Consider the following 144,179-nt stretch of genomic DNA (forward strand, 5'->3'; position numbering starts at 1 on the left):
TTCTGTCCAACATGTATCTCAAGAATCCCCAACTAACCTTGTCGTAAGCTTTTTCAAAATCAACCTTGAAAAGTAAAAATCCTTCTCTTCCTTTTTAGCGAAACCAACAATTTCGTTAGCAACTATCACTCCATCCAAGAGTTGTCTGCCCGGGACAAAAGCCGTCTGACAATCTGACACTAAATCATTCAGCACCCTTTTCAACCTGGAAGCAAACAGCTTAGAGAGGCATTTGTACAAGCACCCCACAAGGCATATGGGGCGATAATCATCTAGGCCTAAACAACTCTCAGTCTTGGGGATTAAGGTAAGAAAATATGAGGTAACCGATTTAGATAGTAAACCAAATCTATGAAAATCATTAAAGAACCGGAAGAAATCCGATTTCAAGAAAGGCCAGCACTAACGGATAAAAGCGAAGGTATAACCATCGTGACCAGGGCTTTTGGAACCATCGCAGCTCCATAAAACTTCTCTAATTTCTTCCTCCAAAAAAGGAGCCTCCAATCCTTCCGCTTGAGACCGAGATAAATGCTTGATAACCACTCCCTCAGGAATCGGTCTTACCATATCCTCTTCTTCAAACTTTTTAGAAAAGTGCCTTCATACCTCATGTTTTATCTCCCCTATCTCCTTAATCAAGCCCTCCTCTGTGTTTAACCATCCAATACTATTTCTTCTCCTCCTTTTCTTCATAATACTGTGAAATAATCTACTATTACTATCCCCTTCATTATCCCACTTAACTCTCAACTTTAGGTGAAGTAAATTCTCCTTTATTCTGACTTTTGTCCAAAACCGAGCAGTAACCTCGCTTCTCCTCTTAACCGCCTCTTCTAAAGGATCATCGCTACACCATTCTAAAAAGCAATCCTCTTCGTTGATAGCTTCAACACTATCTTTTATCTCCAAATCTACCTTCCCGTAAACATTTGTGTTCCAACTTCTAAGGCAACCTTTTAAAGATTTCAATTTCTCCTTCAAAATGTAATCCCCCTTCCTTGAATGGAGAGCTTCGCCCATGCATCCTCAACAAACGGTAAGAACAACTTATTATCGAACCAACCTTTGTTGAACATGAAAGGTTTCGGACCCCAATTTTTGTTTTCCGCCACTAGCCATAACGAGAAATGATCACTAACATCCCTACTTCCTATGTATTGCCCAGAAATTCCCGATTCGGAAATCAGATCTTCGGACAACATAAACCTATCGATCTTGCTACAGGCCTTGCCGTCTCCACTGTACCAGCTAAACCGCTTTCCTTTGCAGGGAACATCTACAAGTTTCAATTCTTCCAGAAAATATTTGAAACCTGATACCTCTGAAATACGGTTGAAGTTCATAGCCCCCTTCCTTTCCAGAACTGACGCTATCGTGTTGAAATCCCCAGCCATAACCTAGTCAGCATCCGCATACTAAGTCCTCAACTTTAACAGATCCGCCCATAATTTTTTCTTTTGAGGCAAAAAACAAGATGAATATATGTTCAGCACATAGAAGAACAACCCATTGCACCTCAGCTTCACCCCAGGGAATCCTTTTCCTTTGAAACTCATAATTTCTTCGAATAAATCTTCCTTCCACAAGGTAATAAGACATCCTTTACTCCTCGATGAATTTGCAAATGACCAGCCAATCTTATCCTTCTTCCGAAAAGAATTCACTATCTTACTATCAACCACTTCCAGCTTAGATTCCTGTATCAAAAAAATATCTGCCTTACCTTGAGCTATAATTGTACTAATCCTCCTTCTCTTCAGAAGATTACCTCCCCCTCTGATGTTTAGAGATCCTACAATCATTTCGACATTTTTATATTCTCCTTCCTCCCCACTAGTTTACCTTTATCACTTCTCTCCATATCTTCTATTTTCTTTTGGTAATCTTTTACAATATTTCTTGATACCACCCCCAGATTCGTAATAGCTTTCCAGGTTTTAGCACCAACGTTCGGGTCAATGTTATCCCAAAACCTAGCATTACAATTCACCATGTCAACATCTAATATCTGGTCTCTGCATAACACTGCTCCTGCTGAAAATTCTTCTTCTACACTACCACCTATCTTCGTCTCTACTCTACCAGATCCGAGAACCTCCTCACTCTCCCCGCCCCCCTGAAACAAACCATCTTGTACCTTACTACTAAGCTGCCTGTTCTTGACTCTCTTTTTCTTGGTATTATGTGGCCCAACCAATTCCACCAATATTTTATCCTTCCTACCACTTTTAGATTCAACCATGTTCCAGACAGTTACCTTCTTCTCCAGCACCATCTCCCTCCCATTATTGCCAACTGAATTACCTTCCATCGAATCTCTCCTAAATAAGGTATCTAATGAACAACTGACTTTGAATCCCTCCGAACTAGTGTTGTCCACGATTAAATCCACACTCCTGTCTGTATCTTTTGTTTTCAAAATTTCCCCTAAAGCTTTGTCAAAAGCTCATGGGACTCCCTATAATCTTTTTGAGTCTCCCTCCATCTCTTTACCTCCATCACTTATAATCAACTATTTGTTTACCTCATCCATAAGTTGAGCTTCCATTGATACACTCTTTTCAATTTCCAAACCCACTAACTTTTTATTTCCCACCGTCGAATCCTCTGAAAAACCGTCGATCTCCTCCCTTTCCTCGAAGGCTTCATCTTCACAGTTCCAAGACTTCTCTGAATCTGAAAAGTCTTCTACCCTTTGTTCAGGATTCGATCCCTTGCTGTTAAGATTGATCCTAATCGGCCCGTGCAAATCTTCAACTATCTTGATTTTGAAAAGGACACCGTCAATATGCACCTTCACTACTTCATTCAGGACTCTTGAACACCAAGTACGAACCATGAACCTTTCCACATCCATATTAATCGCCTTCAAAGTTTGTTCATATGCACAAATGTAAGAACCAACTCTATTCGCCAATAGCTCAAAAAATTCAAAACTCCAGGCTTGACAGGGTACACCAAAAACCCTCAACCAAGTCACCCTTTCTTCATCAATATCCTCCGCTTTCCATTTTCTAATCTCAGAAAACCACTGTTTCCAACATACCTCCCCCTCCCTTATCAGAGCCTCAATGTCACCTTCTTTAACTTCTTCTAGCAAGCATAAGTTAGCTCCTAACGAAGTTACCTTAATTGAAAAATATCCTTCCAACTCGAAGCAGGTTTGAATGTTATAAGTCATTCCAGGGTTAACAACCTTACTGGTGTATGCCTTGGACAGCCTAACTGAAACCTCTGGATCAGAAACGAACTCCAAGTCCACCTTCGCTTCCTTCATCACACATTCCTTCTTCTGATATGCGGCGACGTCTGCAAACGACCTCGCGTCCACAAAAGAGTTTTCCCCTCTGATGTTTCTCCTCTGTAAATGTGCTTGTACGTTGTCTTTACCTTTCTCCCTTCCTAAATCAACTTCTCCATTGTTGTTCCTCTCAAATCTCGGGGGATTCGCATGAATCTTCGTCCCATCGATGAACACATTGTCTAGCTTGACTGCCAACCTTCTGACATCCTCCACATCCTTGAATCTGGCAAAACCAAACCTTTTACCAAGTTTGTTTCTCTTCGGTGGTATCACCACTTCGACTATCTCCCCGATACAACCAAACAACCCAAATATCTCTCTCGCCTTCACCCTATCTGGAACCTCTGAGAAATAAATGGAAGCACTCTTGATAGCTTCATCCCTTGACATCCCTCTCCCTCCAAAAGGGAAAACGTCCCACCGTTGAGAAAGGTTCCTAAAAACCTCCTCCCTTTACTCCTTTGCCACTCCATCGGCGAGCTCTGAAACCTCCACACAACCTCCACAGAAAGTTGAAAACGAGATCTTCTATAAAACTAGAGAGAAGGAAGACAATCTCTCTCTAGAAAAAACCCCATGAGGATCTTTTTAGCTAACGAATTTTAAATGAAAGAGCAGTTAAAAAAGAAACAGTAGGAAGTTAAAGTTTTATTATATCTTTGTAATCAACTCATTCCCTGCGATAATCCAAACGCTACCAGCATCTTCGGAGTCATTTGTCTCCATTTTTATGAAAGATTCTATGATTCCTATATCAAACTACCAATGAATTGAATTGAATTTCATATTTTTTTAAAAATAAATGAGATGTCGCAAATATGAATCTGTATCTGATTTGACAGTGAAACATCTATGCAATTAACAATTAAATCGTATTAACAAGACACTTGCTAATGTTTTAAATTATTTCAGAAAATATAAAAAATTGTAGACAAAATAACTTTTTCGATTTTTAAAATATTGATTACACAAATTATAAATTAGAATTTTTACACTAAATTTCTAAATATGTACTCCCGCCCTAATGGTTTTACATTAAATTTCTAAATATGTACTCCCACCACCGTAATGATTTATAAGGAAAAAACATTAATTTTTTTTGTAATAAATCATAAGTAAAAAATATTAATTTTATTTCATTTAAATAACTTTATCTTAAAAATGCATCTTTTTAAAAATAAATTTAATGCAAATTGCATTTAATTTGATTTCATTCTTATTTTTCTATAAATAACAACTAATAAAAACTGCTTTTACATCTTTTCTATAAAATATTTTTAGAAAAGACATAAAATTTAAATTTTCTTAATAAGTGTAAAATATTAATTTTTTTATACAGTAAATTATTAGGGAGTAATACTATATTAGTAGCATTTTCCTTTTAAAAGAAGGCAATCAACAATTTAAAATACAAAAGGGTGATTCATCCATTAAGAAACCTTAGATTGACAGGTAGCATTATTTAGCTAAGTAGGAGGTGATGTAGAATGAGGAGTGACCACAATTTGAAAATTGAATTCCAAAAACTTCATTAATACCAAAAACTACCAACTGCTACTGATTTTAATAGCCCACTAACCCAATATGGCCCCACTTTACCAATCCCTCCATCAATCTTAACCGTCCAAACAGAATCAGCTTCACCCAGCTTCAACGGTCCATGTTCACTTACTGTTCAAAGGAGCCTCTTTCATCTCTCCTTTCTTAAATTCATTCCTCCATAATTTCCTCTTCTCATCTCTCTCTCTCTCTCGCTCTCTCTCTCTCTCCAACGCCATTACTACCTGCTGAAGCTCTCCATCACCATTGAACTTTCCACCGCAAAACAATGCAATCTAAGGTACGTTCTGTTCAATTTCTTTCGTTTTCAACTTCGAACTTCAAATTAATTTTGTTAATTTTTAAAAAAAAAATAAAAGTACTGAAAAGCTTCTTTCTCTAATTTTTTATTTTCGTTGTTGTTGTGCTTTTTATTCTTTTCCTGACTTCAATTTTCTCAATCCTCATTTTTTGAAAAACTTTTTCAATTTTTTTAAATGAAAAAATTATACACAGTGGAATATCTAATATGTATGACCTAGTGGATTTTTTTTTACTGTTCAGGATTCAGACTCCCTTTCTGATTTTTGACCACCTTTTCATAAAGTTACCATAATTAATACCTTTTGCTCACTTCACTCTACACTTTTACTTTTTTACCCCTTTATAATTAGTACCTTTTCTGATTAATTATAAGTATGGTGTTTAAGCATCAATTGGTGATTAATATTAATCTGACTGTGACATTTTCTCTTAATATAAATTGAAATTAGTGGTTGAACGTGACTTGGTATGTAAAATTAAATGCTTAGGAATACTGGGATGGCATGGTGGCCCATGTTTTCTTCCCAGTATACATTAATTTCAGTTTTTCTTTTTTTTATTATTTTATAAAGTATGGCTATTATATATTTATTGAAAATTATTTAGAAATATGATATAAGTATTTTGGACATGGTTGGTGAAGGGGTCAGAGTAAGAGTTATTGAAGCCATAGAACAATTGCTACAGTGAAAGGGATGTTTAAGATGAGGAAAGGACTAGGTTGCTGTACCAGGGGGAGGAAAATTAGCATTGATCATGATCAAGAAAGTAAGTCCATACTTTTAAATTTGTTCTATATATATTTTTATTATTTTTAAAATAATAAATATTATTTATTGTTGCTGTTATTGTTGTTGGTGTTGATCTATTTATTTTCTAGAAGAAACATTAATCTATGTGGTTACAAAGTCTTTGTTTGAAAAACAAGGACATATAGTTAGTTTATAAAGATATTGTAACGTTCAATTTCAAATAGGATGCTACTTAAGTCTTCCTTACTCTTTTTGTCAAAAAAAAGTCTTCCTAACTTTTGTCTACGAATTTTAATTAAGTCATTAAGAGCCACTTACCTTTTTTGACAGCATTAATAGTTGCTTAATTCTAAACTGTGGATTATTTGAATTATCTAAGAAGTTTCTGGATGGTACAAATAACTTTTATGATAAGTTTGTACTTTGTATGAAAATTAAGTTGCACTGAAAAATTGCGTGTCTATGTTGGACATCAACACTTGCACTAACATTTATAATTATATAATTATTTTTAATTTATTTATTTTTTAAATAAAAAATTAGTATTGGAGTCTATGTGTTGATGTTAGCATGTGTATTCGAGGTGTCCGTGTTTCTTAAGAAAATAACAAAACTCTTTGATAACAGTTTTTAAAATATTTTTTGTGTCTTAGTACAAGATCTTCAAATTTTTTAAAAGTATTATGAAAAGTGGATGTGATAATAAATTTATAAAATTTGTGTTATTTATGGATAACTATTTCTACAATTAATAATATAAAAATTGTGTTTTATTTATCGATGAGTTTAATTGATATGCACTGACAGGTAAAAAGATTTTATATAATCAGTTAATTATAAAGGTTGGATGTTAGAAGGTGTTTAACTTCCTATAAAATACTCCCTCCGTCTCATAATAAGTGTCTCATTTGCATTTTTTTCTTGTCTCAAATTAATTGTCCATTTACAATTTCAATGCATCAATCATTATTATTTTTCCACTATTATACCCCTATTTATTAACTTTCACGTTATTCAACTACTATTAATAGGGGTATTCTAGTAAATGACATTAACTTTTTTACTAAAACCAATACATCCAATTATTTTTTTAAAAACCGCGCATTGTTCAAATAGGACATTTATTATGAGACGGAGGGAGTAATACAAACCAATGGCTATACTGAATTGGTAGTGTAAAATATAGTGACAATGGATTTGACATGAAGTATGATGCTACATGAATTAATTTTGGTCACTTTCTCAATAGTTAGATTTGAATTTGAAATCGATAGCTACTTAAACCTCTCTACTCCATATTTCTAAGTTTGAGCAAGTCCTTTATTGTAGGAGACATTAATACCTGTCCCACACTCCTAGCTCACTCACGAGTCATAAGTGCATCTTAAACCTTCATTATTGTTTTCTGCAACATACCAATTACCAAGCACATGAATTTGCCATTTAAAAAAGATAGCGGTCTCAACATAAATGACATAAATCTGTGAAAGACTATACCAATCAATGTATAGTCCTTACAATGACAATTGCTTGCCAATGGATGTAACATTGTGGTCCATGAAAAACACTTCCACACTTTCAGATTTCATATTGTAACCAAATTTCATATCAACGTCCTTCCAGTTCTCAATTGTGCTATACTTACTAGGCTATAATTTAGGTCAAACAAGTAGAAGGGTGATTGTGTTTCATATCAACTTTCAATCTGAGACACTAGTAGAATAGAACAGTGTTTCAATCTGAAATCCATTGACCGACAAGTAGGTGGACCATGGGTGTTTTTATTGGGCATAACTACTACCCATTTCACTCCATGGCCCTCCTCATAGATATACTCACAGAATGAACTTAATGCCTTCATTGTGTTGTGGGGTAGTTTGTACCTTTACTGCTCATATCCTCTAAATTTTAAGGAAACTGCCTTTCTTGTCCTTACTATTCAGAAAACTTCTAAATTTTTTATGGACATTTTCGAAAGTTACAATTTGTTCAAAACTCAGCTTCCAAATGACATCTTACACTCTAACCTCATGTATCCAAGAACATCATAATGAAATGGTAAAAGTCTCTTTTAAAGTTTTGTCGCTTATTGTTGTCCTCTCCGACTCAATCCTATTGCACAAATTTTAGGCTATGTGTGGATACAATAAAAAGAACAGAGCGGGATGAAATAAAGCGGAACGGAGTGGAATGAAATAAATACGTCATTCTATTGTTTGGATACTTCGTGATATAATAGAGTAATTTTTTCATTCCGTCCAAATTGGAGGGTACAAAAAATGGTGGAAAGGGATGGAATGGAATGAAATCCATTCGATCCGATACCACTCAACTCCATCCGTTTTTAATCGATCCAAACGATGGAACATAAACTTATTCCATTCAATTTCGCTCGATTCCATCCTATTCCATCAATCCAAAGATACCCTAATATTAGTTATTTTCTTATTATTTGGTCTTTTGTGGTGCTTTGTAATCTACTGTTGGCTCTTTTGTCCTTTGTTTTTTTTTTAATTATTTTTTTATATTATTATTTATTTCAAGGATTGAACTAGATTCAATCATTGTTCTATCCTGTCATAGTCTCGGAAGCTTCTCAATTCCATTCAAGTATTTATCCTAGTAAAACATAGGTGATTGATATTTGTGTAAACACCTTTAGTTCACTCTTTTTATGAAAACATCAAAATTAAAAAAAAAAGAACATAAAAGTTCTTTTTTTGACAAAGTAAACAAAAGTTATTTAAAGCTCATAGAACTTTTAAATACTTTAATATTGTGTTTCATAAATCTATATATAATCTTAAAAGGATAATTTAAACAACAGATTAACAACAATTAGCTTGTTAATTATTATGCTATGTTAATAAAGTACTATTAATATTATTATGAAATAAACAACTACTAGTATGTGATATATTCTTGTCAGTATATCTTGCAATAGTTACATTAATATGTCATGATAATCTGCAATTGCAGAGATATACTTGACATTGTTTGGTAGCCGTATAGTAAGACTTTATACCAACTAGGAAGTAAACATATCCGTGACAGAGATGTGATGGAATCTCAATTATTCACTTTTGACCATTTGTGACATATATATATTTTTTCTTCCTTACTATTCAAACTTCTCAAGTACTTAGTTGTGAATTACTACTTTTTTAAATTAGTCTAGTTGAGCTATATGCCAATAACAATGCAGAAAAAATTGATTTCAGAAAGCCTATATGCTCTTGCATAAATAGTAAATCAAATAATTGTGTACTAATGTACTAAAATTTCTTGTTTTTATGCAACCAAAAAATCATTATGGTTTTAATTAAATGTTAACCATGATGTTTAGTCATATGCTATTTTTGGATGTATGCCTGCCTGCATAGCTTATTTGTCCAACAGCAGAGAGAATATATTCTTTCATTGTTTTAGCATTGACAGCCAGGTTTCATTTCATATTTTGGTTAGTTTTTTTGGTGTAAGGTTTCATTTTTGTAAACTATATTTAGTTATATGTAATATTTTTACATTTAAAAATAAGCCCTTTATGAAAAATCATAATTTTTTTAATGAATTTATATAATGGAATATTTCAGGAATCATGACATATAAGGGTCTTGAGAGTTGCATTCTAAATAACCAGTCTTATGAAGAGGAAAGCAGAACTAGTAGAGGTGATGGATGCATAACAGATTCTTTTGATGAAGATGACTCAAGCTGTTCTTCAAGCAAAGATGCTTTTGGATCATTCTCTTCAAAATGTTTAACAATGAAAAGGGAAGATGAACAAGGTCTTGAAGAATGGGAACTCTCAGAAAGTCCTCAACAGTTTTATGTCAAAGAAAAAGAAAAGCCTTCTTATGCAATCCAACATTCAGATATTGAAGCCATGAAGGAAAAGTTTTCGAAGCTCTTACTCGGTGAAGATGTTACAGGAGGAACTAAGGGCATCACTACCGCTTTAGCACTGTCTAATGCCATCACAAACCTAGCAGGTATGCTCTTTCCCATTTTTCTATCATATTTTGTTTCATTTCATGAAATTAATTATAACTTTTCTATGTTATCCTTTTCTTCGTGCGATAAATAGTTAAGGATATTATTGACAAAATAGTAGCTAATGTATGTGCTTAAAATGATTATATGCAGTTACTGTTTTTGGTGAGCTGTGGAAATTGGAACCTTTATCTGAAGAAAGGAAGTGCAAATGGCGAAGAGAATTGGATTGGTTATTGTCTCCTACTAACTATATGGTTGAGCTAGTTCCGGCTAAGCAAAACAATGCTAATGGCCGGATCTTTGAGGTATCTTTCATTTCAGCTTGGTAGAAAAAGAATAAACTATTTTATACATCACCTTGCAACAAAGTAAGAGTTATTTTTTTTCTTGGAACAGATCATGACACCGAAAGCTCGTGCAGACATTCACATGAATCTTCCAGCACTCCAGAAATTGGACTCTATGCTTATCGTACGTCATCTCTTTACTACAATCAACAACGATCTTGAACATTTTTTTATCCTCTCTCAAATTTATCCATTCTAAGAAAAGTCTTCCTTAATGACTCTAGCATAATTTCAAACTCTATTTTTCGTCATTTTTTTCTCCATTTATATGCAGTTTTGCACGAGATCTTTACAGTTACATTTTAGGCTACTACATCTTATTCGGATTATTTGTTGTTGACAGGAGGCACTTGATTCGATGGTGAAAACAGAGTTTTGGTATGCAGAGGGAGGAAGCCGGACCGAAGGAAGAGACACGAGTGAACGGCAGAGTAACAGATGGTGGCTTCCATCACCTCAGGTGCCAAAAACTGGCCTTTCTGACACCGAAAGAAAGAGGCTGGTTCATCAAGGAAGGGTGGTACGTCAAGTGTTCAAGGCTGCCAAATCTATCAATGAAAATGTGTTGCTTGAAATGCCTGTGCCAGCAGTTATTAAAGACGCACTTTCAAAGGTAAAATAGTTTTGTAATGTTGAATAACTTCAAGGAAATTAAATTCTAATGCTTTAAACTGATCTTTTATATGTTTGTATGTTGCAGTCAGGAAAGGCAAACCTTGGACAAGAACTGCACAAGGTTTTGACAACCGAATCAAGTTGCGGAGAAGACGTTCTTAAATCTCTGAATTTGAAATCTGAACATATGGCCCTCGAAACCATTAATAAATTGGAAGCTGTTATATTCTCATTGAAAGAGAGAACCACAGAACAAGTCACAGGAAAATCACCAGTTAGAACTTCATGGTCTTTTGTGAAGGGCCCTTTGTCAGAAGTTGATAAAATAGAGTTATTATTGGACCGTGCCGAAACATTATTACAGTTGCTTAAAATCAGATACCCCAACCTTCCTCAAACATTTCTTGATGCTGCTAAAGTACAATATGGCAAGGTAAGCTTTTGTAGTTTATAATATGATGCATGCATTCGACAAATTATTCTGACTAAAGAAACATATTGCATCTTTTTTGTAGGATATTGGACATTCGATTTTGGAAGCGTATTCCAGAGTTCTCGGGAATTTAGCATTCAGCATATTATCTAGAATAGGAGATATATTGCAAGAGGATTCACTAAGCAATTCTGATTCACTAAGTTCCTCGCCCGGAACAAATATCTCTGAAACTTGGATGACGGATTCACATATTAGGCAATCCTTACTTCAAAAGATGAACAAAGCAGATGGACAATGTTTTGACAGTACTTCAGTTTTAGAACGCGAATCTTTTGATGCCAAATCCAAGGATGTGATAACGGCCACACCAAGCAGGAGTAGTGTTTGGTGCATTAGTAGAGAGGCTTGTGCAAGTTTGTCTACTCCAAATTCTCCATAAAGGGTTTTTTTTTTTTTTTTAATTTATTTTTGATATTAGATTTGTAAATGTTATTGTTATTATTGTATCACGGGTTTGAATATATAGAAGCAAACTGATCCGTTTGCTATGATAGTATGTTAGACATGACTTTCTTCATTGCTTTTGAAGAAAAAATGTTGGAGAAACTGAAGTTAGAAATGGAAATAGAGAAGCAAACCGAGTATTATTATCAGAATCATATATTTATTAATTATTCCGAGCCCTTGGCTGAATTAGAGAAAACTTGCACTTCAAGTTTCACTTGGACTCTGAACTCTTAGTTGTTGTAATAGAAATGCTTAAACTTACGCTCCAAGCAATCGAAACACAAATGATTTACCTCTATGTTTCAAACAATCTCTTCAAACAAAAACACCAGTATATGTTGAATAATTGAAGCTTCACGCGATTCAAATGTACAACTTTATACCAGTATATGTTCTTATGAAAATTCAAAAAGACCATATAATACATCATGGAACAATTTCGCACCTTCATTTCAACTACAGTTGCAATTCTTAGCGAAACGGGAATACACTATAAAGTTATTGAGATAAATATAGACGAAGTATCAATTATCACATTATTGAATTAGAAAACAATATAACATTACTTATTTTTTGCAACGAGTATATGTTGCAGATAAATGTCCATTGAACACAATCTCACAAAACCAAATTCTGCTAACTGAATTTAGTGAATAACAAAATAGTACATTACGCACTGCCACATGTTCTTCCAGTGAGACCATTCAGTTTCTTAACAACATGCATCAAGCTGAATTACATATTTTAAGTGCAAACACCTGCAATTCAAATCAAGAAGAAGTCCATTATGACCATTGTATTTTAGGAATTTCAAACTGCACACTATAAAGTTGTGATTTACAATTTCCTTACTATTGTCGAAACATATTTTTTAATATATTTTTTGAATTGTGTCTATATCATATTATAATATTTAATAAAAAATTGTAGCACTTTTGATTTATTATTCATAAAAAGAAAATCCAAATCATCTAGTACTATAAATACTAGAAAGAATGGCTGGACCCTAACATCAGAATGAATAAGATCAAATAGTTTAACATTTTTGTAAGACTCAAAGGAAAAATAGTTTGATTATGTTTATAAAACTGAAAAATATTATAATTAAAAGACTCAACAAACTGTTTTGAAAAAAGGATGGAAACATACACTTCATTAATGAAAAAAGAAGATGTCCGAGACGCTTGTGCTGAAACGATATTTAGGAGGCACAAGATGACTGAATGAGATTGAAGTGCATAAGACAACACTTTATGAACAATTCGTGCATCAAAGAGATATCATAGCAATTCAAATCGTCTTCCTTATTGTAAGATCTTGAAAAGTACAATGAGAATAAAAAAATATAGTTGCATAATTATTATCATACAATTAATCCTAAAACCTTCATACATCTCCTAACACTAATTTCCCCAATTCAAAACCTACTAGAACTCACCTTTGCTTGAGTAGATTCTGAATTGAGTCTGGAAGAGTGGCAAAGATGATGATCAAGGCTTATTTGGTACTATTTCTTCAAGAATTGCCAAAATCTCTCACATGCAAACCAAGGATGACCAAGATTTGAGCTATCCTTCTTCTTTCTCTTCAATTTCGTTTCCCTCTCTCAAGCTATCTCCATTCTCTCTTAGCTTCAGATTTAGAGTGTTTAAGAGAAAATGAAAAAAAAATGACATAAATGAGAATGAAGAAGATTTTTTTCAATAACCAGGTTTAAAAAAAAAAATTAAATAAATCAACATTTCAAAAAAATTATCCAACTAATCATGTTTGAGTATTTTTTCTTCCTAGGTGTCATGTGAAATGACGCTTCCTATTTTTTTTTTTTAATTTTTTCAGTTATTTATGAATTTATCTGCGGATTTGGTATTACCTGCGAATTTACATGATTTGTAAACCAAACATTAAATATTTCCGCAGGTAAATTCGCAGATAAATTTACTAAATCCGCAAGTAACTGAAAAAAATAGGAGGCGCCATCCTACATGGCGCCTACGTGGAAAAAATATCCAAAAATGATTAGTTGGATAATTTTTTTAAAATGTTGATTTATTTGATTATTAAATTTCTTTTTTCGAGAATGAAATCCTTTAAATAGAGATTTGGTGGAATTACCACTTTGTGATTCACTTATTTTCAAATCTCTTATCATGTTGTTCTTACTAGTCAAATCATTAACATACTATATTTTTTTTAGAGTGAAGATCCATTTTAGTCCCTCACAAAAACTGCAGAGGCCAGATTAGTCCCTAAGAAAAAAAGTCTTTATTAAATCTCTTACAAAATTTAACCGAGTCATGTTAGTCCCTCTACTAATATTTTTTTCAAACTGGTTTTTTTCTTACTTTTGAACCGTGACTGAACTGCCAATGAAGACCCATTTTAGTCCCTAATAAAAAAAGAGAGTCCAAATTAGTCCTTAAGAAAAAAAAGTCTCCATCTAATCCCTTAAAAAATTTAACTGAGTCATGTTAGTCTCTCTTTTAATATTTTTTTTAAATGATTTTTTTCCTATTTTTATATCGTGACTGGACTTGACAAGATAGATCTGCTTTCAGAAATTAAATACGAGTTAGAGGCTATGTTTCTTTACACATGGTCTTTAGAGTCTGAGTTTTCACCAAAAGCTAGGTTACCTAGTATACCTAATTGTTCATTAAATACTTTGTTATCATCAAAACCTAAGGAATATGGTATAAACCAATTTTTTTTCAAACAAATCATGTGTATTATTTTCGCCACAAGTATTATTTACAAAAGTAAGAAATTAGCCTAAATCACCTCAACAGCAGAACTAAACATTCCTAAAAGATCATTAACAACAGAACCAATAACAACACCTAATACACAAGAATACATAACAAGAAAAACCGTAGTCACCCACCCATAAGCCTGATAATAAACCCAACGAAAAAAAGAACATTGTGGTATTGCGATGATTTATATACAATCCATTCACAAATAATTTCAAATCAACAATCATAAAATAGGAGTCCAGTCACGGTTTAAAAATAGGAAAAAATCGTATAAAAAAATATTAAAAGATAACATGACTCAGTTAAATTTTGTAAGGAATTAAATAGGGACTTTTTTTTTTCTCAGGGACTATTTTGGACTCTTCCTTTTTTGTGAGAAACTAAAATGGGTCTTCACTGACAGTCCAGTCACGGTTCAAAAGTAAGAAAAAAACCGGTTTGAAAAAAATATTAGTAGAGGGACTAATATGACTCGGTTAAAATTTGTAAAGGATTTAATAGGGACTTTTTCTTTTTCTCAAGGACTAATCTGACCTCTGCAGTTTTTGTGAGGGACTAAAATTAACCTTCACTCTTTTTTTTACAATCACACTAATACCTAGTATTGATAATTAGATTGTATTAGAGAGTCAACGTGTTACATGAGATATACTTTACAATTAATACATGATACACTTAATATTGTGTTCATGTTCAACTAACAAACCTTAACTAGTAACAAAACTAACTAATGACTACCTATAATCAAATATAACAACTTACAAAACTAACTATAATTGTCTCTTAGATCGAACATTTTATTAAAAAGAGTGAGATTCTCAACATAGAGAGATAAATGTTTTTTCTTTAGCCACCTCCCTATGGGGGTCACCCCCAGCGAAAAACCCAAATTACCCTTGCTTCGGAAATGAACTTCCGAAGCATTTTTTTTTTTTAAAAAATTTCCACAATTCGAAAGTGCATCTCCGAAAACACCTCATGGGGGGTGTTTTCGGAGATGAACTTCCGAAAACACCTTTGTTCAGATTTTGGGGGGTTTCGGAAATGAACTTCCGAATTATGCAGAAACTGTGTTTTTTTTTTTTAAATATTTTTCTTAACAGTCTCGTATTTTTAATTAAAGGAAACCGGGAAATAAAATAAGCGACATATAAACAGAAAAAACTAATATGATAAAAAAAGTAATATATACAAGCCGATCCAAATCCAAATAAAAATAGTGTGCTAAAGATACAATCCGAAAACAAAAAATAAATAAACCCGACCACTACTGGGTGTGCCTAACGCTCTCTCCCTGGGACCTCCTCTGCCGCCTGTATGTCGCCGCACGGCCCGCATCAGTGACGATCATCTCCATCACGGCGACTGCCTCTAGACCACCCTGATGAACGATACCTCGATCCAACGCGTCCCGCCCAAGCATCTCTATCCGCTGGCAGATTGGCATGAGATCAATGGCGTGGTCATCCTCGGCCTGCTGGTTCTCCAAGATCTCCTCGTGTGCTGGCCTAGGAGCGCCGGGAACGTCGAGTCTCAGCAGAGGATGTGACACCCGGTAGAACCATGTGACGTATCCCTCCACACTGTGCCAGTCCTGTGTGACCCGAGTACGACGGTACTCCTGCGGTACCACATGATGCTGCCAGTCCTCCCATATGGCAGTGAGCTGCACTCGGTTAATATGAATGAAATCGATTAATATGCGAGACAAAAGAAAAAACAAAAAAAATTGCACTTCTGATACAGTTCGGAAGTTCATTTCCGAAAACTGGGATGGAGGTGTTTTCGGAAATGAACGTTCGAAACACCCCTGCGCATAACTTCTCTGCAACCTCCAATGGCAGACCCCAAAATCAAACTTCAAAACAACCCATAATTCTTCTAAACAACCTAAATACTACTAACAACCTACCCCTATATCATTTATGCAATTGAAAACAACCCTAACATGCATTTAAAATATGGATCTAACAAATATAAAACTTACAAATTGAGTGATCTGAGGGCTTTTGAATGTAGTATAGCAAGGTGATTGGAGCCTTTGATGCAGCCTTGGAAGTGTGTTCCCAGAAAATCTCAGAGGAGTTGAGTTTGATATTGGTTTAGGGTAAATGATTTGGGGGGAGGGGGCTGTTTTGCTTAATCTGCAAAACGCGCAATATTTCGGAAATGAACTTCCGAAATGGTGTTTTCGGAAGTGCATTTCCGAAATAAGTCAATTTTTTTAAAAAAAAAGGCGCTTTCGGAGATGCATCTCCGAAAACACCTTTTTCTTGCATTTCGGAGATGCATTTCCGAAGTTAGGGGTAGTTTGGGTTTTTCAGCAGAGGTGGGCTAGAAGGTTGGGAGGTGGCCAAAGAAATTTCTGAGATAAATATCTATGCAACTCATATTTTATGAGTTCAACTTATAACTGTTTGATGAATTGAGTCAGGGCCGACTCAAGAGTAACGTGATCAAAGCAAGAGCCTTAAACCTAAAAATTTTGGGCCAAAATAAGGTCTAAAAACAATTTAATTTAGTTATAAATATATAAAATAATATATAAATTAAATATATTCTCATAGTAGAGTAGGTTAAAGGAAGACTTCATGTTTTTTTTTTGTCTTTGATTAAACTCTTAACAACCATAAAAATTAAAGCTTTTAAAATATATTTTAGAGCCTCATAAAATTTGGTTCAAGTCTCTAAATGACTGGTATGGGCCTTGCATGGAGTTGCATCAAATAGTTTATATCTAGTTGCATCAAAGAGTTTTAGCATTCTACATGCCACCCTAAGTTATATTTGGCACCCCCTAAATTCGATGAAATTTCTATTATAATCTTACTCAAATTTTCTACCATTTCAAAAATTCACGTTTAAAAATAATTTTTTTTGAAAAATCTTGGGCGATATCAAAAATTTCAACTACATAACGAAAATTCTTAGAAAATAGTAAGTAGGATATCGGAAATTTCACCTCAATACCGAAAATTCTTTGGAAAAAAATAGTGAACTTCCAAAAAATTCTGGTAGAATTGATTGGAAATTCTAAAATTTCCGGTAGTTGATTTTTTTTGAAAAATTGCGAAAATTTTGAAATTTTCGGCAGTTAAAATTTTTTGTTTTCTCATTTTTTTTTTTGTTTTTCACAAATTTTATTAATGTTTTTTTATTGAGGACCATAGGAAAGGACAATACCATTGTCGATAGGACCACAGATAGAGCGGCAGCTGCCGCTAGAACTGCTGAGACCGAGGCTTCCCAACTACGGGCTGAAAGACATGCTCCAACTGATTCTCACCGAAAACAGATGGCTGAGCAGAAGCAGGGGCAATTTTGTGCACCCCAACGACGAGCTGCTAGTGTTTCTATTATTGTGGAGGAGCGTGCTCATGTGGAGGCTGAGCCGATTGCTATTATTGTGGAGGAGGTACAAGTTCCTATTCCTGTTGAGGAGGTACCTGTTGAGGCTGAGCAGGTTCATGTTGATGTGGAGGAGGTACTTGTTGCAGCTGAGCAGGTTCCTATTCCAGATGAAGAGGTATATGCTGCGGCTGAGTAGGTTTCTGTTGTCGATGAGGTTGCTACTCCCATAGATATAAAGGCAACGACTCGTGCTTCTGCGGAGGCATCTGTTTACACAAATGAAGCCTTCCCAGGAGGGCCTAGTGACCGATCTGTGCTCACAAGGTATGCTTCCCATCTCGCATACAAAGTATGACAAGGAGAGGTATATATGTTATAATTTTTTATTTTCAAAATATTTATTATGGTTCGGTGATGTGTCGAAATTTTACTAATAATTTTTTTAACTTTGTTTTCTATAGGAGCGTCCGCTGCTGAAGGTCGCATCACAAGGGTCGAAGTTGAAGAAGTCCCCTCTAAGTCTGATGCCTGAGCAGGTCAGTCGTATTGTATATTATTTTCGTCTGCTAGAGTTCTCCGATTGCTCATTGACCATGCTTGACGCCTCCCTTGTGTCTGTTTTTATTAAGCGGTGGCACTCGAAGACATCTTCCTTTCATCTTCCATTTGGAGAGATGACTATCACTTTGGATGATGTGTACTCATATGCTTCCCAGCTACTGGCTGATGACGTGTCTCCACCACCACCTCCATCAGGCTCAGATGACCAGGATCGTCTCTAGATGATCGCTATGATTGTGGATAATCTCATGGATTTGATAAACCTGGATGGTGAGATTTTCACAAGATTAGCCAAACAACCGCTAGTCGTCGACAAATCTTGAAATTGTTTACGGTGATTTCCGGTAAACAACCGCTAGTCCTCCAAACTATAAAATATACTTTGGTTACTCACAGGATCGACTAGATTGATCCTAGGACATAGTCAAACAATTGTCTTTTAATATGATTTGGTTCATGTTTGATTGTTCTGGCTTCGAAAAACTTGTTTGTGATATGATCGTATGACTATTCATGTGAAACAACAGTTGTTATACGTGTTAATATAACTTCGACAAAGAAAACATAAAAAAGCGTGTAAATTGCAAAAATGTAAAGTGCAAGAATATAACGTGCAAGAATGTTAAATGCAGAAATGTAAAAAATGCTTCGAAATGAAAGTTAAACGAAAAAGACAAAGGAACTGAAAAGATACTTGAATAAAGAAAGATACAAATGTATTTAAAATGGTGTTGGTGTCATACGTACATTTCTCAGTGAACTCGTTCTCTAAACACTTGATACTTGAGTAATTTGTGAGTGATTTGTACAAAATGAACACACGGAATCCTAACATTAAGACCCTTATTTATACTAATTTCGACCCTAACGGTCCTACACTAATCTGATGCCATGTTGCTCACATGAATCCCTGGGATGCCATCTGTCCTTGTTCGGTTACACAGACTATTTCGAAATTCAAATCCTCCCGCGTGAATCCTCTTTCGATACGTGGCAACGTGATCAGAACCGAGAATGCCACGAATACACGTCAAGCTTCAGTACCCTTCGTATTTCGCAAAATGTTTAAGTCTTAAAGATAATTCACTTCGAATTAGCTCCGATTCTAACCATCTTCACTCCAACTTAAACAACATCCTCGAAACATGGCCATCAGTAGCCATATTCAATCTCAGAAATGGTCATCAGTAACCATCTTTCTTCGAATTCTAACTCTTCAAAAAATATTTCCTCTAAACGAAATCTCCAGCCAACAGAAATATGCGCATGAAACTCAATCTGCCCCTTAGTTATGCTACGACGAAATAATTTCCCCATGGCCGTCACATCTTCATCAGTCTTCAACTCAACCGGGTTATATTTCACCCTTCAATTACTTTCAACCAAATCTTCATGAAACTTGATCTTTCTCACCCTCTTGTTCTCGGTATCTGACAACAATTCATTCAACTTATTTGTTAAGCTGGGGAGAGATGAGACGCCTTCCAGAAGCTTGAACTCAACGGAAGGATTGTTTCTGTTGAAATACACTTCTGTCTTTACTAGAAATTGAGGAAGAGATGTTTTTTTTTTAGATTTCTCTATAACATATGCCTCTATTTATAGAATTTTGGATTCATTCTAGACCATACAAAATTATCGGTGAAATCATAGCCCTACAAAATTGTCTGAAAAATTCTGAATGTCAAAAAAATTTGACTAAATACACTACCAGAAATTTCAATTAACAATTAAATTTTCAGTACAGACTGGTAAATTTTGAAATTTACAAAACTTTTGTAAGGTACCGAAAATGTCAAATGAATTACTGGCAATTTAGTAGATACTGAAAATTTTGATTTTTATATAAAAAATTTAGTTAAAAAATTATTAATTTCTTAAAAGTGTAATTTTGAAATTAGAAAAAAATAGGGAGATTGCTTGATATAATTTTGGAGGTGGCATGTAGAATCTTAAAGAGTTTATTTCGGATGCACGTGACACATACAATACACACAATTATGTGTAGCTTGGATCGTGAATTGTACTATATGGACTTTTAGTCAATTTCCACTAACTGTACTAGACTAATATATATGACTTTCACTCAATTTCCACTAACTGCTCTAGACTAATATATATGACTTTTGCTCAATTTCCACTAACTTAGTTTTCAAATAGTGGAATTGAAATTGAGTTAGTGTTTAGTTTTCAAATAGTGGAATTGAAATTGAGTTAGTGGATTTAGAATTGTAGCTTCCATTATGGTTTCAATCTAAGGCGTGCTGCCCTATATGACCTAAGAATTGAAAGAAAAAAAAAAAGTTGAACTGGTTTCTTTCTTAATTTTATACGGTCACAATTAGAACCAAAATTTCAATAATTGCCAAGGTTTTTTCAGAAATAGTCAACTATAACTGATTGAGGGTAATATGATATCACGAAAATTTCATGTAGAAATAGGAAATTCAGTTAGCTTAACTCATTTGTAATATTATGCCCTCCTTCCTTTAGTTTTTGTTTACTTAGTATGACTTTCTATTTCGTTTGGCTAGTTTGGAACAATCGCTATTCATATGCACCGACTTGCCATACTCATAGTCAGGGTCTCTAATCAATTCAGAAATCTAGTTTTAATCTAAAATTTTTTAAAATAAAATTTATAATTTTAATAATTAAATATTACACCAAAAAATCAAATAATTTTAAAACTATAAATTATTTTCGTTATGGATGAAATTATAAAAAAATCGGGTCCTTGAGATTTGAGGTCGAGTGTTGTAACGCTCGCTGCACATGCACATGTGCAGTGTAGTGCACATGTGCAGGGTCGAACCTGCTTGTAGCAAATGACTAGTTTGTGATCTTTCTTTTTTAAGAGAGAGAAATTTGACTCATCATCAATGAATACCCATAAAAAATATTTAATACAGATGGATAAAATCTCGTCAAATTGATACGAGTATGAGTTTGGATAATTACCCACGAAAATAAATAGGTATGAGTGCAAATATGATCATCTTAGCAACCACCCCATGATGCCTTGAAGACTCTTCAGGGCGATGTGGCCAATATGAGACAAACATTCCATGATACTCTTTAGCATACTATGCAGGGTGTGCTCAGAATCCGAGAACGAGTGGTAGAGCAAGCAAGGAAGCTTTGTCTTGATGTCGTAATTTCTGCCGAGGCGCTGGACCCATTTAAGCTCGCTTCTGGTGTGAATAAAGGAGGTGGTCCCGATGCTTCGGCTTCAAATGCTCCGGCTTGATTTTCTTTTTGCCATGTATTATTTATTTCATGCAAAGTTTCTCGGGCTTTCATGCCTTGGGTGTAACAATTTTGAATATTTAATAAAATATTTTACATTGATATCCCAAATATTGTTTAGCTTTAGAGGTTCGTGCCTGATTTGCTTTATCATTATTGTTATTCACGATCTGTTATAGTTATGAACTTGCTTTCTTTATCTGCAAAATCTTTACTCCCTCCGTCTCATAATAAGTGTCTCATTTGCACTTTTTCTATGTCTCAAAATAAATGTCTCTTTAGAATACCAATGCAACATTTATTATTTTTTCCCACTACTATACCCCTATATATTAACTTTCACGTTTTTCAACTACTCCACTACCTATAATAAATAAGGGTACTTTAGTAAATGATACTAATTTTTTTTATTAAAATCAACACATCTAATCATTTTCTTAAGAACCGTGCAAAGTTCAAATAAAACACTTATTATGAGACGGAGGGAGTATTTACTTTTAGAATTTAGTTCGGACCATTGGCGTTTGTAGGAGATGGCGGATTATTTGTTGTGGGTGTAAGAGCCTTTATTGCTTTCGTTGCAAAAGAAGCGGCGTATTTAATTGTAGTGAGATGGCAGATATGCTTCCAACATTTTTCTTGTTCTTTTGCAACTCGGTGCATTGAATGGCGTCATCTATCATTTTTGGTTGTAATATTTGTTTGTTGTCTTTAGCGGTAGTATTAATAGTGTATGGATTTGGATAAACATATATCCCACTTGGCGATTTGTTTTCGCATCTTGAGCGATGCCAGTGATAGACGAAGTTGAGGTCATGAAAACATATTTTGAACTATGCTCTGCGTTAGGGGTGTTCGCGGTGCGGTTTAGTTCGGTTTTGAGCATAAAAGTCATCCTAACCGCGAGATAAAAATGCATGCGGTTCGGTTTGGTTCGGTTGATTTTTAAAAAGTCATCCAAACCAAACCAAACCAAACCAATGCGGTTAGGATCGGTTCGGTTGACTGCGGTTTACACTATAAAATAAAAATGTACTGAAATAAAAGGAAAAAGGAAAGTAATTCAATGTCAATATAATATATGATATTATACCATACAAAAGAAATTATATTACAAGAACAATAGAGAACTAAAAATACATTATAAATGAAATACATATATTAGACAGGAGAGAATTATATATATATATATATATATATATATATATATATATATAAAATACAAAAATTAAGTGGATTATGCCAAAACTTAAGTTAATAAATTATTTATTAAAATTCAAAACGTTAGATGTGGCTGTGTTCAATTGAATTTGGAAAGATAATAAATTAATTATAAAAATTTAAAACTTAAGTTAAATATGCGGTTTGGTTCGGTTCCGTTCGGTTTCGTGAAATAAAAACCGCAAACCAAACCAAACCATGCGGTTCAGTCCAAAAACCATCCAAAATCATCCAAACCAAACGCGGTTTTTTGCGGTTTCGGTTTGGATTGGTTCGATTTGCGGTTTTGCTTTTGGATTGGTTCAGATACGATCACCCCTACTCTGCGTCACAAAGGACTGTTCCACGACCAAGAGTAGGATCCCCGTCCATGTCTCTAAGGCTTGGCTCCGATCGAGGTGGACGTCTTTAGGCTGCACCACCTACACCCTGGTGTTGGCTAGATCCAACAAGGGGTGGGTGGGTGCATCACCTATTCAAAAAATGCGTTTAATAAGTGTCTGATGCAAGGTATGCATTTGAGTCGTATCAGAATCACAGAGTTATATAAAATCTGTATTAGATACACAATGGGGCAAGGAATGTGTTTTAAGCCGTAACAGAATTGCAGAGTCGCATATGTATCTTTGACACATTCATGAAGATGGTGTGCTTTAATCCGTATCGAAATCACATAAATGTGTTAAGTCCGTATCACGAAAATTTCATGTAGAAATAGGAAATTCAGTTAGCTTAACTCATTTGTAATATTATGCCCTCTTTCCTTTAGTTTTTGTTTTCTTAGTATGACTTTCTATTTCGTTTGGCTAGTTTGGAACAATCGCTATTCATATGCTCCTTCCTTTAGAAATCTAGTTTTAATCTAAAATTTTTTAAAATAAAATTTATAATTTTAATAATTAAATATTACACCAAAAAATCAAATAATTTTAAAAGTATAAATTATTTTCGTTATGGATGAAATTATAAAAAAATCGGGTCCTTGAGATTTGAGGTCGAGTGTTGTAACGCTCGCTGCACATGCACATGTGCAGTGTAGTGCACATGTGCAGGGTCGAACCTGCTTGTAGCAAATGACTAGCTTGTGATCTTTCTTTTTTAAGAGAGAGAAATTTGACTCATCATCAATGAATACCCATAAAAAATATTTAATACAGATGGATAAAATCTCGTCAAATTGATACGAGTATGAGTTTGGATAATTACCCACGAAAATAAATAGGTATGAGTGCAAATATGATCATCTTAGCATCCACCCCATGATGCCTTGAAGACTCTTCAGGGCGATGTGGCCAATATGAGACAAACATTCCATGATACTCTTTAGCATACTATGCAGGATGTGCTCAGAATCCGAGAACGAGTGGTAGAGCAAGCAAGGAAGCTCTGTCTTGATGTCGTAATTTCTTCCGAGGCGCTGGACCCATTTAAGCTCACTTCTGGTGTGAATAAAGGAGGTGGTCCCGATGCTTCGGCTTCAAATGCTCCGGCTTGATTTTCTTTTTGCGATGTATTATTTATTTCATGCAAAGTTTCTCGGGCTTTCATGCCTTGGGTGTAACAATTTTGAATATTTAATAAAATATTTTACATTGATATCCCAAATATTGTTTAGCTTTAGAGGTTTGTGCCTGATTTGCTTTATCATTATTGTTATTCACGATCTGTTATAGTTATGAACTTGCTTTCTTTATCTGCAAAATCTTTACTCCCTCCGTCTCATAATAAGTGTCTCATTTGCACTTTTTCTATGTCTCAAAATAAATGTCTCTTTAGAATACCAATGCAACATTTATTATTTTTTCCCACTACTATACCCATATATATTAACTTTCACGTTTTTCAACTACTCCACTACCTATAATAAATAAGGGTACTTTAGTAAATGATACTAATTTTTTTTTATTAAAATCAACACATCTAATCATTTTCTTAAGAACCGTGCAAAGTTCAAATAAAACACTTATTATGAGACTGAGGGAGTATTTACTTTTAGAAATCAGTTCGGACCATTGGCGTTTGTAGGAGATGGCGGATTATTTGTTGTGGGTGTAAGAGCCTTTATTGCTTTCGTTGCGAAAGAAGCGGCGTATTTAATTGTAGTGAGATGGCAGATATGCTTCCAACATTTTTCTTATTCTCTTGCAACTCGGTGCATTGAATGGCGTCATCTATCATTTTTGGTTGTAATATTTGCTTGTTGTCTTTAGCGGTAGTATTAATAGTGTATGGATTTGGATAAACATATATCCCACTTGGCGATTTGTTTTCGCATCTTGAGCGATGCCAGTGATAGACGAAGTTGAGGTCATGAAAACATATTTTGAACTATGCTCTGCGTCACAAAGGACTGTTCCCCGACCAAGAGTAGGATCCCCGTCCCTGTCTCTAAGGCTTGGCTCCGATCGAGGTGGACGTCTTTAGGCTGCACCACCTACACCCTGGTGTTGGCTAGATCCAAGGAGGGGTGGGTGGGTGCATCACCTATTCAAAAAATGAGTTTAATAAGCGTCTGATGCAAGGTATGCATTTGAGTCGTATCAGAATCACGGAGTTATATAAAGTCTGTATTAGATACACAATGGGGCAAGGAATATGTTTTAAGCCGTAACAGAATTGCAGAGTCGCACATGTGTTAAGTCCGTATCATATACACAATGATCTCGGAGTACGCTTAAGCCGTATCGAAATAGCATAAGTGTGTTAATTCTGTATCGGATACACAATGAGCTCGGAGTACACTATGCCGTATTGGAATTGCAGAAGTGCGTTATGTTCATATCAAAAACATTTTCATGCATCTTGTCTTTGTTCTCATGTTCTGTAAATTATGGCAGAAAGAAACAGAGAAGCACAGAATAGAGGGATATATATATATATATGTCTGTGTGTGTGTGCGCGCGCGCGCGCGTGTTGATATTGAATTGAATTTTTTACAAATAAATAACTAGCTGCTGGGGATGATAACTCAAACAGTGACCTCAGATTGGCCGGACGGTGTCTGAGGTCTTTACTTGTTACACTTCCTTGCGGCTTTAGGCTGAATGTACATCAGGCTTAGGAATGTCTCCTTCGGGTGGAAGGTGTCTGAGGTGGCTTGGCTCGCGTTTTTGTGCCAGTGTATGTTAGGCGGCCGACTGCTTCATTGAATTTAATCAGGGGTCGGACTCTGATTTTTGCATTCATCAAATCGCTCTATTCGATGCTTATGTGAGGCGCTTGACGATTATTGAGCTAAGAGAGACTGATTTTCTTCCAGTTCTGGTCTGGGTCTCTACCTCAAGAAGATCCGAGGTGCTTCTATGGTGAATCTTTCCTACTAGTTAGCTTTCCTCGGACCCTTAAGTGATTATCCTGAGGTATCCACAAGACTCACCAGGTACTGAATTAACGCCTGCTGTTAGCTATGAACTTACGGTATCCGAGCATTATTAGCTAAGAACTTGTCATATCTTTTTTATATCCTCCCTGTAATTGCCTCGGTAGTGGCAGAAAGTACGAGCGCAACCAGGTCAGGAGGCAGATTGCAAGGCTTTTTCCAAAAATTCATGGAAATTTTCTCCAGACCCCGGTGCAATCCTAGATCTTGGTTTGAATTCCTTTCTTCTTCCATTATGTCGATTTCTCCCAAAAATCAGGGATCTCGACGACAAGAATCACGTATGAGAAGATGATTTGTCGCACCTGTTACTCTGAATCTCGACATTTAATTTTAAGTGCTTCTTGATTCAGATATGTGATGGAGCAGTGAACGATGAAATTGAAAACTGAATATAATTCATAGAAACCGTTGAAATCAAAATTGAATGTGCTTCTGATTCGGTAACCTAAGAAGGCTATGAACTAGTGAATTGGAAACTAGATATGAAATTGCGCAAATCGCAGGAATCGAAATTCGTTTCCCACAGACGGCGCCACTGTTCCATTCGGGAAATAGAAATGGATGATCTAGCTCCACGAAGGAACCATAAATGAAGTGAGTGGGGTAGCTGCTGATCTTGAACTATGGATCTGATCCCGTTACGACTGCACGGGGAGGACCTGCATGGTTAGCACTCCAACGCCCTAGTCAATTTAAGATTTAAGATGAGTGTAGTGATATTAGAGATCAGAGAGTGTGTACCTTCTCATTGCATGTGAACTGTTTTTTATATTTGAGCTGAGTAGAGAGGGATTGAGATGGATTCGGCCTTTCGGAATAGGGTCTTTGGCCGGTCCATAACAGATTATATGGACACTTTCAGTCCTGTTGTAAAAATGACTACAATCAGAGTTCTCATGCCCATTGCAGCAGTTCAGAATTGGCCTCTTTTTCAACTTGATGTCAACACAACTTTCCTTCATTGAGATCTCAATGAAGAAGTTTACATGCAAGCTCCTCCAGGTCTTGACTTGTCACAACCTAATCTTGTGTGGAAATTGCAAAGAACACTCTATGTTTTGAAGCAAGAAGTAGACAATGTAACACAAAATTAAACAACACACTCACTTCCTCAGGTTATCAAATCCAAAGCTGATTATTCACTTTTCACTAATAATTCTTCCAAAGGCTTTACATTCATCTTTGTATATATGGATGTTTGGTCTTAGGAGGAACTGACTTTACAGAAATCAAGTACCTTAAAAATCTTTTGAATGACGAGTTAAGTATCGAAGACTTAGGTGTCGCCGATTAGTGGTTCTCTTTGTTTGCTCGAAGAATCGGAGGAGGGGATAATCTCGAAGTTGATTGAAGGCGAAGAACTGTGGTGGAATAATTGTTTTTCGGAGGTGAAGGTGTGGAGCCATGGAGAGTTAGAGGCAGGCAGGTCTATATGGATCTCTATTTTCGGCATCCCTCCTCATGCTTGGAACTCGGATTTCTTGGCGGCTTTGGGAAATTCTTTAGGGAAATTGATTTGCGTTGACGATCATACTGCGAATGGAGCTTCTTTTGACGTTGCGAGGATGCTCATTGAAGTCCCGATTGCCTTTAAGCTAGAACAGAGGGGTACAGTTATGGTGGATGGCATCCATTACGATTTATTTTTCAAGGAAGATAGCGGATTTCGTAACTTCGAAACTAGTAAGCTTTCCTCTTTCTCATCTGCTTCCGGTTCTGATTCCGATTCTATTTCCTCGGATTTTCTATCCGATTGCTGTAGCATACCGGGGGAAGATTCTGGTAAGGGAAATTCAGACCAGTTGCCATTGGAGAGTGAGTTTGGCCCGGTTCTTGCGCCTGTAGGGGAGAACGTTGCTTCTGCTTTTGCAGCAACGGTTTTAGGGGAGGGCGTGAAGGCTGATGGCGCGGAGGGAGTTGTATCGGGGAAGGTTGGAGGCACTATTTCAGGGAAGGGCGAGAATGCTGACGGCGCGGAGGGCGTTGTTTCGGGGATGGCTGGAGGTATTGTTTTGAAGGATTGCTGCACCCTTGATTCTCGACCTTTCGAAGCTTCCGATTCGATTTCAGATTCAACATCTTGCGTTCCAAACAGTGACCACTGTAACACTGAGGCGGTTCTGGGCAATGGCAACGGGGTTGCCGAGGGTAACTTTCCTTTTGCAATTGTTGATCCTGTGGAAGTGGGGGAGGGGCAGCGACTTCGTCCTTCTTGCTCTATGTCATTCGATGGGGCCATTGATAAGGTTAAGAAGAACAAAAAACAATTAGTCAGGAAACTTTCTGTTAAACATCTGTCTGAGGTGGGGGGTTCTCTTCACCATAAATCTGTGTTGCTTCTTAATAAGAACAAAGGTAGAGATATGAAAGGGTGTGGGAGGAGACATACCGATAACAGGTCGTCTTCGGCCGGAGGGGGATCTAAGGTGGCAGTGGCTGTTTCTTCCAAAACAGTGCCGGTTTTGACTTCGGGAGGATTTCCAGATTTTTCTCCTTCCGATATTAGTGACTTTGGGGACATTTCTAGGAACAACCGTCGTTTGTGGGGTAACTTAGATTGTGAGGCGGGTTCTAAAGTGTGGAAAGCAATGGAAGCTATGGGTGTTGTTAATCATGGTGGGGAAGATGAGGTTATGAAGAAATTGGAGGATATGGAAAATGAGGCGAAACTTAGAAAGGCAAGTAGGAAGGAGAACAAAAAAGGGACTTTATGTTAATTGGCACTTTAAATATTAGAGGAGGGGGTAATCCTTTGAAGAGGAAAAGGATTAGCACATTACTTTCTAAGAGCAAGGCGGATATTTTTTTGATTCAAGAAACTAAAATTACGAATATGCACGAGTGGGTGGCGAAGAGTTTTTGGAGGAGTAATGGGGTAGGATACTCGTTCTCCAATTCGGTTGGTAGGTCGGGAGGTATATTAACGATATGGAAGGAGGATGACATGGAGGTGGTTGCTAGATTCAAGGGAGAGGGATACCTTGGTATCAAATTCTTGAAGTGTAATAAACTTTATTACTTGATGAACATTTACTCTCCTTGCGACCTTTCAAAAAAGAGAGCTTTATGGAAAAGGATTTTGGAGTTGAAAGAAGCGAACAAGGATGGTGAATGGATTGTGGGGGGGCGATTTCAACACCACAAAGAATTGTCATGAGAGAAAAGGTAGGGGTGTGGTTTCCAATTCCAATTCCAACACAACCGAGATGAAGGAGTTTGCGGATTTTATAGAAGAAAGCAAGTTGGTGGATATGCCTTGTAAAGGTAAAAAGTATACTTGGTATAGCGGCGACGGAATCTCGATTAGTAGGATTGATAGATTTCTTATTTCGGAAAACATTGTGAATGAATGGGGAGTGGTGGGTCAAGTCGTGGGTGATCGAGACATATCCGACCATTGTCCTATATGGTTAGAAGTAGATAAAGAGGATTGGGGTCCAAAACCATTCAAGTTTAACAATGAGTGGTTCTCTTTCGATTCTTTCTTGCCTTTTGTTGAAAAGGAATGGAACGACATTAAGGTGGAAGGTAGAGGAGACTTCGTTTTGAAAGAAAAGTTATTTCGTTTGAAAGGAAGATTAAAGTGGTGGAATAAAGAAGTTTTTGGCAAGATGGACTTGGAGATAGAGGAAGGAGCGAGAGATATTAATTTGGGGGATGATAGATTGGAAATAGAGGGGGAAGACCTTTATCCCGAAATATTAAAAGATAGAAGGGAAGCTACTAGTAGATTTTGGTCAAGGTTGAGAATTAAAGAGAACATGCTTGTTCAAAAATCTAGAATGAAATGGCTTAATGAGGGGGATGCTAATAGTGGTTTTTTTCATAAAGTCATGAAGGTGAGAAGAAGCCGTAATCACATCGGTCCTATCAATTCTTGTAGTGGAGTGTTAGATTCGGTGGAAAGTATAAAGGAGGAAGTGTTTCAACATTTTTCTAGAAAATTTGGTGGTGTTGAAGATGTATCCATTAGTCTCGATGGGATTGACTTTGATAGCATCGGAGAGGATGAGAAAGTTTGGCTTGAGAGACCTTTTCAAGAGGAAGAAATATTGGAAGCGGTTGGGAATTGTGGTGGTTCTAAGAGTCCGGGGCCGGACGGATACTCCTTTCTTTTCATTAAAAATTGTTGGTCCTTCTTGCGAAGTGATTTTATGAAGTTTTTTGATTATGTCTTCAAAGGTGGCGAATTGTCTAAGGTAATAACTTCTTCATTCTTAGCTTTGATTCCGAAGGGTTCCAACCATCTTTGTTTGGATGACTATAGGCCTATATGCTTAGTAGGTTGTATGTATAAAGTGGTGGCTAAGGTGTTGGCGGGAAGATTGAAAAAAGTGTTGCATTCGATAGTTTCGCATTGTCAAAGTGCTTTCGTCCCGGGTAGACAATTACTTGATGGAGTTGTAGTGGCAAATGAAGTGGTTGATTTTGCTAGAAAGGAGGGGGGCTCTTGTCTTCTTTTTAAAGTTGATTTTGAAAAGGCATACGATAAAGTTTCATGGAACTTTCTTCGGTATCTTTTGGTTAAAATGGGCTTTGGAAATAAATGGAGGAAGTGGATGGAGATATTGGTTTTCAAGAGCAACATGTCGGTTATGGTTAATGGTAGTCCAACTAAGGAATTTGGTGTTAAAAAAGGTTTAAGACAAGGCGACCCTTTATCTCCTTTTCTTTTTGTTTTGGTAGCGGAGGCTCTTGCTAGACTAGTGAGAAAATCTAGTGAGATAGGTGAATTTGAGAATTTTGAAATTAATAGAAGATGTGGGGTGGATATTCTTCAATTTGCGGACGACACTTTGTTGGTTGGAAAGGGGTCTTGGAAACATGTCAAGGCGTTAAAGATTGTGTTGAGATCTTTCGAATTAGTTTCGGGTCTCGGTATAAATTTTCACAAAAGCAAGTTAATAGGTATTAACGTGTCTCCTCTTTTTTTGGATGCCGCGGCTTACTATCTTTCTTGTAAGATTGAAAGTAGTAATTTTCTTTTTCTTGGTATTCCGATTGGGAGCAATCCTAGGAAGGAAGCGACTTGGTCACCTTTAGTGGAGAAAATGAAAAAGAGACTAGCGGGTTGGAAGAATAGATTGCTTAATCTCTGTGGTAGGATTACTCTTTTGAAGTCTATCTTGAGTTCTTTAGCAATTTTCACTTTGTCTTTTTATAAGATGCCGACAAAAGTGGCTAAAGTTGTGACATCTATTCAAAGCAATTTTTTGTGGGGAGGAGAGGAGGAAAAGAAGAAAATTCATTGGGTCGGTTGGAAAGGAGTGACCCGTCCTCAAGAAAAAGGTGGCTTGGGAATAAAGAATATAGGCGACTTTAATTTGGCTCTCTTGAACAAGTGGAGATGGAGGATTGCTCAAGGTAATAAGTCCATGTGGTTAGAGGTGTTAAAGGCTCGGTATGGCGATTTGTGTTTGCAATTATTTTGCGATGGAGACATTTCCAATCATGCTTCTTCTTCTTTTTGGTGGAGAGATATTTCAAAGGTTAGTGTTTCTTCTAATCCGTTGCATTGTGATCCCATTGTTGAGTATTGTAAGTTTAAGGTTGGTAATGGTTTTAATACCCCTTTTTGGGAATCTTGTTGGTGGAATAATGGTTTATTAAAAGATTTTTTTCCGGATCTTTTTTTGGCCTCTTCTTTAAAAAAGGTGTCGGTTGCGGTTATGGGAGGGTGGTTAGAGGGGGTGTGGAAGTGGGGAGATCTTGGTATATCGGTGGTCGGAAGGGATGCAGACTTTTTATTTTCTCTTTCGATGTTGAAGGATCTTTTAGAGAATTTCGGTAGCTTGAATGATGCGAAGGATGAGGTGGTGTGGTTGTTGGACTTGAATAGCGGTTATTCGGTTTCATCTTGTTATGGCTTATATTCTTCTAGGCGTATTCCTTTTGGCCCACCGGCCAAGGGTGATGTGGCTTTCAACTTGATTTGGAAAGCGGACATTCCGTTAAAGATTAAGGCTTTTGGTTGGAGACTTTTTTTGAATAGGTTACCAACAAAAGATATGTTGATGTATAGAGGTATTAATTTGGATCTTGCTAATTCTATGTGCATTTTTTGCAATTCTCATGTCGAAGAGGCGGATCATTTGTTTTCTAAATGTTTTGTGATTAAGTTGGTGTGGAAAGAAATTGCTATGTGGGTGGGTTTTTTGGGTTGGTCGGAGGAAGAGTGCTTCCCGTTTTTCTTGGAATGGCACTTGTTGAGCCGTGTGAATAAGGTTAAAAGCGGCAAATTGGGGGTGTTTTGGTTAGCCACCACTTGGATTATTTGGTTGACTAGGAATGCTTTTTGTTTTAGGAATGAAGTGTGGAACATAAATAACATGGTGTGGAGCATCAAGTTTTTGGCTTGGAGATGGTCAACTTTTGGCAATATTACATATTCCAATTGTAGCTTTTACGATTTCTATAAAGACCCTTGGTCTTATTTGAAGTAATTGTAATTGGTTGTAATATTGCTTTTTGTCGGCTTTGGGTCGACTTTGTACTCGGGTTGGAGAACCCCTAGTTCTCCCTTATATATTTTCCTTGCTTATAGAAAAAAAAAAAAAAAAAAAAGACTTAGGAGTATTGAAATACTTCTTAGGTTTTGAAGTGGCTCGAACTATAAATGACACATCTCTTTGTCAAATAAAGCATGCTTTAGACTTAATACATGATGCATGAGTTATTGGAGCCAAGCCATGCACTACACCAATGCAGCCCAATATGTAACTTCACAAAACATATGGCAAACCTCTCTCAGAACCTACTGCATATAAAAGACTCATTAGCATATTATTGTACTCACTCACTCCAGGCCTGAGATAGTTATGTAGTAACTAAACTTAGCCAATTTCCCGATGCTCCTAATGACAAGTATATACTAGCCAATTTCTAGATAGCTTATGTAGTAAGTAAACTTAACCAATTTCATGTGTCTACATGTGTTAAGATACCTCAAAAACAATCTAGGACAATGTCTATTCTTCAGCTCATCCTCTACATTGTGTCTCAAAGGTTTCTCTGATTTTGAATGGGGGGCATGTCCTAACACATGAAGATTAACCACAAGCGTATATTTCTTTCTCGACAAATCTCTCATTAGCTGGAAAAGCAAGAAATAGGTTGTATTGTCACAATCATCATCAGAGGCAAGGTATACAGCATTGGCCCAAGCAACTTGAGAAAGGTCAATGTATTCTCTACTTACTCAATAACTTTCAGATATCACATCACATGTCAATCATCATCTATTGCAACAATAAACTACTTTGCACATAACTGTAGATCTAGTATCCCATGAGAGAACAAAACATATAGAAATTGATTGCCATGTGCTAAGAGATATAGTGTTAACAAGTGTAGTACATCTATTATCTGTCACTTCAACGGAGCAAGTTGCTGATATACTCACAAGTCATTGGACCCGAGTCCATTCAACAATCTTAAAGCCAAGTTAGGAATGATTGGTATACATTCTAGCCTGAGGGGAATGTTAAATGTAACAATTCAGAAGAGAATGTAGTTAAACTTGTTGATAGAGATTCGAAACTGAAAAATAATTAACCAAGTTAGTTACTAATTGGTTAGGAGTTAGCTAGTTACACTTACTTGATATATAAGTAACCATACACTCCTGTATCAAGTGAGATTTTTGAGTAATGAAAATGTTGGATACCATTTTCTCTTATTCATCTCAATGCCTTTACTTGTTAAGGTTGAGTTTCAACAACTCAGACAATCAATTTTTAATTTCTTGATAACCGACATTAAAACAAAAATGTGCCTCTTAATCTTGTACATTTATTCATTTAGAGGATATTATCCAAATTTAATTGATATTCATTTGTTTTTGACAAATAAAAACTGTCACTAAAAGTCTGAATTATGTAGCTAAAAGAAGAAGAATATTTATGGTACAGATTATCAAAACATGATACGAACATAATAAGATTGGAGAATAAGGGGAATGAAAACATTGATTTTGTTATAAATGTGAAAACAGGATTCAAAATATACATAATAGTAAACTAAAGCACTTTCACACTTGCTTCAAGCGAGACCATTCAGTTTCTAAATAACAACATCATTGTTTATGCAGTTATCTTTCCACAAATAAGCTTAGAAATTCAGTTCAACTTCAAATTGCTAATTACGAGGACGAACACCTGCAATTCAAATGAAAAGAAGTCATCCATTATTCCATAAACAGATAATGTGTTAGTAATGATTCAAATAAACATATAAAAATATAAATTTATCTCACCTTTGAAAAAAGTTTTTCTGATTATGCTAAGCTCTTTAGTCACATCCACAATATTCATTCTTTCGTTTGGTGGTTCCGTCGAACAAATAAGTCCAATTCTAAAAAGTGAAACTAAGCACTCCTCGTCAATCGCTGGAATAAGATTCTCACAAATTTCACCTTGTATTTTTTCTTGTGTATCTCTTGATACAATACCTGGGTCCAAAATCCTTATAAGATTATCAGGAAATGAGTTTGCAACAAAGTCACGCAGATTTTGGCCATCTTCAAAATATTCATCTGTAGGTCTTCTACCAGTAAGCATTTCCAACATCAGGATTCCAAAACTATACATGTCACCGCATGTAGACACTTCAGAGCCCATTCCATACTCTAAAACATGTAGCAAAAGTTGTTAATACTATATCACTAAGAAATTATTTAGTGTCCAAACCATAGGAGAATTCAAAAAGACAATATAAGATTCAAGAATTAATATCAATACCTGGAGGAGTATAGCCAACAGTCCCTTTTATTCCGATTGTACTTGTATCATTGTGAGAGGTACCACCAATGTTCGAGACAAGTCTAGCTATGCCAAAATCACCCACATGAGCAACCATCTCATCATCAAGAAGGACATTACTTGGCTTTAGGTCACAATGAAGGATCACTTGTTCACATTCTTGATGAAGATAATGTAATGCTGAAGCAACATCAGTAATGATGTTTAATCTATGACTGATGTCCAATGTTGTTCGATGCTCTTCATTTAAAATTTCAGGATGCAACCATTGTTCTAAGCTTCCATTTTTCATGTAATGAAAAACTAAAGCTTTGAATTCTTGACCTTTATAATCTGAACTAGAACAACATGTTATAATCTTAACTAAGTTTCGATGTCTAATATTTTTGAGCGCATTGCATTCAGCAATAAAACTTTTGTGAGCTCCCTTCTTATTGAGGTTCAAAACCTTTATGGCAACAACATTATCTTCTGACACAAGACTACCTTTGTACACAGAACAAAAACTTCCTGATCCGATCAAGTTATTAGTTGAGAACCCATCTGTTCCTTGATGTAACTCTTGGTATGAAACCTTATCTAGTTGATCAATTGTTGGTGAATCAAAAGATCGTTTCTGGTTTCTTTTCCTCATCGAGTAGATAGTTATAAAAACTGCAAGTATGACAAGAAAAGAAACCACACTAATCACTACCAACATGAATTTATTGTGTTTTGTGTGTTTCCTATCCTTGACAGGGCATGCCGGTGGATGCAACTTTGAAATACCTCCACAAAGCTTTTTGTTTCCAACCAATCCTACTTGAGTTGCATTTCCAAAGACACCGTCAGTTGGTACCACACCTTCCAACATGTTAAAAGAAATATTCAAGTGTTTTAAACTAGGAATATTCTGTAAAACATCCGGGATCGATCCAGACAATTGATTTCTTGAAAGGTCTAAATATTGAAGACCTCTGAGAGAAGCCAAAGAAGATGGTATTGTTCCGTTGAAGGAGTTCCCTTGCAAATGAAGGTGTTCTAAACTTATGCATTTACCTATAGTTATAGGAATATCACCTGATAAACAATTCTCAGAGACATCAAACCAACCGATATTTTTTAGCATACCTACTTCTCTTGGTAAGCTACCTCTCAAAGAGTTATGTGACAAGTCAAGTAAATTTGACAAGGAAAAAAGATTAAAAACCTCTAAAGGGATGGTTCCTCTAAGCTTATTATGCGAAAGATCTAGATATTGTAACTTTTGACAGTTTTCTATGCTTGGAGGAATATTTCCTTCAAACATATTAAGATGTAAATCTAAATAATACAATTGACTAAGGTTCCCTATAAGTTTCGGTATATCTCCTGAAAACTTGTTTCCGCTCAACATTAACTTTTGCATCTCTCGAAACTTCCCAAAAGTAGTTGGAATATTTCCTACAAATTGGTTATAGATCATGTTCAAATTAATTAAGCCAACTAGAGATCCTAATTCAGCAGGAACATTTCCTGATATCCTATTATTTGCAAGATCTAGTATTGCAAGCTCAGAGGATAAATTGCCTATAGAACTTGGTAGAATGCCTCCAAAGTTATTACAGCAAATAGAAAACTCATACAACACACTACAGTTTGTCAAAGTTTTTAAGAACTCCCAATCCTTAGTTGAATTGCTACCTAAATTGTTGCCTTCCAAATTCAGAAAATGTAAATGTTCTAGCCTTCCTAAACTTGGAACTTGTCCTACAAAATAATTTGTACCAATATCAAACCATATAATGGCAGATGCATTTATTATGGAAGTAGGGATTGGGCCTGAAAATTGATTTTGTCCAATGAAAAAAGTTTGGAGATTGGGGAGGGTGTTGAACATGTTGAGTGGAAGAGAGCCATGAAAGTTATTCTCTGTGACAGAAAATACAGTAAGTGATGAGATGTTGTAAAGACAAGAAGGAATGGTACCAGAAAATTTGTTCACTCCCAAAAGTAAAAATGACAAGTTTTTGAGGCGACATATTTCTCGTGGAATATCTCCTTGTATGTTGTTATCATCACATGAAAAACGCGCTAAGCTTGAAAGATTCCCTATGAAGGAAGAGATTCCTCCGGTTAAACTGTTTCGCCAAACACTAAATGATTGGAGCTTTTTCAAAGAGCCAACTTCAAATGGTATTTTGCCAATTAGATTGTTCTTGTGTAAATACAAGTCCGTGAGATCGGAGCAATATGTCAAGTTTGTAGGAATTTGACCTGCAAATGAGTTATTGTTGAGACGAAGTTGTTGCAATTGTAGCAACTTACCTAACTCCTGTGGAATTTCTCCAGAGAAGCTGTTGTTGCTAAGGTTGAGAGATATCAGAAAAGTGAGATTTCCAACATGAGGAGATAAAGATCCATGTAACTCATATCCTTTTAAGTTCAACTCTATAACTCTTTGATGCATGGGGCTGCATGTGATTCCAGGCCACATGCAGAAGTGGATGGAAGAGTTCCAAGATTCAAGAGTTGTATAAGGATCGCTGGATATTGATTCTTTGAATTTGAGTAATGCCAAATGATCAGTTTGATTTCCTAATGCCACTGCCACAATTTTGTTTGGACCAAAGGATAGAAAACATAAGGTAAAGAGAAAAAGCAGACATAGGCATAAAATTATAGGTGACAAGAGAGAAAAGGACTTCATTTAGTAGTGTTTGTGTTGGATAGTTGTGGAGAATAGAGAGGAATTGCATGCGTATAAATATAGTGGTAATAGAATGCGAGTTAAAATTTTGATTAAGCTGAAAACAAAAAAAAAAAGAGATTATATTAAAAAGTCAATTGAGAATGAAAAGAGACAGAAGCACGGCACAAAGGAGCCAAAACTCAGTGACAGTGCAATATGTTAATTGCCGACATATTTTTCTTCTATGTATACTTCTAAGTTGACTAATTTGTGATAGAAACTTAAACTTTAGGAGTAGAATGCTTCAAGATAATCTGATAAGGTTTTTGTATTCCATAGGAAAGTGGTATGGACATAATCTCAACACTGAAAACCACCCTTAAATAGTAGTGGAACCAAAATGACAAAATAATTGCCGACATAGTTTTTTTGTATGTATAATTTGACTTTGGAGTGAGAAATGCTAGCCCTATAAAAATAAATAATGTATTAGCTTCAAAATAAAAATATAAGTAATTATAAAATACTAGTTATATATGTTTTTTTAAAATCAAACACAAAACAATACTTGTAATTAAAAAATCATTTAATTTTTTAAAAATATCTTTAACATAGAAACAAAAAATATATAAATTAATCTTTTTTCACACTAAGGGAATAAAGAGAGAGTCAGGGAGGTCATTATCTCTTGTAATTGCCTAAATCTTGCAATAAGGGACACTGCTATGTATCAAGATTACCTAAGAGGAATATAACAAGGGAGTAGAAGATTGCAAGAATCATCTCCATGGCAAAATGATAATCGAAAAGGGAAAAAAAACACATAACAGTGAAGGAAAACTTGAGTGTAGTATGAAAGATGTTTGTGGATTAGAGACTCACCCAATCAAAAAGGCTATTGCAACTAAGGAAGTAATAGTTGTTACACCAAAGTGTTTGGTAGATTAATAGAGAGGTCATTCTAATTTGAAATTGCATTTCATGTATAGTTTCAATCTGTAAGAGAATTGAAATACATAACAGAAGAGTGAAGATAAATATGGAAGAAGTATCAATTCTCACATTATTGAATTAGAAAGCAATACAATAATAATTATTTATTGCAACAAGTATAGGTTGCAAACAAATGTACATTGGACACAAACACACAAAATCAAATGCTGCTAACATAATTCGGTGAATAATAAAATACTAGTAAACTAAACATTTCCACATATGTTTCTTTCTTCGAGAACATTCAGTTACTCAAGCAGTACATCAAGCTGAATTACTAATTATAAGTGCCAACACCTACAATTCAAATCAAGAAGATGTCCATTATTACCAATGTATTTTGTAGTTTAGTAATTTTGAAATGCACACTATGATGATAAAAGTCATATTATAATTCCATAAGAAGTTAATGAGTTAGGAATGATTCAAATAAACATCTAAAAATATAAATTTATCTCACCAGCGACAAAAGTTTTTCTGATTATGCTAAGCTCTTTAGTGACATCCACAATATTCATCCGTTCTTTTGGTGGTTCCATTGAACAATTAAGTCCAATCCTAAAAAGTGAAATTAGGCACTCCTCAACAGTTGGAATAAAAATCTCACGATTTCCATCTTGTATTTCTACTTCTGCATTTCTTGATACAAGACTCGGGTCCAAAATGTTTATAAGATTGTCAGGAAACGAAATTGTGACAAAGTTATGTAGATTGTGACCATCTTCAAAAACTTCATTTGTGGGTCTTCTACCGGTAAGCATTTCCAACATTAGGATTCCAAAGCTATACATGTCACCACTAGTAGACACTTCAGAGCCCATTCCATACTCTAAAACGTACAACAAAAGTTTTTAATATTGTATCACTAGTAAATTATTAAATGTGCAGCAAAACATAGGAGAATACGAGAATCACGAATTTAAATCATACCTGGAGGAGCATAGCCAACAGTCCCTTTTATTCCAATTGTACTGGTATCCTTATGAGAAGTACCTTCAATGGCGGAGACAAGTCTTGCTATGCCAAAATCACTCACATGAGCAACCATGTCATCATCAAGAAGTACATTACTTGGCTTTAGATCACAATGAAGGATCAATTGTTCACATTCTTGGTGAAGATAATGTAATGCCGAAGCAACATCGGTAATGATGTTGACTCTATGAGTGAGGTTCAATGTTGTTTGATTCTCGGTATGTAAAATCTCAGGATGCAGCCATTGTTCTAAGCTTCCATTTTTCATGTAATAAAAAACTAGAGCTTTAAATTCTTGACCTTTATAATCTGAACTTGAACAACATGTTATAATCTTGACTAAATTCCGGTGTCTAATATTTTTGAGTGCATTGCATTCAAGAATAAAACTCTTGCGAGCTCCCTTCTTTTGGAGATTTAGAACCTTTATGGCAACAAAATTGTCTTCTGACACAAGATTTCCTTTGTACACAGAACCAAAACTTCCTGACCCAATCAAGTTGGTATTCGAGAATCCACCAGTTCCTCGATGTAAGTCTTGATATGAAATCTTATCTAGTTGATCAATTGTTGGTGAATCAAAAGATTGTTTTTGGTTTCATTTCCTCATTCAATAGATAGTTAGAAAAATTGAAAGTATGAGAAGAAAAGAAAGCACACCAACAACTACTATTATGAACTTATGGTGTTTTGTGTCTTTCCTATCATTTTTTTAATAGGCAATGATATAAGAAATCGCACTAGGGGTGCAACCCTTACAACGAAAAAACTCTAAGAAGAGTTGAACTAATTCAAAGGAAGTTTATACCAATCATAAAAAATAAGCCTAGAATCGGAAACACTATTACACATCCATCTCCAAGAGTAAAACATTATGTTGGATATGACCGCTTCGTAGCTAAAAGGGACATTATCAAAGATAATAGCGTTCCTCATTAACCATATGCTCCAAATTAAAGCTAACCAAATTAAATTAAGTTTAGCTCTAGTATTGGCTTCTTTCACCTTGTCTTGAATGCAACCGAAGTTCTTGAATTCTTCAAAAGAAAACTCCACAACATTTCCCAACCAAAGGAAAATTCTTTCCCAAACCGCTTTCGATACTAAAAATTGGAAGAAGAGATGTTCCAAAGGTTCCGGGTGATTAGTACAAAACATGCAATCAAGAGAAATAACATTAGACAAACCTCTATTGGCCAAAAGGTCTTTTAGAGGAAGTCTATTGATAAAAAGTCTCCAACCGAAAATCTTAATCTTTTTCGGTATGTTAAGCTTCCAAATGACATCCAACAATTTGATAGAAGAAGTTGGCCAAGCTAAATCCTTTGCATTTGACACCAAGTTGGACACACTAGCTACCGAAAAACAACCATTAGTAGTTAGTTTCTAATGAAAGTCGTCCATAGCCGAATTATCCGGAACAATGTCACTCAAAGTCGCCTTTAATCTCCTCATATGAGATTCGAAAACCGAATCCCTCCCGTGAATGACCAAGTCGCTTCCGAAGAGAACGTCAAAATTCCAAAAGTGGACGCCGTTGTTGCAAGAGAGCACATCACTAACTGCACAAAGTTTATTGGTTGAGAGATCGAACAAATACGGAAAAGAAGCGCAAAGAGTTTGATCACCCAACCAATTACTATGCCAAAAAAGAATACTATTACCTTTCTTAAAGTCGCAATCAACCCAATCGGAAAAACCTTCAACGGAGTTGTCCTCTTTAAAATCGTTAAGAATAATGTCCCTCCACCAACTAGAGTCCTCCCGATCTAAAACTTCCTTACAAGAGGCAAGCACCTTAAATTTTGGGTTGTGATATCTCAAAAGTAAAAATTTACTCCAAATTGCTTTATCCTCCTTCAAGATCCTCCACTTCCATTTAAGAATAAGAGATTTATTCATTTCACCTACATCTCTTATGCCTATCCCACCTTTCTCTTTAGGCTTGCAAACATTCCTCCACTTCACCCAATGAATGCATCTTTTATTAACATTTCCACTCCACAAAAAATTACTAAGAAGACCTCTAATCTCTTTGATGATTTTGCTCGGAGCTTTAAAAAAGGAGAAATTGAAAATAGGGATAGCATTAAGCACCGAACCAATTAGAGTCACTCTTCCACCTATTGAAATGTTTCTTCCCTTCCACATTGATAATCTTGATTTGATATTGTCCACCACGTCCTTCCACACTCTCTTCTTTCTAGCGCCTTCTCCAATCCAAATGCCGAGGAATTTAAAAGGAAAGTTTCCTTTCTTACAAGATAGAAAAGAAGTAGCCGAATTTAATAACCACTCGCCAATGTGAACTCCAAAGATGTTACTTTTGTGAAAGTTGATTTTTAAACCGGATACAAGCTCAAAGCCTCTCAACAACACTTTCATGTTCCAAAGATTATCACAAGTGGGTTCTCCAATAATAACGGTGTCATCTGCAAATTGGAGAATATCCACATAATCTTCTACATCATATTTGAACGACTTAAAATCACCCACCTCCACCGATTTTCTAGTGAGAGCAGTTAAACCTTCCATAGCAAGAACGAAAAGAAAAGGAGAAATAGGGTCACCTTGACGTAATCCTCTTTGAACCTTAAAATCTTTTGTGACACTACCGTTTACCAAAACGGACATATGGCTAGTGAAAATACAAGAATCCATCCAATTCAACCATCTCTTCCCAAACCCCATTCTCCCTAAGATCCATCTAAGATAATTCCAAGAAATAGAGTCATACGCCTTTTCAAAGTCGACTTTAAGTAAAAGACACCCCCTCTTCTTTTTCTTAGCCCAATCTAGCAATTCGTTCACCAATAAAACTCCATCCGTCATACTTCTACCCGAAACAAAAGCGGTTTGATTAGACGAAACCAACTTGTCCAAAACACCTCTCATTCTATCGGCTAAGATCTTCGCTAAAATCTTATATATGCTCCCCACCAAACAAATAGGCTGATACTCAAACAAGTCTTGTGGGTTCTTGTTTTTAGGAATAAGCGCAAGGAAAGAAGAGGTAATGGCTTTAACAAGAGTACCTTTGGAGTAGAAATCGTTGCATAACTTCATCAAGTCTTCTTTAATAAGGAACCAAAACCTTTTGAAAAAATCTAAGGAAAACCCATCCGGCCCCGGACTTTTGCTCCCATCACACGACCAAATAGCCTTCTTGATTTCCTCTTCGCAGAAAGGAACTTCAAGCTCCAAAGATTCTTCAATCGATAATGAGTTCAACTTAATCCCATGAGGTTCCGGTCTATTACGAACATTTTCTTTAAAGAAATCTTCAAAGTGGTTAAAGATAAAATCTTTAACTTCTTTAACCTCTTCCACTCTTCCCATCGTAGTGCCAATGGAACATAAGGAATTCCTTCTTCTTCTATCTCTTAAGGAATTGTGAAAGAATCGAGTGTTTTTTCGTCCCCTTCGGTTAGCCAAAGTTGCCTAGACTTAAGTCTAAGTAACCCTTCTCTCTTGTTAAGATTATCCCAAAAATCCTCCACCACTTTTATTCTTTTCTTAACCACCTCATCCGGTGCGTTACCTGCAAAATGAACAAACAAGTTATCTAAATCATTCATTTCTTTCGCATCTTTGTCTATATTAAGATCTATCCAACCATAGACTGTTTTGTTCCACCAAGAGATCCGAGTTTTGAGAGTTTTCAATTTTTCAACCAAGCAATAGTCACCTCTCCCTTTGACTTCAAGTTTTTTCCACTCCTCTTCCACAAATCTAGGAAACTCCTCGTGCTTGAACCCAAGTTGTTAAACTTGAAAGGTTTAGGACCCCAATCCTTTCTATTGTCCTTCAACCAAATAGGAGCATGATCGGACACATCCATCTCTCCTATATGTTAAACATCCACCTTCCAATCATCAATGAAACTTTCCGATAGAAGAAATCTATCGAGCCTACTCATTGTCTTCCAATTACTTTTGAACCATGTGAACTTTCCACCAATAGTGGGTAAATCCACCAAATCCATATCGTCAATAAATTCATTGAAATTCCTTATGCCGTTGCTATTTCCTCTATTAGAAACTCCAATTCTTTCGTCCGAAGAGGATATAGAGTTAAAGTCGCCACCAATGCACCAAGTTCCTCCAATGTTGTTGTTCTTGAAATCACAAATCTTTTTCCAAGTTCTCAATCTAGTTGTTTTGTCGCAAGAGGCATAAACGTTTACGAAGTAAATTAGCTTACCCTCCTTCACCACACAAAGACCAAGAAAGCCTTATCCTCTAAAGCTATAATTGAGAGAAAAAAATCTTTTCTCCACATTGTAAGAATACCTCCCGACGCCCCATTAGCGTCCAAATAAGACCACTCAACATTGACATCTCCCCATAATTCTTTGACTATATTCAACTCTAGACCGCTAAGTTTTGTTTCTTGCATGAAACAAATATCAACATCTCCTTTTTGATTATGGAGGCCAACTCTCTTTATCTTAGCCCGACTCCCTTCACCTCGCAAGTTTAAGGAGAGAATAATCATGGAGGAACACGATTATAGGTCCCCTTTGGCTCCAGCGTCCCTTTGTGGTCTCGTAACTCCATAGGCTTCAATGTTAATATCAGATCAAATTTTTTAGAGTTATTAGTGATGCCCAGTCTTGACATTGAATTCCATAATCCCTTCGGAGCTTTGCTCATAACCCCGTTGACTACTCTGTTATTGCAATTCCTGATATCATTGCTGGAGATTGAGTCACAAGTTAACAGAAGACCGCCGGATAGATAGTTCTTCTTGACAAAAAAATCATTATGGTTGAGAGTGGTTGTGACTATGTTCTGGTCTGGATCCTTCCCTTGTTGTAACCTTGTCTCAATTGGATAAATGAACGTATCAACCTTCTCCCCCAAGTCCAGCACTTCCCTTATCTTCTTCCTAGTTATTTTTGAATTTTTCACATTTTGACATTGATCATCAAAACATCATATCTGTTTGATGTCGCTACTGACTACCTTTTTTTTCTTCCGGGTACATACCCTCTTCAATGGAACAGAAAAAAATTTCTTGAAATTTTTTGAAGAGGCTTTGAAACTTGTCTTGAGCAAAGAGTTGTTGCCATTTGAACCGGTAAAACCGTTAGAAAGCGTTTCCTGTGTCTCCATTTGACTTTTTTGGATCAAAGATGTTTTATTGGGACTCACTACTCTATCCACGTAGTTTGCTGGACTTTCCACCTCTTCATTATTTTTTAAATTGTTAGAGAAGCATTATGATTTTTTTCCCTATGCTTTCAATGGGGACCACATGCCTTGTACTTGTACCATACTCTCCTTCCACCTTTTTATATTATGAAAAAAGGTTCAAGATCAAAAGACCAGCTGGGCCCACCTGAGCTACGTTTCCGTTTCCACCTTTAACTCTGGGTGTTTCTGCATGTGCCTCCATGTCTAGGATTCTGCGGCAGGTATTCATGGAAATAGATTCAGAATTGAACGGCTTTTCAGAGTAGGTTTTGGGATTATCCACAAAAGATGCGTTGCAATTAATGCAAGAGCGCTTTCTGTAACACCCTTCTAAACCCCGCGGCAAATTAAATAAGTTTATTCAGAGTACATGAAAAAGGGTGTCACAATTCAAAATAAATTAAAAACATCGTTCAGTCATGTCATGCATTCACTGAGGCAATTCTCATTAATTAAAACAATTCATGTCAACACAGCGGAATTAAATCAAACAGATTAAGTTTAACATCTTTCAAACTAATCTTTCAAACATCAAAACATAACTAGAGTTATAAAACGTAAACTCTAAACATCGCGTCCCCAGTGTTACAACTATCAGAGCATGACACCTGACGCTAACTAAACAACTGACTCATGAGCTAATCCTCACCGAGTCGAACAGCCGCTATCCTCAAATCTGAAAATGATCAACAGTAAGGGTGAGTCTCATTCACAATTAAACAATGTTATCAGTTCATAAACGACAGAACATCAACAGCATAATATTCACCCAACATCAGCATATATTCAGGCAAGTTTCATCATCACAAAACAATCAACACATCATCAATATTTATAACACTGGAAAACCTCCAATCATGTTATAAAATCATGCATATGAATGCAACTGACACTATGCATGTGGTACCAACATCATCAAATGGGAATAACCCATGACCGATCCAACATCATCAAGATCGGCCCTGCCGGCACAGATTCCACACAATGGGAATCATGCCCTTCACTGATCCAACACACCCTTATGGATACAGTATCATCAATGAACATGAATGAATGCAAACATACATGAACATACTTATACCATCGTCAAGTCCAATGAGTAACATCATCTAATACTCATTTCATCATCATCATCATCATCATCATCATCATCATCAAGTATGTTTATATATATGCATCATTCAATCACAATAACATCATTAGACATCAAAACAATCACCACATGATCACATTATCAATATTATAATTATTTTATCACAACATTGCCACTTCAATCATATGAACAACATTATCATATCTCGACTCATTACACAATGCATACAACAATAATACATTCCACAATTATGTACCAAGTACATCGAATCCACACAACAACAACATGGGATTTACATCATCATAATACTACGTCTAACACGTCCATCACAATTCAACATATTGAATCATCCACCATTGGTATAACATACATTCATCATGTAACAATCACAACAATACATAGAAATTATCATTCATCAATTCCATGTATCACAATTAGCACATAATACACAATCTCCATACATGTTATTCTTAAATAACATTAATCCATGGCATACACAGATACAATTACATGTCATTTTCAAAATCACATAATAATTAAATTATCTAGTGCTAATTAATTTATTTTAATCATAAAGAGCATTCCGTTAGCTTTCTAACGCTTCGAACGGCACCCAAAACGGACTTACGGTTCAAAAGATATGAATTTTACAAAAACAAGTATTTTTCGAAAACGTACAGCGGTAACCGATTACCCAAACACCAGTAATCGGTTACTGAAGTTCAAAATCCCATATTTGCTGTTTTTACTATGGGTAATCGATTACACCCCTTTCGGTAACCGATTACCTCGTACCTGCAACCCAAAAACCAGTTTTCAGCACCTTGAATCCCCCCAAACATCCCCCAATCGAACCAATACGATTGTATACGAAAAACAGAGGGATTTCACATGAAATATGAGTTATATCATCGATCAAACAACACTTTTAACATCAACAATCACTACCAACAAGTAATTACACAAAGTTCACAAAATTGAACCTAAATACCAAAACCCCAACCTAGAACATATTCTCTATCGAATCAATAGTATACGATTTCAATCCTAACGCCTACGACCCGATAATAGAGGTTAACCGGAAGAGTCCCCCCTTACCTTAGAGTTTGGGATCCTTGAAGCTCTCTTCCTCTTCTTCTCCTCTGTCGCACTTTCACGTTCTCTGCGTTCTTCCTCTTTCAGCTTTTGTTTTCACGTTCTCACTTCCTTTCTCTTATTTCCCTTATTTTATGAAAAACATAAAATTAGAAATGGGCTCCTTCACACTTACACCCCCTCATTACTAATTCCATCATATGGCCCAACAACTTAACATTTTATATTTCTTTCCACATAATTCAATAAAATGCTAATTCAAATTAATTAATTTAAAATTAAATTAAACTAATTAAATAAGGAATTTTGGGATGTTACAACTCTCCCCCACTAAAAGAGTTTTCGTCCTCGAAAACATACTTCAAGTGAAAGGTTCCGGATAGGAGTCCTTCATCTTATTCTCCAGTTCCCAGATAACATTTCCCTAGTCGATCCTCAAAATTCATCTGACATAACCAACATAAAGCATGTCTCATGCATTCAATCTCAACTCTTACGTTGCATATGACCCTCCAAGGGTTAACAACAATGGAATAATTGAGGTACAACCCACACAATACGCCCAATGACTGAATAAGACATGAATAGTCAACCAAACGCATACTCATAGTTGTATTCTATCCTTCTTCTTACCACCTCAAAATCAAATTCATTTCCAAACCGAAAGAGAACCCAACGTCCACGTCCGTAAGATGTGTAGTATTTCTTTAACCCCTCCATCATAGAAATTATACATACGCACTAGGATCCCATCCTAGAAAGCGAGATCAAAACCTCATTTAGGACAAGGATCTTTCCACAATCCTATCCGCCCTTCTCAATATTCCACTACTTAATAGCACTATCATCATGACATTAATTTATCTGCATCTGTCAATAAGGTTGTCTCTCAACACTAATATAGATTTCCGCTACACACGTCTGTGCAATATCACTCCTTATCCATAGCATGATTGCACCCTTTCGACACTGCAGTAATGCATTCCGTCTACCGAACGTACCATCTTTAAACATACCTTCCCGTCTGAGCGATACAATTTTTCACCAACTGCTTCCTTCAAGAACTTAATAAGCATATCCTATACCATTGAATTCAAATTATCTGACTCCTCTTAAGTCACACCATCAACTATCCAACACTTTACATTCTGCTTCCGCTACACTACTCCGATTACTCATTACAATCATCTACACCAATTAGATTTCTTAGTTTTGCCCAATTCCAACTCTCTTTACTCATTCGTTTAAAATCCTCCTTTACCATACATGGTACTAATTTACCACTTAGCAATACTTATACTCATTCAACAACCAATTTCTGAGTTACTACATCTATTAAGACATTCCAATCATCGGAACAAGCACACACAAGTAGTTATAATTACACTCATCTGCCTCAATATACCATTGCTTACAAAATAGCTTAAACTGAGTCTCACTCTTCTCTAAGAATTAAATCAACGTCATCCTTCCTAAATTATAATTCTCCATTATATCTGGAAATTTAAAATAATGTTTTACAACAACACAAAATTATTATAGCATCATATAGTATCAACTCATCGTCTTCACTTCGCCGAATACATATTCGTTAACTACGTACAACCACAATAACATACTCATCATCTCGGAAATTATTCAAAAGAGTCATAATCTTCCGGCACGGCATCCTTACATCCATTAGATTCTAAATCCAACATATAGATCAATTCATATTCTCTACGTAGGTTTCCGACATATTAATCCCTCACTGTCCACTAGTAGTACCCATAACACTACTCCACATCACACTTTCGTTGTGCGACTCCGATTACCCGTCTTAAGTCATCGTCCAATATGTCGCACTCTTTCACATTAATTTCTTCATAAGTTCACACAACATGGTGAGTGATTATTCTCACGACTTAGTATTCATCACAACATATACCATTAAGGTAACAAAACAAGCTTATCTTATCGATATGATTTCTTCTACTATCAACAAGAGATTAAGGGTGATCAAGTCCTCAATTTGTCAATAGATAGCCGACAACCATATGTAAGCATAAACCGTCGTTACTACATAATAGTGTCCTTTTCGAGTTTGCACTCAAACTCATTAACATCGTCATAGTTCAATAATTCACTTTGAGTCTTTACAACTCGCGCACTTCCCTCTTATTGGATCTTATCAGTGAGACACCGACGTCCAAACATTTTGCACAATCCGCTTCATAGTCACTTAACATCACACACTTGTTACGTACTTCCAAACTTCATAATCACTAATATACTTGTACATTACTATTCATCTCGTTCCAAATCAAAATTCTCCTCTTAGCAAAAGACCGCGACAACATTCATAACTCGTGGTTTTACTCTAAATTCCATGACATCTTTCGCGCCCAATGTCATTCCACTCGACATCTCAACAAAGTCTTCCTCACATCAATAGGTGTTAAAAGTTCTCTACAATTCTTCTTTTATACTTGTCGTTACTTTGGCCTCCCAAATACGACTCCAAGAGTTTTAAATTTTATTTCATCTTTACTACTAAGTCTCTTCTCACTAAAATCCATCGGCACTCAAATCATCTTTATTACTGAACATCTCATCAACTTATTCATCAACGACATGTTATACTCAATTTTGTTTCAAACAATCACGGTAGTAGGCATTCTTATTCGACAAGTTTTACGCTTCCTTAACCGAATTCAGAATATCTCCTCATAGGATCACCTCTACTGTATTTATAACTCTCCCATAAGGTAGAACATAATTTCACCTCTTCGTAGGTTCAAACGACACATTAATCCGACACTCGGAACTCAAGATATGAATTTTCCAATCGTTATCCATAAATGCAACATCGACATCATGCAGCGACGCTCTATACGGTATTCCCAAAACTTTTCAAATGGTACATTCAATTCTTAAAATTAATTCTCAACAAACCTTCTAATTATTCCTTCAATCAGTTCCACTCTGACACTGACATCCCGTGCAGTACCAATAAACAAATCTAGTTATAAGAACAAGAGTAACCGTAACTTCACATCTTTCTAACATCATTCTGTCACAATTAATTATATTACAGCTGCTGCAACCATTTTTATAACAAAGTTAATCTCATTAGCTTTCCGACACTTCAAACGGAACTCAAATCGGATGTCCAGAACTCCAGTTATGAATTTTCGAAGTTTTGCAGCTATTCAGCAATTTTCCTGCGTTTCGCTTACGAAAATCTCACTCCAAAACTCATTCTCTTCAACTCAATCACATTCCAAACAGCCCCTTATCATATCTCTTCACTTCCAAACATTCTTATAACTCGAGTAACACATCCCATCGCCGAAGTGCGATTTCTGGAACATTACGACAACAATCCTCTTTGCAAACTTGCAGCTGAACCTCTTCCGAGTCGTACGGCTACTCAACTGACAACTTCGCAGTACACCAGCAGAGCTGATACATTGCAACTTTCTAATTTCCTCTCCTACAAATAATCATCAATTACCTCTAATCATCTTCCTTCAGGATGTTCCAACTCGATTATCAGTCAAGTCTTAATTTTAAGTCACCTTCGATTCGGAAAACAACAACTCCAACAACGCTTGCATTATTACCCATAACAATCTACTGAACCAATCATATTACAACTGAAACGTAACCGAGAAGCGAATCCTCTCCCCCACTTGTTTCAATCCAACACCTGCAACAAACAACCAAGTACCAACAGTGATTCACTAACATGTCGCGTACCAAGGGATAATATGCCGACAGTATTCAACTGTCGCGCAACTCAACTGACTCGACAATTGGCCGGACGGACCGACCAGCTCTGATACCACTATTGTAACACCCTTCTAAACCCCGCGGCAAATTAAATAAGTTTATTCAGAGTACATGAAAAAGGGTGTCACAATTCAAAATAAATTAAAAACATCGTTCAGTCATGTCATGCATTCACTGAGGCAATTCTCATTAATTAAAACAATTCATGTCAACACAGCGGAATTAAATCAAACAGATTAAGTTTAACATCTTTCAAACTAATCTTTCAAACATCAAAACATAACTAGAGTTATAAAACGTAAACTCTAAACATCGCGTCCCCAGTGTTACAACTATCAGAGCATGACACCTGACGCTAACTAAACAACTGACTCATGAGCTAATCCTCACCGAGTCGAACAACCGCTATCCTCAAATCTGAAAATGATCAACAGTAAGGGTGAGTCTCATTCACAATTAAACAATGTTATCAGTTCATAAACGACAGAACATCAACAGCATAATATTCACCCAACATCAGCATATATTCAGGCAAGTTTCATCATCACAAAACAATCAACACATCATCAATATTTATAACACTGGAAAACCTCCAATCATGTTATAAAATCATGCATATGAATGCAACTGACACTATGCATGTGGTACCAACATCATCAAATGGGAATAACCCATGACCGATCCAACATCATCAAGATACGGCCCTGCCGGCACAGATTCCACACAATGGGAATCATGCCCTTCACTGATCCAACACACCCTTATGGATACAGTATCATCAATGAACATGAATGAATGCAAACATACATGAACATACTTATACCATCGTCAAGTCCAATGAGTAACATCATCTAATACTCATTTCATCATCACCATCATCATCATCATCATCATCATCATCATCATCAAGTATGTTTATATATATGCATCATTCAATCACAATAACATCATTAGACATCAAAACAATCACCACATGATCACATTATCAATATTATAATTATTTTATCACAACATTGCCACTTCAATCATATGAACAACATTATCATATCTCGACTCATCACACAATGCATACAACAATAATACATTCCACAATTATGTACCAAGTACATCGAATCCACACAACAACAACATGGGATTTACATCATCATAATACTACGTCTAACACGTCGATCACAATTCAACATATTGAATCATCCACCATTGGTATAACATACATTCATCATGTAACAATCACAACAATACATAGAAATTATCATTCATCAATTCCATGTATCACAATTAGCACATAATACACAATCTCCATACATGTTATTCTTAAATAACATTAATCCATGGCATACACAGATACAATTACATGTCATTTTCAAAATCACATAATAATTAAATTATCTAGTGCTAATTAATTTATTTTAATCATAAAGAGCATTCCGTTAGCTTTCTAACGCTTCGAACGGCACCCAAAACGGACTTACGGTTCAAAAGATATGAATTTTACAAAAACAAGTATTTTTCGAAAACGTACAGCGGTAACCGATTACCCAAACACCAGTAATCGGTTACTGAAGTTCAAAATCCCATATTTGCTGTTTTTACTATGGGTAATCGATTACACCCCTTTCGGTAACCGATTACCTCGTACCTGCAACCCAAAAACCAGTTTTCAGCACCTTGAATCCCCCCAAACATCCCCCAATCGAACCAATACGATTGTATACGAAAAACAGAGGGATTTCACATGAAATATGAGTTATATCATCGATCAAACAACACTTTTAACATCAACAATCACTACCAACAAGTAATTACACAAAGTTCACAAAATTGAACCTAAATACCAAAACCCCAACCTAGAACATATTCTCTATCGAATCAATAGTATACGATTTCAATCCTAACGCCTACGACCCGATAATAGAGGTTAACCGGAAGAGTCCCCCCTTACCTTAGAGTTTGGGATCCTTGAAGCTCTCTTCCTCTTCTTCTCCTCTGTCGCACTTTCACGTTCTCTGCGTTCTTCCTCTTTCAGCTTTTGTTTTCACGTTCTCACTTCCTTTCTCTTATTTCCCTTATTTTATGAAAAATATAAAATTAGAAATGGGCTCCTTCACACTTACACCCCCTCATTACTAATTCCATCATATGGCCCAACAACTTAACATTTTATATTTCTTTCCACATAATTCAATAAAATGCTAATTCAAATTAATTAATTTAAAATTAAATTAAACTAATTAAATAAGGAATTTTGGGATGTTACACTTTCCTCTCTCCTTTTTTGACCTGTCCCTGTAATACGGTGAACTGACTTTTATATCGGAATGTTGCGGTTAAGCATGAGTCGCCACCGACTTTTATTTTATCCAATTTTAGGAAAGGCTAAAAGAACAGGAAAAGACCTTTTGAAAGATTTTGAGTTCGGGGGGTAAGTTATACAAAGGGAAGGTGTAAGGCACCCTTTGTATCCATGGTTATCCATGGGCTCTTAATTGCTTAGCTCACTTTTGAATTGTTTGAAATGTTTGAAGTGTCGTGTGTGTTTAGAAAAGATTTCGAAAAAGAACTTTAGTTTGTAAATAACCGTAGTCTTTTTGAATTTGATTTTGAAAAGAGTGGGAAAAAGATTTTGAATTTGAATTGAGCAAGCAATTAATAGCAACCTACCCTAAGTTTTTAGAAAATCGTTCTTTTAGCTTTTCGGGCGAAAGGGTCTATCCATACCATAAGAGGGCAGGAAGTCTTTCAATTGGATGTTGAAGGGTCATCGAGATATCGTTCGCCATAAGACTGTCCCTTGCCATAAAGAGGGCAGGTAGTCTAAGGGAAGGATATAATAGTCATTTTATATCTTTTAGGCATCATGCGAGGATGCCTTAGCAATAGGGACAATCACTTTTCCTAAGGCAGCATCGAGGGAGTTTCTATAACTTTTGAAGGCAACATTGCTTTAGGTATCCTCGGAATCGAGGGACTTTGACTATTTAGTATGTCTAGAGGCAACAAGGCAACAATATAAGGCAACAATAAGGCAACGAGAGGGATTACCCTAAAGATGTGTGAGTGCAACAATCACATGGTTCAGTTTGAATATTTAATCTTGTATTGTTAGTGATCTAACGTTTGATTGATGATCTTGCACTCCCTAATTTACTAACCACGCAGTTAAAATCATACGGAAATTAAAGGCGGAAAGATAAATTTCCTACGCTATTACAATAAACACCTGCGGGGATGGGGGAAATTAAAGGACAGAAAAAATAAGAGGGATGAATAATTATCTTGAGCTTGATCTTCCTTGAACCCTTGATCAACTCTACAAATTAAGAAGAAAATAAATAAGGGTGAGTGTATTACAAATTCAATGGCTATTGAGGCAAACCCTATTAAAAGGCAAAATAAAATAAAATAAAAATAATATTTAAACAAGAGAAATTAGAAAACATAGCTTTTTTGATCTGATAGGGCGCGTGGCCGAAAGATCTTGATTAACCCTGGAAAGTAGGCGCGAAGAAGAGAAGTGTTAGTGCATTTAAGATTCGTTAACTATGGTACAAACCTATTTTATCCCCAAAAGGCAAATAAATGGGGTTGAGCAAACCCTAAAAGGTTAATGAAATCGAAAGTTTGACCAGATAGATAGCCAAAATAAAATTTAATAATTATAGGGTTAATGGGCAACATATACCAACAATGGAATTTTTTAGGGGAGAACAGTGATTAGTAGTTATGTTGAAAAATAGTTAACAAAAACGATTAAAAACCCTAACTTAACTATCTAATTAGTTAACCTAATAATAAAAAAAACTAATTACAAACCTAACCCTTATTAATTTAAAATTATTAATTTAAATTAAATTAGTTAAAATTATTTATAAAAAAAGAAAGTTGAATGTTAAAAGAATTAGTTAAATATCTTTTATTAAAAAAAAAGAAAACTAGGCAAAAGAAAAAAAGATTTATGTAATGATAATAATAAAAAACATTTAAAGGAACTTAGCTATGATTTGGTGTGGTACACCTGTGGAGGTCCATGGTGGGCGACACATCCTTGGGCGTTTGATCACGCATCCTGGAGATCTCACCGTTAAGAGACGAGGGCATATCATAGACTAGCGTTGGCTGGCTGCATAGGATTTACGGGCAACACAAAATATTAAAAAATAACAATTGTGTCATGTGTGGGAATCGAACCACAGACACTAAGGCTAGTGACACGCTTGGCTTCTCAACACTTGGGCCATGCATCGTTCCCGTTAGCCAACCAACAACTAAAATATATATACAAAACGATTGGTTTAAAATTTAAAACAAAAACTGAAACGCGCGCTCATCTTCTTCTTCCTCGTTCAGATTTCTGAAAAAAAGGGACACTTTTGGCCACGGTTTTGCGGCGTGGCCGTAGACCTTGATCCCTAAAACCTGCAAACGAACATCACAGAATACCAAGCAATAGCGTAGATCAACCGCATACAACCTTGCAAACCCAATGGAATCCCTAATTTGGTCTGAAACTATCTAAAATCATAATTCCCCAAAATCATGGCTATGAACCCTAACCATGGAAGATTCTTCAATCCTCCACCAAAATCAAATTAAACATCCAGATATCATGCAATTATCAATATAAACACAAATATAGGTTTAAAATTAATTTAAGACTTATATATTGATGTAATCAGAATCGAACATGTATGAACAAACCGTAAGGTATGGTGATGAGAATTCTGTGCGTTTCCGAAGGTCTGCAAGAACTGGATTTGCTTCAGGGGACTCCGAGAAGGCTTCCTTGATCGCTAGAGTGGCTTGATTCGGCCTCCAAATCCCCCTGCTAACTTACTGGTTTTCACGTTTTTTTTTCTCCTGGGAATAGGATTCTGGTTGCAGCCAATTCTCTCCTCTTTTTATTTGCAATCTGAAATTTTTATCCATATATAGGGCCTTCATTAGGTGAAAACTGAATCAAATTTATGTGATTTGCCATGATTGAGATTTGATTTCAGATTTATGAAATTTTATATGATTGAGATTTGCTTTTGAATTCATATGGGATTTTGCCTTTTTGGTCTTGATTATCCAATTTCACACGGTTCCTTTCTTTTCCAATACCAAATATTTAGCTTCTAGAAAGACTTGAATGTCATTTGATTTAATCCCTTTATTTCATTCATCATCATTTTTTTTGGGTCATGCTAACGAGTGCCCCAGGGGCACTCTTTAAGCATTCCATATAAAGAAAACATTCCTTAAATAAATTAGTTATTGCAATCTTCAATGTATTGAATACAAGTAATTTTAATAAAACAAACTTTGTTATTTCTTTAAAAAGTCAGATATTTCCCTTTTTAAAACATTAAATAAAAGCATTACTTACCTTTTTAAACTCTTAACCAGTGCCCCTGGGGCACTCGTTAGCATTTCCCTTTTTTTTAATAGTTTATTTAACATTTAAATGAAATAGGTTTCAAATAAATATCAATAAAGATCAAAAAATAGAATGATGGGTTTCAAAGGGCCTTCTTTAAAGTCATGGGTATATATAGCATTCAAAATGATAGGCCCAATAGTGATCAGTCTTAATATTACTCAAAATAACCCTTAAGTACTCCTTAAACTTTGGCTAACTTGCACAATCCATAACTCCTCCAATTTAAATCATATGAGAGTACTATAAGACTTTTTATAAAGCTCAATGTGTCCTCTAAAGGCTCTTTTTGGTTTCGTCTTAGTTGAGTCTTCCGTGTCCAGGTTATGGGCTTTTGAAAAAGATGACTCCTTATTAACGTTTTGAGCTTTTGACTGAGCAATCTTGGGAACTGAGACTCCAAACTTGTCATGGGGTTAATTTGAATCATAAGAGGTCATATGAAATCCATTAGAGACCTTAATCCATCAACTTTCTTCATAGAAGGCAAAACCATAGTTCAAGAGTTCATTGTTTTAGGAGGAGGTGTCTTTGAGCATTGTGCCTTGATATGAGTTTGAATAAAAGGAAGGAGATGGGCAAATTTAAGGGTATGACAGCTGCCCCTGTTCAATCTTCTTATACCTGAAGATGTAGATTGGCATGTGTTCCTGTCGGGGTCTGAAGGCAGAAGAGGATTGAACACTAGAATACCCAAGAAATTTGCCCTTGCTGAGATAAGGACTTTTTGTAGGTGTAACAACCTGCCCTGAAAATAAGATTTAGAGTCGCCACCTATTGTGAAGGGCGAATAGGAAACCCTACGCAGTATAAAGATCTGGGTAAGTTATTATAATCAGGTCGAGGGAAGGTGTTAGGCACCCTCAACCCTTTCCTAAAGGCTAACATTGTAAAGATAAGGTTTGTGGCAGTAATTAAGATTAATAGCTGAGGAATTGAATAGGGCAAAAATTGAGATTTGAAAGTGAATTGAGATTTTAAGGGGGAAGACTCGCCTTGTTACCAAGTGCCTACGTATCTCCTTATGGAGAATCAGAGTCAACGTAGTTCGGGCACAGGGTTGTACACCTTAGGATTGAATTTGTGGTTTGAAATCGATTAAAGGCTTTTTGAGTGGCCTATTCGCAGTTTTGAATATGATTTGAAAGATGAAAGTGTTTTGAGGTTTGGCATACAACCCTGATTTGATTTGGCACCGTTAGATGCGGTGACCAATGGATTCGGTCAGTATAGCTAACGGATTAAAGGCATTGCTGGTTACTCAGATCGATAGGTTGATCATCGCGGGCAGCAAATTGAAGGTGTTTTAGATTTATAATTAAGTTTTATCTCTCGTCTAATGCGACTAATAGTTTTAGTCGGGTCGAGGAGAGAATTGGTTTGGAGTTAATAAATTAATTAAAAATATTTATAAAATATTTCTCGTCTACTACGACTAATAGATTTAGTCGGTTTGAGGAGAAAATTAAATTGAATCAAAAAACAATTAAACAATTATTAAAATTATAGAATTTTAATTATTTAATTTTATTTTTATTTTTCACATTGGGGGGTGCACTCTTGTGGGGGTCAGTAATTAAGGGGTGCGTGAACAGCAAGGGCCTGAGCCCATTAGTGTTATTTTTTTTATTCGCAGGGGGTGTATATTGTCAAAAGAGTAGTAAATAGGGTGGTGTTAACAATAAGGAGTTAGGCCCCTTTTGTTTTTGATCCGTCCAGATCCGGTGTGGGTGAGATGTGTGGACTATGGTGCGCAACGACGCTAAGAACGCTCTGATTCACCTCTAAGATCATCATATGGCCAGAAAGTGTTGATTGTGAGGCGCATGATATGAATAGCACACTGGATCATGTCCAGTGATGCTGCCAAGTGTCCATGGGAGGACACATGGCGGAGATCTGACGGCCCAGGGAATATTAATCAAAAGCTTACGAAACTCCCCTCTCATTTTCCTCTTCTCTTTCTCTCTCTAACTTCTCTCTTCCTCTTGCATTCTCTCTACTCACTCTTGAACAAAAACCCAGAAAACTACTTCACCCACCGCAAACCATCCCTAACACCGCCGCCGGCCACCGTCCCAACCACCCCAAACCGTCGTAAAAACCCAGTTTCCGATGAAGATCATACGATCTTCATCATCCCGGGCTCAACCCTTCAATAAATTTAAACCAAAAACCCAGATCTCAAAGGACCCTAACCTAATCCGATGAACACAAGAACCTTAATCCCAAATTCATACCCAGATTCGTTCAACAATATCAAATTTCAAGGGCAAGCAAAGATTCAATCCAAACAGCAACATACAAACATGCAATGATCCTAAGCTAAGTGTGAAGGGTTACCTTAATTCTTGAATTCAGGAACGTGTAAGCTCTTTCGCTAATCCTCTTCCCTTTTCACTTTTCGCAGGTACGATGAAGGCTAGGGTTCGTTTGTATTCGCAGCGGCCTTCAAGTACTTCTTCAGAAATTTCTCCGCGCAAAAATCCAACCCCCTCTTCTGATTTTCTTTTTTTTGATTTATAGTCTAGGTTAGATTTTAGTTTAGGAAATTAGAGATTAGATGGATTCTTTGTAAATTGATTTGTAAATTGACATTTTTAATTTAATATATTCAGATTTGATTTGATTCAGTTATTCATTCGTCTGTTCATTCTGAAATTTGATTGCAAATATTCTTGAGATTTGATTTGTTTGATTGAAGATTTGTGGGCCTGGGTATGAGATTGCGTTAGGGTTTGTTGTTTGGAGGAAGCGGCCGCTGATGCTGAAGGAAGGGGATGGTGAACAGAAACCGGGTTTGGTTTGACCCGGTTCGTTCCTTGGTGTGTTTGGCCCATAACCTGATCCGTGGCCCAAGACTCTTAACCCAACCCAGATTACTAACTAACCCACTACTTATTCTAGTAATAACTAATTAATATTTCTAACAATGCTTATTGACACCAATTATATTAAGATTAACAATTAAAATAATTAATAATGAAATGTTAACAAACTTAACACCAATTTGAACGTTAATAGTAAAAAATAATAATGCCCATATTAATTAACTAATAATATTAATGAAATTATTATTTGATAAGATAAAAAGATTGTGATAGAATAAAATAAGTGGACTTGGGCCTAGTTATTTTGATCACCACTCCCCCATTTTGAATATACCCCCCCTTTTCTTAATAATGGTATAGATTTAAGCCCATAAAAAACTTATTAATTAAATATGAATGAATAAATGATGAAAAATAATTGGGCCCAAAGCAAGTCGGATCACAAATATTTGTTATTCACGCTACTTCTACCTATTTTAAATCAACCTATAAGAGAATTTTATAGGAGAGCGAGCTTAATAATATATATGTTAAACCCTATGGCTCCTAATTTTTAACGCCCTTAGTTGATTGAAACGGGAGTTGCACCGGGTAAATTTTGGGGTATGACAGCTGCCCCTATTTAATTATCTTGGATTGAATGGCGTGAGAATACGCGGGTCTCACGCTTTTCGGATCAAAGAGTTATTAAATAATGGAAGACCCGTAAATTTACCTCGTGCTTGAGTGTGAGTGAGAGAATCGTCCTGCTAAAGCCTGAGTCTTACATAGCGAGGACTTACCGTCAGTTGTGTAATTAGCTTACTGTATTGCCAGCAAACTTACGCAGTTTGTGAACCCCACTTACTATAGCTCTAGTAAGTTTTCATAGTTTATAAACCCCATAAGGATCACTTGCTATAGTTCCAGCAAGTTCACCTGCACCAATAGGATTACTTGTCATAGCTCTGACAAGCTCACCTGCACCATTAGGATCATTTGCCCTGGTTCGGACAAATTCACCTGCACCATTTAGGATCATTTGCTATGGTTATCGCAACTTCACCTGCACCATTTAGGCTAATTCGCTATGCTTATATCAACTTCACCTGCACCATTTAGGCTCATCTGCGAGGGTTATCGTAAATTCACTTGCACCATTAGGGTCGTTTGCGACTGTTATTGCAAATTCACCTGCACCATTAGGATCGTTTGCGAGTGTTATCGCAAATTCACCTGCACCATTAGGATCGTTTGCGAGGGTTATCGCAAATTTTATTGATATTGCCTTGAATTGGCGAGTGTACAAAAATGCAAGAAAAGAAAATGACAAATAGAAATGATGTTAATACTGCCGTTGCTCCTTTGTTATCAAGGGTCCCAGTAATCCTTCGACCTTAGAAGTAGATGATTGCACGAATCCCTATCCTTCGTAGTCTGTCTTCAGCTTATGACCAATAATCCTGCCTTTGTTAGGCGTAATATTTCTTGACCGCATCAGAATTGATTGGGTGTGGTAGCTCGTCCCCATCCATTGTAGTGTGAACTAACGCTCCTCCTTAGAACACCGTTTTTACAATATATGGACCTTCGTAGTTAGGTGTCCATTTTCCACGGGCGTCAAGTCGAGGTAATAGTATTTTCTTGAGAACAATATCACCTTCTTTGTAAGTTCGAGGACAGACCTTTTTATCGAACGCCTTTTTCATCCTTTTCTTATAGAGTTGCCAGTGACACAAAGCCGTCAGTCGCTTTTCTTCAACGAGATTAAGCTGATCAAAACGAGTTTTTACCCATTCTGATTCTTCTAACTTTGTGTCGGCTAGGACTCTTAACGAAGGAATCTCCACTTTGATAGGGAGGACTACTTCCATACCGTAAACCAAGGAGAATGGCGTCACTCCTATAGATGTGCGCACCAAGGTTCTGTAACCGTGTAGGGCGAAGGAAAGCATTTCGTGCCAATCCTTGTATGTTTTCACCATCTTTTGTATTATCTTTTTGATATTTTTGTTTGCAGCTTCGACAGCGCCGTTCATCTTAGGCCTGTATGGTGAAGAATTGTGGTGTTCAATCTTGAACTCCTCGCACAGCTCCCTCATCATGTTGTTGTTTAGATTCGACCCATTGTCGGTGATAATCCTGTTTGGAACCCCATACCGGCATATGATGTTATGCTTGATAAACCGAGTGACTACTTGCCTCGTCATGCTAGTGTAAGAGGCAGCTTCGACCCATTTGGTGAAATAGTCTATGGCAACCAATATGAATCGGTGTCCATTTGAGGCTTTCGGTTCGATCATCCCTATCATGTCAATCCCCCACATTGCGAACGGCCACGGTGAACTCAGAACGTTCAACGGATTTGGCGGTACATGTACTTTGTCAGCGTAAATCTGGCATTTGTGACATGTTCTTGCATATTGGAAACAGTCAGCTTCCATTGTTAACCAGTAATACCCTTCTCGTAGTTGTCATACCCCAATTTTTGACCCTAAGATCATACATCATTTGCATACCAATCATCAATCAAGAAGTTTTAACCTAGATCTCTACTTGCAATGCTGTGCTCAATTCATCTGCAAAGGAATCATCGAGCACCCATGTTTTAGTCTTGTATATATTCCTTTACTAACCAAAATACCAAAAATATTGCCTTGTGCTCTTGTATGTTTGTGTTTTGTAGGTACCAAGTCAAAATACCCATCAAAGGAGCATTTTTCAACATTTTCACTGTGCAAATCGATTTGCATAAGGTGTAAATCGATTTACACAACTGTTTCTGCACCAGATTTGCTTCTGCCATCAGTGCAAATCGATTTGCATAACTGTTTTTGCCCCAGATTTTGCCTTTTTCAGCCATGTAAATAGATTTGCATAATGTGCAAATCGATTGCACCAACACGAATTTGGAAAAATGAAGGCAAATTTCAGCTTTTTGAAGTGTTGACATCATTTGCAAGCATGGGAAGCATGACTTGGTTCTTACATTTGATTTCCTACATCATCTAATCATGTACCCTCATGTGATTGCATCAAGACCATTGGATTTCATTTTTGGCTCCAAATCACTTTTCCAAGCCTAATTCTATTTTCCAATCCTAACTCCAAGCCACAAAATTTCCCAAGCCTAAGTGCTATAAATTGAGGCACTCCCCTCTTCATTTTTCAAGCTTTGATAGCCAAGAAACTTATTGCAAATTCTCTCCTCACCTCTTCCAAACCCATCACTCAAAGCTCTTTCTCTTCCACACAAATTAGTGAGTCACATCTTGAACCTCACTAATTTAGAGCTAAACCTCAACATAAACACTAGTTTCTTCATCAATTGTGAGAGATCAAGGCTTGTGGTTGTGTGTTCTTGAAGAAGACTCAAAGTTTGTGAAGATTTGGTAAAATTCTAGATCCTTTTCATGATCCAAGATGTGATCCTTTGTTGTTTATGCTTGATGCACCTTTGGTGCTACATTGATGAGATTTGCTTGCTTACTTGATACATTTTCGTGCACAAATTGATCCAAGATCACAAGGTGTTTGGTTTTATGTTTAAACAAGTTTTCTTCTCTTTATTTGCTGTTTTTTTGAAAACTGTGTTGTGCAAATCGATTTACATCTTGTGCAAATCGATTTACACAACTGAAAACTGCGCAGATTTTGAAAACAGAGTTGCGCAAATCGATTTACACTCTGTGCAAATCGATTTACATCTGGACAGAATGCTTGTTTTTGTGGTTTTTGACTTGTTTTTGGTTCTAACTCATCTTCTACTCCATTCTTTTGATATTTTCTTTGAATCACAAGTTAGAGGCCTAATTTCTCTCTAATTTCAATGGACTTAGGGCGTCGATAGGATGAGAATCCAAATCCGCAAAATTATGTGATTGAAATTATGGATGAAAGGAGCTTTTAATGTGGTTCCATCTTTTGTTTCTCTTTATTTTGATCGATGAAAGTCTTAATACCTTGAGAATTCTTATGGATTCTTGGTAAAGACTAGATCACTCACCATTTTTCTTTTCGTGCGGTATTGCTTTCGGAAAACGATCTACATATCGTTCTTCTCGCATGCATTAGCACATAAAGTTTTGACCGGCCTCGTTGTAGGGTGATTTCTACATAAATCACTTGGCGATCTGCTTAACATAGTGCAATATTTCGTGTCCCGAATCAAAAAGATCAAATATGGAAGAGAATTGTATGCGGTTGATTTAAGACTTGTGGAGGTTTTTATCGTGTAGTCGCTATGATTTTATCAAGCTTCTGATAAACCCCATTGAATTTAAATCCGAGTACATCATTCACTCACCATCGATCTCCTACTAACTTTGATAACATACTTGACAAGTTTCAAGATGGTTATCTTTAACATTTAACAACTAACTTTAATTTCCGCACCTTTACTATACCGTTCTTTATATTTCTAGCTTTATCGCTTTATTTTATCATTTCATCATATTTACTTTCCGCCGTTTTTTCTTTGTCCACTTGGACATATGTTTATGCTTCCGTTATTTTTCTTTTGTCCATTTGGACCATACTTTACCTTTTTTGGCTAAAACACTAATAAACAATCGAAAATCTAAAAAAATACATAAGGCTCTCTTTGGATTATCGGTTACTATCCCTAGCATTTTGGAGATTCGGACTTATGGACCTAGTACCTCTGGACTCATTCTATTACTACCCTTGTGATTGTTCTGTCTGTCTGGCATTGTTTTGTTGTATGTTTATGTGTGCAGGTACTTCCTTGAAAGCCCTTGATGGTTAATTCCAAGGCATTGATATAAGGATTTTACCCGAAAACAGCCGTTACTCTGCCCGATTTTCGTCAGAATCTTAATGTGCTTAATGAAAAGTGGTGCTAAGACAATAAGTTCATCTGAATCCCCAAGTGTTAATGCATTGGTATTGATAAATCCAAAGGATGGGAAAACTACATTGACTCTTAATGTCAAGTGTTGGCTTCTTATTTCGGTCAGACCGTTTCTTTCCTTAACTTTTATTTTACGCAATAGGATAGCCTCTTCATCTCCTCCCATTCTTAAATTTTCAAAATCTTCTCTCTTTTTCCAAAACATTCTTATGTTTGCAAACCTTTTCAAAACCTTTTTCTTAAAAATATCTTTCGCCCTTAGTGACTTTTCTTCAAAAGTTTAGACACCGTTAATTGTCGAAACGAGTGGTTATATCCCACGATTTTGAAATTGATTGATATAATGAGATCTTTTCCGCGTGAGAGAGCTAGTGACATACTCGTTGATTTTATCCGAGTTGGAGCCCTTCTTTCATTTGTGATGCAAAGAACTCATTTGTTCTCATGCTCAAGATCAATGGCTGAGTATTTCTCTCTAACGACAACAAAGTGTTTATTCGTTTTAAAACGTTTTTCCCTTTAAGCGGAACTACATTAGCTCTGACTTCTCCATTGCACCGAGGAGGTATGTAGGCACAAGGCTTAACGTCTTGCCGAGCTTATTTTAAAAATAAAACAAACCGTTTTTTAGCACACACACGACACAGATTTTCAAAAAGGTTCCTGTGGAGTACCACATATATGAGGGGTGCTTTAAACCTTCCCCTCATATAATCAACACCCGTACCTGAGATCTCTTTCTTGTTTTAAAAACAAAACTTTGGGTTTTTCGTTCTTTTCCCCTTTCCTTTGAAAAAATAAAGCGCGGTGGCGATTTCAAACGAAATATTGATTCGAGTCAATCCCATGGCTTCGATATCAGAATTTCCCCGCTACAGAAAAATGGCGATTTCACTGGGGATCCAGTTTTAAGTGTGTTAAGCCTATTTTTGTTTATCTATGTGTTTTTATATGTATATATTGTTGTGTGCTTTATTTGTTTATCTTCTTTTTTTTTCTTTTTGGTGCTCGATGGTTCCTCTGTGATGAGATAAAGTTCTAACCCGAACTTTGGTGAGTAACTTGAGATAGGAGGTGGTAAGACCAATAGTCGCATGTCAGGAGCAATCCTTACCATGAGCGTCATATGGTGGAACCCCAATCAGTGGAGGCCTCATGGAAGGTAGTAGAGGTTGTTACGAACCATCGTGATAACGCTATTACTTTCAATAGTGAGTGTCCGTAGAAGCTGAACGACCTAGAACCCTTTTAACCAATCTAAGCCTTTTTAGGATGTAGTGCAGAAACAAGATCAAGTACCAATTTGAGCTTGTTGTCATGCGATGCTACGCTCAGACGAGGTCTTTTTAGGCATATTATTGGCGCCCATGAGCAATTGTGCGTGCCGGTAATATCCAATAGAAGATTGAAAACTCTGGGAACCTTTGTAGAACCCGATTGGCAGGTACAAACTTCCCTAGATCACGCCTTGTGGGATGGGTAGACCCATGGCTCCATGCTCGTGACGTCGAACCTTTGAACTATGATCTTATGTGACCTTGCGTGCTCTTGATTGTGGTTGGTGCATAAACCATGCATTCATGCATCCATGAAAACTCTTTTTCTTTTGATTTTCAAGGAACTTAGAGGTCTTTCCTTGTAAACATCATAAGTTTCATCAAACTCAATGGATCTTGGGTGTTGATGGGGTGAAAACTCTAATCCACCAAAATGGATGATTGATTTTGATGATAACTTAATCAAAGCTTTAGTCCAATGTTTGAGTGTTTACAAGTTAATATCTTAATTTCCTTGAAACTCAAATAATAATAAAAAACAAATTACTGCATTGCATGCATCATTCTACATTTGGTCCTGCTTTCTAAAGAAGTTTTCCAGAGCCTTATTTCCTTTCTCCTGGTATCATCAGTACAACGCTCGTGCTAAGAAGAAATGGAAAGTATCAAACAAGAGATTCTTGAGCTCCGTGAAGAGGTGGTTACTTTGAAGGCTGGTATGGAGCATCTGACTGCTCTGGTTGAGGCTTTAGTTGCTGCCCAAGTCAATCCTTCTATGAAGGAAGAAAGGATGGCAAAGGTCTTTCTTGAAACTCTGAACTCATCCTTTCCTAAGGGGATAGTAGTCCATACACCTACTGACTCCCGTGGAGAGGTGGATATGAATGCGCTTCTAGAAAATGATGTCCGAAAGGAGTGTTTGCTTGAAGAAGGTAACTCAGTTGGTAGTGTGAAGAAGTTTGGTAATGACTTTTCAAAGAAGAGAATCAGGGGAGGAAACAATCATCATCAACATCAGCATGTTTCCTATGTCATTCCTATATCCAATTCAGTTCATGCAATTCCAGATTATCAGCAGAGTACTCGTCAACGAGATTCTCCACCGAACGAGCAAAATCAACCTCAAAAGGGGAATTTTGATCCCATCCCCATGACTTACACAGAATTGTACCCTGCTTTGATTCATAAGAATTTGGTTCAGATAAGGTCACCGCCTCCTGTTCCCGAGGAACTCCCTTAGTGGTACAAAGTCGATGCTACTTGTGCTTTTCATCAGAATGCTCCTGGACATGACTTAGAGAATTGTTGGCCTCTAAAAAATGAAGTTCAAAGATTAATCCATGCTGGTATTTTGACTTTCCAAGATGTTGGTTATGATGTTCAAGCCAATCCCTTGCCAAAGAATGAATGAGTCACTATTGATGGTAGCCTGAAGTTTGAAAGATGTTTCCTTCAGCACAAACCCAGATGGAGAAAGCCTTCTCAGTTTTTAGTATTCTTATTGATTTCCATTTGTAATATTTCTTGTTTTTCAATGCATTGTTTGCATGTAGAAACTTGTTTATTTTTGAATGTTAATGCTAACACAATGATAATGTTTGTCTTGAAGTAATCCATTCGTTTCACTCATGTTTATTTGTTTTTATGCATTATGATACCAATTACTTTTGCCAAACTCTTGCTTATGCAAAGATTGGAAGGAGGATGATGATCTGAAAACGCAAAATTTCTGGTTGTATGCTTTTGAATAAGACCCTGCTGATGATGTACAGGCATTGTTTCAAATTCCCAAACACCGGAGATATAAGGAAGATAATCCCTTGTTAACCCCTTTGAGACTTGAAGTAGGAGTTTCTTTTCTAAACGAAAAAACCCTAATTTTTAACCTGGGGCAGGGTAGTGTTCAGTTGATTTGACCAAGTGTTCAGATTTCAAAAAGGATTATGCATCCAAGGGTCGAATACGTCATATCCACATCAAAGGATGGATCATGGGAAACCACAATGGTTATTCCCCGCGCATCAAAAGGCTGGAAAATGTGAAACCACAATGGTTATCCTTCGTCCGCCAAGAAATGAGGCAGTCACAACCCTCTCAACAAGTCAAGACAAAGTCAATATCACACGATTTGTTCAAATCAAAAGAATGAATAAAAAAGAAAAGAAAAGAAAAGAGAAGCAAAGCTCGCTAAGTCAGAAACTTGAAAACAAGTGACTTAGGCAAAAGTTAGAGCATCCCGCTGGACGACCAATTCAAAAGAATTAGTCCAGGCAAAAATTAGGGAAGATAAAAATAAAAAAAAAAAGCGAAAAGTGAAAAGAAAGGACTACAAAGCAAAAGTCCTCAAAAATGAACAAATCTGTGCGAATACAAAAATGAAGACAAAAGGGTGACTGCTACTCCAAGAAAGCTTCATCAGGTCCTTAATGGCACAAAATCCTTTTGAGAGATGAATACTCGTGTTAAGTTAACTGAACATAGGACTGGAGAACATCACGAAGATGGGGTGGGCTAAATAAACTTTGAGCCTAAAAATCTTTTTTTCTGGAAACCGTGAACCAGGCCACGTTACAACCCTCAAAAGTCCTAATTGAAGCAGGGTTTATTTCGAAAGCATACTTAAACAAGAAAGCGTTCCTGACTCCTATCGGTTATGCTGAAAACTTGTGTTGGTATCATATGCATAAAAAATAAAAAAAAAATCAATGTCATCTCTTAACTAGTGATTCATTCACAAAGTTATGCGACATCTTTTCGAAACTTCAAGACTTACATAATTGTTGCAGAATAAACATTTTTCTGCTTGTAAACATTTGTTTGGCATCCAGGAAGTTTACATCTGATCATCAGTAGAAAACTAAAACATTGCCAGGGGCATGTTGTTTTCCCAGTATAATGCTTCTGCAAGTTTGATTACCATCATGGGGCAAATCTCGAAGACTTTGTCGAGTAAAAGAATGTGCCAAGTTTAGTCAATCTGGGGCAGTTACGTCGAGATTTGACAAATCTCTCCAAGAATCTGTTGATCTGGGGCAGATTATTCCAAGTCTTCATGACGCCAAGGATCTCTATGAACCTTTTTGAGGTAGTTTCCTCTCATAGAATACGTAGTCTGGGGCAAGTTGTGAATCAAAAGTTACCTTGATCACCTCATTAGCTTGAAGTACAAAGGTTGTTGCCATGATTAGTCCAGAGTATGTCACTCTCTACCAAGAAGTTTTGAGACAACGGTTGACTGTTGGGTTTTCTTTCTCACCTTGTGTTGAGTTTTGAACTAAAATCCCCCGCATGTTAACTTGTTTGCTTTGATGTTAACTTCTTATTTCCTCTGCAAGTTCATAATGGTGATTTTCTCCAAAGAAATTTTCTCTGATTCCCCATAATAGAGCTTGGGGTGTTGCCCGATCTTTTGATAAGAAGAGGATGATCTGTAAATTCCTCGCAGAGATCGATAATCCCCAGTTGAGTTTATTCCTCAAGGGGCAAAGCTTTGTTTGGCCGTTTTTATCTAGTTTGTTCTTGGAGCTGAACTTTGGTCTCTTGCAATACTATTTTGAACATCTCTAGGCTGGGAAACCTAGATTGAGAAGGCATTTATTTTGCACCTCTTGAGGATTCTGCTTTCCCCAATAATGGAGAATTCATTTGTGATTGATGCTCTTATCAGATATTGAAAGGCTTATTTCCCAGCAGTGTTGTCATTGCACTCCGTTGGAATTTGTACTTGAAAGCAAGGGGCAGGTTCTGTCCTTAGCATGTTTTGTTGACAACAAATGCAAGCCTCTTTATTTGAGCAAGTTTGTATGTCTCCACATATCAATCTTATCTTCAAAGAAAGTGATAATCTCTCAGGCTTTATGAACTTCTTGATTCCCAAATGGAAGAAGTTCAGCAAATGGTAAGTCGCTTCAGTATAAGTGACAGTTTGCAGTCAAGCAGAAAAAGCTCACTTTCCTTGAAAATCCCCATTGAATTTGTTTCTAGGTGGATAATATGTTTCAGTTATTCTGTTCAGATGTCTACGAACAGAATACCAGTGAATTTTTTTTTCCTCACTTGGTCCAGTCTTTTTGAGGCAGCTTCTTTCCATTTGTTCATGGATTGAATTTTGGTTGCTGCGCAATGAATATTGAGATTATGCATTTGTGTTGGCATCCTCAAATCATTGGAAAAAGTATTATTGATTGCTCTTCACTGTCATTGGTACAATGGGGCATCTCTTCACCTTCAGTGGGACGTTGGTGTATGTTGTTATCTTCATCGTCAGTGGTACGTCGATGTATTTCTCTTCAATACCTTCAGTGGAACGTTGGTATGTGTTATCGTTAGTGGTACGGCGATACATCTCTTTCTACCTCCAGTGGGACGTTGGTAGTTCACCTTCAGTGGAACGTTGGTGTATTTTGTTATCTTCATCGTCAATGGAAAGTCGATGTATTTCTCTTCAATACCTTCAGTGGAACGTTGGTATGTGTTATCGTTAGTGGTACGGCGATACCTCTCTTTCTACCTCCAGTGGGACGTTGGTAGTTCAGCTTCAGTGGGACGTTGGTGTATTTTGTTATCTTCATCGTCAGTGGTACGTCGATGTATTTCTCTTCAATACCTTCAGTGGAACGTTGGTATGTGTTATCGTTAGTGGTACGGCGATACCTCTCTTTCTACCTCCAGTGAGACGTGGGTAGTTCACCTTCAGTGGAACGTTGGTGTATTTTGTTATCTTCATCGTCAATGGAAAGTCGATGTATTTCTCTTCAATACCTTCAGTGGAACGTTGGTACGTGTTATCGTCAGTGGTACGGCGGTATATCTCTTTCATCGTCAGTGGTACGTCGATGAATCATCTTTCTATATCATCAGTGGTACGGTGGTATATCTCTCTGCATGCCTTCAGTAGGACGTTGGTATGTGTTATCGTCAGTGGTACGGCGGTACATCTCTTTCATCATCAGTGGTACGGTGGTATATTTCTTCATACCTTCAGTGGAACGTTGGTACGTGTTATCGTCAGTGGTACGGCGGTACATCTCTTTCATCGTCAGTGGTACGTCGATGAATCATCTTTCTATATCATCAGTGGTACGGTGGTATATATCTCTTCATGCCTTCAGTGGAACGTTGGTATGTGTTATCGTCAGTGGTACGGCGGTGCATCTCTTCATATTATCAGTGGTACGATGGTGTGATTTCTGTTAACAAAAGATTGGCATTCTGATGCATACTTTCTCATCCCCAGTGAAAGAGGATGATCCCCTTTTATCATCCCCAGTGAAAGAGGATGCTATAACCTCTTTGACGCGAAGTGTTTTCCCCAGAGAAGTTTCTTTTCCCACCAAAGTCCCGTCTCTCCAACAAAGTCTAGCCTTCCCCCAGCGGAGTTATAGCAAGACATTTGTTTTCCCCCAGTGGATAACTTGTTACTCCCCAGTGTTGTCATGCTTTATTATCATCACATGCATTCATTAACATTGCATTGCATCTTAGGATCAAAAATTGTGTTTTATATATTTAAGTCTCTTCGATTTTTGTCAAAACGAAGATTTCCAATCATCGTATCTCCAAATCGAAGAAACTTAAATAGGGGCATCTGTCATACCCCAATTTTTGACCCTAAGATCACACATCATTTGCATACCAATCATCAATCAAGAAGTTTTAACCTAGATCTCTACTTGCAATGCTGTGCTCAATTCATCTGCAAAGGAATCATCGAGCACCCATGTTTTAGTCTTGTATATATTCCTTTACTAACCAAAATACCAAAAATATTGCCTTGTGCTCTTGTATGTTTGTGTTTTGTAGGTACCAAGTCAAAATACCCATCAAAGGAGCATTTTTCAACATTTTCACTATGCAAATCGATTTGCATAAGGTGTAAATCGATTTACACAACTGTTTCTGCACCAGATTTGCTTCTGCCATCAGTGCAAATCGATTTGCATAAGACAGCAATCGATTTGCATAACTGTTTTTGCCCCAGATTTTGCCTTTTTCAGCCATGTAAATAGATTTGCATAATGTGCAAATCGATTGCACCAGCACGAATTTGGAAAAATGAAGGCAAATTTCAGCTTTTTGAAGTGTTGACATCATTTGCAAGCATGGGAAGCATGACTTGGTTCTTACATTTGATTTCCTACATCATCTAATCATGTACCCTCATGTGATTGCATCAAGACCATTGGATTTCATTTTTGGCTCCAAATCACTTTTCCAAGCCTAATTCTATTTTCCAATCCTAACTCCAAGCCACAAAATTTCCCAAGCCTAAGTGCTATAAATTGAGGCACTCCCCTCTTCATTTTTCAAGCTTTGATAGCCAAGAAACTTATTGCAAATTCTCTCCTCACCTCTTCCAAACCCATCACTCAAAGCTCTTTCTCTTCCACACAAATTAGTGAGTCACATCTTGAACCTCACTAATTTAGAGCTAAACCTCAACATAAACACTAGTTTCTTCATCAATTGTGAGAGATCAAGGCTTGTGGTTGTGTGTTCTTGAAGAAGACTCAAAGTTTGTGAAGATTTGGTAAAATTCTAGATCCTTTTCATGATCCAAGATGTGATCCTTTGTTGTTTATGCTTGATGCACCTTTGGTGCTACATTGATGAGATTTGCTTGCTTACTTGATACATTTTCGTGCACAAATTGATCCAAGATCACAAGGTGTTTGGTTTTATGTTTAAACAAGTTTTCTTCTCTTTATTTGCTGTTTTTTTGAAAACTGTGTTGTGCAAATCGATTTACATCTTGTGCAAATCGATTTACACAACTGAAAACTGCGCAGATTTTGAAAACAGAGTTGTGCAAATCGATTTACACTCTGTGCAAATCGATTTACATCTGGACAAAATGCTTGTTTTTGTGGTTTTTGACTTGTTTTTGGTTCTAACTCATCTTCTACTCCATTCTTTTGATATTTTCTTTGAATCACAAGTTAGAGGCCTAATTTCTCTCTAATTTCAATGGACTTAGGGCGTCGATAGGATGAGAATCCAAATCCGCAAAATTATGTGATTGAAATTATGGATGAAAGGAGCTTTTAATGTGGTTCCATCTTTTGTTTCTCTTTATTTTGATCGATGAAAGTCTTAATACCTTGAGAATTCTTATGGATTCTTGGTAAAGACTAGATCACTCACCATTTTTCTTTTCGTGCGGTATTGCTTTCGGAAAACGATCTACATATCGTTCTTCTCGCATGCATTAGCACATAAAGTTTTGACCGGCCTCGTTGTAGGGTGATTTCTACATAAATCACTTGGCGATCTGCTTAACATAGCGCAATATTTCGTGTCCCGAATCAAAAAGATCAAATATGGAAGAGAATTGTATGCGGTTGATTTAAGACTTGTGGAGGTTTTTATCGTGTAGTCGCTATGATTTTATCAAGCTTCTGATAAACCCCATTGAATTTAAATCCGAGTACATCATTCACTCACCATCGATCTCCTACTAACTTTGATAACATACTTGACAAGTTTCAAGATGGTTATCTTTAACATTTAACAACTAACTTTAATTTCCGCACCTTTACTATACCGTTCTTTATATTTCTAGCTTTATCGCTTTATTTTATCATTTCATCATATTTACTTTCCGCCGTTTTTTCTTTGTCCACTTGGACATATGTTTATGCTTCCGTTATTTTTCTTTTGTCCATTTGGACCATACTTTACCTTTTTTGGATAAAACACTAATAAACAATCGAAAATCTAAAAAAATACATAAGGCTCTCTTTGGATTATCGGTTACTATCCCTAGCATTTTGGAGATTCGGACTTATGGACCTAGTACCTCTGGACTCATTCTATTACTACCCTTGTGATTGTTCTGTCTGTCTGGCATTGTTTTGTTGTATGTTTATGTGTGCAGGTACTTCCTTGAAAGCCCTTGATGGTTAATTCCAAGGCATTGATATAAGGATTTTACCCGAAAACAGCCGTTACTCTGCCCGATTTTCGTTAGAATCTTAATGTGCTTAATGAAAAGTGGTTCTAAGACAATAAGTTCATCTGAATCCCCAAGTGTTAATGCATTGGTATTGATAAATCCAAAGGATGGGAAAACTACATTGACTCTTAATGTCAAGTGTTGGCTTCTTATTTCGGTCAGACCGTTTCTTTCCTTAACTTTTATTTTACGCAATAGGATAGCCTCTTCATCTCCTCCCATTCTTAAATTTTCAAAATCTTCTCTCTTTTTCCAAAACATTCTTATGTTTGCAAACCTTTTCAAAACCTTTTTCTTAAAAATATCTTTCGCCCTTAGTGGCTTTTCTTCAAAAGTTTAGACACCGTTAATTGTCGAAACGAGTGGTTATACCCCACGATTTTGAAATTGATTGATATAATGAGATCTTTTCCGCGTGAGAGAGCTAGTGACATACTCGTTGATTTTATCCAAGTTGGAGCCCTTCTTTCATTTGTGATGCAAAGAACTCATTTGTTCTCATGCTCAAGATCAATGGCTGAGTATTTCTCTCTAACGACAACAAAGTGTTTATTCGTTTTAAAACGTTTTTCCCTTTAAGTGGAACTACATTAGCTCTGACTTCTCCATTGCACCGAGGAGGTATGTAGGCACAAGGCTTAACGTCTTGCCGAGCTTATTTTAAAAATAAAACAAACCGTTTTTTAGCACACACACGACACAGATTTTCAAAAAGATTCTTGTGGAGTACCACAGATATGAGGGGTGCTTTAAACCTTCCCCTCATATAATCAACACCCGTACCTGAGATCTCTTTCTTGTTTTAAAAACAAAACTTTGGGTTTTTCGTTCTTTTCCCCTTTCCTTTGAAAAAATAAAGCGCGGTGGCGATTTCAAACGAAATATTGATTCGAGTCAATCCCATGGCTTCGATATCAGAATTTCCCCGCTACAGTAGTATTTTTCTAGCCATTGAGTGTCCATTTGCATGAGTTCCTAAGGTTCCTTCGTGTACTTCTCTGATGATCTCCTTGGCCTCATTTTTATCCACACACCTTAGTAACACCGAGTCGTAATTTCGTTTGTATAGGATATTTCCGCTCAAGAAGAACTTAGCTGCCAATCTCCTTAGTGTCTTTTTATCAATCGTAGAGGCGTTCTCCGGGTATTCTTGTTTCTCCAAGTACCTTTTGATATCGTGGTACCATGGTTTGTTGTCAAACTGCTCCTCGTTTGTGAGACAATAAGAGGGCTCATCAAAGTGTCTAACCGTTATCCGTGGTTCGTGGTTTGGCCAGGTCACTTTGAACATGGAGGAAAGTGTTGCTAATGCGTCAGCCATTTGATTTTCTTCCCTTGGGATATGAGTAAAAGTGATTGTCTCTAATTCAGCCATTAGCTCCAGTATAAGGTCTCGATATGGGATTAGCTTTGAATCTCGGGTATCCCATTCTTTATTGACCTGGTGGATTACACGTGCTGAATCCCCGTACACCTCAAGTAGTTTGATCCTTAGATCGATTGCAGCTTCTAACCCCAATATGCATGCTTCATATTCTGCAATATTGTTGGTGCAGTCAAAGCATAGTCTTGCAGTGAAGGGTATGTTCCGATTGTCAGGAGACGTCAAGACTGCCCCTATACCATGTCCTAGTGCATTTGAAGCGCCATCAAACGTAAGTGTCCATATTGCCCCTGGTTCAGGTCCTTCGTCGGGGCCTGGTATTTCGTAGTCCCTTACCACCATGATATCTTCGTCAGGAAAGTCGAACTTCATAGATTGGTATTATTCGAGGGGTTGATGAGCAAGATGTTCTGCCAGTACACTCCCTTTTATCGCCTTTTGGGTGACGTATTGTATGTCGTATTCTGACAGCAACATTTGCCATCTTGCGATTCTACCCGTGAGAGCCTGTTTTTCGAACACGTATTTCAAAGGATCCATTCTCGATATCAGCCATGTGGAATGGTTCAGCATATATTGCCTTAGACGTTTGGAGGCCCATGCTAGGGCACAACATGTCTTTTCCAACGGTGATTATCGAGATTCGCAATCCGTGAATTTCTTGCTAAGATAGTAGATAGCGTGTTCTTTCCTGCCTATTTCATCTTGTTGCGCCAATACACACCCCATAGACCTCTCGAGAACTGTGAGGTACATGATCAGTGGTCTCCCTGGTACAAGAGGTAAGAGTATCGGTGGTTCTTGCAAGTAGTTCTTTATAGTTTCGAAGGCTACCTGACAATCATCATTCCACTTGATAGGTTGATCTTTCCTAAGCAGCTTGAATATAGGCTCACATGTAGCCGTTAGATGTGAAATAAACCTTGAGATGTAATTCAATCGGCCCAAGAACCCCCGAACCTCTTTTTCTGTCTTTGGAACAGGCATTGCTTGTATAGGCTTTACCTTGTCGGGATCAACCTCTATGCCTCGTTGGCTCACAATGAATCCCAATAGCTTTCCTGACCTCACGCCAAATGTACACTTGTTCGGGTTTAACCTCAGCTTGAACTTCTTTAAACGCTCGAACAACTTATGTAGGTGTGTGATATGCTTTTCTTCTGTGCAAGATTTGGCGATCATGTCGTCTACATATACTTCGACCTCCTTGTGAATCATGTCATGGAACAGTGTGACCATGGCTCTTTGGTATGTTGCCCCTGCATTTCGCAATCCGAAAGGCATTACCTTGTAGCAGAAAGTACCCCAGGATGTCATGAAGGTTGTCTTCTCCATGTCCTCGGGAGCCATTTTGATCTGATTATACCCGGAGAACCCATCCATAAAGGAAAACATCGACGCTTGCGCTGTATTATCTACCACGACATCTATATGCGGTAGTGGAAAATTGTCTTTTGGACTTGCTTTGTTTAGATCCCTGTAATCCACACACATGCATACCTTCTCGTCTTTCTTAGGAACTGGCACTATGTTGGCAATCCATGGTGGATAGTCAACTACAGCAAGAAACCCGGCGTCGAATTCTTTGAGCACTTCTTCTCTGATTTTACTATCCATATCCGGTCGAACTCTTCTGCGCTTTTGCCTGACAGGTGCACATCCTTCTTTGAGTGGTAACCTATGTACAACAATATCAGTATCCAACCCCGGCATGTCACGGTATGACCAAGCAAATATCTCTGCATACTCGTGGAGGAGCTTGATTAGCGTTGCTTTCACGTCCTCGTTTAGTGTTGCCCCAATCTTGATGTTCTTGGGTTCTTCGTCTGTACCCAAATTTATGGTTTCAATGGCCTCTTGAGGAGGGAGCATGCTTTTGGATTCCTTATCCATTAGCCTTGACAACTCCTTCGGAAGTTCATCGTCTTCCTCATCCCCTTCTTCGGACTGATTAGCAAGAGCCTTGAGTTTGTATAGAGTTTCAGCAGTATTATTATCGGTAGTGTTAGAAGGTGATCTGCACACGTTTTATGTTTTGTTTTTAGTATGCAAATATGAACGTGCTTTTTTGTGCAAGAAATTTATTTGTCATTTTGAAAGAAAAAGAAATAAATGCGAGAAAAGACGATGTTTTCAATACCAATTGCAAAGACAATTTTATTAATAAACTTTTAAACTTGAAAGTAAATGGGGCCCTTACAAACCAACTCTATGCTTCGGGCGAGGCATGAGCGTTATTGTTTTTCTTTATTTGAAAGGGAAATAAAACACACAAAAGAAATTACTTTGAAATAAAAACTATCTCCGGTATCTCCAGGCTTGTCCAATTCTGAAGTTGTTCTCCTGGTCTGATCTCTCGGATGAAGTTGGACGTTCCCTCCTTAGAATCCTTGTTGGATACCATAGCCACATGTTCATATCCACCTGTTACGAAAGTCTGCATAATTGGGGGGAATTGCTGCTCCTCTTTCACAGAGCTTGTGACCTTTGATGGTTGGTACCCCAGCCCTAGGCGATCCTTCTTCTCTAAGATCTCTGGTACTTTGCCCCAGCCTTCTACATTCAAGTCTTGTAGATCTCTCCAGGATGTTACCGCCCTTCGCACTTTCTCCACAGGTAGTGTGACAGCAGTTGCAATCTCCAATGCCTAGAATGCAGTCTCCAGTGCCCCTTCTCCCACCTCAACGTACCTGTATGAATCCAGGTTGCTGACAAATATATCTTCTTCTCCGTTGATAGTCACTATAGAATTCCCATCCACAAATTTTATCTTCTGATGGAGGGTGGAGGTCACTGCCCCAGCCGCGTGAATCCAAGGACGCCCTAGTAAGCAAGTATAAGCTGGTTCAATCTCCATCACTTGGAAATTGATGCAGAAGGTATGAGGACCAATTATAACAGGAAGGTCTACTTCTCCAAATACCGGACTCTGCGATCCATCAAAAGCTTTAACTACCAGACGACTTGGTCTAACCACTAGACCCTCCAAAGCTATTTTATCCAGTGTAGCCTTTGGCATCACATTCAGTGATGAACCTGTGTCAATCAGAACTCTGGCCAGATGAGCTTTTCCACATTGTATGGAGATATGTAAGGCTTTATTGTGCGCCTTTCCCTGTGGAGGTAACTCATGATCACTGAAATCCAAGCATGCCCCAGCAGTTAGATTAGCCACCATTCTGTCAAACTGATTGACTGTGATGTCTTTAGTTACATGGGCAACATTTAAAATCTTCATCAGGGCATCTCAATGCCTCTCGGAATGTACCAGCAATGATAAGAGTGATATCTTAGAAGGTGTTTGATGTAACTGATCCACCACCCTATAGTCGCTTTTCTTGATCAAAGCAAGAAACTCTTCAGCATCCTTATTGCTAGCTTCTTTATCCTTGGGCTCAGCCTCGTTATTTGGTCTCACAACAGCTTGATCGCCAGACTGCGTCGAATTTTCATTAGACGTTGGTTGCGCTTGTGCAGTTTTGAATATACGACCACTACGGGTCATGCCTCCAGGTCCCACAATACTTGACACAGCAGGATTGGTACCAGAGTTGTATTCCCAAGGCACCGTTTTCATTTTGTCCAAAGGATATGGATCCTTGATTGGGATTATCCTAGTATGCTCTTGCGTTGGTATCATCAATGGTGGTCTCGCACAGGGGATGATTAACGGCTTTCTTGCTCCTTGACTGGGTATGATCAGCGACTCGTTCCTATCCACCATAGCCACATACTCTTCCTCAGAATGTTCCTTCAGCTGAATCAATCCTCGATCCATGAGTCTCTGCAGAGTGTCTTTAAAATCTTCATTGTGTTCTAAGACGAATCCCTTTATAAATAGATACCTCTTAAGGGCGTCTATGGGGGAGCTTCTTTGTTGAACCAACTCTTGCTCAGTAACGACCTCAATTGCGTTGACTGCGCCATCATGGTGTGGCATAGGATTTGTTTTCACATTAGGTTTGTCAAAGGCGATTGCCCCTGACTCTATCAGATCTTGGACTATATGTTTGAAGCCCAGCATTTCTCCAATGTGTGTCCGGGAGAATTGGCGTGAAATTCACACCTTTCATTAGGTTTGTAGTTTGGTGTGATCTTGCCTGGAGGAGGAGGTGCCAATGGTTTAATTTCCACCAAGGACTCATTTATCAGATATCTTAGTATATCCTTCTTGGAAGTAGGTAGCGGATCGAATCTCCTTTCTTGACCTTGGAACCGGTTTTGTTGCGGTGGAAATGACATGGGGGGTCTAGCTTCCCGATGTACCACTGCATTAGTCTCCCCTTCCTTTTTCATTGCGAAGGTGGGGGCAGGCCTTTTTGATTGATACGATCCAGATGACGCCCCTTGTATCTTCCCATTCTTAATTCCATTCTCTATCCTTTCACCGATAACCACTAAGTCCGAAAATCCTGAGGATACGCTTCCGACCATTTTATCGTAGTATGGTCCTTGCAATGTAGCCATAAACATGTCTGCAAGCTCCTTCTCCAACAGGGGAGGTTGAACTCGGGAAGCCATTTCCCTCCACCTCTGAGCATACTCCTTAAACGATTCCTCTTTCTTCTGTGACAAATTTTGGAGTTGCATCCGGTTGGGTGCCATGTCCAAATTGTACTTGTATTGTTTCAGGAATGTATTAGCAAGGTCATTCCAGCTTCGGATGTAAGACATCTCCAGTTGGATATATCAGTCAACCGATGCTCCGCTCAAGCTATCTTGGAAAAAATGAATCATCAGCTTTTGATCATGAGCATAAGCAGCCATCATTCGCACATACATGCGCAAGTGATTCCTCGGACAGGTGAGCCCTTTGTATTTTTCAAAGTTTGGAACTTTGAACTTGTGTGGAATTGTCAGATCTGGGACTAAACTCATTTCAAAAGTATCCACGTCGAAGGCATCATATCCTTCTACAGCTTTCAGTCTCTCTTCCAATGCCTTGATTTGTCCACTATCCTTGGAATCCTCCCCAGAATTAGTAGAGGTCAGCTTGGGTTGAGGGACTGGGATTGTGGCATCAGTGTCCCCATACTGTAGATCCAAGTAGTCCTCATCCCTAAGAGGATTGTTGACAGGAATACGAACTGTGCGAGACGTCCCTTCCTTCTGAGCAGCAGGGATAAATCCTTCTTGAGAGGCTTCTCCTTCCTCATGGGTTGTGATGACCCTTTTAGAGGAGTGAACATTCGTTTTGTGAGGGTCATGGCCTTTAACATATCCTAACAATGGGTTTCCATCATTTGGTATCTCCTCATACTGGTCTTGAACCTCCTTAGCCTTGTCTTGCTTATCCTTGAGGTCTTTCATAAAGCTCAACATTTGGGTCATTCCCCCTTTGAGATCCTCAACAGTGCCTTTCAGTTGGGTCATTTCCTCACGAAGGGCGGCCTGGTTTTGCTCTAGTTGTTCCATCGTTTTCTTCTTCTGAGCTCTTGTCTGGATGAGCGATCGGGTTGCAATGGCGTGACTGGAGATGAAGACAATTTTCCCTTTTATATATTTTTTTTAAAATAAAAATGATATGCGTGCTATGAATGCCATGTTTATGCTATGCTCATGTCTTATCCACATTTTATATATATATATATTATTTCTTTTTGTTTTTTTTTTTTTGTAGTAAGAATCTCTTTTTTTTTTTAATAAACCTTTTTGGTGAAAAATTGCGAAGAAATTGAATAATGCGGAAATAAACACACTTTATTAATTTAAAATACTTTAAAGAGAGTACAAATTAAAATTGTTCAACTTTGTGAAAAGAAATAAACACCAATAGAAATAAGACTTTTAAATTTAAAGTAAAAAACTAATAAATAACTAAGAACGCCTATGAATGTCCTCCTTGAATTTGTCCACCATGTCCCTACAAAGCTCCATAAATTCTTTCACCGCTTATGGAAGGATGATGGGAGAAGACTCCGCTCTTTCCAAACTCTTTGGAATGTCCAAGATTAGATCATTGCACAAATAGACCAACTTGTCATAATTTTCACGACATTTCTCATATTCTTCAAGCATCTTGGGAACCATGCTCACATGCACATATGCCGTAGAAACAATTGTGTATTGTCTCTTCCAATAATCCCCTTCATCCCTTGCAGCCTCACACATCTCCCTTTGCCTTATAAGTAATTGCCTAAGCAAGGCCATAGCCTGAAGTGCTCTGTGGCGTTCATCGGTGCGCTGTAAAAGTGCTTCTTCCGCAGTCAATCTCCTTGTGCGTTCTTCTTGTTCAGAATTGCGGGCTTCTTGAAGATCAAATTTGAGATTTCTTATTTCTACCTCTTGATCTTTAGTCCTATCCGTTAATTCAAAGACCACAGCTTCTAGATTTTTCTCGGATTCCGCTTTGTCATGGAAAGCCTTTTCATAACGCTTCCTCCACCTTGCAATTTCTATACCTGCTTGTTCCAACTTTTAATTATGTGCAATTAAATCAAAGTTGGCACTTAGCACTCCTTCGGTTGCACGCTTTCTTTTATTCCTTTGTCTATCGTTCTCTTCCTTAGCGGCTTGAAGCTCTTGGCTCTTCTCCTTAAGATCGAAGCATAGTTGGCATTTTTCGTTGGAAAGTCGAAGTATGTCAAGCTCTAATTTTTCCTTTTCCTTACGGGACGCCTCTAGGGCAGCCTTGATTCCTCCTATCTCTTCGATGGATAGAGAAGCAGGATTAGGAGAATCGGGCTTGTACGTGGGATCCACAACAAAAGGTAGCAAAATCTTTCCAACTCTCTCTTGAACCCATTTGGTGTAAGGTTCCTTAGCAACAATATTCTTCGGCCCATAGTTCTTTGTTTGGACATGCTTCCAAGCCTGAATTATTTTCTTTAATGTTCTTGGATCTCCTTTCACATTGTCGTGCAAAATTAATCCTTCCACTTGTTGATCGGAAGGCTCACAATCCATAGAATGACCCAATTGGCGCAATGCAAGCACGGGATTATAATTAATACAACCTAAAGTTCCCATTAAAGGCACATTGTTGAATTCCCCACATTTATAAATAATTCTTTCAGAATTTAATTTCCTTGCAAACCAAAAGATAGAATCCGCCTTGAGAGCTCTTAGCTTTTGAGACCATTCATGCCTAGTCAAATCCTTGATTAAATAGCTAGCCTTGTAAAGATGAGAAGTCAACCAAGAATACAATAAATGAAGACAACAAGATATCGCTCCTCTTTTCTTTTCATATCGATCATGGATAGTATAATAAATATTAGCAAGAATAGTAGGAGTTGGATCCTCATTTGAATTTTTGAATGAGGTGAAGACATGAATCGCAGCATCATCAACATACTCCGCCTTATTAGGCAATAAAACAACACCAAAAATTAAAAGAGCTAAAAAATGTCCACAAATGTCCCATTGTTTCTTTTGAGCATAAGACATAGCTTGAGCTTCTAAATAAGTTCTTTTAATTCCTTGTATTCTTCCATCAGTTTTGTGATTAGCTTCTAAATCCGCAACAGGCACTTCCAAAGCTTTAGCCAAATCAGACATCTCAACTCTTTTTCCAGCACCTGTATAGAATCCTTTTTTTACTCTTGAAAACCCAAGCATAACATCCATCTCCTCCAAGGTAGGAGCCAACTGAAAATCCTGAAAAGTGAAACATCTAAGCGGCGGATTATAGAATTGGATCAAAGCGGTGATTGCTTCTCCTTGAACCTTAACCTTGAGCAAGTCCAAAATATCCCCATAACGGCCCTCAAACCTGTTCAAAGCAGTTGATGACATTTTATCCCTTATATTTCTCAATTTCTTGATGTCAGGCACTGAGACGGTGAGGTGGACAATAGACTTCTTAGCATTCATTTTTCCTGAATTTCACCAAAAAGAATTATTATTATTTTTTATTCTTCTTTTTTTTCTCCTTTTTTTTTTACCTGCGGATAAGACATGATAAAAAAATATGCATATGATGTATGATGCATGCAAATAATTATACAAAAAAACACAATATTATAATAATAATAAGCACATATTCAGCATATAATCACATAGGCCCTAAGTTCATAGGTTCGACGTAACGACTCGGGAGCCTACCCTTCCCATGTGAATGTTCTAGAAGGTCTCATGGGATCATTCGTAGCCGCCGAGACTTTTTGTCTCTTTGGATTTTGGAACAACTCTTTGGTCCATGAGGTTCGAATTTTAGGGGTTGGTTCCCAGAGAGATCAGCTAAATACCCAGTCCAGCCCTCAACAAGGTCGAGCCTCGTATCAGACCTTTCCGAATATTTAACCCACTCTGAGTGGAATTATAACAAGACTCGTAGGCGATGTAGTTCCCATCTGGTCTTAATTATAATTCCCACGCTTAGGCTTAACAGCAATAATATATAACCCAACAGTGCAAATTATATAACAATTAAGCATTTTATGCAAATATGACAAATAAACATTTAATGAAAATAAAAACAATAAATAAATAAATAGAGAATTAAAAATTTATTATTAAAAAGATGAACCTTCTCCCAAACCCTAAACATGGCAAGTTTGCCAAACCCTAAAATGCGCCAAAAACCTAAACCACAAACCACAAACCTAAACCCTCTCAAACCTTAGGAGCATAATAATTAACCTATAGTGTTGTCCCCAACAGAGTCGCCAACTGTAGCAACCTTCCCTGAAAATAAAATTTAGAGTCGCCACCTATTCTGAAGGGCGAATAGGAAACCCTACGCAGTATAAAGATCTGGGTAAGTTATTATAATTAGGTCGAGGGAAGGTGTTAGGCACCCTCAATCCTTTCCTAAAGGCTAACATTGTAAAGATAAGGTTTGTGGCAGTAATTAAGATTAATAGCTGAGGAATTGAATAGGGCGAAAATTGAGATTTGAAAGTGAATTGAGATTTTAAGGGGGGAGACTCGCCTTGTTACCATGTGCCTACGTATCTCCTTATGGAGAATCAGAGTCAACGTAGTTCGGGCACATGGTTGTACACCTTAGGATTGAATTTGTGGTTTGAAATCGATTAAAGGCTTTTTGAGTGGCCTATTCGCAGTTTTGAATATGATTTGAAAGATGAAAGTGTTTTGAGGTTTGGCATACAACCCTGATTTGATTTGGCACCGTTAGATGCGGTGACCAATGGATTCGGTCAGTATAGCTAACGGATTAAAGGCATTGCTGGTTACTCAGATCGATAGGTTGATCATCGCGGGCAGCAAATTGAAGGTGTTTTAGATTTATAATTAAGTTTTATCTCTCGTCTAATGCGACTAATAGTTTTAGTCGGGTCGAGGAGAGAATTGGTTTGGAGTTAATAAATTAATTAAAAATATTTATAAAATATTTCTCGTCTACTACGACTAATAGATTTAGTCGGTTTGAGGAGAAAATTAAATTGAATCAAAAAACAATTAAACAATTATTAAAATTATAGAATTTTAATTATTTAATTTTATTTTTATTTTTCACATGGGGGGTGCACTCTTGTGGGGGTCAGTAATTAAGGGGTGCGTGAACAGCAAGGGTGTAACATCCCGAAAATTCTTATTTAATTAATTTAATCAAGTTTTAAATTAATTATGAGAAATTAATATTTTGTTGAATTATGGGGAAAAATAATGAAATGTTAAGTCATTGGGCCATGCGGTGGAATTAGTAAAGTGGGGGTGTAATTGTGTAAGAGCCCATTTCTAATTTTATGTTTTTCATAAAATAAAGGAAAACAAGAAGAGAAGGAAAAATTAGAACGTGGAAACCAGAAGCTGTGAGAAGAGGAACTGAAGAGCGTGAAGGAGAGCCAAGGAGGAAGAGGAACCAATTCAAGAATTTGGCTAAGGTAAGGGGGAATTCTTCTCATTAACCTCTATTATGGGTTGTATGAATGATTCGATGGAATTTGTATGTTAGGATTTCAAATTGGATTATATGTCGGGTTTGGGGTTTTGGGGTTTATAGAACTTTGATTCAATTTAGGTTGTGAATGATGATTGGTGATGAATAATGATGTTAAACATGATTAGAAGTATGTGTAAACGTGCAATTTATGTCGTATGTGTGATTTATTATTCTGAAATTCGTACTGGTATGATTTGAGAGTATTTGGGAGGTATAGAATGCTATTTTCTGCAGGTTGGGGTTTCTGAAATCACCGGTTCGCGCCGCGTGCACAGGGTGGCGCCGCGAACAAGTGGGCAGAATGTCAGGATGTTTTGATACGCACAGGTCGCGCCGCGTACCTGTGTTGGCGCCGCGAAGGCGTAACTTTTCCTCGCTTCGCGCCGCGTGTGGATGTTGGCGCCGCGTGCTGTGCTGTTTGGGATTTTTGTTAAAGTTTAACGATGTATAACTTTTTAACTGTTAGTCTGTTTGATGTGCCGTTTCGAACATAGAGAGTTCGGAATGGACTTAGTGTGCCTTCCGTTGGAACAACTTGATGTCATCCTGGGTATGAATTGGTTGCAATTTAATCGAATTCATATCAACTGTTTCACGAAGACGGTTATTTTTCCGGAAGATGTCGGTGTTGAGGGTGTAGCAGTGACTGCTAGACAAGTGGATGAAGCAATGAAGGACGGGGCTACCGTGTTTATGGTGATTGCATCCATGGAAGTGAAGAAGAAAGTGGTGAGTGGAGACTTACCGGTAGTATGTGAATTTCCAGAAGTTTTTCCAGAAGATGTAAGAGAGTTACCGCCAGAGAGGGAAGTAGAATTTGCTATTGAGTTAGTTCCTGGAACTATTCCGGTGTCAATGGCGCCGTATCGTATGTCGGCATCTGAGCTAGCAGAGTTGAAGAGTCAGCTAGAAGAGTTACTGGAAAAAGAATTCATTCGTCCTAGTGTGTCGCCATGGGGTGCGCCGGTGTTGTTGGTAAAGAAGAAAGAAGGTTCTATGAGATTGTGTGTGGATTATAGACAGCTGAATAAAGTTACTATCAAGAATCGGTATCCATTACCGAGGATTGATGATTTGATGGATCAATTGGTTGGTGCGAGTGTGTTCAGCAAAATCGACTTGAGGTCGGGATATCATCAGATTCGGGTGAAGACGGACGATATTCAGAAAACGGAATTTAGAACAAGGTATGGCCATTACGAATATACAGTGATGCCGTTTGGAGTAACTAATGCACCGGGAGTTTTCATGGAATATATGAATAGGATCTTTCATCCTTACCTGGATCAGTTTGTGGTGGTATTTATCGATGATATTCTAATATATTCTAAGAGTGAAGAAGAACATGCAGAGCATCTAAGAGTGGTATTAGAACTACTGAAGGAAAAGAAACTTTATGCGAAACTGTCAAAGTGTGAGTTCTGGCTAAGTGAAGTAAGCTTTCTTGGGCATGTAATTTCTAAAGATGGTATTGCCGTTGACCCAACGAAAGTAGAAGCAGTGTCTCAATGGGAAGCTCCGAAGTCAGTTTCCGAAATCCGTAGTTTCCTTGGTCTTGCGGGTTACTATAGAAAGTTCATTGAAGGTTTTTCAAAGTTAGCGTTGCCGTTAACTAAGTTGACTAGGAAGGGTCAAGCATTCATCTGGGATTCGAAATGTGAAGAAGGATTCCAAGAGTTGAAGAAGAGGTTGACTAGTGCGCCGATCTTGATTTTGCCGAATCCGGCGGAATCTTTTGTGGTATATTGTGATGCTTCGTTGTTGGGACTAGGAGGTGTACTAATGCAGAATCAACAGGTAGTCGCTTATGCGTCGAGACAACTCAAAGTGCATGAGAGAAACTATCCGACTCATGACTTAGAATTGGCAGCAGTGGTATTTGTGTTGAAGTTGTGGAGACATTATCTGTATGGTTCGAGGTTTGAAGTGTTTAGTGATCACAAGAGTCTGAAGTATCTCTTTGATCAAAAAGAGCTGAATATGAGGCAAAGGAGGTGGTTAGAGTTCCTTAAGGATTATGATTTTGGGCTGAATTACCATCCGGGTAAAGCAAACGTGGTTGCCGATGCTTTGAGTAGGAAGTCCTTGCATATGTCTATGCTGATGGTAAGAGAATTGGATTTAATTGAACAATTCCGAGATTTGAGTTTAGTATGCGAAGACACTCCTGTCAGTGTTAAGTTGGGAATGCTGAAGCTGACTAGTGGTATTCTGGAAGAAATTCGAGAAGATCAGAAAGCTGATGTAGAATTGGTGGACAAGTTGACTCTGATTAACCAAGGCAAGGGAGGTGAATTCATAATCGACGAGAATGGTATTATCAGGTTTGGTAACCGTGTTTGTGTTCCTAATGTTTCCGAATTGAGGAAGAGTATTCTCGAAGAAGGACACCGTGGTGGATTAAGTATTCATCCTGGTGCTACCAAGATGTATCATGACTTGAAAAAGCTGTTTTGGTGGCCTGGAATGAAGAAAGAAATTGCCGAGTTTGTGTATTCTTGTTTGACTTGTCAGAAGTCAAAGGTTGAACATCAGAAGCCATCTGGATTTATGCAACCGATGTCTATTCCTGAGTGGAAATGGGATAGCATATCAATGGATTTTGTTTCGGGTTTGCCGAGAACTGTTAAGAATTGTGAAGCTATCTGGGTCGTGGTAGACAGATTGACGAAGTCTTCACATTTTATACCAATAAGAATGGATTATCCGATGGAAAAGTTGGCTCAATTGTATATTGAGAAGATAGTTAGTCTACATGGTATTCCTTCGAGTATCGTGTCAGATAGAGATCCAAGATTTACGTCGAAGTTCTGGGAGGGTTTGCAGAAGGCTTTGGGTACTAAGCTGAGACTAAGTTCTGCTTATCATCCGCAGACAGATGGACAGACTGAAAGGACAATTCAGTCGTTAGAAGACTTGTTACGTGCTTGTGTGTTAGAAAAAGGAGGTGCTTGGGATAGTTATCTGCCTTTGATTGAATTTACCTACAACAACAGTTTTCATTCGAGTATAGGTATGGCTCCGTTTGAGGCATTGTATGGTAGGAGATGTAGAACTCCATTGTGTTGGTACGAAGCTGGTGAGAGTGCTGTGATTAGACCAGAAATTGTACAACAGACTACGGAGAAGATTAAGATGATTCAAGAGAAGATGAAAGCTTCTCAGAGTCGTCAAAAGAGCTATTATGATAAAAGGAGGAAGACACTTGAGTTTCAAGAGGGGGATCATGTGTTTATGAAGGTTACTCCTATGACGGGTATTGGTCGAGCTTTGAAGTCAAAGAAGTTGACTCCGCGTTTTATTGGACCATTCCAAATTTCGGAAAGAGTGGGAGAAGTGGCATATCGTATTGCGTTACCGCCAATGCTTGCCAATTTGCATGATGTATTTCATGTGTCTCAATTGAGGAAATACATTTCGGATCCGTCCCACGTGATCCAAGTGGATGATGTGCAGGTTAAAGACAACTTAACGGTTGAAACGTTACCTGTGAGGATCGAAGATAGAAGACTGAAGCAATTGCGGGGCAAGGAAATAGCTTTAGTCAGAGTAGCTTGGGGAGGACCAGCTGATGGAAACGTCACCTGGGAGTTAGAAAGCCAGATGAAAGATTCCTATCCGGAACTATTTTCTTGAGGTATGTTTTCGAGGACGAAAACTCTTTAGTGGGGGAGAGTTGTAACATCCCGAAAATTCTTATTTAATTAATTTAATCAAGTTTTAAATTAATTATGAGAAATTAACATTTTGTTGAATTATGGGGAAAAATAATGAAATGTTAAGTCATTGGACCATGCGGTGGAATTAGTAAAGTGGGGGTGTAATTGTGTAAGAGCCCATTTCTAATTTTATGTTTTTCATAAAATAAAGGAAAACAAGAAGAGAAGGAAAAATTAGAACGTGGAAACCAGAAGCTGTGAGAAGAGGAACTGAAGAGCGTGAAGGAGAGCCAAGGAGGAAGAGGAACCAATTCAAGAATTTGGCTAAGGTAAGGGGGAATTCTTCTCATTAACCTCTATTATGGGTTGTATGAATGATTCGATGGAATTTGTATGTTAGGATTTCAAATTGGATTATATGTCGGGTTTGGGGTTTTGGGGTTTATAGAACTTTGATTCAATTTAGGTTGTGAATGATGATTGGTGATGAATAATGATGTTAAACATGATTAGAAGTATGTGTAAACGTGCAATTTATGTCGTATGTGTGATTTATTGTTCTGAAATTCGTACTGGTATGATTTGAGAGTATTTGGGAGGTATAGAATGCTGTTTTCTGCAGGTTGGGGTTTCTGAAATCACCGGTTCGCGCCGCGTGCACAGGGTGGCGCCGCGAACAGGTGGGTAGAATGTCAGGATGTTTTGATACGCACAGGTCGCGCCGCGTACCTGTGTTGGCGCCGCGAAGGCGTAACTTTTCCTCGCTTCGCGCCGCGTGTAGGTGTTGGCGCCGTGAAGGCGTAACTTTTCCTCGCTTCGCGCCGCGTGTGGATGTTGGCGCCGCGTGCTGTGCTGTTTGGGATTTTTGTTAAAGTTTAACGATGTATAACTTTTTAACTGTTAGTCTGTTTGATGTGTCGTTTCGAACATAGTGAGGCTAATTCAGTGATATATGCAATAAAATAGTGTTTGAGTTGTGACTCGAATTTAATTTAAACACTTGATTTTAATTGGTTGTGGTGGTTTATATTGTTATTGCATTGGTTGATGATTATGATTGTTCAGTTGTTTGGTGTTGATGATTAGCATGCGGTATGTGATGCATGCATTTCATAATCATGTTGTGGGCTGTATCCCTTATGGTGGTGGGACAGCGGTAGCTAATTCCCATTGTGTGGAATTGGTGAGAGAAGTAGCCGAATCTTTATGGTGGTGGATCGGTGAGATGGGTTATCCCATGTTTGGTACCACATGCATTTAGTTGCATTGCATTAGGTTGTTGTGTATAATTGTAACATGAATGGAAGTTGTCCAATGTTATAATTTGTGTGTATTTTGGTATGAATGTTGCTATATTATCTGAATATAATTGATTTTGGGTGAATAATGTATGGATGAAGTTGTATTGTTTATATACCTATAACATTTGTTAATGCGAATGAAACTCACCCTTACTGTTGTTATTTTTCAGATTGAGGAGTAGCTTGTGTACTTGGTGAGGATTAGCTCGTCAAGTAGTTCGATAGAGTCAGTTGGGTCTGTGTCATGCTCTGGTCGTGTAACACCGGGAACGTTATTTTAGAATTGGCTGATAAACTTTTGTTTTGTTTATGGTTTATGGTTGAATTATGAGTCTTCGACTCCAGATGTTTGATTATTCAGTTGTTAAGAATATTCCGCTGTGTTAACATGCTACCTGAATAATTTTTGGTTTATCGTTCCTTTATGGCATGACATGAATATTGTTTATTTTGTCGGCGTTGTAATACTCTTCTTCATGTTTTACTCTGATTTTAATGTTAATTTCCGCGGGGTTTAGAAGGGTGTTACAATAGTGGTATCAGAGCATAGTCGGTCGTTTGAGTCAGAGTCTTAGTGTCGGTTAATCCTTCGTATACGATTAGTGTAAAGTTGACACTGTCGATACTTCTTGTTCTAATGAATATTGTCTGATATTTAGAAGAACAATGGCCAAAAGAGGAGGAAGAAATGACGACGCGATTGCTGAGGCTCTGGGCATGATTGCTGGTGTATTAGGAGGGAATGCCAATGGAGCTGGTATTGGTGCTGACAGGCAGCTGAATAGCTTTCAGAGGAACAATCCTCCGTTGTTCAAGGGCACGCACGATCCCGAAGGAGCTCAGAGGTGGCTGAAGGAAATCGAAAGGATCTTCAGAGTGATCGATTGTGCTGAAAATCTGAAGGTGAGGTATGGGACTCATATGCTGTCTGAAGAAGTTGATGATTGGTGGATGGCTAGTAGAGATGAACTTGAATCTGCAGGTGTAGCGATCACTTGGGCTGTATTCAGGCGAGAATTCCTGAGGAGGTACTTTCCTGAGGATGTTCGAGGCAGGAAAAAAGTTGACTTTTTGGAGCTGACACAAGGTAACATGACGGTGCTGGAGTTTGCTTCAAAGTTTGTTGAGCTGGCCAAGTACTATGTCCACTATAACAATGATGAAGCGAGCGAATTTTCGAAATGTGTTAAGTTCGAGAATGGTCTCCGTGATGAAATTAAGCAGGGAATCAGGTACCAGAGGATTCGTCGGTTTACAGATTTGGTGGACTGTAGTAGGATCTATGAAGAGGATAACCTCAAGCTGAAGTCATCTCACTCTCGCGAGTTAGTTGACAAGAAAGGGAAGAAGCCTATGGACCGTGGTAAACCATATGGTAGAGGTAATTATAAAGCTGGAAGTTGGAAGAAGCCTAGTGGGGGAGACTCTAGTGCTCCTGTTAAGTGCTTTAAGTGTGGGGAACCTGGACATCTTGTTCACGAGTGCAAAAGCGAAGAGAAGAAGTGCTACAGGTGTGGTAAAGCAGGCCACATTGCTGTTGACTGCAAGGGAAGGACGGTGACTTGTTATAACTGTGGTGAAGAAGGTCACATTAGTCCACAGTGTCCTAAGCCAAAGAAGAATCAAGCTGGGGGTAAAGTTTTCGCTTTATCTGGTTCAGAGACTACTCCAGAGGATCGGTTGATTAAAGGTACGTGTTTTATCCATGGCACTCCTTTAATTGCAATAATAGATACTGGAGCGACTCACTCGTTTATTTCATTGGATTGTGCTAAACGACTGAATTTGGAAATATCTGAGATTAATGGAAGTATGATCATTGACACTCCTGCGTCGGGTTCAGTGACTACTTCGTTTGCCTGTTTGAACTGTCCAATTGATATTTTTGGTAGAGAGTTCGGAATGGACTTAGTGTGCCTTCCGTTGGAACAACTTGATGTCATCATGGGTATGAATTGGTTGCAATTTAATCGAATTCATATCAACTGTTTCACGAAGACGGTTATTTTTCCGGAAGATGTCGGTGTTGAGGGTGTAGCAGTGACTGCTAGACAAGTGGATGAAGCAGTGAAGGACGGGGCTACCGTGTTTATGGTGATTGCATCCATGGAAGTGAAGAAGAAAGTGGTGAGTGGAGACTTACCGGTAGTATGTGAATTTCCAGAAGTTTTTCCAGAAGATGTAAGAGAGTTACCGCCAGAGAGGGAAGTAGAATTTGCTATTGAGTTAGTTCCTTGAAGATGTGTGGTAGTGTTATTTTTTTTATTCGCAGGGGGTGTATATTGTCAAAAGAGTAGTAAATAGGGTGGTGTTAACAGTAAGGAGTTAGGCCCCTTTTGTTTTTTATCCGTCAAGATCCGGGGTGGGTGAGATGTGTGGACTATGGTGTGCAACGGCGCTGAGAACGCTCTGATTCACCTCTAAGATCATCATATGGCCAGAAAGTGTTGATTGTGAGGCACATGATTTGAATAGCACACTGGATCATGTCCAGTGATGCTGCCAAGTGTCCATGGGAGGACAAATGGCGGAGATCTGACGGCCCAGGGAATATTAATCAAAAGCTTACGAAACTCCCCTCTCATTTTCCTCTTCTCTTTCTCTCTCTAACTTCTCTCTTCCTCTTGCGTTCTCTCTACTCACTCTTGAACAAAAACCCAGAAAACTACGTCACCCACCGCAAACCATCCCTAACACCGCCGCCGGCCACCGTCCCAACCACCCCAAACCGTCGTAAAAACCCAGTTTCCGATGAAGATCATACGATCTTCATCATCCCGGGCTCAACCCTTCAACAAATTTAAACCAAAAACCCAGATCTCAAAGGACCCTAACCTAATCCGATGAACACAAGAACCCTAATCCCAAATTCATACCCAGATTTGTTCAACAATATCAAATTTCAAGGGCAAGCAAAGATTCAATCCAAACAGCAACATACAAACATGCAATGATCCTAAGCTAAGTGTGAAGGGTTACCTTAATTCTTGAATTCAGGAACGTGTAAGCTCTTTCTCTAATCCTCTTCCCTTTTCACTTTTCGCAGGTACGATGAAGGCTAGGGTTCGTTTGTATTCGCGGCGGCCTTCAAGTACTTCTTCAGAAATTTCTCCGCACAAAAATCCAACCCCCTCTTCTGATTTTCTTTTTTCTGATTTATAGTCTAGGTTAGATTTTAGTTTAGGAAATTAGAGATTAGATGGATTCTTTGTAAATTGATTTGTAAATTGACATTTTTAATTTAATATATTCAGATTTGATTTGATTCAGTTATTCATTCGTCTGTTCATTCTGAGATTTGATTGCAAATATTCTTGAGATTTGATTTGTTTGATTGAAGATTCGTGGGCCTGGGTATGAGATTGAGTTAGGGTTTGTTGTTTGGAGGAAGCGGCCGCTGATGCTGAAGGAAGGGGATGGTGAACAGAAACCGGGTTTGGTTTGACCCGGTTCGTTCCTTGGTGTGTTTGGCCCATAACCTGATCCGTGGCCCAAGACTCTTAACCCAACCCAGATTACTAACTAACCCACTACTTATTCTAATAATAACTAATTAATATTTCTAACAATGCTTATTGACACCAATTATATTAAGATTAACAATCAAAATAATTAATAATGAAATGTTAACAAACTTAACACCAATCTGAACGTTAGTAGTAAAAAATAATAATGCCCATATTAATTAACTAATAATATTAATGAAATTATTATTTGATAAGATAAAAAGATTGTGATAGAATAAAATAAGTGGACTTGGGCCTAGTTATTTTGATCACCACTCCCCCATTTTGAATATACCCCCCCTTTTCTTAATAATGGTATAGATTTAAGCCCATAAAAAAAACTTATTAATTAAATATGAATGAATAAATGATGAAAAATAATTGGGCCCAAAGCAAGTCGGATCACAAATATTTGTTATTCACGCTACTTCTACCTATGTTAAATCAACATATAAGAGAATTTTATAGGAGAGCGAGCTTAATAATAGATATATTAAACCCTATGGCTCCTAATTTTTAACGCCCTTAGTAGATTGAAACGGGAATTGCACCGGGTAAATTTTGGGGTATGACAGTAGGAGATGGGCTTAAAGATGCCATCTGATCTGGATAAGTACGAAAGTCAGGATAAGTCATACGTTAGACTATATCCGAGCCTGAAGTATTGAAAGGTGCTTGTCGGAGATGGGCTTGAAGATGCCATCAGATGTTTGGAAGAGTTGTTTGTATAAAGCAGATGCTTTTCAGACTGGATCATATGCGTTGATTGTACTTGAAGGATAGATGAAGTAATGTCTTACAGAAGACTACCTGGAAAGGTTTCTGAATAGATAGATCATTGGCTGAGGTAAAAGAGATTAGGCTTTAAACAAAGCTCGGGAAAAAGTGTCTTGTAGAAGATTAACTTAGAAAACTCCTTGAAAGGGCAGTAGATGTCTTAGAACATGTTGGATAAATATTTTAAGGAAGATTACCTAAAGAGGTTGAGATGCGTCTTAAACAAGACTACCTAGAAAGGCTCCTAGAAAGGATATGATATGTCTTAAACAAGACTACCTAGAAAGGCTCCTAGAAAGGATATGAATCATCTTTAGAAAAGATTACCTAGAAAGGTTCCTTGAAAGGATGATAAATGTCTTAGAGAAGACTACCTAGAAAGGTTCCTGGAAAGGATGAGAAATGTCTTAGAAAAGACTACCTAGAAAGGTTCCTGGAAAGGATGAGAAATGTCTTAGAAAAGACTACCTAGAAAGGTTCCTGGAAAGGATGATAAATGTCTTAGAGAAGACTACCTAGAAAGGTTCCTGGAAAGGATGAGAATTTCTTTGATTGTTTCTGAATTATCTTTGAAGAAAGACCCGGAATGAAGTGTCAAAATTGTATTTGTCTTGAATGATTGTTGAGACTGAATCGTTGACAAGATTGTATTTGCATCGCACTTGGATGATAATATTCTTTTGATTATGAAATGACCTGAAAAGGAAAGATTAGTTTTATGCGATGTCATGATGCATGTATTGAGATTCTCGAAATAAATGAGAGTGTTGTATGTTATGCATGTATTTATGAATGATGCAGGGATGGACTATATAGTCGAAGTATATTGATGACTCTTGTATAGCAACAGCTGGTTGAGAAAATAAATCTCTTTGTGCTGTTGGAGATAATGACAAGAGAATTCTTGTCGTTCATTCGAATGATATCCAGTTGGGGATTTTTGATATTCGCTTGGGGATGAGAGTGACTTGAGTGATCTGATCCTGATGTATCCTGGGGACAAGAGAGATGAGTATACTATCCGACCATATTTCTGAGCGGCAATTTTAATGGAAATAGCGAGTTTGAATGAACCATGTTAGGGAAGAAGATTGTGTCGGAAAACCGGCAATGTCGGAGGCATATAATCCGTTTGGGAACCAAGTTTCTGTTGGGAATAGATTGCTTGAAGATAACTTCTTAAAGTGCTAAGTGGGGATATGTTATGAAAACTACTCTGTGGGGAAGGTTCCCAGAGATTTTCAATTTTTCATTGCCCCTTGTCTTTGAGTACTTGCTGTTAAAAATCACTTGCAAGAGTATACCTGCCCCTGGAATCAATAGCTTGGTATGCTCGATACTTGAATTTGGAATTAGAACTTCAAGGAAAAAACTGATAATGACATCCTCTGACGCTAGTAGCTTTATAGCATTTGTTGAGATTTGTGACTGATGCGACATACCCCCAGTGGTGGACTAGCTTCTGATTATTCAATGCCTCTGAGAGATTATATGAATTGTTACCAGATCTCCCCCAATAGACGGGATAATAATATGTCATGCCCCTTGTGTAAATAAGCTTTTAGCTGATCGAGTCATGCATACGAGACGTCTCTGCAAATTTATTTGTCGGGAGGACTTTTTAGTCATTAATTATGCCCCATGCAGATTCTTCCTGATGCCAAACATTTGAAATTACGTAGACAAAATTGTTTTATAATGACACTCATTAAAATGCAATGCATATGTCTGTCTTGGATTTTAAAAACAATTTTAGTAAAACAAAATAAGAAAGTGATATTTGTAGAAACAGGATATCAACTCAGGATTTTTGGTAAACTTTGAGGAGTCAGGATACCCTTGTTGTGACAGTATGCTTTCGAACTAACCATGCTTCAGTTAGGACTTTCAAGGGTTGTAACGTGGCTTGGTTCGCGATTTAAGAAACAAAGGATAAAGGCTCAAAGTTTATTTGTACCCATACCAATCTTCGTGATGTTCTTCGATCTTATGCTCAGTTAACATTGCATTTAATTTCTAGCAGGTCTTGAAGTCGTAATGTTGACATTTGATGATGGTTGAAGCACCGAAAATTTATTTGAAAAGGCAGTCATCCTTTTTGTAATTTTTCCTTTTGTCGAGGATTTGTAGTAACCTCTTTTTTGACTTTATTATCCCTAACTTTTGCCTGAACTATTTATTTTGAGATTACAGTCAGCGGGATGTTTCGATTTTTGATAAGTCTCCTTCATAGGTTTTGACTTAACAATTTTCTTTTTTCTTTTATGGATATTGACTGCCTGACTTGAGAATTACGGGAATCCATCACTTGTGTAAAGCACCTAATATAATTGAGGTAACTGAGTTACTACCCTGCCCCAGGTTATGATTAAAGGTTTTAATCTGTATGAGATAGAAAACTTCTACTTCTTAGGCTCGAAGGGGGTGACGAGGGATTAACATCCTTATATCTCCACTGTTTAGGAATTGAAACAATGCCTGTACATCGTCAACATAGTCCGTTCAAAAGCATATTGTATGAGGTTGCGGTATCGTTTTCGTCATCCTCCCTCAAAAGGCTTACCGCTTTAGCGAAAGTTAAATATCATAAAGAAAACCAAGTAAAACAAAGTTTAATATAGCAACAGGAAGAGAAATAAATCAAGACAAACGTATGCAATGCATTAATGATTATGATAAAATAATAGAGTCTGACATAAGACGAATGTTTAGACAAACATGAAAGAAATTGCGAATGTGAGTAAATTAATGATCTAAATAGCCATCCTTTAGACTTTGTGTGGCTTCTCTGGTTGGCCAAATTCAACGATCCCTTCTTCAATCAAGTCTTGAATTTTATGTTTCAATGGCCCACACTCTTCTGTATCGTCACCAGGACTATTTGAATGGTAAGCACATCTTGCATGATGTTTGTACCCAGGGACAGGATTAGCAGGAGCTGAGTATGGAGGCAGTAGAGTTATCACACTCCGATCGAGCAAGTGTTGCAGAGCTTGAGCCAATGGCATGTGTAGTGGGGTAAATGACCTTTTGGGTTTGGATTTCCAAGTATGTTGGCCACCTTGTTGCTTACGTTGATCTCTCTGTGATTGTTGCGTTGGTGCCTGACTAGAGGCTAGGACTGCCCCAACAGTGTTGGATTCATTCTTCTGATTGTATGGCTTTTTTACAGTACCGGAAGAAGTAGCCACCTGAATTTTTCCGCTTCGGATACCACTTTCAACACGTTCTCCAGTCAGTATGAGGTCGGTGAAACCAGACGAGGAGCTACCAAGTAAATGGCTGTAGAAAGGACCAGTCAGTGTATTCATGAACATGACAACTAGCTCTCGGTCAGCCAAGGGAGGTTGGACTCTGCCAGCCAAGTCTCTCCATTTCTGAGCGTATTCTTTGAAGCTTTCATTAGGTCCCATGGACATGGTTTGTAATTGTGTACGAGTTGGCGCAAGATCAGCATTGTATTGGTATTACGTGTAGAAAGCAATAGCCAAGTCTTCCCATGTATGGACGTTGGTACCCTCCAGTTGATAGTACCATTCGAGTTGTGTTCCAGATAAGCTTTCTTGAAAGAAATGGATCCAGAGCTTCTTATCAGCAGTATGAGGCTGAATCTTCCTTACATAAGACCTTAAGTGTAGTTTAGGACAGGAGACTCCATCATACTTAGCAAAGGTGGGAGTTTTGAATTTCGGAGGAATAACAACTCCAGAGATGAGGCCTAACTCTTCAAAATCCAGTCCGGGTACCTTATGAATTTTCATGGCTTTCAGACGTTCTTCCAGCAACTTATATTTGTCATCAGGATATTCCTCCTCATGGTAATAATCCTCTTCTTCTTTGGAGGGCCTGGCAGAGTCATGGTTACTTTTTATGTCTGTTTTGATACTAGCATCATCTTGTTCTTCGTCATCACTGTCTTCAGAGACTTCGGCATCCCTGAGTTGCAAGATCGGTCTAAGCCTTTTCCCCAGAGTCTTCTTCCCTTTCTTCTTCTTCTTCTTGGTAAGGAGTGCTTTCAGTTCATCTTGCCCCTTGGATAAGTTCAAGATCAGATCTTGAAACTGGGCATTCTGAGCTTGAAGGTCTTTGACTGATTGTTCGAGATTCATGATGCTGAAATAAACAGCGAGGAGGTGAGAAACCTGTGGTAGCAACCTGTGATGCGATGTTATGAATGCAGATGCAATATTTTCAAGGATCTTTAGGAAATTTAGTTAGCAGCATTGGAAAATGATTGGTTGCCTCTTCGTTTGAAGAACTCTGATTCTTGAAGATTCTTCTATAGGAATCAAGCTCACCATGTCCAGTGGGTCATAGCCTCTGATTCGGGAACTTCTGAATTTGAAGGCACATGGCTAGAGGCAAATAAATTCTCTTGCCCCTTGATAGGTATATCGTCTCTGAATTGGAAGGTATCTGGCGAGAGGAAAGTAAATCCTCTTGCCCCTTGATAAGAGTTCAGTCCTTGATAAGAGCACCTGAAATTGTGCGCCCTAAATTCCCAAGATCCTTGAAAGGATTAGTTAAATCATGTTATGCGTATGATGTCATGATGTCATGATGTTATGTAATGCATCAGGCAAAGCGTAAGATAGCAAGGACGAATGAGTCCCACAAGAAAAACCTGCAAGAAAACCAAAGGGTTAGTAGCAAGCACAGACAAGTCACACAAGTGTTCTTAGATTTAAAGGCTTGCGTGAAGTTCGTAGGTAAGTACCCTCCCCACTGAAGTTAAGTTGGTTCAACCTGTCCTAGAATAGTAACCGGGTTCTATGGTGCTCATATCCCTGATCTTTCTCACGGGCATTGTCTCAACGTGGCACTCAATCGGCCAGCCAAAAGCATCCCTAGAGTCTAATCTCAATGAGTGTAGCATCGAGTATCAACCGGATTCAGTCAGGAATCGAAATCCAGCCATCTCGCTACTTCCTATAGGCCAAAGTCAAGTTCAACTAAGGTTCTAAGGGCAAATTAGGGCTTATGACACCACGCGGTAGACAAACGTCTCCTCGATCATATTCAAGGGCCATCAGGACAAACCAAAGCGTCGCACTAACGGTGGCCACGAGTTCAACCATAACGATACATGTCGTACAGCCTCCCTGGTCTAATGCCACATACCTAAGGTACACTAGATCCGGGTGTAGGATCTTTCACACAGCAGAATACCCAAAACAGCCTTTAAAGATAAAGCAAACAACTCAAACAAATTTAAAGTGATCCTAGCTCTAAGGTAACCCCTCTTTTATTCGAAAGCATCCCCAGCAGAGTCGCCAGTTCTGTAATACGGTGAACTGACTTTTATATCGGAATGTCGCGGTTAAGCATGAGTCGCCACCGACTTTTATTTTATCCAATTTTAGGAAAGGCTAAAAGAACAGGAAAAGACCTTTTGAAAGATTTTGAGTTCGGGGGTAAGTTATACAAAGGGAAGGTGTAAGGCACCCTTTGTATCCATGGTTATCCATGGGCTCTTAATTGCTTAGCTCACTTTTGAATTGTTTGAAATGTTTGAAGTGTCGTGTGTGTTTAGAAAAGATTTCGAAGAAGAACTTTAGCTTGTAAATAAGCGTAGTCTTTTTGAATTTGATTTTGAAAAGAGTGGGAAAAAGATTTTGAATTTGAATTGAGCAAGCAATTAATAGCAACCTACCCTAAGTTTTTAGAAAATCGTTCTTTTAGCTTTTCGGGCGAAAGGGTCTATCCATACCATAAGAGGGCAGGAAGTCTTTCAATTGGATGTTGAAGGGTCATCGAGATATCGTTCGCCATAAGACTGTCCCTTGCCATAAAGAGGGCAGGTAGTCTAAGGGAAGGATATAATAGTTATTTTATATCTTTTAGGCATCATGCGAGGATGCCTTAGCAATAGGGACAATCACTTTTCCTAAGGCAGCATCGAGGGAGTTTCTATAACTTTTGAAGGCAACATTGCTTTAGGTATCCTCGGAATCGAGGGACTTTGACTATTTAGTATGTTTAGAGGCAACAAGGCAACAATATAAGGCAACAATAAGGCAACGAGAGGGATTACCCTAAAGATGTGTGAGTGCAACAATCACGTGGTTCAGTTTGAATATTTAATCTTGTATTGTTAGTGATCTAACGTTTGATTGATGATCTTGCACTCCCTAATTTACTAACCACGCAGTTAAAATCATACGGAAATTAAAGGCGGAAAGATAAATTTCCTACGCTATTACAATAAACACCTGCGGGGATGGGGGAAATTAAAGGACAGAAAAAATAAGAGGGATGAATAATTATCTTGAGCTTGATCTTCCTCGAACCCTTGATCAACTCTACAAATTAAGAAGAAAATAAACAAGGGTGAGTGTATTACAAATTCAATGGCTATTGAGGCAAACCCTATTAAAAGGCAAAATAAAATAAAATAAAATAAAATAAAAATAATATTCAAACAAGAGAAATTAGAAAACTTAGCTTTTTTGATCTGATAGGGCGCGTGGCTGAAAGATCTTGATTAACCCTGGAAAGTAGGCGCGAAGAAGAGAAGTGTTAGTGCATTTAAGATTCGTTAACTATGGTACAAACCTATTTTATCCCCAAAAGGCAAATAAATGGGGTTGAGCAAACCCTAAAAGGTTAATGAAATCGAAAGTTTGACCAGATAGATAGCCAAAATAAAATTTAATAATTATAGGGTTAATGGGTAACATCTACCAACAATGGAATTTTTTAGGGGAGAACAGTGATTAGTAGTTATGTTGAAAAATAGTTAACAAAAACGATTAAAAACCCTAACTTAATTATCAAATTAGTTAACCTAATAATAAAAAAACTAATTATAAACCTAACCCTAATTAATTTAAAATTATTAATTTAAATTAAATTAGTTAAAATTATTTATAAAAAAAGAAAGTTGAATGTTAAAAGAATTAGTTAAATATCTTTTATTAAAAAAAGAAAACTAGTCAAATGAAAAAAAATTTTATGTAATGATAATAATAAAAAACATTTAAAGGAACTTAGCTATGATCTGGTGTGGTACACATGTGGAGGTCCATGGTGTGCAGCACATCCTTGGGCGTTTGATCATGCATCCTGGAGATCTTACCGTTAAGAGACGAGGGCATATCATAGACTAGCGTTGGCTGGCTGCATAGGATTTGCGGGCAACACAAAATATCAAAAAATAACAATTGTGTCATGTGTGGGAATCGAACCACAGACACTAAGGCTCTGTTTGGTAAAACTAGCTGATAGCTGGTAGCTGGTAGCTTTTAGCTGGTAGCTGGTAGCTGATAGTTGATAAGCTAATGTGAGTGTTTGGTAAATTAGCTGTTTCATTAGCTGATAGATACAAAATGACATTAATGACATTTTAATTAATGAGGGTAATAATATATTTTAGTTAAAATAATAAGGGTATTAATGGAAGAAAAACTCACAAGCTAAAAGCTACAAGCTCAAAAGCTACTTCAAATAGCTTTTGAAAAAAAAGCTAAAAGCTAGTAAAAAAGCTACAAGCTAAAAGCTAAAATAGAGTTACCAAATAGAGCTTTTTTATTAATACGAGCTGAAAAGCTAAAAGCTAAAAGCTCTTTTTTTTGTCTTACCAAACAGACTCTAAGGCTAGTGACACGCTTGGCTTCTCACCACTTGGGCCATGAATCGTTCCTATTAGCCAACCAACAACTAAAATATATATATAAAACGATTGGTTTAAAATTTAAAACAAAAACTGAAACGCGCGCTCATCTTCTTCTTCCTCGTTCAGATTTCTGAAAAAAAGGGACACTTTTGGCCACGATTTTGCGGCGTGGCCGTAGACCTTGCTCCCTAAAACCTGCAAACGAACATCACAGAATACCAAGCAATACCGTAGATCAACCGCATACAACCTTGCGAACCCAATGGAATCCCTAATTTGGTCCGAAACTATCTAAAATCATAATTCCCCAAAATCATGGCTATGAACCCTAACCATGGAAGATTCTTCAATCCTCCACCACAATCAAATTAAACATCCAGATATCATGCAATTATCAATATAAACACAAATATAGGTTTAAAATTCATTTAAGACGTATATATTGATGTAATCAGAATCGAACATGTATGAACAAACCGTAAGGTGTGGTGATGAGAATTCTGTGCGTTTCCGAAGGTCTGCAAGAACTGGATTTGCTTCAGGGGACTCCGAGAAGGCTTCCTTGATCGCTAGAGTGGCTTGATTCGGCCTCCAAATCCCCCTGCTGACTTACTGGTTTTCATTTTTTTTTTCTCCTGGGAATAGGATTCTGGTTGCAGCCAATTCTCTCCTCTTTTTTCTTGCAATCTGAAATTTTTATCCATATATAGGGCCTTCATTAGGTTAAAACTGAATCAAATTTATGTGATTTGCCATGATTGAGATTTGATTTCAGATTTATGAAATTTTCTATGATTGAGATTTGCTTTTGAATTCATATGGGATTTTGCCTTTTTGGTCTTGATTATCCAATTTCACACGGTTCATTTCTTTTCCAATACCAAATATTTAGCTTCTAGAAAGACTTGAATGTCATTTGATTTAATCCCTTTATTTCATTCATCATCATTTTTTTTAATAGTTTATTGAACATTTAAATGAAATAGGTTTCAAATAAATATCAATAAAGATCAAAAAATAGAATGATGGGTTTTAAAGGGCCTTCTTTAAAGTCATGGGTATATATAGCATTCAAAATGATAGGCCCAATAGTGACCAGTCTTAATATTACTCAAAATAACCCTTAAGTACTCCTTAAACTTTGGCTAACTTGCACAATCCATAACTCTTCCAATTTTAATCATATGAGAGTACTATATGACTTTTTAGAAAGCTCAATGTGTCCTCTAAAGGCTCTTTTTGGTTTCATCTTAGTTGAGTCTTCCATGTCCAGGTTATGGGCTTTTGAAAAAGATGACTCCTTATTAATGTTTTGAGCTTTTGACTGAGCAATCTTGGGAACTGAGACTCGAAACTTGTCATGGGGTTAATTTGAATCATAAAAGGTCATATGAAATCCATTAGAGACCTTAATCCATCAACTTTCTTCAGAGAAGGCAAAACCATAGTTCAGGAGTTCATTGTTTTAGGAGGAGGTGTCTTTGAGCATTGTGCCTTGATATGAGTTTGAATAAAAGGAAGGAGATGGGCAAATTTTAGGGTATGACAGTCCCCATCGAAAGCGTTGAAATCTGCGTTCCTGTCAACGTCGCCATCATTAGTCGGACTTCGTTCCCTAGGTTGTTTCAGATTGGGGTTGTACCGGCACCGGAAAGTTTCAACGTCGTCGTCGGAGATCCCCGGGGAAGATGCAACATCGTCGTCTTCAGAAGAAGAGCTGAGAAAAACCTCCGCCTCCTCCTTGTTCATGGAAGCTTCTTCTATGATGAGTAAGTTAAACCAGTTTCCATCCACACAAACCTTCACTTTATTTCTTATTGTTTCCAGAAAATCTGTGTAAATCATGAGATTAATAACATCTAATCTGTTAGTTTTTTCAAAGATACTTTGAGGATTTACCAAAGTACCGATATCGGCAAGGAGGATTTCCAAAAATGTCGCATTCCTAACATAACAGGGGACACCATAAATGGATACCCAGGTCACTCTCGCACACTCCGCGTCCATTTTCTTCCAATCTCTTATTTCTTTGAACCAGAAAGATTTCCAGTCTCCTCCATCTTCCAACAATGCCTTCAGGCCACCTTCTTTGTTCTCCTCCAAAAGACATAAGTTAGGTCCCAGAGCAATTGCTGAAATGGTCAAAATCCCTTCTTCTATTAAACTCTGTGCTACACAATAGGCTGAACCTGGCTTTCTTGTTACCCCTACCTTTTCTTTTTCATATCTCATTTTCTCAGTTTCAGATGAAGAGTAGTAAAAGGATTTACAAGCTTCTCTGCTCATTGATAAGTCCAACACAGTTTCCCCTTTGATAACGTCCGCAAATGATCTTGATGTGCCAGAGCCACCCTTCGTCATGTACTCGTTTCTGATAATGTGATTCTTGCCAAGGTAATCTTTGCCATTTCTGATCTCTGTTTGTTGAATACCTCCTTTTAGATTTGAACCGCCATTGTTGGTCTTGTCTACTGCTTTGTTTGGCGGCTTCATCGCCTTCCTTTTGATCCTAGAAATGTTTGCCTTTAGTTTGCTCCCATCTAACCAAATATTGTCCAACTTGGTCTCCAGAAATTTTCCGTCCTCTACGTTAATGAATCTGACAAATCCAAATCTTTATCCTCTCCAATCTCTCTTAGGTGGTATCACAATCTCTTCTAACAATCCCAAGTCCTTGAATTCCATGTACAAATCCCTTGCATTCCACTTTTCCTCAAAATCTGTTATGAAATAGGTAGACACCGAGATCCTCAACACGCCACTCTCCTTCCTCACTATGTCCCATTTAACGTTGCGATGCTTCCTACTGATCCTACCTCCAACCTTATTCTAGACTCCTTCTGTAACCATTGCTTGTAAGAAAGAATTGAAAACTCAGCAATCTTTAGACTCTTTTGGAACTCTCTCTCTCTCTCTCTCTCTCTCTCTCTCTCTCTCTCTCTCTCTCTCTCTCGTTTCTCTCTCATCTCTGTTAGTTCTTTCCATTGAGTGTGTTTCCTATCCTTGATGGAGCATGGTGGCAGATGCATTTGTGAAATACCCCCACAAAACTTATTGTTTCCAATCGTTGCAACTTGGGTCACATTTCCAAAGACACCGGCTGTTGGTATCTCACCTTCCAGCATGTTAAAAGAAACATTCAAGTATTTTAAATTTGAAATATTCTGTATAACATTAGGAATTGATCCAGACAATAGGTTTTTTTTGAAAGGTCTAAATACCGAAGACCTTTGAGAGAAGCCAAAGAAGGCGGTATTGTTCTGTTAAATGAGTTATCTTGCAAAAGAAGGTATTCTAAGGTTATGCATTCACCAATAGATATTGGAATATCCCCAGACAAATGATTCTTGGAGACATCTAGCTTACCAATATTTTTTAACCTCCTGGTAAGCTACCACCACTCAGAGAGTTATGTGACAAGTTTAGTAAATTTGATAAAGAGAAAAGATTAAAAACCTCTAAAGGAATGGTTCCTCTAAGTTTGTTATGAGAAACATCTAGATATTGTAACTTTTGAAAGTTTCCTATGCTTGGAGGAATATTTCCATCAAACATATTAAGATGTAAATCCAATATATACAGTTGACTAAGATTACCTAAAAAGGATGGTATATCTCCTGATAACTTGTTTTCCCTCAAAAGTAGCTTTTGTATCTTTGGAAACTTTCCAAAAGTATTTGGAATACTTCCTTCTAATTGGTTTAATTCCATATTCAAATCAATTAAGCTAACTAGATTTGCTAATTCTGATGGAATTTTCCCTGATATCCAATTATCCCTAAGATTTTTTTTCCAATAAGCAATTTATAAGATATCGCACTAGGGGTGCAACCCTTATAAAACAAAATCTCTAAGCCGAGTGGTTACAAGAAAGCGGTAATTTGTACCAATGGTAGAAACTATTTTGATACAAAGAGTGACTTAAAGTCATCCATCTCCAAGAAAGAAAAATTACATTTGAAATCACCACATCATAGCAATAAGACTTGTTCTCAAAAATGATCGCGTTTCGCATGAGCCAAATACTCCCAATGGTTGCCACCCATATTGTGTTAGTCTTGATTTTGCTATTTGCATCCTTTACCTTGTCTTGAATATAACCAAAATCCAAAAACTCTTTTAAGGACATTTTCGAATCAACCCCTATCAGTTTTGTGGATAAATTACCTATAAAATTTAGTAGATTGCATCCCTAATTATTAGTGACAATAGATAACCTATACAATGAACTGCAGTTTTGCAAAGATTTTAGAAACTCGAAATCCCTAGTTGAATTGTTACCTAACTTGTTGGCTTCCATATTTAGCCAATATAAATCTTTTAGTCTTCCTACTCCTAGACTTGGAATTTGTCCCTCAAAATTATTTCGACTTATATCAAACATTACGATGTTGGATGCATTTTCTATGGAATTGACAATTGGGCCTGAAAATTGATTATTTCCAATGTAAAAAGTATGGAGATTGGGGAGGGTGTTGAAAGTGTTGAGTGGGAGAGAGCCATGAAAGTTATTTTCTGGGACAGAAAATACAGTAAGTGATGAGATGTTGTAAAGACAAGAAGGAACGGTACCAAAGAATTTGTTCTCACCCAAAAGTAAGATTGACAAGTTTTTGAGGCGACATATTTCTCGTGGAATATCACCTTGTATGTTGTTATAAACACACGCGAAACCAGTTAAGCTCGAAAGATTTCCTATGAATGAAGAGATTCGTCCCGTTAAATTGTTTTGAGAAACAGTGAATGACTGAAGCTTTTTCAATGAGCCAATTTCAATTGGTATTTTACCAAAGAAATTGTTCTTACTCAAGAATAAGTCTGTGAGATTTGAACAATATGTCAAGTTTGTAGGAATTTCACCTGCAAAGGAGTTATTATTGAGATAAAGTTGTTGCAATTGTAGCAACTGACCCAACTCCTGTGGAATTTTTCCAAAGAAGCTGTTGTTGCTAAGGATGAGATACTTTATAAAAGTGAGATTGCCAAGATGGGGAGACAAAGGTCCATGTAACTCACATCCAATTAAGCTCAACTCAGTAACTCTTTGATGCATGGGACTGCATGTGATTCCATGCCACTTGCAAAAGTGGATGGAAGTATTCCAAGATTCAAGAATTTTATATGGATCATGGGATATTGATTCTTTGAATTTAAGCAATGCTAAATAATCTGTTTGGTTTCCTAATGTCTCTGCCACTATTTTGTTTTGATTGAAGCACGTTAAATATAAGGTAAACAGAAAAAGCATAGGTGACAAGAGAGAAAAAGATTTCATTTGGTTTAGAAAGAAAGATGTTTATGCTATTTTGTTTTGTATGTGTAATTATGTTAATGATTTATAGACTTTTCAACATATATTATAAGAGAATTGATGTTTAACTAATTTCTTTGACTTTTGTTTGTGTAGCTTTTTGGAGAATATGTATCTCTAGCTGTCTTGTCATATGTAATCGTACTTTTTGTCGAGGCATATATGTTAGTGGTAGGGTGGACGGTTCGTGTTATGACGAGTTCGGGTAGCTGGACGGGTTCGAGTTATAACGAGTTCGGGTAGCTGGACGGGTTAATTTCAGATTTCATTTGTAGTTGGGCCAATATAAAAGGCCAATATAAAATCCAGTCCAATAGATTTTTTTCTATTTTTTTTTAGAATCTCTTATCCCAGTCCTTAGATTTCTTAAGCACCATGTGCGCTTTCAAAATTACCCCTCTGTTTTCAGAGATGTATCTCTGGAACGCACCTTTTTTTACTCAACGTCACAATTTTCAGTAGATGCATCTACGAAATCTGTCTATATGTATATTTAAGGAAGAAACCCAGAAACAAAAAAAACTAGAAAATCAACATTGCAATGATAAAAACAACATTCATAAATTAAAATCTACATTACATTGATGATTTCAACAGAAAAGTAAATATTACATTTCAATAGTCCGGTGGACGCTTGCACATCTCTAAGATTTGCTCGACCGTTCTTTGTACTGTCGCTACCAACTTGATACTGCAAATTAAGAAGCTTCTGTAGATACATCTACGAAAATTTCGCTGTTATATTTTTACACCAGAACAAAATAATAAGGAAAGTTAGCATATTGTAATGTTATAAAGTGATTATATTGCAATCTTAAATAGTGACTATATTACACTTTCAAAATTCAAAATAAATCAAAACAAGTGTCGCCGGCTAAATCTATTGGTGGTTCCATCTTTGACTTTTCCGCATTCGATTCCTATTCGATGATGTTCAATCTTTCGAATTCGTGCATCCTATCAACAAAAAGATCCTGCCACGTCTCGGCATTTGCAGTAGAATGAGTCGTCCATTCCGGTGACGTAGGTGGTATGGGGCATCCCGGTTTCAAGAAAACTGGTACAAAATGACTTGATTTTACAAGCCATCCAATACACATGATGTGATCATTCGGATTTCTAGGTGGTGCGGTGCGGGAATAAGGTTTCTGAAAACCCGTATCACGTCAAGTCAGTGCACACCCTATCATATTCACATGCAATAACATGCCCCATTTCATGGAATCTCATCCATTTTGACACCGGTGCGTGACCGCTCAACCAAGGAACAAGAGATTCGTAAACTGCTTCAAATTTATCTTTCTTTCCATATAACCGCGTGAAAGAGTCTTTATGTGTCTTCAACTCTTGGATAAGTTGATGACGGACAAATGCATGACTATCCTTTCCCTTAACAAGCAAAGCCGAAACGGGCCGGTAACCGCAATTACCGCTCCCCTAAACATTGACGATCCGCTCGATGTATTTATGCATAAAAACCATCATCTCGTCGATGAATGGAATTTTCGGTGGAATCGGTGTCGGAGGAGGTTTGCTTATGCGACCTCCTTTTATTAAACTTTTTTGGTATTTAGGAGTCGATGAGTCGGGAAATTTTTTATCAGCGTGCTCACAATAAGAAGGAGACCGTGTAGTCGAGTTGTCAAAACTAAGTTTTTTCCAATGAGGGATAACTTCGTCCATTTTTATTGGCTCACCTAGTTTCATCTTTTTAGCAATAACACAAGCACACGGGAGACCGCATGTTTTAGAAATAGTGCAACCACCTTTTGCGCTATCAGAACCTACAGTTTCACGTCGTTTGGCCTCATGAAAAATATAGTTCAACCCGGATCGAAACATATTGCCAATCAATTGAGAATAAAGAATGTTGTCCTTGAATCGATGTTCCAACACCGTTATGTTTCGACCAAATATGGTTTGTATCTCATTATGTTGGTTTTTAATCCTGATATTTACGAAGTCTCAATCTCGACACACGTCATCCTTTCTATTACCCAACCAATATTTCAAACTAGTATGTATGGACTCAACTCTGTTGGTGGTTGTATTCCCAAGGTGTTGGACATTATCAGTCCATGCACATAAAAACTTCTCATTCACCTCATCAAGAATGGTGCTTTCAACATATTTCAATAAATCAGGATACTTTTCACACACTTTCAGAAATTGAATCACGGAATCGACATATAATTCTTTTGTCGAAGAATTTACAATACGATTCCATGTATCCATTATTTGTTTAACAATCACACCAGGCTTCACCAATTTTCCACCTTCGGACTTGATGAGTGACCGGAGTTGGGTTCCGGACTAACAACGGTTGAAAGATATCGGTCAAGATTTTAGACCCGCGGCGTGAACCTCCCATCACGAGCTGAGCGTTCTGCCAAACTTGTACAACAACCGGAGTTGGGTGTGAATGTAATTTAATTTTAATATAAATAAAAAAATTAACGGGACACATTATTTTTGTAAAAAAAAAAGAAAATTATTGGTTGTTAGGTTGGATCGTGATAAAAAGTAGTTTAATAAATAATAAAAAGAGGAATGCTAGGATCACACTTTCTAACGCACTCTTTAAACACTTACCGATAATAATTAGACACTTCATCTAATATTTTTACTATTTTATCCGTTAATCGGTTTCATTTTTTTTTTTAACAATTTATTATTAGTTTTAATGTGATATAATCATTTATTCTATTAGTAATTAGAGTTGAATGTTTCGTCTTCCTTATTCAACTAACTGTCTCTTCATGTTTTCTGATAAAAAATTGTTACTTTCAACCCATTAACTTTCTCTGTATATAACTTATTCTAAAGTTTATCTACAGAAAAACCTAATTTTTTGACCTGCAAATTATCCTAAAATCAAGTAGGCCCATCACTTCAATGTCTGTTATCATATGATTCTAGAATTCAAATGTAGACCCTAACTTTTTTCAACAAAAATAGATCTCAACTCAGAAACCCAAAAACAAAAACCATTTTAAAATGACTATAAAATGCAATACCTATCATGAAAACTATTTAGATTGTTTCAAAACTAAGACACAGACACCACAAAAGCATGCACCAAAGACAATAGATATACAGAAAAGGTCATTGAATCTAAAAAAAAATGGTGCGAGATACATGTTAGAGCTGGGATGAGATAGATTTTCAGATCTAAAGAAGCCATTGAGAATGGAGTTTACAGAGATTAGAACAACAAAGTTGTAGAACTGCATTGCAAATGATTTTCTTTTAGTATTATTATTTTTTTTTCAATTGAAAGAGATTATTGTTTGTTAATTTTTTTTGAAGCGATTGTTTTTCAACCGGTGGAACTGGTTAGCAGGTCAAAAAGTAAAGATAGTGGCTGACTTGTCAAACTATTAGTGGTGTGTGTTAAAAGAGTGTGTTAGAGCATCTCCAATGATAGGATTTTTCAATGAGTTCTCCAACTAGACATAAATATAATAATTAAATATTGAATCAATTTGCCATGTCATAGTAGAGTTGCATTGCAATGCAACTAGTAAAGAATTGTGGTACCCAATCAAATTACTTTATGACGTAAAGTTGTGGGACCCATTTGAATTACATCAATAAAATAAATATTAAATAAATTATTTTGAGATGATATGGCTGGTGGGACCCATAAAAAACTCAAAATGAGTTGCACCATTGGAGATGACCTTAGTCGGTTTGATGCTAGCATTTCTCATAACAAAAATAAAGGAGCCTAAAGATTAGTTATTACTTCAATTGAATAAATTATGAAGTAAGAAGATATTATAAAATGTATATTTTGTAATAGTGAAAGAATAAATAACACCCTGCATCATCATTTCAACATTAAGTACATATGCACTCCCAAGTAATTTCTTGGTTTTAAGGTAGCAAGATCAAGGAAATGAATTAATATCTGCCAAAAGAAATATGTTTTATCCATTCTTTCTAACACATATCTTATTGGATGCAAGCCTACCAACACCCCAATGGCTAGAGACACTCGTTTTAATCAAAATGAAGATAACCAGTTATCAGATCCAACACCGTGCATAGGAGAATTGTTGGCCAACTGATTTTTCTTCTCAACACTCGACTATAGATTGCGTATGTTGTCCAAGAGTTGAGCCAACATATGAGCAAACAAAATGTCACTATGTTGTGGAAATTTGAGTCCTTCGGTACCTTAAACTATCTCCACCTCGAGGACTTTTCTTCTCCTCTTCCTCAGTGTTTTATGTATTTATCTAGGCAATTCTCCGATTTCATGTAAACCAAAGAACCAACCAACAGTCTCCTAAAGCTCTACTGAAGTATATTGTTAACAAGTATATGTACTTGGACTGTCATCTGACTTGGATAAGCTTCAGCTAGGTCCTTTTCATTTGTTCCTGTTTCTTCCTCACAAACATATGGAATATCTATTCACCAGGCCTTTGGACTTGAAGTCTTTCAAAGGCAATTTGCTTAATCTTGGAGTACATACCTTATATCCTCAAACTTATATGAGGTATTAGAAGCTTGAATATTAGTTATTATGTTAGTTATTGTAAACACACTTTCTCTTTGATTAATACAATAAATCACTCAGGCTATTCAATATGTATTCTCCTTCACACACATCACAAACATGATGTGTAATATACTTTCTTTGAAACTTATGACTTTTTATTGCTAATGTTTGAATATTTCATGTAATATACCTTTTAAACTTTTGTGATGTGTATATGTGTTCTATTTATGTAAATATATAAATTTCTTGAATTTCTTTCATTAACGTTTAAATATATAAACTTCTAGAATAGATTTTGTAGAAACTCAGAAAGATATAGAGAACTTTTGTATATTTCCTGTGTATATTGTACAAGCAAGGGTGCTCCTATTTATATTATAGGATTAGAGACAAATAAAGAAAGGAAATAAATACAGATAAAGGCTAATTAGTCCTAATATAATTATAATATATATTACAATAATGAGAGGATCACACCATATCGTAACATCCTCCCTCAAACTCAAGTAGGTGGAGCAGTAACCAACTTGAGTTTGGATACTAAAGTGCGGAAGCGACCAGGAGAATGAGGTTTTGTGAATAAATCAGCCGGTTGGTCAAGAGTGCCACTGGAGATAAGATGAAGTTCACCACGAAGAAGATGCTGACGAATAAAGTGACAATCAATTTCAATATGTTTTGTTCGCTCGTGGAAAACGTCATTGTGGGCAATTTGAATGGCACTACGATTGTCACAATATAGACTAGTTGGTGAAGACTGTGATGTCTCTAAATCCGCAAGAAGCCAGCGAAGCCACAATATCTCAGAAGTAGTATCAACAAGAGCACGATATTCAGATTCAGTGCTAGAGCGGGCTGTCAAAGTTTGTTTCTTGCTCCGCCAAGATATAAGAGAATCTCCAAGAAAAATATAAAAACCAGTGGTGGAACGACGATCACTCGGGTCACCAGCCCAGTCGGCATCAGAGTATGCTCTAAGAATCAAAGTAGATGTATTTGAGTAATGAAGACCATAAAATATGGTACCCTTGATATACCGAATAATCCGAAGGACAGCAGCATAATGTGTGGTACGTGGGGAAGCCATGAATTGGCTAACAAGATGAACAGCATATGAAATATCTGGCCGAGTAACTGTGAGGTATATCAGACTACCTACGAGTTGTCGATAAAGAGTGGGATCGTCAAGCAAAGTACCATCTTGAGGAGTAAATCGAACATTAGGTTCAAGAGGAGTGTGTTCAATTTTACAATCAGTGAGACCGGCTCGAGAAACAAGATCAGAAGCATACTTAGCCTGTGACAGAAACAAGCCATCACTTGAAGATAATACTTCAAGACCCAGAAAGTAACTTAATGGTCCAAGATCCTTCATCTCAAAATGTTTAGACAAGAAATTTTTGAGTTCTTCAATTCCCATGTAGTCATCGCCGGTGATAATCATGTCATCGACATAAAGAAGCAATACAACAGTGCCATTGTCAGTTTTCCGAGTAAAAAGAGCAGAGTCATGAGCACTGGAAGAGAAATTCAATTGGGTGATAGTTTTGTGAAATTTAGAAAACCAAGCTCTAGGTGCTTGTTTAAGACCATAGAGAGCCTTACGAAGGCGACAAACTTTGTTTTCTTGACAAGTATATCCTGGAGGGAGACGCATGTAAACCTCTTCTTCTAACTCGTCGTTGAGAAAGGCATTTTTAACATCCATTTGAGTGAGTTTCCATTGGCAAGTGGAAGCAATAGCAAGAAGAGTTCGAACTGAGGTGATGCGTGCAACAGGGGCAAATGTTTCCTCATAATCAATGCCATACTCTTGAGTGAACCCTTTTGCTACGAGACGAGCTTTGTAACGCTCGATAGATCCATCAGAAAGAGTCTTTATTTTATATACCCACTTGCATCCTACAAGAGTCTTATCAGAAGGAGGATCAACAAGGTCCCATGTGTGAGTTTTCTCCAATGCCTGTAATTCTTCCTGCATAGCTTGCTGCCAATTAGGATCTGTAGAGGCTTCTTTATAGGATTGCGGTTCATGATGGTGAAACATAGTGGAATAACAATGGTAATCACGAAGATATGAAGGTGAATTTCTTACCCTTTGAGGAAGCTCAATGGTGGGAGGTGTTGGATCAACAGGCAGAACAACATCACCAGAAGTGGATGGAACATCGGAAGAGGTTTGAGTTTCACTAGAAGAACCTGCATGTGTGTCAGTTCCTGCATATGTTTCACTAGGAAAATAATCAACATCAGGATTAGTAAAGAGAGGAGTGGTAGCAGACGGGATTGACGTAAATTTTGACAAGGAAGAGAACATTATATGTTCACAAAAGACAACATGGCGAGAAATTCGAATGCGTTGGGATATTGGGTCCCAACATCGATAACCTTTGTGTTCAGTTCCATAACCAAGAAAACAACAGAGACGCGCACGAGGTTCAAGTTTAGTATACTCATGGGTCTGAAGGAGAACAAAACATGCACAACCTAACACCTTAAGTGAGTTGTAATTTGGTGTAGTGTGATAAAGACGTTCAAAAGGGGAGACATTACCAAGGACAGATGAGGGGAGACGATTAATAATGTGGACAGCGGTTAGACAAGCTTCACCCCAAGCACGTTCTGGGCAAGAGGCTGAGATAAGCATGGCACGAACCGAGTCAAGAATGTGACGATGCTTTCTCTCAGCGCGACCATTTTGTTGTGATGTATAAGGACAAGAAAATTCAGACAAGGTACCCTGCTCACCAAGAAAAGATAAGAGTTTAGAATCACGATATTCCATTGCATTATCTCGGCGAAAGACCTTAATTGTTTTAGAAAATTGTGTTTTAATCATTTTGGCAAAGTTAATGTAAACTTGAGCAAGTTCATGACGATTTTTCATCATGAATATCCAAGTAAAGCGAGAATAATCATCAATAAATAACACAAAATACCGAGATCCTCCCATTGTAGGGGTAGGAGCAGGACCCCAAATATCAGAATGCACAAGATCAAATGGTGAGGATGAAATAGAGGTACTTTTATTAAATGATAAAGCTGGTTGTTTAGCAGTTTGACAAGCAGTACAATCAAGAGACTCATTTGTAACAGACCCTAAATGACCTTGAGATACAAGAGGATTCATTTTTCCAATAGAACTATGAGCAAGACGACGATCCCAAAGTGTAATGGAAGAATCTTTGGAAGCGGCACATATGTTAGGTCCTTGAGGAACATGCAGTTTAGTGAGCTCAAATAACCTTCCGATTTTACATCCAGTCCCTATGAGTTGTCCCGTCCGTGGATACTGCACACGACATCCAGAGGAAGAAAAAGTAAGTTCATAACCAAGGTCACATAATTGGCCAACAGAGATAAGGTTAAAGCGTAGTTTAGGAATGAAATATGTTTCAGGTAAGCTTAAATTAGACAACGAGATAGAACCTTTATGGGTTATAGGCATAAGAGATCCGTCAGCCGTGTGAATATAATGAGTAGTATTATTTTCAGATAGTGAAGAAAATAGGTGAGATACAGATGTCATGTGATTACAACAAGCAGAATCTAAATACCATGTAGAATTACCTGTTGTGGTAGAAAGAGCGACGGGAGTATTACCATTACTAGAAGGAAGAAGTTGTCTAAGTAGAGATTCAAGATCAGAGACAGAGAAGGCAGGCTGAGAGAATTCTGTAGAATCATTGGCAGCAGAAGTTGCAAGTGCAAGCCTGGAAGAGTTGGGACGCTGTTGATTCTTATTCCGATCAGGTCGTGGAGGACGAGTAGGACAATTTTGAATCAAGTGTCCAGGCGTCTTACAGTAACGACAGCAATTGGAAGCAATATGACCCTTTTTCTTGCAATTATGACATTCTACATTGGGACAATCAATGAAGGAATGACCAGGCATACGACAGTGACGACAAAAATTAGGAGTTTTATTTGTGATTGCAAAGGCGAGATTATCTTTCTGACGAAGAAGTCCCAATCTAGTTTCCTCAGACTTGAGATAAGGAAGAGCATTCTCTAGTGTAGGCAAGGGATTCTGGTGCAACAGATATGCTCTGACCGGTTCATAATCATCGGTGAGAGCCATCAAAAATTGAATAAGCCGAATACGATTGCGATGAGTCTCATATGTTTTTAGGTCGGTTGCATCTTTCAGAGAAGGCTCACAAGACGCCAACTGATTCCAAATTAATTCCATTTGTGCTAAAAACTCATAAACAGATTGGCCAGATTGTTGTTTCAAATTACTAAGATCTTTCAACAATTGATATTGATGAGATAAATCAGAGATAGTATAACGTTGTTTTAAATGATCCCATACCTCTTTGGCAGTCTCAAATCTCCCGAATTGCAGATGGATGCTAGGAGTTGAGGTATTGCGAAACCAAGTGACGATCTGATGGTTCTTGCTATCCCATTCCTCTAATTTATCAGCATAGGCTTCTGGTTGTTCATTAGCACCTATTGTGGGACACTTTTTGTCACCCGTCACATATCGCCAGAGTCGCCGACCTTTCAAGAAGCCACACATTGCTTCAGCCCATTGGTTATAATTTGAACCATTGAGAATAGCGGTGATAGGAACAGTAACTTCGGACTTCTCCATTATATGATAAAATTTCCAACGAAAATAACGCTTAGAGCACCGATTGGTGATTTGAAAGGAATTCTCTAGAAAGAACAGAAAAAAAAAAAGGAAGAGCTAAAAGAACCTAAGCTCTAGATACCATGTAGAAACTCAGAAAGATATAGAGAACTTTTATATATTTCCTGTGTATATTGTACAAGCAAGGGTGCTCCTATTTATATTATAGGATTAGAGACAAATAAAGGAAGGAAATAAATACAGATAAAGGCTAATTAGTCCTAATATAATTATAATATATATTACAATAATGAGAGGATCACACCATATTGTAACAGATTTAATCTTGTAATCTTATTTTTGAGCTTGGCCACTCTGCTATGCAATCTAGGATTGACAATATATATTTTGATGCATATGAAGCATTTCATATTTAAAGCAAATTCCAAGCAAATCACAATCACATGGTATATAGTTTAATTAACTTAATTGATCTCCATTGATATCTTTCTATGTTGCAACTAGTAAGAGACCCGTGCTCCCGCACGGGTAAATATATTTGATATTGGATAAAATATAATTAAATGTAAATTTAAAATGATCTTTTTAATTGTAAAATTAACCATAATACTATAAACTCAATTGTATTAAATAACGATAAAAAAAAAGGGACTCTTAAGATGGCAAAAAAAAAATTAACATTTAAAGTTAAGATTTTTGTCTATCAAATAAAAAGAAATATTAAAAAAAAATAAGTATTGTGTTCATAGTGACCCGTGACATGTCTAATTACACGAAATCTACATATCAAAGGTTACTACCAATGTCTTAAATTACCACATATTCCAAATACTAACAGAAATTATAATAGAATGTGTAATAGTAGTAATACTTGCATAAATGTATCACAATTATGTTATTATTGACCTATTTAAAACATACAATGTGTGGTTATATGATGAATTGATTGCCAACAAATTGTGTTTACTATATGCAAACTATATGTAACTTGCATTAGGTTATAAAAAAATTGTGGTTATATCATGAATTTATCTAAACTTTCATTAGATTATCAAAAATGATTATGACACTTTCATTGAATTAGAGTAGCAACTATTGCAACTATCATTTTATGTTCTTTTGCCAAATATTTCAGCACAGTCATGAAATTCAAGTCTTGCACTTTAATTACTATATCAATGTAAAATATCACATTTAAGTCTTGAACTTTCTTAACTTCATGTTTCATACTGTTACAAATAGGCTAATAGTATATTCTATGTTTGGCGGTACTTTCTACAGTACTTAAAAACTAAGTTTTTTTTGTTAAAAAGTTGACTTATATTCTAAAATTATTTAAACCATCTTTGACCAAATACTCTTTGTTAGTAGAAAAACATATGCAATTTGTATTACACTGCTGTTTGTTATATGGCATTTGAATTATGATTTGGTCATACAATTCATAAATTTATAAGTTGTAGATTCCACACAATAAAGCAAGACAACACAAATTTATAAGTTGTAGATTTCATACAATTCAAATTTGGTCATATATCATTGGGTTTTCGTAGCAAGGCAACAGAGTCTTTTCTATACCCACAATAAAGCTCAAACATATGCTTCAATAAATACTACACGTTTAATTGTTCCTTGGTCTTTTGCTTCTTCCTAAGGCTATGCACCAGCAGCTTGCGTCACCAACTGAGAGCTCAATACTTTTATTTTAGCTTCCCCAAATATAATGTAGATCTCAGAATTTGGACTTTTGAATACATTGGGTTTTTAGATGAAAAAAAGAATTTGAGGAAGAAAATAGTTTTTTTAGAAGCCATAAAATTACATAAATCACCAGAGTAATATATGTAACAACTAAAATTTTTTTCCTCTTGTTTGTGACTCGACTAACACCAGTTACGGGTTTCAATCTGAGCATCAACATTGCTTTTTTGACTCTTTTTCTTACTTCAGCTTTGCTTTGAACTCTCAACACCACCTGCATCTCAAAGTCCAACAAAATTGATTATGAAATATATCAAGACAGAGCATGCAAATCCCAACCAAATTAAATACAACACAAATAGAAAACTCTTCTTCTGCAATAGTTATTATGAAACGACACCGACATTAAAACAACTATAGTGCACATTGTCATTTTGGGAAACATAAGGTTTAAAAGTCAGAATGTCATATATTAAAATGTCAATCTTTGAGACTAAAAGCTGCAATCTGCAATAACAACAACAAAACTTTATCTCATAGCTACATCCCGAATATGACAAGCGAAATTGAAAACTTAATGTTTTCCCATGAATATTGTGTTTTGAGACTCAATTTTATAAATAAAATTAATATTGCAAGATAGTCAGACGTTTTATTGAATTAGCAAATATCTACAAGAATCATAAGAGAGGTTATTAGAACAATGCAAAAACTCAAGTAACAATGTTTAGATAGTTGCATGACTTTTCCATCAAAATTCAAACACTGCTTTCAATATTAAGTTTTGTTGGTATATTGGATCTTCAGAGAGTGTAAAATACTCAACAAAAATAAAAAACAGAATATTGAAAGATGTAAAATTATACGACTTTTTATTCAACGGAAAAATTAATCAAACCTGTATTCGAGCATGGGCAGCAAGACGGTGATGAGTAAGGTATAATTTGTGTTCCCTCTTCAGCTGTAATTTCTGTTCCAACAAATAGATTACCTTGTCATATTTCTTCTTTTCCATTGAAAGTTTCAGAAATACTAAGAAAAACAAACTAATATGAGCCTGTTTTAAAACATGATTAAAGAAAATGATATGATTGATACTTTTAATTAATATGAGAAACCTCCATGAATAAATTTATACTATAACCTGTGTACCTGAGCATCTAGACCAAATGCATTTCTTCTTATCACATCCTTCAAGTGTGCCTTACACCAAAGCGAAGAAACAATGTTTTAAAAATCATAACACCAAGAAGCAAACTCAAATTAAATCATAACACTATGGATCTAAGAATATGAAGGAGTGAAAAAAATGAAGGAGTGAAAAAACGAAGAAGAAAGATAAGGAAACGATGCCCGCCGAATCGGCTGGAGATGGAGAAACGGTGGTCGCCTCCAAGATGATAGAAACCAAATGACAAAGACCATGAGATTTTGAGATTGGAGTGGTCGACGACATCGCTAGGGTTTGTGGCTGCGCTAGGGTTTGTGGAGAAAACAGAGAAGAGAGAAGACAGAAGACGAAGAGAAAGAGGAAAGAGGAAAGAGAAGATAGAGAGAAAGAGAAAGAGGAAAAGGAAAGAGATAGAGAAAACAGAGAGAGAATGAGAAAAGAAAAAGTGAAATTTGAAATTTGAAATTAGACCAATGGGAATCTAACACTTGTTGAAAAAGGTGAAAAATTTGTGTTGTATTTAGTTGATTACTAAAATGCCCTTTTTCATTTGTAAATGCGCTAGGGTTTGTGGAGAAAACAGAGAAGAGAGAAGACAGAAGACGAAGAGAAAGAGGAAAGAGGAAAGAGAAGATAGAGAGAAAGAGAAAGAGGAAAAGGAAAGAGATAGAGAAAACAGAGAGAGAATGAGAAAAGAAAAAGTGAAATTTGAAATTTGAAATTAGACCAATGGGAATCTAACACTTGTTGAAAAAGGTGAAAAATTTGTGTTGTATTTAGTTGATTACTAAAATGCCCTTTTTCATTTGTAAATGCAATTTTTGCAAGGGACAAATTAGTCAGTTAGGTCAATTGATTAGTATATGTTAGATATAGTAGATATAGTAGATATGGAAATGCAAACCCTTGACAAGAACTACACAAGGTTTTGACAGCTGAATCAAGTTTTGGTGAAGAAATTAATTCTTAAATAGCTGAATTTGAAATCTGAACATATGGAAGTTGTTATATTGCCATTATAAGAGAGAACTAGTTAGAACCTCGTGGTCATTTCTTAAAGGTCCTTTGTATTGGACCGTACCATAATTACATTTGTTTAAAATCATATACTCCAAACTTTCTCAAACATTTATTGATGATTGTTATATAATTCAATATGGCAAGGTAAGCTTTACAATTTGTAGTATGATGCATTTGACAAATTGTTCTGACTAAAGAAAAAAATGTTGCAGGTTATTTGCTAAGATTGTATCTGTTTCATTTACTTTTCTACCTTTCTCCTCCCAAATTATGAAAATCTATGTTATGTTGATTTAGCGCAACCATGGTTTTAGTCCCTTCAATTTGGGTTATCACTTATTTTATCATATTCCAAGTATTCAATTGATTTGTATCTTTATCTCTGTAGGATGTTGGACATTCCATTTTGAGAGCTTATTACAAATAGTTGTTACACCAAACAGAAGTAGAGTTTGGTGCATTAATAGAGAGGCTATTCTAATATGATATTGCAATTCATTTACAATTGCAATTTGTAAGGGAACTGAAATACATGATAGAGATATGAAGATAAATATGGAAGAAATATCAATTCTCACATTATTGAATTAGAAAACAATACAACATTACTTATTTAGAGCAACTAGTATTATAGGCAAAAGTACATTAAACACAAACACACAAAATCAAATGCTGCTAAATGATTTCGGTCAATAAGAAAAATATGAAACTAAACATTGCCACATATGTTGCTTTCTTCAAGATCATTCAGTTACTCAGCAGCAGCGCATCAAGCTGAATTACTAATTATAAGTGCGAACACCTGCAATGTACAAATCAAGAAAAAGTTCATTATTACCATTGTATTTTGTAGTTTAGGAATTTTGAAATGAAGACTATGAAGATAAAGATTAAATTCTAATTCCAAAAGAACTTAATGACTTGTTAATGATTCAAAGAAACATTAAAAAAATATTAATTTATCTCACCTGTAAGAGAAGTCTTTTTGATTATGCTAAGCTCTCTAGTAACTTCCACAATATTCAATCTATCTTTCGGTGATTCCATTGAACAAAACAGTCCAATCCTGAATAGGGAAATTAAGCACTCATCAAGATTTGGAATCATATTCTCACGATTTCTATTTTGTATTTCTACTTCTCCATCTTTTGGTAGAAGATTCGGGTCCAAAATCTTTATAAGATTATTAGGAAATGATATTGCGACAAAGTTATGAAGATTTTGGCCATCTTCAAAAACTTCATCTGTGGGTCTTTTACCGGTAAGCATTTCCAGAATCAGGATTCCAAAGCTATACATGTCACCGCATGTAGACACTTGAGAGCCCATTCCATACTCTAAAACATTCAGCAAAAGTTGTTAATACTATATCACTAATAAACTATTAAGTATGCACCAAAACCTAAAAGAATTCAAAGAAACAATATAAGATTCTTGAATTTAGGTCATACCTGGAGGAGCATAGCCAACAATCCCTTTTATTCCGATTGAACTTGTATCCTTATGAGAAGTACTGTTAATGGCGGAGACAAGTCTTGCTATGCCAAAATCACTCACATGAGCAACCATGTCATCATCAAGAAGTACATTACTTGGCTTTAGATCACAATGAAGGATCAACTGTTCACATTCTTGATGAAGATAGTGTAGTGCCAAAGCAACATCGATAATGATGTTGATTCGATGAGCAAGGTCCAATGTTGTTTGACTCTCCGCATTTAAAACATTTGAATGCAACCATTGTTCTAGGCTTCCATTTTTCATGTAATCAAAAACTAGAGCTTTAAATTCTTGACCTTTATAATCTGAACTAGAACAACATGTTATAATCTTAACCAAATTTCGGTGACGTATATTTTTGAGTGCATTGCATTCAAGAAGAAAACTCTTGTGAGCTCCCTTCTTTTGAAGATTCAGAACCTTTATGGCAACAAAATTGTCTTCGGACACAAGGTTTCCTTTGTACACAGAACCAAAACTTCCTGATCCAATCAAGTTTGTAATCGAGAATCCATTGGTTCCTCGATGTAAGTCTCGATACGAAACCTTATGTAGTTGATCAAGTGTTGGTGAATCCAAAGATCGTTTGTGGTTTCTTTTCCTCAACCAATAAATAGTTAGAAAAATTGAAAGTATGAGAAGAAAAGAAAACACGCCAATAGCTTCCAATATGAACTTATGGTACTTTCTGTGTTTCCTATCCTTGACGGAGCATGTTGGCAGGCGCATCTGTGGAATACCTCCACAAAGTTTTTTGTTTCCAATCATTGCTACTTGGGTTGCATTTCCAAAGACACCAGATATTGGTACCTCACCTTCCAACATGTTAAAAGAAACATTCAAGTATGTTAAACCCGAGATGTTCTGTATAACATCAGGAATTGAACCAGCCAATTGATTTTTCGAAAGGTCTAAATATTGAAGACCTTTGAGGGAAGACAAAGAGGATGGTATTGTTCCGTTGAAGGAGTTATCTTGCAAAAGAAGGTATTCTAAGCTTATGCACTCACCAATAGATATTGGAATATCTCCTGACAATTGATTATTGGAGGCATCTAGCTTACCAATATTTTTTAACATACCCACTTGTCCTGGTAAGCTACCACTCAAAGAGTTGTGTGACAAGTCCAATAAATTTGTTAAAGATAATAGATTAAAAACCTCTGAAGGGATGGCTCCTTTAAGCTTGTTCTGTGAAAGATCTAGATATTGCAGCTTTTGACAGTTTCCTATGCTTGGAGGAATATTTCCTCCAAACATATTACCATGTAATTCCAAAAGATACAATTGACTAAGATTACTTAAAAAGGGTGGTATATCTCCTGATAACTTGTTTCCGCTCAAAGTTAACTTTTGCATCTTTTGGAACTTCCCAAAAGCAGTGGGAATATTTCCTTCAAATTGGTTAAAGTCAACGTACAATAAAAATAAATTTACTAGACATCCTAACTCAGAGGGAATTTTTCCTGAAATCATATTAGATGCAAGATCTAGGTTTTCAAGCTTAGTGGATAAACTTCCTACAGAGTTTGGCAGAATGCCTCCAAAATTATTAAAGGCGATACTAAACGTGTTTAGTATACTACAGTTTGTCAAATATTTAAAAAACTCCAAATCCTTAGTTGAATTGCTACCTAAACTGTTAAATTCCAAATTGAGTGTTTGTAAATTTTTTAGCCTTCCTAAACTTGGAACTTGTCCTACAAAATGATTTTCACTAATATCAAAACCTATAATGGAAGATGCATTTACTATGGAAGTAGGGATTGGGCCTGAAAATTGATTTCCTGAAATGACAAAAGTGTGGAGATTGGGGAGGGTGTTGAACATGTTGAGTGGAAGAGAGCCATGAAACCTATTACCTGTCAAGGCAAGTATAGTAACGGATGAAATGGTACCAAGACAGGAAGGAATGGTACCAGAAAATTTGTTCTCACCCAAAAGTAATTGTGACAAGTTTTTAAGATGACAAATTTCTTGTGGAATATCTCCTTGCATATTGTTAGAGTTACACGAAAAACCCATTAAGCCTGAAAGATTCCCTAGGAATGAAGAGATTCCACCCGTTAAATTGTTTCCATAAACAGTGAAATTTTGAAGCTTTTTCAAAGATCCAATTTCTGTTGGTATTTTACCAATTAGATTGTTGTTATCCAAGAATAAGCTGGCGAGATTGGAGCAATATGTCAAGTTTGTAGGAATTTGACCTGCAAACGAGTTATTGGTGAGAGAAAGTCGTTGCAATTGTTGCAACTGACCTAACTCCTGTGGAATTTCTCCAAAGAAGCTGTTGTTCCTAAGGTGGAGAATTTTCAGAAAAGAGAGATTGCCAACATGGGGAGATAAAGATCCATGTAATTCAGATCCATCTAAGTTCAACTCTATAACTCTTTCATGCACTGGGTTGCATGTGATTCCAAACCACTTGCAGAAGTGGGTGGAAGAATTCCAACATTCAAGAGTTCTATATGGATCAGTGGTTATTGATTCTTTGAATTTGAGCAATGACAAATGATCTGTTTGGTTTCCTAATGTCACTGCCACAATTTTGTTTGAAGCAAAACAAAGAAAAAACAGATGAAGGTATAAAAGTGTAGGTGACAAGAGAGAAAAAGGCTTCATTTGGCTTAGAAAGAAAGGTTTTATGGTATTTAGTTTTTGTATGTGTTGGATAGTTATGAGAGAATAGAGAGGAAGAATGCATTTAAATACTGGTAGAAGAATGGTGAGTTTAAATTTTTTATTAACTTCACCAAAAAAAAAGAAACAAGAAATTAAATTCAAAAGTCAAGTGAATTGATTAAAGAGAGAGAAGCACGGCACATGGGAGATTAAAACTCAGTGACAGTGCAATTTGAGTTACAGGATGAGTAATTATTATTTCTCATATATAATCCAAGTAATTTATTATTTTTTTAATCATCTAATATAAACAACTTAATCTCTTATTATTTTTTAATAATCTAAATTTCATAATAATAAAAATTATAAGTAAATATAAAATTATATTAAAATAATAAAATTTATTATTTAATAATAATATATTTATATTAAAGGTTATTTCTTAAATAAAGTCTCAAATTGGAACTTTACATAAAACATGATATAATTGAAAGGCAAAATAATTGTAAAAAAATTTTATATATATTTCATAAACCCGGATAAATATTTGACCCTATTAGATAGTATAATAATATATAAAAATGAAACAACTTTATAATATGATGGATATGGTACCAATCGTCAGTTGTTTCAGTGGTGATTGACGTTGAATTTGGTAGGGAGAATCACGGTTTGAGCCCCTGCAACTATGATCAAAAGGAAACTGGAACCACTTGATGTCAGAACTAACTCCCAAACCGGAATAATTCGGTAGTGATAAACCAAAAAAAAAAAAAGGCTACCAGGTGTTTGCAACATTTTTTTATATTTTTTTTATAAAAAATAATAATTGTTCATAAGTTATTATTATTTGTAAATTTATAATTAAAAAAAGAAATGACTTATAAATAGCATAAATATTGTTAATCTTATTTATTATATTTTAATTCACTTAGAGTGTGTTTGGTTCGAGGTAGAGCGAGGGAATGGGAGGGGAGGGGATGGAATATTTAAAATGAAATGTGTTTGGCTCAATTTTTAGAAGGGGAGGGGAGAGGAGCAAAATCCCTCCAAATGACACTTTTTGCGTTTGTTACCCTAGGATTTCGACTTACCAATAAATGGGCAACTGGGGCTTAAAATTGGTAATTGGGCCTCAATTTGGTAAAAAGGCCCTAAATTGGTAATTGGGCCTCAATTAAATAATTACATTGCCATTTGGGACGAAGTGGTTCGACTAAGTAATGCTTAGTAGTCGAAGCTGTTCGACTAGAAAGATTATCAGAGGCTTCAGCGTTCCACCAAAAGTATGCGAAGACTTAAGAATTTTGCTGCAGAAACTGAAGTGGAAGTCGAGAGGCATTAGAAGTTAAAAGGAGACGGTTATTAGCAGTTACAAGAGACGCGTGGAGGTCTCACAGTTGAAGATCTTGCATGTCGAAGACATGTGTTGACTGATCATCAGTCAACCGTTATAAGTAGTTATTTTATTTTACTATTAAAGCAAGTTCAATAGGAACAATTTAGGGGTCCGCATTTTCTACATACACACAAGTAAACTCAAATCTCTGTGCAAAAATGAGTAAAGAGTGCAACTTTGGAATGTACGTATGCGTACCAGTTTAATTAATGCAATCATTTTACGTTATATTTCATATTTCAGTGCACATTTACTGCTTTTTTTATTGCTTTGATTTGCTTTAAAGCCTTTAATTTCAGTGTTTACTTTTACTTTAAAGTCACTGTTGCATTCAATACAAACCAGATACACATAATATAACAAAATAAAGCAATTAGTCCTGGAGTATTCTAGTTGATCCCGCAAAAGTAACCTTTAAAAAGGAAACTAGCGCTTGTTTACCATTTTTCTGGGTAAACAAATTGGCACACCCGGTGGGACATGTCAATTGTTGTTTGTTTTATATTTGTTAGTATAATAGTTATGTATGATATTAAGAAGTGGTCGGAAATTAACTAACATGGCTGAAGTTAATACAAATAATTCTGATCTTTCTGGAAATCAAGGGGTTGTTCTGACCGGAACAACACCACAAAATGCCGCAGATTCATCCCCAGTTAGAATAACAAATACTGGTGGATCGACGGCAGCAATATTGGTATCATCACCAATGAATGTACGGTCACCGTTTAATCCATTACGACCTCCGTTTCATGGAATGATGCCTCCACCAGGTTTTAACCCTCAGTTTGGAATGCCCACGTCTATGATGCAAGGTTTGCACACAAATCCTTCATTATATTCTGACAGCATGATGGCTACAAGCACATCAAATCCAGGAGGTCGACCTATAGGCATAGGATATAATCACCAGGCTTTGCCATCTTTAAGTACTACGTCAATGTTGTCAATTCGACAACAAATAGACGAAAGTAGTCATGAAATGGTGAATGCCCTTACTCAACAAATGGGAACTGTTTTTACTCCCATGATAAATAACACGAACCAAAGTTATGAAATATTGGCTGGACAAATGGCCAGAATTGCAGATTTCTTTGGAGCGCCCCCACAACCAAACCTTTCGACTACTCAAGGGTCGAATGTGAGAGGGGTCGAACCTATAGGACAAGGAGATCAAATTGAGCAAGAGGTCCCTAGATTAGTACAAAGGCATCAAGATGCTGACCAGGTTCTTAGGAACATCCAGCAAGATGTCAATGTTGGACACAATAATATCTCTAATGTAGTCGAACAAATTTTAGTTCAGAATGGAATAAATGTAGGTTTGCATAGACCAAATTTCGTTTCCCCGTTGTCAGAATATGTAAGGCAAACAGAGTTGCCTAGGGGGTGGAAAGTCCCAAAATTCACCAAATTTGCTGGTGAGACTGGCGAGTCGACGGTCGAACATATTACTAGGTTCCAGACAGAGGCTGGAGAAATAGCAAACAATGAAAATCTAAAGATGAAGTATTTTCCAAGTTCTTTAACAAAAAATGCATTTACTTGGTTCACGACCTTATCTCCCCAATCTTTGTTCTCATGGAACCAATTAGAACGATTGTTCCATAAACAATTTTATATGGGACAGTCGAAAATTAGTTTGAAAGAATTAACTGGAGTTAGGCGAAAGGGTACAGAACCAGTCGATGACTATCTAAACCGTTTTAGGTTACTGAAAGCTAGATGTTTCACACAAATTCCTGAACATGAGTTAGTCGAAATGGCTGCAGGTGGGTTAGATTATTCCATAAGAAAGAAATTAGACACCCAACATTTGAGAGATATGGCACAACTGGCAGATAGAGTACGCCAGGTCGAAAGGCTAAAAGCTGAAAAAGCCAGAGCTAGTAAATATCATAAGAAAGAAAAAATAGCTTATGTTACTACAAGTGAGTTCGACTCTAATAGCGATAGTGAATACGAAGAGGGAGAGGTCAACGTGGCTGAATTAAAGCCAGGGCCACCATATATCTGTAAATTGCTCAAACCTTCAAAAGATAAAAATCTGGTTGAAAGTAAAAATGAAAAATTTTCTAGTAAAACGTATTCATTTGATATAACAAAATGTGATGAAATATTTGATTTGTTGGTTTCTGATGGGCAAATCATTGTACCCCCAGGACTTAAAAATCCTCCTTTTGAACAAAAGAAAAAAAAGGGGATTTTGTAAATTTCATAATTTCTTGTGTCATAAAACTTCTCAATGTGTCCTTTTCAGGGATTTGGTGCAAAAAGCTTTGAAAGAAGGAAGGCTACAGTTTGGAGAAAAGCCAAAGTCATCAATGCAAGTTGATACTGATCCTTTGCAAGTCGAAGAGGGTCACTATACAGAGCTTGCTGATGTGATGATGGTCGAGACTACTGATGGTTTCGTTAGAAAGCAAAACGGCGCTACTGATGGCAAAGTTTTGAACATGGTTTATCCTGAACCAAAAGAAAGTCTTTTGAAATTCCTTGAGAGATGCCACAATAACAACTCTCAAGTTGGATTATGCCCAAGGTGTGATGCTGTTTTCAATGTCGATGCTGCAAACAAAGTGAGGTTCGACCCTCGTCGAGGCAAGAATCGTCAATTCATGTATACAGGAGAAAACAGTGGTCAAAGGGCTGGAGAATACAGGAAGATGTTTGAAAAACCAAGGACTTTCCGTCCCAAGACGGATGTCCCTGAAGACAAATGGGTGAAACCCATTAACTTCAGAGGTAAACGTCCAGAATGGCAGATTCAAGGCGCTGGGACCAATGCTGAAGGCTCTTGGACGGATAGTGGATCTAAAAGAAAAGATTACATATCTCCAAACTACAAAGGAAAGAACCCCATGACTCGAACGCAGTGGAGGCGTTACCAAAGAAGCCATAAGAATGGACAAGAAGGTTCGAAAATAGTGCAGGCAGGATTTTCTCACTATCAGTCAAAACCTTTTCACAGGAAGTTGACTGAGGAACAGGCTAAAATAGCAAATGAAAGATTAGCTGCTGGAATGATACTGGGAAAAAAACTCATCAAAGAACTAGTTGATGATGATGCTCCGGCTCTCAATACGGAGAAAGAGCCTGAATATTCTCCAATGTCGGACGAAGAAGTCGACGACAACTTTGACATAGAGTCAGATGAGTTGTTGATTGACTGTGGAATCGTCTATGTACTTCCAGCAGAGTTCGACAGGGTATCTGAGGTATCTGAGAACGAAGATGGTTTTCTTCCTGACGAGAATGTGGAAGAAACGCCTGTCTGTTACTATGTAATGGAGAAAGGAGTGGTAGAAGAACAGAAGGCTGTGTTTGAGAGGCCAGGTCAAGGGATGAAGTACCACTTGAAACCCCTATTCATAAGGGCAAAAGTGGATGGGGTACCGATAAACAAAGTGTTTGTCGATGGTGGAGCTGCCGTGAACCTAATGCCCTACTCCTCCCTCCAGAAAGTGGGAAAGTCTGATAAAGACTTAAGACCCCATAATATGGTACTGTCGAATTATGAGGGCAAGACAAGTGGAATACTTGGAGTAATTCAAGTAAAACTAGCTGTTGGTTCGACTGTCAGGTCAACCATCTTCATGGTGATCGCATCTCAGGCAAATTTTAAATTGCTCCTGGGTCGGGAATGGATCCATGGTATTGGGGCAGTTCCTTCCACCTTACATCAGCGTGTGGCCATTTGGAGACCAGATGGTATAGTGGAGAATATTGAAGCTGACCAAAGTTATTACAAAACTGAAAGTGGTCGCAGACACTTCGACCAGCATCTGGCAAATGTAGCTCCTTGCTACAAAGCAGAAGATGTGTATCCTTCTGATGAAAGTGTGTCTAAGTATCTGAACTTAGACCCAAATTATGGTTTCATTTGGAATAAAGAAGATCCTAATGAACCATTGAATCATGAAAGTCCTCCAGAGCAGAGGACAACAGTCAAAGATGATGACCACTGAGTCAGAATACCTGGCTCGAATAACGGCGTATTTGGCCGAAAACAAAGAAAGAACGACTTTAGAAGCCGAACTAGAGAAAAATATGGCTATTGAGGCCATGATAGTAAAAAATGAAAACAATCAAGAAGTCGATCACCAGGTTGAAAGATTTGATGGAATATTCGATGACGAGCCTTTAGGTTTCGAAATGGATCCAGCAGGATCAGTAAAAAGAATGCAAGCTCAAGATCCCCTGGAAGAAATCGATCTGGGTGATGGAATCCGTAAAAGGCCTACATATGTAAGCACGAAGCTTGCGGGTGATCTAAAAACCAAGTTGATTCAACTCCTAAGAGAATACAAAGATTGTTTTGCTTGGGATTATCATGAGATGCCTGGTTTGGGTCGACAGGTGGTGGAGCATCGACTACCTTTAAACCCAGGTAAAAAACCTATCAATCATCTTCCTAGAAGATTTGCGCCAGAGGTTATGGAAAAAATCAAAGTAGAAATTGAAAGATTGCTGAGAAGCAAGTTTATTCGAACTGCGAGGTATGTCGAATGGTTAGCTAATATAGTGTCTGTCATAAAGAAAAGTGGTAGCCTTCGTATATGCATAGATTTCAGAGATTTAAATAAGGCTACCCCTAAAGATGAATATCCCATGCCGGTTGCTGAAATGTTAGTTGACTCCGCAGCCGGGTTTGAATATCTCAGCTTATTAGATGGATATTCAGGTTATAACCAAATTTTTATAGCTGACGAAGATGTACCTAAGACGGCGTTTCGATGCCCAGGTGCTTTAGGAACTTATGAATGGGTAGTGATGCCCTTTGGTTTAAAAAATGCTGGAGCTACATACCAACGAGCCATGAATTCCATGTTTCATGATTTTATTGACAAGTTTATGCAGGTTTATATTGATGATATTGTAATAAAATCTAACTCTGAAAATGGTCATTTAGACCATCTTCGACAGTCTTTTGAACGAATGAGAAAATATGGACTCAAAATGAATCCTTTAAAATGTGCTTTTGGTGTACATGCAGGGGATTTCCTGGGCTTCGTGGTTCACAAGAAAGGCATTGAGATAAACCAAAATAAGACGAAAGCAATCTTGGAGCTAAAGGCGCCAGAAACAAAGAAACAAATCCAGTCATTGTTGGGGAAGATTAATTTCTTGAGGAGATTCATCTCAAATCTAAGTGGCAAAACGAAGATATTTTCACCACTTGTGAAGCTCAAGAACCAAGATCAATTCAAATGGGAGGAAGAACATCAACAGGCATTCGACCAAATAAAAGCTTATTTAACTAAGCCTCCTATTTTGTTACCCCCCAATAGGAAAAAAAGTATGAAATTATACATAGCTGCATCAGGCTCGACAATTGGGAGTATGTTAGCCCAAGAAGATGATAATGGCGTCGAAAGAGCTATATATTATCTAAGTCGAACCCTAGTAGATGCTGAAACTAGGTATAATGATATTGAAAAGTTATGTTTATGCTTGTACTTCTCATGTAATAAACTTAAGCAATATATAAAGCCTGTTGGTGTGTATGTGTCCTCTCATTTTGATGTTATTAAACATATGTTATCTAAACCAATTTTGCATAGTCGAATTGGTAAGTGGGCCTTAGCGCTAACTGAATTTTCCTTAACATATGTTCCTTTAAAAGCTATGAAAGGACAAGTTGTGGCTGATTTTATAGTCGACCATGGGTTAGTCGAGTTGTCTGTAAATCAAGTCGAACGAACTAACTGGAAACTGTTTTTTGACGGGTCTAGTCACAAAAATGGATCAGGCATTGGAGTCTTGATTATTTCTCCCAAAGGACTCCCAACAAAGTTCCATTATAAAATGAAAGAAGTATGCTCTAACAATGAGGTCGAATACGAAGCCTTGATAACTGGTTTGAAGGCCCTAATAGATTTAGGGGCAACACGAGTTGAGATTCGAGGTGATTCTGAGCTAGTAATTCGACAAATCAAAAAAGAGTATAAATGCATCAAAGAAAATCTAATAACGTATTATGCAATTGTGATACGCTTATTAGAAAAATTCGAACATGTTGAGATCTTGCATGTACCAAGATCTAACAATTACATTGCCAATGAATTGGCACAAATTGCTTCTGGGTATAGAGTTTCTAAAAACAAGTTAGAAGATATGGTCGAGATCAAGAATAAAGAAACCCATGAAGTGTTAGACAAGTTAGGTCAATTGTCGACGTCAAAATTCGAGGGGGTAGGTGATAATGTTGAAAGTAAAGATTTGTATGCCTTGGAAATTTTTGCCATCGACAATATGACTGATGCTGATTGGAGAAACCCATTGGTCCGGTACCTAAATAATCCAGTCGGAGGAACTGATCGAAAGATTAACTACAGAGCTCTAAACTATGTGATATTAGGAAATGATTTATACAAGAAAACAGCTGAAGGTGTGTTGTTGAAATGCTTAAGTGAAACTGAAGCATATTTGGTTGTGTCAGAGGTACATAGTGGTGTTTGTGGAGCTCATCAGTCAGGCCATAAGATGAAATGGCTGTTGTTTAGACAAGGTTTATATTGGCCGACAATGCTAAAAGACTGTATTGAATATGCAAGAGGATGCCAAGAGTGCCAGAAATTTTCAGGCATTCAACATGTTCCAGCCAGTGAATTGCATGCCATTGTCAAACCTTGGCCTTTTAGAGGATGGGCATTGGATTTAATAGGAGAAATCAAACCTGCATCTTCTAAGCAACAAAGATTCATTTTAGTAGGAATAGATTATTTTACTAAATGGATAGAGGCAATCCCACTAGTTAATGCTGATCAAGAAGCAGTGATTAGTTTCATACAAAAACACATTATCTACAGATATGGGATTCCAGAAACTATTACTACTGATCAAGGATCAGTTTTTGTTGGTCGAAAGATGCAAGCTTTTGCAGCAGAGACAAGATTTAAATTGCTAACATCCACTCCATATTACGCTCAGGCCAATGGTCAGGTCGAAGCTGCTAATAAAGTTATTATAAATTTGATAAAGAAGCATGTGGGGAAAAAGCCAAGAAATTGGCATCAAACACTCGACCAAATCCTTTGGGCTTGTCGGACGTCACCAAAGGAAGCAATAAAGACTACCCCATTTCGTTTGACATTTGGGCATGATGCCGTATTGCCTGCAGAAATTCATCTACAATCGGCTAGGATTCAACGACAAAACAGTATTTCGTCTGACGAATACTGGAATATGATGCTAGATGAATTAGTAGAATTAGACGAAGAACGATTAATAGCGGTGGATAGGTTAATAAGACAAAAGGAAAAAGTGGCGAAAGCTTACAACAAGAAAGTCAAAGAGAAAACATTCATGGTAGGTAATTATGTATGGAAAGTTATTTTACCCATGGATCAAAGGAATAAGTTATTAGGTAAATGGTCCCCAAGTTGGGAAGGACCTTTTAAAATTCTGCAAGTATTTTCAAACAACGCATATGAAATTGAAGAATTAAATTCAGATGGTCGAATTTTGAGGGTGAATGGTAAATATTTGAAAAAATATAAACCTACACTTCAAGAAATACGCATAATAGACTGAAGCTGAAATATTAGATTAAAGATGGCTATAAAAATAGCCAACTATTACAAAAATAATCATAAAGAAGCAGAGGGATCGAAGAATACAAAAGAAAAAAAAACCAAAGCCACTAAAGTATCCAATATTAGTTAACCCTTCGGTCGATGTCTTCCAAGGATAATAGAGGCAGACTTTCGGCTTCGAACATATTCATACGTCCAGTCTTGCGCATTTTCCTCACCACACCTTGCCTGAGGAATAGGTAAGATAAGAATCTTCCATAAGGAAGACAAGTCACCATTCCTTGACGTAAGGCAGTCAAAGAGACAGCTTCCACAAGTTGCTTAAAAATCAATATAGGAAAGTTGATTTTCTTCCCCTGAAGGGCACAGAATATGAATTCCAAGTCTTCCACCATGATGCTATTTTCATCATGGTTGCATGGACGAAAGTTGCCCACCAAAAGTTGGTGCCAAATTTTGATTACTTTGGCACAAAAGGGGTCATTGTCCATGAGATCCCTTAACATATTAGAAGTGTTCATGTTGAAAATATTGTCACCAAAAGTTTCACCAGTATTACCGCATTTCAACAAATCAGAGATTGTTGAGGGAGTGATGATGACATGAGCCCCTCGAATGTTGGAGGTTATAGTAGTCCTCCCTTCTGGATCTATGCGCAAAGATGCAAACCTCCAAAATTCAGTCAGCATGCAGGGATAGATGTTACCATCTAAAATTTCAGGATAAAACTCAAGTCCCTGACCAGCATAAAGAGCACGAACATTGATGTGGTTCGCATCAAACTCTTCTTCAGAAAGTTTAAATTCTTTCTTGATGCAGGATCTTATGTGGGCGTTTGTTAAAGGTTGTGCCATGGTTTGAAGACAAAGATTGAAGGATGAAAATGTTTAAGATGTTGTGCGTAGGGAAATGCAAAAGGAAATGGAAGGAATGAGGCTATATATATAGAGAATATGTAGTTACTTCAGCAAGACAAACGTGGGAAAGGAAGTTAGAAAATCAAAGGTCGTATTAAATATCTTGGAAACTGACACAAGCAAGTTGGGAACAGGTAAACAGCCCACTACCTAGTGTTTAGGTAATAATTAGTGCCTGGGAAAATGTAATGTAATCATGGCGTAATGGGAATTAAGGAAGTCGAAACCTGAAAAGGAAATGAAACACCATCTTCCTCTTTCCTAAAGTCAGTCGAAAGAAGTCGCTTGGGGGGCAATTTGTTACCCTAGGATTTCGACTTACCAATAAATGGGCAACTGGGGCTTAAAATTGGTAATTGGGCCTCAATTTGGTAAAAAGGCCCTAAATTGGTAATTGGGCCTCAATTAAATAACTACATTGCCATTTGGGTCGCAGTGGTTCGACTAGAAAGATTATTAGAGGCTTCAGCGTTCGACCAAAAGTATGTGAAGACTTAAGAATTTTGTTGCAGAAACTGAAGTGGAAGTCGAGAGGCATTAGAAGTTAAAAGGAGACGGTTTTCAGCAGTTACAAGAGACGCGTGGAGGTCTCACAATTGAAGATCTTGCATGCCGAAGACACGTGTTGACTGATCATCAGTCAACCGTTATTAGTAGTTATTTTATTTTACTATTTAAGCAAGTTCAATAGGAACAAAGTTCAATAGGAACAGTTTAGGGGTCCTCATTTTCTACATAAACACAAGTAAACTCAAATCTCTGTGCAAAAATGAGTAAAGAGTGCAACTTTGGAATGTACGTATGCGTACCAGTTTAATTAATGCAATCATTTTACGTTATATTTCATATTTCAGTGCACATTTACTGCTTTTTTTATTGCTTTGATTTACTTTAAAGCCTTTAATTTCAGTGTTTACTTTTACTTTAAAGTCACTATTGCATTCAATACAAACCAGATACACATAATATAACAAAATAAAGCAATTAGTCCTGGAGTATTCTAGTTGATTCCGCAAAAGTAACCTTTAAAAAGGAAACTAGCGCTTGTTTACCATTTTTCTGGGTAAACAGCGTTCCCCCGAATCGGGGGGATTCGGAGTGGAGAGGAGGGGATATGAGTTTTAATATTTATGTAATTAATAGATTTATTAAAATATCCTCAGTTTTATTTTATCATTTTAAAAATATTATTTTCTTTCATGTTCCTACTTTTCTTTTTGTGGTTTTTCTCTATTGCTTCCCTCAACTTATTATAATTATTCTTCATCTTCAAAATTTTTTTTATTTAATAAAATTTATAATTACTATAATTTTGTTTTTTATTATAATTTATTTTATATATTCAAAAGTTGTTATCAACGCATAGTTTATTTTGTGTCGAGAGTTATAATACGAATTAAGTGTACTCAATTTTTTTAATATTATGCGATAAGTTATGAGTTTTTAATCACTCCGTTATACAAAAATTATTTCCTAGAAAATATTTATGAAATTTTTATAATTGAATATCATATCACTTATATACAATTACAAGGATAAAATTGTAAATTATAATTAAAATCACTCCCCTCCCTTCGTGAACCAAACATATTTTTAAACAAAATCCCTTCCCTCCCCTCCCCTCGTTTGAACCAAACATATATAATTACAAAAAATCCCTCCCCTCCCCTTCCCTTCCCTCCATTAAATTCCCTCCCCTCCCCCTCATTTGAACCAAACATACAAGTACTTCATGATATCTATTATTAAAAAGATTGTTTTAATAAATGAGACTTATTTTATCTTTGAAATCAATTTAATTAATTATTTTCTTTAAAAGATACGAAAGGAGGGAATAAATAAATAACAGCATTCTATACTTAAATAGTAATAAGTGGTCATGGTGATTTGATTTAATTCATCTTTAAATTCAGCAAATATAATGAATCTAGAAGTAGAACACATGTGAAAGCCAAGATAGTTAATACTGAGTTTGCCCAAGTCTCCAATAATAAAAATATTTTTAAAACAAAAAAAAAAAAGAAAAAGAAAAATAAGCCAACAACAAACTATGTGAACCATGAGAAACTATTGGAAGATGCTACAGTTCTACTAAAAATGTCCTTCAATCTTTTAAAATTTACAAAATAAAAAGGATTGTTTTGCCTTCTATTATCTACTATCTAGCTATTATTGAAAGATGTCACAATTCTACCAAAAATGTTATTCACTCTTTTAAAATTTACAAAATAAAGAGTTATTTTGTCTTCTACTATCTAGCTATTATTGGAAGATGCCGTCATTCTACCAAAAATGTCCTCCACTCTTTCAAAATTTACAAAGTAAAAACGGTTGTTTTGTCTTTTCATAATCAAGCAAATATTCTAACATTTCAAACAAATGTCCAAACACCACATTTATTGACCATTGAGTTATTCTTTGTCTCACTTTTACTTCACATGTTTCACTCTTCTCTCTCTCTCTCTCTCTCTAATATTTTCACTTTCATTTTAATATTTTCTCCCTCAATTTTCTTTTTCCCTTTTTATTTTTCTCAACATAAATTAATAAGTTGAATCTTTTTTAATTGAACAAAGAGGAACACGTAAAAATTTACTCAACCGAAAACATAATTATTTTATGATTATTTAAAAATTATTCCCAATTATTAAAAAAACATTTTCAAATGTCAAAAATTCTACTTTACAGACAGATCACAATCAGCAAAATACATTTTTTATTTTAATTAACAATTATCTTTATTTGGGACATGAAATTTTTATTTTCAAATGTTAAATTTCTATTTGTATTACGGGCACTATCAACACGGTACCTATTTTATTTTAAATAATATTTCTATATAAATACACAAATGAATGTCAATTCTATATATATATCCATTGCTACACAAGATCATTATTTAGCTTTGTTATGATTTTTACAATATCTATCTCAAAATCATATTACATCTTGCTCATTATAAATTTGCACTTGTCTTTAATGGTATGAGACATAACAAGTTAGATCCCAGCAACATAACATGTATAAATGTTCATTTGCACTTGATAAAGTGAGGCTTATACAAAGATCTAACAATAGTGAGAATCTCTCATGTGGTTTGAGGGGACTAGATGTACCCTTGGTTGATAAGAGGAACTAATATACAACTTTGTGTTCTTTACTTTTCTGCATTTAAATTCTACATTTTACTTCATAAGTTCATCAACATATTTCTAGAAAAATAAGAACTTAAGAACATGTCTAAAATAACCGAAAAAGTCTTAGGCGCACTCTCAATACTTACAGTCTAAAAATGGTTTGGTGGAGGAATTGATGAACAAAGGAGATGATGGTGTTTCCCTTACTAGGAAGGAGGTGGAAGGCGTAGGAAAAAGTGCCAGGGCTTCAGAAAACAATATGGTGATTGGTCAGTAGGCATAGTGTAAAGTTCTGTCTTACTCTATCAACTTATAAGTTCCTAGGATTAAGGTTAGTAAGTCTTTTCATAGGTGTACTCTTAGCAGCAAGACCGAGTCAACGAATAAAAGGGATAAACTTATTTCTTTCGAAAATGTGAGTAATGGACCTTCGAGGGGCGAGCCAATTATTAGGTCTTTGAATTTGTTGTCTAAACAAGAGGGTGAATCCTACTGGGCCCAACAAATAGATTCTACTCATGCCCAATTTGGAACACTAAAAGCATAATTATTTTGCTAAATTCTACTTCTTTGGGTCAGTTAAATCTTGTAATTAAATCTTAGAATCATCAAGCCCAGGTCTTTGTGAAGACTAGGAAAATAAAGAGTGTATCCTCCTTACTAGATGCAAAAGGGATTGAAGTTGCTCAAGAATCTTATTTCTCAATACTCCGCCCTTCATACTCACGAATTTAGACGGAGACGGTAGGTGAATGAATAATTTATTCTTTTATTTGCAAGATTGTTGGATGAGTGTCATACTCCCTCACTTTTGTGTGTTTTTCATCCTTTAATGAGTTTTTGTTAGGTGTGGTTCATGATTGAGCTTGTATTATTTTAGAATGTTTGGTATGATTTTTATACTAAAGATTCGTTTCGTTTACATGTTGTCGTTGTAGGTAAGTATTTACTTTGTTTGTATGTTTTTGTGTTGAACCATACATTTGTTTTTGGTTTTTGAAACTTGTTGATTCGTGATTCTTTGGATTATTAATTTTGATTCTTTGAGTTAATTGATTATTGTTTGATGACAAAAAAGTTTAAGTTGGGGAGAGTTTGATAAGTACCAAATTGTAGTTATATTTGTATATAGTTTTGTGGCACTTATCGTCTCTTTTTCCTCAACTTGTGCGTGAATTCGCACGTTTTCGTTGTATTTGTATATATTACGTATTCTTTGAGTTTTCGATTCATTTTTCTACCGTTTGATAGTTTCTATGTATTTTTGTAGGTATTGATGCGTATTTGGAGCATGAGAAACAAGGTGTCGAAGACACGACTTCAAACGCGTGATTTTTGGAAGAAAATATGTGCTGCAGAAGGGGCTAAGCACGGTATATCCCGCTTGGTATGCTCTGTGAGCTGAAAAACAGAAGTTGGCAGAATTGAGCTCGCTTAGCGCGCTTTTAAGGTGGTTTGATCTTAAGTGAGAGCCCTCTTAGCGCAGTCTGCAAAATTTGTGTTTATATTTTCATTTCAAGACATTTCTAGGGTTATGGTTTTGGGGGTTTTGTGTCCCAAGTCCTTCAATTTTAGTCTTAGGTTAGGATTAGCTTAGAAAACAACACTGGATCATGCACTTGGATGATCGGAGGTTGATTCTTCATTAATCGTAACCGACAACCCGTGAGATGTTTGGTTTATTTCTTCTCTACCTTGTGTATTTCTTTTGTGTTGAGCTTGTTTGTGTATTTGTTCTAAACATATATATATTTATCGCTCATGGCGTTGTATACAATGTGCTTTACAAATCGTTATTATTATCTTCCTTAATCTTCTTGCATTCTATTTTTGGATTTGTGTTGCTAGAGAGATGTATGTCATGGATTCTAGTTAAGGATAGATATCTGTTAGTTTATAGACTCTAGAGATAGATTTAAATCTAACAATCACTTGTGTGTTAAAGCTTAATGCTTTCGTGTTTGAGTTGTGCACAAGAGATCGCTGACGCGATAATACAAATGTTTAAAATCAACTATGTATTAGAGATAACCTCGGTTGTGATACGTCTCGTAGATGCTTCAGAGATGAACACCAATGTGAGAGACACGAGATGGTAATGATGAGTATTGTAAGTTGAGTGCAACTGATCGATAGGTTTAAGTTTGTGACAAGTAGTGTACATTCATGTCTGATAAGTTATTCTCTTCGAAGAATGTCTTTGTTTTCTGTTCATATGTTTTATTTTCCTCTTTTACTTTTAATCCATTTAAACCCGAGCTCGAAAACAAAGAAATTATTGAATGGCAGTCTAACCAGACCATTCTCTATGGACACGATAATTCTCAGAGTAATACTTCCAAATATTTTGCTTGCCGCTCTACCGCTTCAACAGCCACCACTACTTCCACCTTCCGTAGGGGACAAGGATAGTCGTCTCCAGTTAACTGCTGTTCTAGGTTAGGTAAACCCGGATGTTGAGGATTTTATAGGATTATCTAGGTTAGCCGACATAGCCTGTGGGGGACCTATGTAGGTGTATTATATTTTTCTTGTATTATATTTTGCCTATGTATATATGTATTTTGTGACAGAGACTTCTTATCACTGTACTTATTTATTGCATATATTTTGGGGATTACATTATTCAAAGATGAAGAAAACATAAAACACTACAAAAAGCATAAATTAAAAAACACTAAACATGAAAACCTAGGTACTACCAGATGATTCTGGATGATTCAACATCTTGATTATGTCGTAAATGGATCTTTTTATTTATGTATCCAATTCGATCCGTCTTTTAGTTATCCTACGGCAAAATGATTTTCACATGGCTTTGACATTTTCATCTGTCTTCAACTCAACCAAGTTGTTTCACCCTTCCATTACTATCAATCCAATCTTCACAAATCTCGATCTTTCCCACCCTTATGTTATCAGTATCAGACAGTATTTCATTCAACTTGTCTGTCAAATTGGCGAGAGATGTGGTGCCATCCAGAAGCTTGAATTCAACAGGAGGATTGTTTTTGTTGAAATAAACTTCTGCCTTAATCAGAAATTGAGGAAGAGACATTTTTTTGAGATGCCTTTCTCTATACCATATGCCCTTATTTATATAAATGGCGATTTATTCTAGACCACACAAATTTGTCGGTGCAATCAAAACCCTCCAAAGATGTCGGCAAAATCCTATTGGTTAAAAATTATGAATTAATTTCAGTATACCACTAAATTTCCGATACTAAGTGAAATTTGAAATTTCAGAAAAAAAATTAATCATTTGAAATTTCAAATGAACTACCAGAAATTTAAATTTTACTGGAAATTTCAAATGAACTACCAAAAATTTTAATTGTACCGGAAATTTCTTATGAGCTACCAAAAATTTTCCGTTTACCAGAAATTTAGATTTCTGTACCGAAAATTTAAAACGAAAATCTTTTAACCGCTTCATCAAAGACATTTTTGAAATAATAAAAAATAAGAGTTTCAGATATAATTTAAGGGGTTACATGTAAACTGCTAGGCCAAATTTCGTGGACACTAACCGATAATATGACAACTTATCACCAATTTGACATATTTTGAGAGATGCGTTGAGACCTCACATAATTAAAAATATTTTAAAAAGGACAATTAATTTTATATATTATTTTTGCATGCATATTATGTCTTATTAGGTTTTATTAGTTAATGTTAGATGTAATATATAACAAGTCCTTTTTTTTTTTTAAATGGCAAATAAGAGGATACTATTAGGATTTAGAGTCATGCACCCTTTTGTACGTTCTCCTCCGTAAAGAAAAATGTACTTTTGTGTGGAAAGTAAGGTCTCATCTGCGGTGGTAGGGACTAAGGGAAAGAAATTTTTCGAAGGTGCCAAATTTCTAAACAGACTCAAAGTTAGTAGACAATTGACTATACTTTCCAATGTATATAAACAACAAAAAATGCAAAAGTTAATAGACAATTGACTATACTTTCCAATGTATATAAACAACAAAAAATACAAAAAGTTAATAGACAATTGACTATACTTTCCAAATGTATATGAACAACAACAAATGCAAATGTTAATAGACAATTTACTATACTTTCCAATGGAATGGAAAAATAATTTTAAATAGAAAATAAAGAAATGATGACAAACAAATTGGAGGTAACAATATGACCCACCTAGCTACCTCAGTCTTGTGTCCCGTGTCTAAACGATTTTCTGATTTGTAAATTTTTTTAGGGTTTTTTTGAATCTCTTAGGATGACAATGAAGAGAGAATCTTGATAAATTAAATATTTCGATCGCTCTATAAATAGAGACCATAATTCATATAAATAAATTTAGGATTTTTGTCTTAGTTTTAAATATTCTAATTTAGCCTCTCATAAAATTAGATATTGACTTATAGTATATACACAATAACCTTATCTTTCATGACATTTATGCTTTTATGCTCTAACCGTAAAACACTCATGTGAGGAGTGTGCTCATGAAAGACATTGGGTGGAGGACCTTTTGTACGACGATCTTCTACCATGGAGTTTATCTCTAAGTGTTCTATGGAAATTTGTCTATTTTGTACCTTCCTTAACAACTAGGACCTTAATGGAGTTACAAATCAAAATGTACACCAAGAGCCATGATTGTCCTAAAAGAGTATTTTGATGAAACTATAGAGAAAGTATCTTTAAAGTGAATCTCTTCCTTTCGAGTATAACCCTTAGCCAAAAGATGAGCCTTATACCTCTCAAATTACTTTTAGAATTCCCATTGGTTTTTAAAATTCATTTGTGACCGATAGGTTTCATACCTTCAGGTAACGGGACAAGTTCCTAAACTTTATTCTATTGCATGGACTTATAATCCTCCTTCATTGCTTCAATTCACTTTTCTGAGTAGGAATCATGCATGGCTTGGTAGAATTTTATTGGATCATCTTCCATCATACCATTATTTTCCTCATGTTCTTGGAGAAAGACTATGTAATAATCCGAAACAGTATTTCTCCTTTCTTTAGTAGATCTCTGCAAAGTTATTGATTCTTGTAACACTTGTTCTTGAGGATTTTGAGTTTGTTCTTCAAGAATTATCAAATCATCTTGAATAGGAGTAAATTCAACAATGTCTTGTGGAGGTTGCATACTTGCTTGATCAATAGCAACTATATGAACCAGTTTTAGAATTGTTACCGGTTCTTCCTCTATACAAAAGTCTCTAACCTTACTCTCTTCCCTGTAACACCCTAGGTCGAAGAAGGCAATGTGTGGTTGCACCTCATGTAACACCTGAGGCCGAAGAGGGCAAGGGTGGTCGCCACATCGAAATGAGAGGGATCTTGAGGCTGTTCAGGGAAGGGAATGCATGGTTGAAAGAATGCATGGTTGAAAGAATGCATATAAGAATTAGTTGGTACTACCTATACCAAAAAGATACATCTTCTTTTTGGTAGCTCGTTCCATAAGTACTCCACAATTAAGTGTGCTTGACTTGGAGTAATTTTGGGATGGGTGACCTTTTGAGATGTTTCCCAGAAAGCGTGTGAGTGAGGTCAAAGCATGCTGAAAAGAATCGTGTTGGTTTGTGGGGCCAGTCTTTAATCATGAAAGCACTTTGGGGCGTTACACCCCCAACAAATATCCTTAAATAATGTGAATGTTCCCATCTTAAAAATTGAGTTTAATTTGAGATCATATCTGCCATAATATTCGCCGCCACAATATCTGCCATAATATTCGCGCTCAGTGATTTTCCAAAAGGCCCCGGGCGTTGTTCAATTGAACCGTCATATCTGCCATAATATTCGCCGCCACTATCTGGTTTGACTTTTTAAATTCTCTTGTTGAGTTGATTATCGATTTCAATCTTAATTGTTTTGAACACATCCAAGGATTGAGACTTTTCATGTATAAGAAATATGTATGCGTATCTAGAATAATCACCTACGAAATATACAAAGTATTGTTGACCATTCCAAAAATGTGTGGAAATGGTCCACAAATATCAGTACGTATCAATTCCAAGACATTCATAGCTCTATATGCACCAAATTTCTTTGTTTTAGTCTGTTTACCTTTAACACATTCGACACAAACATAAAAATTTGTCAAGTCAATGGAATTTAAAATTCCACCAGACACTAGTCGCTAAACTCTATTTTTAGCTATGTGACGTATGGGCTAGTGCCATAATGCTCCTGAATCGGTATTATCAATTTTACACTTAGTACCACGTGATTCCACATTCAAGGATTTGTCATAGGTAGTTATTGTATCAAGAAAATATAGATTATCATGACTCATAAATTGACAAGTTCCAATAATATATGATTTGAAAGACAACTAGAACATATTGTTTCCAAATGAACATAAATAACCTGATTTTTCCAAATAAGAAACTGAAATTAAATTTCGTCTTAATGACAGAACCGCATAAATGTCTTTCAAATCCAAATAAAATTCGGTACACATCAATAATCTAAAATTCCCTATAGCTTCCTCCTCCACCGACTTCCCATCTTCCACATAGATGTATCTTTCAACATCATTTAGCTATTGGTAGTCCAGGAAATCCTTCATTGAAACATTATTGTTAGTTGTTGCTCCAAAGTCTGACCACCAAGTGTTTCCAGGTACTGAAGCTAAATTGATCTCAGAATAGACCAAACCATGACTCATTCGATTGGAGCAATCCCACTTCTCATAATCTTTCCTCTATTCAGAGGTACTAGATTTTGAAGGAGAATGGGGTTAAAAGGTCGAAATCCATGCAGCCAAGAAAAAATTTCATGTTCTCATTCCGTTCGTTAACATTTGTCCCATTAAAGACATGACGCTTATTCGTAATTTTAGATATCGAAGCATTTGAAGCTGAAAACAGAACAAAAATAAATATCATAAATATACTCACAACAAAAAATTAAACGAAATCATTAATTTATTCAAATAAAGACATAGCCCGTCTCAAGATACCTTGTACACCATAAATGACAAGTCTTTCAACAATAATATTGAATGCTAGTGGTACTCTTGTTATAATGACTAAATATTGATAATTAAACATGTCTAATAATAAACCTCTCTTTGAATTGATTTATCATTCACATGTGAAACCTTATAATTATCACACATTTACCATCATAAGAATGTATAAAATTCGACCAAACATCAACTATTCATGAGAAATCTCCGTGAAAGAGGTCACTTTGGTGACTTTTCATTTCAATTGACTCACACACAAAAATAAAAATAAAATTTAACATTTCTCATGAGAAATCTCCGTGAAAGAGGACACTTTGGTGACTTTTCACTTCAATTGATTCATTTAAAATTTTAAACTATTGTATAAAATACCATCAATAATAAAAAATTGAACAAAAAGTGCAAGTAAACGAGTCAATTAAAATGAAAAAACTAAGGGACACGTCCATGCAAAACAGCACGACATGACCGTGTTCCAATCTATGTAT

General features: G+C 36.7%; 5 protein-coding genes, 1 long non-coding RNA gene and 1 pseudogene across 6 annotated transcripts; 2 read left to right on the forward strand and 5 right to left on the reverse strand.

Moving 5' to 3' along the window:
- Positions 1–2,515: 2,515 nt before the first annotated feature.
- On the reverse strand, positions 2,516–3,697 carry LOC131649870 (uncharacterized). Its single transcript, XM_058919618.1, has one exon. It carries the CDS (start codon positions 3,695–3,697, stop codon positions 2,516–2,518), a length of 1,182 nt encoding a protein of 393 aa, XP_058775601.1.
- A 1,200-nt stretch (positions 3,698–4,897) lies between these two features.
- Positions 4,898–11,972, forward strand: LOC131651894 (rop guanine nucleotide exchange factor 14-like). The gene is made up of 8 exons (XM_058921617.1): positions 4,898–5,147; positions 5,814–5,938; positions 9,516–9,914; positions 10,069–10,223; positions 10,315–10,389; positions 10,609–10,878; positions 10,966–11,313; positions 11,396–11,972. Exons 2-8 carry the CDS (start codon positions 5,866–5,868, stop codon positions 11,753–11,755), a joined length of 1,680 nt encoding a protein of 559 aa, XP_058777600.1. The 5' UTR covers positions 4,898–5,147; positions 5,814–5,865; the 3' UTR covers positions 11,756–11,972.
- LOC131651895 (uncharacterized) lies at positions 11,760–13,476 on the reverse strand. Its single transcript, XR_009298507.1, has 2 exons — positions 13,262–13,476; positions 11,760–12,581 (listed from the first exon to the last, which is right to left on the reverse strand). It is a non-coding gene; the product is annotated as an uncharacterized LOC131651895 (long non-coding RNA).
- A 3,794-nt stretch (positions 13,477–17,270) lies between these two features.
- LOC131649871 (uncharacterized) lies at positions 17,271–18,712 on the forward strand. The gene is made up of 4 exons (XM_058919619.1): positions 17,271–17,277; positions 17,750–18,084; positions 18,127–18,279; positions 18,392–18,712. The coding sequence occupies exons 1-4, from the start codon at positions 17,271–17,273 to the stop codon at positions 18,710–18,712; spliced, it is 816 nt and encodes a 271-aa protein (XP_058775602.1).
- A 15,740-nt stretch (positions 18,713–34,452) lies between these two features.
- On the reverse strand, positions 34,453–37,777 carry LOC131646684 (probable LRR receptor-like serine/threonine-protein kinase At3g47570). Its single transcript, XM_058916660.1, has 2 exons — positions 35,082–37,777; positions 34,453–34,969 (listed from the first exon to the last, which is right to left on the reverse strand). Exons 1-2 carry the CDS (start codon positions 37,768–37,770, stop codon positions 34,563–34,565), a joined length of 3,096 nt encoding a protein of 1,031 aa, XP_058772643.1. The 5' UTR covers positions 37,771–37,777; the 3' UTR covers positions 34,453–34,562.
- A 1,405-nt stretch (positions 37,778–39,182) lies between these two features.
- LOC131649872 (putative receptor-like protein kinase At3g47110) lies at positions 39,183–106,580 on the reverse strand (annotated as a pseudogene).
- A 13,647-nt stretch (positions 106,581–120,227) lies between these two features.
- Positions 120,228–123,779, reverse strand: LOC131646685 (probable LRR receptor-like serine/threonine-protein kinase At3g47570). Its single transcript, XM_058916661.1, has 3 exons — positions 121,070–123,779; positions 120,587–120,955; positions 120,228–120,420 (listed from the first exon to the last, which is right to left on the reverse strand). Exons 1-3 carry the CDS (start codon positions 123,738–123,740, stop codon positions 120,401–120,403), a joined length of 3,060 nt encoding a protein of 1,019 aa, XP_058772644.1. The 5' UTR covers positions 123,741–123,779; the 3' UTR covers positions 120,228–120,400.
- Between the last annotated feature and the right edge of the window lie 20,400 nt (positions 123,780–144,179).

This window comes from Vicia villosa, linkage group LG2 (assembly GCF_029867415.1).
Source record: "Vicia villosa cultivar HV-30 ecotype Madison, WI linkage group LG2, Vvil1.0, whole genome shotgun sequence".
Lineage (NCBI taxonomy): Eukaryota > Viridiplantae > Streptophyta > Magnoliopsida > Fabales > Fabaceae > Vicia > Vicia villosa.

Bases quoted from the DNA above. Each gene is read 5' to 3' on its own strand.
- LOC131646684 (XM_058916660.1), bottom strand. From the start codon at position 37,770: ATGAAGTCCTTTTCTCTCTTGTCACCTATAATTTTATGCCTATGTCTG. The intron at 34,970-35,081 runs GTATTGATATTA...TACATGTTTTAG, and splicing joins TGTTGGCTATACTCCTCCAG to AGTATGGAATGGGCTCTGAA.
- LOC131649871 (XM_058919619.1), top strand. The intron at 18,085-18,126 runs GTTCCTATTCCA...GCGGCTGAGTAG, and splicing joins TACTTGTTGCAGCTGAGCAG to GTTTCTGTTGTCGATGAGGT. The intron at 18,280-18,391 runs GTATGACAAGGA...TGTTTTCTATAG, and splicing joins CTTCCCATCTCGCATACAAA to GAGCGTCCGCTGCTGAAGGT.
- LOC131649870 (XM_058919618.1), bottom strand. From the start codon at position 3,697: ATGTCAAGGGATGAAGCTATCAAGAGTGCTTCCATTTATTTCTCAGAG.
- LOC131646685 (XM_058916661.1), bottom strand. From the start codon at position 123,740: ATGAAGCCTTTTTCTCTCTTGTCACCTACACTTTTATACCTTCATCTG. The intron at 120,956-121,069 runs GTATGACCTAAA...TGAATGTTTTAG, and splicing joins TGTTGGCTATGCTCCTCCAG to AGTATGGAATGGGCTCTCAA. The intron at 120,421-120,586 runs GTGAGATAAATT...TGTACATTGCAG, and splicing joins CAAAAAGACTTCTCTTACAG to GTGTTCGCACTTATAATTAG.
- LOC131651894 (XM_058921617.1), top strand. From the start codon at position 5,866: ATGTTTAAGATGAGGAAAGGACTAGGTTGCTGTACCAGGGGGAGGAAA. The intron at 10,224-10,314 runs GTATCTTTCATT...TTCTTGGAACAG, and splicing joins CTAATGGCCGGATCTTTGAG to ATCATGACACCGAAAGCTCG. The intron at 10,390-10,608 runs GTACGTCATCTC...TGTTGTTGACAG, and splicing joins AATTGGACTCTATGCTTATC to GAGGCACTTGATTCGATGGT.